The 136689-nt window shown below is 38.1% G+C and overlaps 3 protein-coding genes across 10 annotated transcripts; 1 reads left to right on the top strand and 2 right to left on the bottom strand.

Moving 5' to 3' along the window:
- Positions 1-7264: 7264 nt before the first annotated feature.
- LOC128860907 (purine nucleoside phosphorylase-like) lies at positions 7265-8366 on the top strand. Its single transcript, XM_054098702.1, has 2 exons — positions 7265-7423; positions 7484-8366. Exons 1-2 carry the CDS (start codon positions 7389-7391, stop codon positions 8364-8366), a joined length of 918 nt encoding a protein of 305 aa, XP_053954677.1. The 5' UTR covers positions 7265-7388.
- Positions 8367-17844: 9478 nt separating this feature from the next.
- On the bottom strand, positions 17845-118372 carry LOC128862015 (supervillin-like). 2 transcript variants are annotated; one of them, XM_054100405.1, is made up of 9 exons: positions 118010-118372; positions 110178-110336; positions 32905-33046; positions 28960-29503; positions 28680-28837; positions 26527-28542; positions 26329-26445; positions 26126-26256; positions 17845-19525 (listed from the first exon to the last, which is right to left on the bottom strand). In XM_054100405.1, exons 2-9 carry the CDS (start codon positions 110331-110333, stop codon positions 19286-19288), a joined length of 3504 nt encoding a protein of 1167 aa, XP_053956380.1. In that variant the 5' UTR covers positions 110334-110336; positions 118010-118372; the 3' UTR covers positions 17845-19285. The 2 variants fall into 2 exon arrangements, with proteins under 2 accessions (XP_053956380.1, XP_053956378.1); XM_054100403.1 differs by lacking the exons at positions 110178-110336; positions 118010-118372 and adding an exon at positions 44439-44769.
- Positions 70589-80935, bottom strand: LOC128862016 (uncharacterized). 7 transcript variants are annotated; one of them, XM_054100406.1, is made up of 2 exons: positions 77421-80935; positions 70589-73873 (listed from the first exon to the last, which is right to left on the bottom strand). In XM_054100406.1, the coding sequence occupies exon 2, from the start codon at positions 73517-73519 to the stop codon at positions 72473-72475; it is 1047 nt and encodes a 348-aa protein (XP_053956381.1). In that variant the 5' UTR covers positions 73520-73873; positions 77421-80935; the 3' UTR covers positions 70589-72472. The 7 variants fall into 7 exon arrangements, with proteins under 7 accessions (XP_053956381.1, XP_053956382.1, XP_053956383.1 ...); XM_054100407.1 differs by having other exon boundaries at positions 70589-73855; XM_054100408.1 differs by having other exon boundaries at positions 70589-73850.
- Positions 118373-136689: the final 18317 nt, after the last annotated feature.

Below are 136689 nucleotides of genomic sequence, written 5' to 3'. Positions count from 1 at the left end.
TTTTTAGTGATAATTAACACATTACCTACCGTGTGGACATACATATTTGTGCTTTTGGTTAAACTTCACGAAACTCCCGTGTGCCTACATTTGAATGTGCCGATAACCGTTAATTTTAATGAAACGAATGAAATTCAATTAGATTCCTTTGTTTCAGCTAAAATTCTACAGAATTGCATTTTTCAATTGTTCTTTTGTGACGTAGAATAATTGAGCCCTTGATTTTGAAAGTGGTGTAAGTCATATTTTCCTTGTTACGAGATATTTAGAGTTTTGCATTTTAAAGTCTACGTGGTTTCTTAGATATCTCATCAATGACCTCATTAATAGTGATACCGATGTCACGATGCATTGCTAGAGCTGCCAATCCATTTAAGCGATCCTAATACAGTGGAAAAGATTAATGTCTGTCGAACGTTTTTTGAAAAGACAGTATATAAAAAGTTTCAAAAATTATAATACTTCTCCAATTTTGTTTCTTTGAATAGTCTTCATTCTTTTTAGACAGGAGAAGGTTCCCTCTGGAGTCGAAGTCGATACAGGTAAAGTTGCTAAAATCTTTAGTAACATGTTGATGTTAGGAAAATGTTCACCAGGGCAATGATCCAATGTATCCAAAGCATTCAATGGCTTAACGTTGTCTTGAGTGGTCAGATATCTTCTCCACATTTTTAACTCCCCAATTACTTCTGTTAATCCAGCTGTGAGGAACTCTTGGTAAAACTCTACAGTTTTCGAAAATTCTCTAGACAATTCGTCAACTGTGGGAGGTTCGTGTTTAAAGAGTGCCATGAATCCCTTAAGAATATTTTCGTGATTGGTGAATCTTTCTTCAAGATCCGTGATGTAAAAGTCCAGAAACGGATTGAATACAGACACACGAGAATAGTCTTCCGTACTCCTTACTTGATGGTTTCCACGATGCTTCTGTCTACCCACTATCCTCTTATGTTTCACTTCAACTTCAAGGGATTCTGCTAATTCTGTCGAAGCTTTGTAAATTTCAGAAAATTCAGAATCTTCAGAACGTATTTTCATGAGTTTAGCGCGTAAATCTTCGACCAGATCTAAATCTAAATTGATTTTCTGAAATTCTCGACTCAAAGGTAAAGAAAGCTGATGGATCTTTGTAACAGAACGTGAGCTGATGACAAATTCAAAATCCATGGCATTTTTTAGCATTTTCGCATCGTAACTTAATATCAGGTCAGTCCATAAGTTCGTGCGATCACTTTTGTACGATTTTTGCATACAAAAAATTGTTCGCGGAATATAACGGAACTATTTAAATGATATTTTCTTTGATTTATTGGGCATTCAACAAGTGGTTTTAATCGCGGATAGAAGCACGTGTTGTTAAAAAATAAAATGGAATCTTCGAACGCGTATAAGAGGCATATTTTGTATTTTTTTATAAAAGTGGTAAAAATGTAACAACTGCTGCTGCAGAAATAAACACTGTTCACGGAGAGAATACCGTGAGTGTAAGGACACGCGCGCTGGTCGTCCTGAAGTCTTTGACTCCGACGCGTTGCTCGAACTCGTGGAAGTTGAGCCAAATTTGACAGTCGATATGATAGCTCAGAGGTTAAACTCATCGCATGGAACAGTTCACAGGCCCCTGGTTCAGTTGGGAAAGGTTTCAAAGCTGGGAAAATGGGTTCCGCATAGACTTTCCGTCGCCAACCTTTAGCAGAGAGTGAATGTGTGTTCTCAGCTGCTGCAACGGCTTGAAAATGAAAGTTTTTTGAACCGTATCGTTGGGAAGACATTGTAAATAATGGAGGAAAGTATATTATTGATTTATAAATACTTTAAACATCTTTTTTATTAATTTTAAAACTACTTTTAAAAAATGCACGAACTTATGGACTGACTCGATATTTTAGAGCAAATTTGTTTTTTCATCTGTTTGCCAGTACAGTTGCGCCACTTCTGTATACCAACTGCATGGCGCATTATATAAAAAACTAGATTATCATTAAACCATTGGCGTATGTAAGTATGCATGCACTCTTCTTATTGTAGTTAGTATTATTTGCCCAAGTAATTTTATGAATATTTTTCGTGGCGCTTAAGAAAAAATATCTTTAAGGGAGTATATAGTTATTTAAACATAAATACGACTAATATACATACGAATACATATTTAAAATACATCCACTAATATTTGTATGTACGAAGTTATTAGAAAGGAAAAACTGTTTTCGAGCAAATAAATTTCTATTACATAAACTAAAGTTCTACCAGCATTTTGATTATTTAAACAGTTTTTTGAATATTATTTTCAGTCGTTTCTTTTTATTCCATTTCATTTAAACTATACATATTACGCATAATTCAATAATAATAATACATGGGCTGAAAAGTACCGGGCCTAAGCACGTTTTGTTTTTGGTAAAAATTAGCTTTATTCATCAACGTAATTTCCATATAAAAAACCCAGTCATTCCAGCGCCGCTCTAATATTTAAATAGAAGTTTCGTAGAACGATTTATCTTTTGCCTCAAAGTAAGCCTCAGTTTCAGCCAGTAACCTCTTCATACGAACCACCACCAATTTGTTTTTTCTTTTTTTTTTTTGAAAATTCAGTTTCTACCACTTCTACCACGTTAGGTCTAAAATCTACCACCTTTTCATTTATGTATTTCAAGTATTTCTTATAGTTCTTTGAAATTAGGTTAGGTTGAAATGGTTTTGCCCACAGAGAGGGCATACTTGGACGAAAATCGAAAATTCGTGCTTTGTGATACCATTGTAAAGGAGATAAGAATGCTGGGAAGAAAGGAAGGAAGAGGAGGTTCTACGTTACCAGAATGACCCGGGTTTTTCTCGACCAAGAGCTGCCGCCCCAGTAAACTAGCCGTGTCTAGTGATCCGTATCTCAGGAGGGGATGTATATTTGTTGAAGGCCACCGAACGATGGCTGATTTACGGTTGTATTAGCCTCTTTGTACTACTGATGAAATTCGTCAGGTTTTTAATATCCATGCCTGCTATATCAGCAGGCGTGGCAAAGAGATGAGCGCCAATATGCTTAAGTCTTAGCCCTGCGAAAGCAGGTCAGTTAAGGATGAAGTGATGAGATGATTCCACCTCTTCCTCCATGCAACTGACGCAAAAATGACTCGAAGTAATGTCGAGTCTCACAGCATCTATACCATGCGGTCAATGTTCTGTAATTCGTTCAATGTTCACGAAATTCGAGAGCTGAGATTTTGTTAACCGCAGGAGATTTCTCGAGTGCATCCGATCCACTCGTGGCCTTGCCCAGCGCCCGCTGAGTTGACGCAAGGCCCACCTCTCCAGGAGCAGACCGCAGGTAGTCAACGAGATCCCAATCCTCTCGTTTCATAGTTCTATTATAAATCGGAGAAAATATATTTGAAATTTTACGAAATGTAGCAAGAAAATTATTGTACAATAATTTCAATGGGACTGATAAAAGGTGTAGAAGTGGGGTTTATGTAGGAACTCAGTAACAAATTGCTGTTTGAGTTGCGCGCTCTTTGCTTTGGACGTTCTCTGCCTATGCGGTTGAGTATTTTACTGCCTAAAAGTATGCTGCATTTGGCAAGAATTATGGCTGCTGATCTCTACACATTGCCGCTTTAGGGTGACACTAAATATTAGGAATAGTTGAGTTTAAATATTTTCCAATTTTTCCTACCTTTCTTATGACTCAATGTGAATATCAATGCCAATATTGAGTTGATTTCATTTTCGAGCCCTTCAAGTGATATCCTCTCCATAAATATTTTGATGGTGTAAAATGCAGAATGATATAAAAATTAATAATTTATTGGGTTGGGGGATGAGTTAATGAGTGATGATAAAATTCCAAATATAGCTCCTCCGACTCTAGGTGGAACGGCACTGTCATTTAGTGATAAGGCCCGCTACTTAGGTCTAATACTAGACCGAAAGCTAACTTGGAAGGCAAATGTCGAAGATAGAGTAAAAAGGGCGACAATAGCACTATACTCTTGTAAACAGCTGATAGGACTAAGTTGGGGTCTCTCCCCATCTATCGTATACTGGCTTTACACGGCAATTGTCAGACCAATCCTAACATACGGCATATTAGTATGGTGGCCAGCTTTAGATAAATTGTACATTAAAAGAACCATGGCACACGTACAAAGAATGGCCAGTCTATGCATTTGCGGGGCCCTCAGAACCACACCCACAGATGCACTAAATATTATGCTTAACATTTTACCAATAGAGCAGTACGGTAAGCAAACAGCTGCCAAAGCTACTCTCAGACTAAGAGAAATCGGCCTACTCAGAACGAACCGAAGAGGACACTCCTCAATTTTAGAACAATTCCCCTGCATTCCCAGCACAACGGATTTCTGTAGGACCAAGGACATCAATTTTAATAAATCCTTTGTCACAGTATTTCCTTCCAAAGAGGAATGGGATAACGGGCTCATTGTTAAGATAAATGACTTAAACATCTACACAGATGGCTCAAAACTGGACAACAAAGTAGGTGGAGGGGTCTACTCCGACAAACTCGGAGTATGAAAATCATTTCGCTTACCTGATCAATGCACTGTATTTCAGGCGGAAGTCACTGCCATAAAAGAGGGACTTAAAGAAATAAAAACGAAAGTATTATCCACAAATGAAGTCTTCGTTTACTCGGACAGTCAAGCAGCAATAAAAGCGCTGGAATCAAAAACGCACTCGTCAAAAACAGTTCTAGAATGTTTTAAACTACTAGATGACGCATCTAAGTGCTACAAGGTGCACCTTATCTGGGTACCAGGCCACAGGAACATTGCAGGAAACTGTAAGGCGGATGAACTTGCAAGAACCGGTACAACGCTCGATCTCGAAACGGATAAGGCGCTGATACCCATGCCCATAGCCACTTGTAAATTACTTATAGACAGGGAAACCATCAAAAAGGTAAATACAAGCTGGCAAAACCTCACAACATGCGAACTAAGCAGACAGACATGGCCGAACTGGAACAGCGGTCGATCGAAGATCTTGCTAAGATTCAACAGAGAATCTATAAGAAAAATGATAGGTGTATTAACTGGTCATTGCTTAATAGGCAGCCACGCTAGAAGGTTAGGACTCCCGTACTTCGATTTCAGTAGAAGCTGTCTTAATACAGAAGAAGAGGAAACAGTCAGACACCTTTTATGTGAGTGTGAAAGCCTAGCTATGAGAACGCTGCGCTCTCTCGATACAGCATTTCTAACCGATGTAGCGGATATAGCCCATCTAAAACTAACGAAGCTCTGCTCGTTTATTAAAGCAACCGGATGGTTTGAAAAGGAACACGTAGAGTAAGGATAAGCTCCAGTGGTATCACAATGGACCTGCCGAAGGTCTAAGTGTGTCTTAGGACAACCACTTCACCTACCTACCTACCTACCTGGGGAATGAGTTCATAGCGTTTTTATACTTTATTTTTTTTTTAGAATGATTTGTTTGCTGTTTGGCAAAGGGTAAGTATTCATTCGATGGAACTCTTTCTGCTCTACAAAACTAGGTTAATTTTTATTTTGAATTATTAAATTTTTCATTAGTTTTGAGGCTTAGAAATGGAATACCCAAGAGGCAAAAATCAACATTTTCGACACCTATTCTTCCTTCCTTAACAACGTGGTCAAAAAGCTGCCGAAGGCGAATATACAGCACGGAAATAGTTTGAAAAGCTCAAAAATGACGGCTTTGACGTAGGTGGCCCGCAGCGAAAAGACTTCTGAATTCGATGAAGAACGTCTCAAATCACTTTTGGAGGAGAACGGTCGCCAAACCAGTTGTGAATTGGCGGAAAAAATGAGCTGCGATCATAAAACGATCATTCTCCAACACCTTCTTTCAATGGGATTTACTGAAAAATTGGAAGCCTGGAAGCCTCACGAGCTCAACGAAAAAAACAAAGAAAGCCGCCTTCAAATTGCTTCTGAGCACCTCGCCAGCATCGAGCAACACGCGGTCATAAACAGCGCTTTTTGTACCGAATCGTCACGAGAGATGAGAAATGGAAGCAAAGAAATGAGTGGGTAGCTTCAGGAGATACGATAAAAGCCGAGAGTCAAGCCGGGTCTTCATCCAAAAAAAATCATGATATGTATTTGGTGGGATTGCGAGGGCATGGCGCACTGGGAAATGCTCGAAAATAATGCCATGGTCAGCAAGGAGCTCTACATTGCCTAGCTACACCGCGTGAATGACGCTATTCGACTGAAAAGACCTGATCGACATGGTCAAATAATACTCCTTCACGACAACGCCAGGTGCCATTTTGCACAAGTCGTCAAAGCCGCACTTCAAGAGCTTCAATGGAAGGTCTTTCAGTATCTGCCGTATTCTCCGGTTCTTGCACCGACCGATTACCATCTGTTCTGCTCCCTGGCAAACCATATGAAGACGTTACCTTTGATACTGAAAACTGGCTCAACAACTTCTTTGACACCAGACCAGGCGATTAGTGTTAGGGACGGAACGGCATCAAAAAATTGAACAATCGAACAATAATGCCGCTGCTCGAAAAGCCACACCATTCAGTCATACGCCCAGGATGCATTGACTTTGTATACCTTGCGTGGGGCTTTCGAGCCCTAAATACGGCGCTTTTTTATATTATCTGTTCACTTAGCCGCCTAGATGAAAGTGGAACTTTTTTGTCCAGGAAAATTGCCATCATTTTCCAGTTACTCCAAAGTCATTACTGAGTATTGATTGGTTGGTCATTGTTTGCTTTAAATTTCTGAGTTAATTGAATATTTTGTGGCTTTCGAATAAATTGTGTCTTTCGTGCAGAAATTTGCTCAGGCTGGTGCGGCTACTGCTGCGTTACTAAAAGTTTGCGTCAGTGGATGTTCTTACGTTCATACCAGACTATCAACAACAACAATCGTATTCTCGTATAATAATGGGCTTCTCTTAAAATGATGATCATCATTAATTGCTATAGCGGTGATCGCTGGACGCATAATGCCAGAACAAATGATTTCCATCGATTTCGGTTTTCAGCTTTTGCCTTAACCTGAGCCCATGTCAGGTTTTCCTCTATACAATCATCTTTGCATGTTGCTACATCGTCATGAGCCTTGGAAATATCTTGAAATAGCGCATGTGACTTTTTCCCACCAAAAGGTGATTTTTATAAACAGACCTTTTTTCTTGTTAACGACCTTTGTCTATCTGGACTCTACCCTTCATACCACTTTCGTCATGGATTCTACTTGTTCGTTATGGCACATTTGTATCCAAGCATTTGAAATCAATTTTTTTTTCACTAAATTTCAGTAGCAAAATATTTCCGTTTCTTTTCGAAGCTTTTCTTTTCACTAAATATCAGTAATTAAAAACTAAACTAAATTACCTGTGTACCATTCCTCCGTTTCCCATTCACAATGGCAATGTGCTCGGCAGCCAAAAGCGATGAGACGTATGCAAGAAAAAGAAAGAAATTATACAACAAAAATGTACATAAATTTTCTTCTTTTAGCATCACCTATGAACAGATCAAAAGTATGGCCGATGATCTCCTGTCGCGCATTCGAATCAAACCTATTATCGGTATTATTTGTGGTTCTGGTTTGGGTTCACTAACCGAAGCGATTACGAATGCCGAAAACATAGAATATAAGGATATACCGGGCTTTCCCGTATCCACGGTTGTCGGCCACGCTGGCCGCCTCGTCATCGGCATGCTGGAGGGTTTGCCGGTATTGGCCATGCAGGGACGCTTCCACTACTACGAAGGCTATCCATTGGTGAAGTGTTCGTTGCCGGTGCGCGTCATGAAGCTGATGGGTATTGAGTACTTAATGGTGACCAATGCTGCGGGTGGCATTAACCCCGGCTATAAGGTTGGGGACATTATGATCATACGCGATCACGTCAACTTTGTTGGCTTTTCGGGCAATTCGCCACTGCGCGGGCCGAACGATGAACGCTTGGGACCACGTTTTCCGCCCATGACCGATGCCTATAATCCGGAGTTGGTAAATCGTGCCTTGGGCGTAGCGAAAGAGATGGGCATACAGGACGTGGTAAAAGTGGGCACATATTGTTTTCTCGGCGGCCCCACCTATGAGTCGATCGCCGAGTGTAAGCTGTTGCACACGGTGGGCGTGGATGCGGTGGGCATGTCAACTGCCCATGAGGTGGTTGTGGCCCAGCACTGCGGCCTGAAGGTGTTCGCATTCAGTCTTATCACGAACAAAGCATCGCTGGACTATGAAAAGAAGGAGTATGCCAATCATGCGGAGGTGGTTGCGGTGGGTAAGAGTCGGGAGAGCACTTGTCGTGAACTGATGTGCCGCATGATCAAGTCCATTGCAGCGGAGAAAGGTGCGGCTCGTGGCGCCTCGTGCGGTTGTGTGTGAGGAACGAGGTATGGAAAGCAGGTGGATTGAATAAAAAAATTTAGTGTTTCACTATTGTAACTAATTTTGATCAAATAACAGCGGAATTGAAAAAAATAAGCAACCCATTGACTGATTTTCCAAATATAATATACGAAATAGACTACTTTCACGAATGTCGACTTTTTCTTTAAAAGCAAGGCAAACGGTAAAGCAAATGTGGGTACCGGATGCCACTATTAGTCCGGGAGCCAGGGGTCATTTTGACCTCATCATTTCATGCCGACTGTTTTTAATACTGAAGGCAGACGCCATCCAATGAATGACGAAACCAACCGTCAGCTGGTCCAGTAGCGGTGGGCACGTGCGTGGGAAGCAAGAATGTATCATTGGGTTCATACGAGTACATCTCGGCGGCGCGCGGAATTTTCAATGCTTCGGTTGCCGGTCTTCCCACCGCTATAAATGCAGCTGACCATCATTATTATATTTTCATGTGTCCAAACTTATGTAAAAAAATTTCAATCAGCATAAAGTAGTTTTACTTTTTAATTTATTTTACAAGTTCGCTTGTTCAGCTGACGTATTTTCCCCCCTCTACGGCGCAGCTGACTATTTTTTTTTATTCTACTAAATGTCAACAATAGATGAAAAAAATTTCAGCCGGTGCAAGTCAAGAGTCAAGAATTTAACGGTATAAAAACGCAGTAGCTCTCCGGCTATATCTAATTCCCATGTAGATACATATGTAGAATCGCTCGTTTTCGAGATGTCTACAATTTACCGTTATTAAGCCAGAAAAAAGTGCTTTCACTTAATCACGCACATACAGTGAAAGACTTAAGTCTACATATAGCATATTTTCTTCTTTCCCAGAAGGTATACATTCTGTCAAAAAAGAGGTTGTCTGTAAAGTCAGTTTACTGACGAAAGTTTAACGTGGCAGCGTCATAAGAAAATACTGATGGAATGGTTGCATTTTTCAAAAGAAAATTTTAATTTTATTTGCTTGATAGATATTTTGTATGAATATAGAGAAGGAGGTAAATGGAATCGCAATAGAATTGATCAAGTTATAAGTCGTTATCACGTCAAAAATATCGGGGATTGTTCATTTAAAAAGCGCGCGTTACACCTACAGGGTGAACGATATGAAGTGTGACCTATTCAGAACACCTTAACTTTTTTGTGCGAAATTAGTTTTTATTGATTTCAAAGACAAAATTGCTCAAAAATGATTACAATTTTAACATATATTCACTTTAGCTCGATATGACCACTTTTTGCCTTGACTACAGCCTTCAAACGGTCAAAAAATGAGTTGCATGCTGCACGAAGGTGATCTTGAAGTATTTTGGTCCATTTTCGTATAATCGCTTTTTTCAGCGCATCCATACTGGCATATTTTTTAGTCCTCACCCTTCTCTCCAAAATGGACCAGATGGAATAGTCCATCGGATTTGCGTCTGGCGAATTCGAAAGCCATTGAAGTGTGGTAGATGATTTTTTAACCATTCTTGGTTCACACGAGCTTTACGAGGGGTGCCTTTTATATGTCGGGATTAGAGAACAAAACCAAATTTTAATCATCGAAAAACACTTTATTGTTTTTCAAAATGTTTGAGCCGATGTGTGAGAGCTCGCATTGTCCTGGTGAAGAGTGATCCGTCTTTGGCGATTGGTTTTCCTAATTTCTTGGAAGACAACTGGCAAACAAATGCTTGTGTACCACTCAGAATTTACTGTTCTGCGTTGTTGTAGTGGTACGGCTGCGACATGTCCAGTTTTTCCGAAAAAACAGGCGACCATTTGTTTGGAATTGCTTCGTGCGCGAACAACTTTTGTTGGATTTGGCTCATCTTGAAACACCCATACAGTCGACTGCTGTTTACTTTCGGGCTCATACGCGTAAATCCATGATTCATCACCTGTCACGATGTCATAGACGTGTTTCGAAGCCCCACGATCGTATTTTTTGAGCATTTCCTTCGACCAATCGACACGAGCCTGTTTTTGAGCGATTGACAAATTGTGTGGGATCCAACGCGAAGAAATTTTTTTGACAGTCAACTGTTTATGCAATTTTGAATGTATGCTGGTCCAACTAATGCCTAAGATTGTCTCAATCTCACGATAGGTCACATGACGATCTTGCAATATCAGTTCAATGGTTTTCGGAACAACAACTGATTTTGGACGACCTTCACGAAATTCGTCTTGGAGTGAACTACGACCACGATTGAATTCACCATACCATCGATAAACACTGGTCCTTGATGGAGCTTCATCGCCATCGCCAAAAAATGAATTAAGTTCGTCCATGCAATGTTGCTGAGTTAGTCCACGTCGAAAGTTGTAAAAAATAATCGCACGAAAATGTTCACGATTTAATTCCATTTTTGGACCGAGATGAATCTTTTAAGCTACTGTAAACAACACAAATAGCGCTGGTATTTCAAAACGTTCTGAGTACGTAAAAGACAAAAAATGTCAAACTTTGCGATACAGCTGTCAGTTGCCAGATTGCAACACCAGGGTTGCCAAATCCCGACATATAAAACGCACCCCTACATCAAATACAGCCAGCCATTAAAAGCCTCTATCAAGTGAACCGGATACGAACAAAGAAGCACCGCAAATTTGCTTATAAGTAAATATAAAATTCCATAATCTTTTTTTTAAGAAACTCATCAACTTTATTCAAGTGTAATAAGCAATGCCGGGTGGGGTCACAAATCGAGTTTTGCCTTTGAACGCAATAACAGTTAATTATAACAAGAATTTAAGCAAACTGAATATACCATATGAATGTATGTATGCATGTATGTATATATAATTTAACTTAAGTCTTTTAACATAAAATATACAATAATAACATAAAATAATTAAAATAATTTGAACTAATATAAAATTCGGGGCGTATTAAAAAATACATTTTCAGAACATAAAAAACTAATACGTACATACGAAAAACACGCACACACGTGTAGAAAATAAGGTAAGAGCACATACATATACGCGAACGATATTGGCAATATTAAAATCAGGGTTAGTAGATAAACGAGTGCAATTTATTCGTCAACATTGGTGGAGATAAAACATTTTTTTTTTTTTGGTTTTTTTTTTTAAATAATGTAAGCTGTACAAATAAGCAATTAAAAATATGTATTTAGTTAAAATATGCACAATCGAATATGGTGTGTATGCAGTGGCTGAGAGGATGACTAAAAATATGTGCACGCGTTTATGTAAGTTTGTATACATACAAATAAATAATAGAAATGCTAAGTTGCTATGAAAAATCATTAAGGGTGGTGGCCGGAGGTCTAGAAATTTCAAAAAATCGATTTCTTGTTTTTTCGATATTTCGAAAGTACCGTTTCTTAATAATATGCTGTGAAATTTTCATGCGGAAATTCCCAATATCATAGCTTCTACAGCTCATTAAGTAGGCAGAGAGCGGTTGTTGTTGTTGTAGCAGCATACACATTCCCCATACTTACATACAGCGAATGCTGCTGGAGTGACAGTCCTTGGCAGGGTATAAAGCCGGGTCGTTTCGGCAACGAAGAACCGACTGTCGTGGAAATGAAGCGGTCACGCGCGCTCCTGTACCTCAAGCGTTAAGGGGTTACATACGTCCAGAATTAAAAAAAAACAAAAACTATTTTTTTTTACAGATTATTATTCTTTATAGTTTTAGGCGTATTTCTGTGGAGGTGCATTGTAAAAAGTTACAAAAAAATACAAAGTTATGGTAGAAAATGTAACTGCCCGACGAGAGTTGGATGCGCACAGGTAGCTGCACTTGAAAGTTTAAACTCATTTTTCTCGAAACACTACTTTTTTCGGCATGGTCTGCTTGATAACTCATACAGTTTTTAATAGTTTTTGATGCGATTTTTTTTTAACTATTCGAAAGTGTTTTCTCTATAGTTCGTCCTGCCGGATTTTTGATATTTTTATTAAAAAAATTTTATAAACATAATTAAAGTGTGACATTTATAACGTAAAATGCATACTTTTTTTTAAATGCTTTAACCCTTTCGGACCTATTGGGACACATACGTCCCAGCAAAAGTTTTCCTATAACTATAGTCTAAATTTTCCATTTAAACTCATTGAAAACTGTCCCGTCTGGTATAGTGAGTTTCCGGTAACGGTTCTGTGTTTTTTTTATGCTAAAATAGTAAACAGACGCCGCTCAGTTTGCTGCTAAACGTGACTGTGCTTGAACCAATTTCTATTTTCTTGTGAATGTTCGATTTTTTCAGTGAAAATAAATGTAAAAAATAGTAGATTTTACTAAAACTAAGTTCGAATTGGATCACAGTAATTGGGTAAGTTAATTAATGCAGCATTATTTCAGTTTCTAAGTCTTATTTCGATTATTTTTATTTATGGGATCTATGTGTCCCGTTAGGTTTATTTATTGGTATAAATATGTCCCGTTTAGAGCTTGTCGACATTCGTTAACCTTTCGAAATTTTTAACATATTTAATCATAAACCTATTTTGATTTAGAAAAACCTTGAAATATGTCGAGAAAATTAAATGAAAAGGATATATTGGCCCAGCTAATGGAGTGTGACGAATCTGGTGACCTTGGTGACGTCGATTTTTCAGACGGCAGTGACGATAATTACGAGCCCTCTGAAGAGGAAAGCTTCTTATCAGAAAAATCTAGCGAAGATAAAGGAAATAATACTTCTTCTGAAAATGATGAGTCGCAATCAACGGAAAGTGGTGAAAATAATTATGTGTAGACATTTGAAAATGTTACGGTTTGGTCAATACCTGATGAAAATTTCCAATCACGAAAGACTGTTCAAGCTCAACGAACCCCCATCATTTCTTCACATATCGGACGATCTCACTCAATAATACAAGCAGCTCTGGACTAATATACACGAAATGGCTGGATACAAAATAAGTTGTCCTCCTAAGCAACTGCCACGATGATGAAATGAGAACCATAGGAAAAAAGCAGAGGGATGGCCAAATAATACCTGCACCATGTCCTAAGATGATACAGTTTTATCGCGAAATTATGGGAGGAGTCGATAGAGCAGATCAAATGGCCGGCTTATATAATTTGAACCGAAAATCCAATACGTGGTGGAAGAAAATTTTTAATCGACTTTCGATGATGTCCGTTGTGAATTTATGGATGTTATATTCAGAGCTACGTCGTCAAAAGATGCCGTTGATTGATTTTATAGTAATTTTTGGCAGAGGAGCTGATTGCCGAAGGTCAGAAAACGGCCGCCAATATTCGCAGTGGAAGGTCTGGTTAAATTTCCAAAAAAAAAAAAAAAAGACTTATGGAAAGTCCGCTACTCATCTACCAATAGAAGGAAGCACAAGACGACGATGCGCTGGTTGTCGCCTCAAAAATGTTGAAAGGCGTACTAAAACAATATGTGAAGAATGTGAAGTTGCACTATGCAAGAATTGTTTCGCTCCTTATCATAAGCATTGATTGCTATAATATCTGAATGAAATATAATTTCACTTAATTTTTGTTCCAAATGAAATATGTATATGGTAATTGCACTTAAGGGGTAACACCACTCTACACGCGTAAAATAAACACGATTTTTAAAGAATTTTTTTGTGTAGAAAGAAAAGGAAAACAATCACTCTGATTTGGGAAGTTATTACTTATATACTAAAATACAAAACTACAAAGTTTGATCGAAAAATTTTACATTTTTCTCTTGAAGGAGCTCCGCGGTACGCAGCACAGAGGGTGCAAATTTTAATCTGGAACAAGGAAATTTCTTTTTCTTAATCTAGATAAGAATAGCTAGAGAAACACGTAGGGGATTTAAAAATTATTTATTTTTGTGGAATTAGCAAGCATTTGAAGGAAAATACTCTATTTTGGACTAAAAAAACGGCACTTAAATAATTATAACAATCGTTTAAATTAATCTATCGAAAATCCCCTACGCTCTTCTCTTAAGAAGGTTATTATACAGACGTAGTGAAAAACCTGATTAAAAATAATATATTAAAAATTGTTTGAGTTATGCTGCGTGCCAATTTCAGAAAACGTGTTTTGAGAAAAACGCGGTTAAAGTTTTGAAATTTGGAGAAGTCGTTAGGTAGCAGTCACTAACGCTTGGTTAAAAGCTTAAAATATTTATGAAATAAACTTCGGTAACGTATAAAACTTTTTGTTCTGTATTTTAAAAGGTTCAAAGAATTTTTTAAGCTTATAAAAAAAATCAATTTTTTGAAATTTCTACAGTGGTGTTACCCCTTAAGGGGGGAGCCTGGTTTATGAGGTCTAAAAATTGCATCTCTTTGCGATTTTTTTTAAGGAAAAATTAATTTAGCACTGCAAAGTTTTTTCTATCTTTTAATGAACATTTAAAAAGTACAAAAAATTTTTGTACTGGTTAAAATAAGTTGAAAAAAATGTTTCATTGTACATAGAAATTAGTAGAGCACTGCAACGCTGGAGTTTCCAACTGGCGTACAAGATACAACTCGTAATTATTATCTAAAGCAAAAAATTCAAATGGATTTCTAATTATCATGATTTTTTATTCTAGATGAACTAAGAAAACTGAGAGAAATTCCAAAATTTCAACTTTTTGGAGGTTTTAAAGAAAAAAATGCCTTTCTATAAAAAAAAATTCACTTCAACTTGGTATAAAAATCTTGAAAAATTTTTTTTATCTATTTTGTTACAATAGTTCAAAAATAAGAGAATTTAATACTGAAGGGAACAAGCTATGATTCATTTCAAAAGGTGCAATCGTTTTTTTTTCATTCATGTACGCCAATTTAAAGAAATCATAAAAATGAAAAGTCGAGAACAGAAGATAAAGTTTGTACTATATCTGTCCGGTCACAGGGGTGAACTTCCGTTTCAGATTTTCTATTTCCAGGTCCTGTACTGAAGCTGGATTCATCACTAAACTCGAAATATTCCCGCATTTTGTTTTCCTGTTCGAAAGGGTTAAGTTGCAAAATTTTTCGAAATTCAAAAATCCGGCTCAACAGACTATAACAACTTTATTTTACAAGATTTTTGTTTACTTTTTACAGATCCAGCAACATTTCAAGGCGAAGTGAGCAGACCGTCGAGCAATTTTTTTTCATTGTAATTTGGGTCACGTGATTTTTTATGTACTAATTTTTGTAAAGAAAAATTAAAATAAATTTTTTTTTTAAGTTTAAGACTGATCAAAAACTCAACTTTTTTTTATTACATAAATTGTTAGTATAACTACTCAAAAAATGTGGTAAAAATTTTAAAGCGATATTCGCATTATTTCCGATTCTATGAGCATTTAAGTGACCGCCCGTCGGTTCCGCACCGTAGCGCGCGTTAGTTAGAACGGCGTTTTTCTCGTAACTATTTACTTTTTTTCAACTGGTGGGCACTTCAGCTCAAAAAGCTATCGACCAATCGTTATGAAATTGTTTTGAAGTATTCTCTATTCAATTCTAATTCATATGAACATAATTCTGGTATTATATTATCATTAAAATTTTTTTTTTTTTTAAGCAAAATAGATGAAAAAATATGGTATGAAAAATGGCATTATGTTCAAACGCCTCAGAAACATGCAACTTTCAATATTATTTTATCACAATTAAGTTCATATTCTTAGGGTGCGGCCAGAGTGAACGCTGAAAGCCGAGCCGAGATTTTCAGTGCGATAAAGATTGTCAGTGCGATAAAACTGGTTACATACAAGTCAATACAAATAAGCTTGTGTATAACACAGTGAGCGCCGACAAGAGCAGAGAGCAAAGCCGATGAGTGCGAGAAAACAGTTTCAAAGCGTTTTGCTCGCTTTTTTGGATTGTTGATGTTTACTTTTTAGAGTGCAGTTGTGTTTTTTAATGGTTATTTTCTTAAATCATAATATAAATGAAGAAATTCACCAAATTCATTCCTTTTTAGTGTAATTGGATGTTTTCCAAACTCTTTTGTGTTAATAATTGCATTAATCACACTCGGAGAAGCAAAATACTCTTCATCAGATGAATCCATTACCGTGTACAGCAATTTTATAAACACAAATGAACAACAAAACTAAGTGACATAAGAGCAAAACACATGGAATAAACAGAATTTCAGCGCTGATTCTCGCATTCACTGTGTTATATACAAATTTTCTTCTCGCATGAAAATAAGCGTCAATAAGCTCGGCTCGGCTCGGCTCGGCATCAGCGTTCACTCTGGCCGCACCCTTAGGAAACATGTTTTGAACGAAAAAAAATGGTTGTAGATTACAGAGAAAAATTGCCATTTCAGGAATGCCCACCAGCAAGACACTCGGATTGCGATCATCCATGGACAGCGCGCTCTAACGCCACTATCTCCCGCGGAAATGGCTTGAAAAAATTTAAAAGTGTACTTAAAAATATGAATAAAATACTCTCCATGTTTAAACAATTTCTGATTTTTCCTTTCTTGTTCAAAAATTCACGAAAAACTCCAAAATTTTGGCCGCCTAAACTGGTTTCCCCCCTTAAGGGGTTATACGCAGTTATGACTTTCAAAAAAATCGATTTTTTTTATTGCATTTTTGTAATGTACATATATTCAAAAGTATACGCACGAAATTTGAAGTAGATCTAAGCAATACTTTCGGAGTTATACCTAAATATGTAGAGATGCCTCGGCACGTTTTAAGGTAGGTATTGAAACTTTAAACGTGTTTTTTTTTCAAAACGGCATTTTTCAAGTCGGTGTACACGATATCTCGAAAACGGCTTGTTTGATCGGTCAACCGTTTTAACTCAATCTTTAAAGATACATTTTCTAATAATTAATCGTAAATCTGATACTTATTTTCCATTTTATAATCAATTTACGGCCAAATTTTAACGTAAAAATCGAAATCATTTCTTTTAAAACCTGCCATTTTGTGAAAATTCACTATTTTGATTAGCCGAACGATTAATTACTAGATAATCTAATATATTAACAAAATTTGTTTGGTTTTTTGATTTCAGATAATCCAATCCTGAGTTACGGTGTACACCGTAAATCGTCTTTTTTAAAGGAGGTTCCAGAAATCGCCTGCAGCGCGCTCTATAATCAACATTTTCATAAATAAAAAATTTTGTTACGTTCTTGAAGGATGCTTTTATAACCGCCAAAAATTTTCAAATTAAAATATTCCTAAGTTTCTTCAGGATAAATCCTTGACAGCCCGACTTTTATTTGCTTCATAACTGCGTATAACCCCTTAAGTACCTACTAATAAACAATGTATATAATTTTTTTACATTTATTTCTATTGTTATCCCTTCTAAATACAGTTTTTCTTTTAGCGCATTTTTGGCGCTACTGGACGTATGTAACCACTTAAACTCATTTAACTCGAAACGACTTTTTTCGGCACGGCGGGGATGGAAAAAAAATTCAACAGAAGCACTGGAACTTTGACTGTGTTGTTCGTCGGCAGTAGAATCATAATTTTGTTTAAATAATTTCCTATTTTTTACACTAAAAAACTAGTGGAAAAATACCCGATTTTACGTGTTTTTTTCAAAAACGCGCCATTTTGTAAATTTTTATAATAATTTTTTGGAATTGTTCTATTGTTCTCCGACCATAACTGCACTCTTTCTGATTAAGAATCTTCTTGAATTTTGTGTTTCAGTTGAGCAGAAGTCGCGAAATCACCTACGCCTTCCGGGTCCGATTTTTCGAGTGGGTAATTTTTAGCGGCATTTTTATAATAATAAATATTGTTTTTAAAATAAATAAAAAAACTTTTTTGTATGCTCAATACATAGATGTAGTAATAAACACAAAAAGTTAAAATATCGTTTTTTAATTTTTAATGGCAAAAAAAATTGAGAAAATAGGTGAAATTTTCGCGCTCTAGACCACCGGATTCACTTAATAAATTTTTAAAAAGTATTATGGCTGATTTTTATTGTTGTTGTTGTTTTTTTTGTTTTTTGTTTTTTTTTGTTTTTTTTGTTGTTTTTTTTTGTTGTTAAAGTACGAGTAAAAATATGTGTTTCTTCAGCAAGATATGTATGTATGAATATGATAAGCATGTGCGGTTAGACATTTCAATTTCTTTTTAGATATTTCACAAAAGACGAGTTTTAGTTATGTTAAAATATTTTTTTTTTTTTTTTTTTTAATTTATTACTTTTGCTTGAATATCTAACTGATGGCAGCAGATAAATCAGTTTGTTTAGTGTAAATTTTTTCTTTGCTTCAACTTTTTATGGCTTCATTTTTGTAGCTTACTAATTTATGTAAAATAGCTACTGCTCGAAAATTTATATATGCATGTGTGTGCATACCATTTATGTATGTGTGTGTGTACATTGCCTATGTAAAATTGTATCAAAAAAGCCAGTGCAGTGCGTGCGTGCGCATGGCTGCAGATATGTGTTCACATACGCGTGTGTGTGTGTGTGTGTGTGAGCTAGTTCATATGTATTTGTAGGTGCATACACATTTTTTATACGATTTTGTTATATGTAATATAAATACGAGTATATTTTTTAAGTATGTACGTAGATGAGGCCTATATTAATTACCATAGAATCAATCGTGCGCATGTATACGCATATGTATGTATGTATGCATGTATGTATATATGTTTATAAAATATGTAAAAAGCTAATAAATATTTTTTGTTGTATATGTACATATATATGCATATATCAAAAATGATTGTGTGTGTGCTTTCATGTGCGACTGCGTGCGCGTCTGCTTATTGCATTACAAAATTTAGAATTAGACGCGTAAAAGCGTTTGCGCAAGCAAATATTTTAGAATATAAAACTGTTTTCCCTTTTTTGTTTTTGTTTTGTGTTTTTAGTATATTTTCCTTTTCTAGTCTTTAAGTATTAACTTATTGTTCTTGTTTTTAAGTTTCTATTTCTGTTTCTGTTTTTTTTTTTTTGTTTTTGTATAGTTAAAATTTAAGTAAATATATCTAAAACAAGCCCCGCTCCTTCTTCAGATTGGTTTGCTTCCATAATGGCATCTGTTCGAATTCGGTGGTAGTCATGCCAAGCGCCGCCTGGAAGTCCTCGGCATTCAGATACAATTCTAAGCGCGTCGGATCAACACCCTCGGGCAGTGGACGTCCCTTCAATATGGCTAGCGGGTATTCTGTTTGCGTAAGTTCTTTCAAAACATCAGTGACGGGAGTGGGCACATCGGTGCGGCCATCCTGAAAAGCGAATAGAATTATTTGAAATTAAAATAAATACAAAATAAATCCAATTAAAATAAATAAAAAAATTTGCAGTAAATAAAAAATTATTTATTTATTTATATGTAAGAGTAATATATATATACATATAATTGGCGCGTGCACCCTTTTTGGGTGTTTGGCCGAGCTCCTCCTCCTATTTGTGGGGTGCGTCTTGATGTTGTTCCTCAAATGGAGGGACCTACAGTTTCAAGCCGACTCCGAACGGCAGATATTTTTTATGAGGAACTTTTCCATGGCAGAAATGCACTCGGAGGTTTGCCATAGCCTGCCGAGGGGCGACCGCTATTAGAAAACACTTTTTTCTTAATTTTTTGATCTTTCACCGAGATACGAACCTACATTCTCTCTGAATTCCGAATGGTAGTCACGCACCAACCCATTCGGCCACGGCTCCTAGTACAAGGTGGCGCAAAAGTAACCTTGCGATGTTTTTTGGCTGTAATTTAAAAAAAATGAAAAGCTTTGATGCTTCTGGTGGATTATTTTTATTTGGTCTTTTAATTTTTTTTACATCAAGTCGAGAATATGATGTCATGTAAATGGCCGCCGCCACAGTTGATTGCCATTTGAGCCCTTTGTATGGCATTTTCCATCACTTTGGCCAAAACTTCCGGTCCTCACATTCTTGACGGATATTGTCTTTAAGAGCTGCAAGAGTCTGAGTCTTGTTGACATAAAACCGCGACTTCAAAAAGCCCCACAAAAAGAAGTCTGGAGCGGTCAAATCAGGCGATCTTGCTGGCCACCATTCACAGTAACCGTCTTCGAAAAAAAGAGGTCCGATGACTCCTCCAGCGAAAACATCCACCATACAGTGACTTTGAGCGGGTTTGATGGCTCTTCGTGGGTTACACGCGGATTTTCAGTGCCCCATAAGCGTAAATTTTGCTTATTTACGTACCCGCTAAGATGGAAATGGGCCTCATCACTCATGATTAGTTTTGATGAAAAATCATCTTCCTCTTGGTGGTGATTAAGGATGGCTTGAGCATATGTTAGACGCGATTGGCGGTCAGCAGCTAACAGCTGATGCACCGTCTGGACTTTGTACGGAAACATCTTCAAATCTTGTACCAAAATTTGCTGTAAAGACCGTCGACTGATACCCATTTGCGTGGCACGTCGTCTGGTCGATGTCGACGGCGCTTCCATGACATCCTCGGCTACAGCAGCAATATTCTCTGCAGAACGGCTACTCCGGGGTCTGCCACGCCTGGCAGCATCTCGTGTTGTGCCAGTCTCTTCGAGGCGAGCGGCTAAACGTCGCAGTGTTTCACCAGTAGGCGTTGGACGGCGAGGAAATCTGCGACGAAATTCACGTTGTGCCAAAGTCACCGACCGATTATTGGTCAAATAAATAGTCAGCAATATTCCGCGTTCTGGAGTAGTGCAGCGTAACATTGTTTATTAACGTGTATTTCGCATGAGTTTACTACACAAATGTCAAACTGAATGTCAGAACTGACATTAGGGGCCAATCGCAAAATTTATAGCATTTTCTGATAGGAGGATTACTTTAGCGCCACCTGTTAATAGTAATTATGCACTGCAAGAGCAAACTTCTATTCAACATAGTCGAAAGGTCGTCTCACAGCTTACAATGCAAAACAAAAAGCCGTCGGTCCTGCCGCGACGAACATCATATCGACTCCGATCCGTATGAGAACACCAACATACCCTCAGTGGGTTTCCCTTGAATCCTATTCCTATAATAAATTATTCTGCCTTAAAAAAATTGAAACATACGAAGCTACTGAACCTTTTCGTGCAGAATGGGATTTCATATTCACTGACGGATTCAAATCGGACACCAGCACAACATTTGCAGTGACAAATAGCGACGGTGCCACAATTTCTGTCGGTGCACTGCCTACATACTGCTCAGCTTTCACAGCAGAAGCAGCTGCACTGCATAAAGCAGTAATGTTTGCCGCCCAAACAAGCAAAAAACATCTAATATACAGCGACAGCAAATCCGTCATTGAAGCCTTGCAGAACACAAAAAACGATCTGTTACTCATCAATATGATAAGAAATATGATATATAATAGGTCTATTTATAAGTTCGTTCGGTTTTACAACAGATGGCGTAACTTGATTATTATTCCATCGATCCACATTTCCAAACATTCATTGGAGAGCTACTGTCGTAAGGCACAAACGTCAGTATAAGTTTTTTATTTGAAGCGTAAACAACAATATTTTTACCACACTTGAAAATGTCGAATTTCGTGCCAAATAATGTGTTTTTGCGGGGAATTCTTCTTCATTATTTTAATATGAAGAAAAAAGCAGCCGAAAGTCATCGTATCTTGGTGGAAGTTTATGGTGAGCATGCTCTATCTGAGCGAACGTGCCAGAAGTGGTTTGCACGCTTTAAAAGTGGTGATTTTGGCTTGGAAGACGAAGAACGCGAGGGTGCGCCGCCAAAGTTCATGGATACCGAATTGGAGGAATTGCTCGATCAAGATCCGGCTCAAACGCAAGAAGAGGTTGCAAAAACTTTGGGAGTTGATCAATCAACCATTTCCAAACGTTTAAAAGCCATGGGAATGATCCGAAAGGTAGGCCATTGGGTGCCGTATGAATTGAAGCCAAGAGACGTTGAACGCCGTTTTATGGCATGCGAACAACTGCTTCAACGGCACAAAAGAAAGGGTTTTTTGCATCGAATTGTGACTGGCGATGAAAAGTGGGTCCATTACGACAATCCAAAACGTCGGGCAACGTATGGATACCCTGGCCATGCTTCAACATCGACGTCGGCGCAGAATATTCATGGCCTGAAGGTTATGCTGTGTATCTGGTGGGACCAGCTGGGTGTTGTGTATTATGAGCTACTGAAACCGAATGAAACGATTACGGGGGATGTCTACCGACGACAATTGATGCGTTTGAGCCGAGCACTGCGAGAAAAACGGCCGCAATACGCCGATAGACACGACAAAGTTATTTTGCAACATGACAATGCTCGGCCACATGTTGCACAAGTGGTCAAAACATACTTAGAAACGCTCAAATGGGATGTCCTACCCCACCCGCCGTATAGTCCAGACCTTGCGCCATCCGATTACTATCTCTTCCGATCGATGCAACATGGCCTGGCTGACCAGCACTTCCGTAATTACGATGAAGTCAAAAAATGGATCGATTCGTGGATTGCGGCAAAACCGACCGAATTTTTCACAAAGGGAATCCGTGAATTGCCAGAAAGATGGGAAAAAGTAGTAGTAAGCGATGGACAATATTTTGAATATTAAATTTGTAACCATTTTACGTCAATAAAGTTTCAAATTTCGAAAAAAAACCGCACGAACTTATTCATAGTCCTATTATGAAAAGAAAGACGCAATAAAAATTATGTGGATTCCTGGTCATGCTGGAATCAAAGGCAACGAAGTTGCTGATGAACGTGCAAATAAAGCACGGATGCTGCCATTACATTTCTTTAACCAACTCACTCCTAAAGACCTACGGATGTATGCGTCAAATTACTTAGCCGGAAAACTCACGCATGATTGGGCCACATATCATCACTACTACAAATTAAATAATCCCCGTGGAACTAAACCGATTTTCCCATCTGACTCTGATTGCAGAGGTATCAGAACTTTTGTGCGTCTACGAATCGGACATTCAATTCTCACTCATAGTCATTTACTGAATGGAGCCTTGAAGCCGCCATGCTTATACTGCAATATACCAGATTTATCAGTACAACATCTCCATGCCTTGGCCTAAGTCAGATCTGAACAACAGTTTTTGGCAGCAGCAAACCCTTTGACCACCTGAAATTAGCAAACTCAGATAATATTAACGCTTTCTTAAATTTCAAATCTTAGCTAAACTAAATATATAAAATTATTGTTACTTTCATCCGGCATAACACAAAGTTTTTGTTTGTTTTTGAATACTTAATGTAAATTATCTCTAAATTATCTCAAACAGTCTTATAAGTATAAATCGCGAGACGAAGGCCTTAGTAGCCAGAGTTATTGTTAAATTTTAGTGTATTGGTTATTTATAAAAAAATAATTAAATTAAAATAAATAACTTCAATAAAAATTTTTGTAGTCGCTGTCTTTCCTTTACAATTTTAGTGAGTACTGCCACCTGTAGTGGCAGCCTGCAAGGTATTTGGCTCAGCATTTCCTGCATTTTGTGCTGTGTGTCTTAACGGAAAGACCGGCGACCGCTATTTTCACAGTAGTCACGCCATATAAACACGGAAATCGAACAGCAATCACCAGCAGCAAATGGAATGCCATCGCAAATTTCATTGATTTCATTCATTATCAAAAAAAAAAGAGTGAAAAAAGTGAATCTGTGCTTCTTCGAACCCCGCCGCCTTAGACCGCTACCTCGAAGCAATGTGGCAGCAGTCTCGGAGTTGAGGGATAGCGCGGTTATTATGTGTCTGCAGCGACTGCGCAGCTTTGCATGACCTTAGACAGCCCTTCAACCACTTCAAGGGTAGTTGAGTCCTGTAAATCCAGGCTGAACTACGTCGGTAGATGTACAGGGTTTGATTGAAAGTAATGAGCCCTCACGCGCGGAGCGTCTGCCAAGCGATCAATCGAATCGGCTGGTGGGGGGAAAATGATCGTTGGACCTTCCCCTTCCACTAGAAACCGGTCCCAGTTCGCTGGCAACGGCGGTGCAGTCAACATCGCTCCGCGCGTGAAAGTTGTTTTAAAAGTGTGTTAGGATTTTGCAGTGGGAAAAATGCAGCGATCGTTGGAGCAACGTTACTCGATCAAATTTTGCGTAAAGCTAAACAAAACGAGTACCGAAACCATTGGGCTACTCAAGGAGGCTTACGGGGACCAATCCCTGTCCAGTGCCCAGGTAAAACGGAGGCACCGCGTCGCCCGGATTCGGGCCGACCTCGTCAACAATTGGACCCTTCATCACGACAATGCGCCGGCGCACACCGCCTTCCTCTGCACCTCTGCATTGGCCAAAATGGGGGTTCCGGTGCTTCCCCACCTTCCCTATAGCCCAGACCTGTCCCGTCCGGACTTCTTCTTGTTCCCGCGCCTGAAAAGAAAGCTGAAGGGGAGACGTTTCGACTCCATCGAGGCGATCCAAAAAACTGTGACAGCCGAATTGAACGCGATTCCGGCGGATGAGTTTAAAAAATGTTTCCTGCAGTGGAAAGACCGCTACCAGCGGTGCATTGACGCTCAAGGATCCAATTTTGAAGAATATTAGTTGTATAAGCCAAAAGGTTTAATAAAACTGCTTAAAAAAAATAAGGCTCATTACTTTTCAATTAAACCCTGTAATATCCTGATGCTAACATGGACCCTGCGACACTTGGGTATCGCGGGTAACGATATCTCTGACACCTTAGCTAGAATGGGCTTCTTTGGCACGGAGCCCGTTCTGCCACTCCCTTCTACAGCCATCAAAGCCACGCTTAGCAAACGGGTTACTTTAACCCACAAGCGAGGTTGACAGGCTGAAAGAGGCTGCTGATGGACAAAACGGATGTTACCTGTCATGTCTGACCCCCAACTGTTACAGATCCTCCTGTCATTAAGCAGTAGAGACTATAGGTAGCTGGTTGAACTGATGGCGAACCAATTTCTATGGGCGAAGCACAAAGAAAAGCTAAGCATCTCAGACAGTGCACTCTACCCAGCATGTGGAGAGGAGGATGAGACGACGAACCACTTTCTATGGGCTTGCCGTGCCTTCGCTCGAATCAGACTTCAGGTCTTTGGCACTGATGTGTTAAGAAGCGACTTCCTTGGCGCTCTTTGGCATCATAAGATCTACTAAGATTTCTTGGGTAGATTTGAAGAAAATTAGAAAGGGACTCCGAGTGCAGTACAATGGACTTAATGGTGTCTGAGTGCTTGTACGTCCTTGGAAGACTATTTTTATTGAACGTTCATCATTTTTACCGGTCAAACTACTGTTACTATTTCAATATTCCTTAAAAAATGTTGCGAAATATTTTAAGCTCCTACAATAACAACAGTCGAAGCTTTTTAGAAAAAAAACTGCTTATCACCGTAGGTCCTTTAACATCGCCAAGCGATTCAAAGCGGTATTTGCCGATATGATTACTAACTATTCCACTTTTTGAGATAAAAAAAAAAACACAAGAAGCTCATAAACCAACCATTTTTGAGGTGAAAAAAGACTGTATTTCAAACAACGGTTCCGTGATAAAAAGGGGATCTGCAAATCTACATATTTGCTGCTTTTTACTAGCTCCTTGCATGATAGAAAGTTTTTCCTAATAGCGGCCGCTCCTCGGCAGATATCCGAGTGTATCTCTGCCATGAAAACAAGCTCTTCATAAAAACCGTCTGTTCGGAGTCGGCTTAGAAATGTAGGTCCCTCCATTTGTGAATTAAAATCAAGACGCACGCCGCAAATAGGAGAAGGAGCTCGCTAAACGCCCAAAAAGGATGTAAGCCAATTAAAAACGCATCCCTATACATAATTTTCATTAAGTGCTTCTTTTTCCTAGTTTTTTCAAAACGAATTTTTTGCAGACGAATTACTATCTGCATTGCATTATAAAAGAGTCGCGCTTACCTGCATGTTGATTTCTTTGACATCCTCATGCTCGATCCAATCCGGGAAAAGAGCTTTAAAAGCCAGCGGCTCCAGGCCGGCCCACACAACATAGCCTTTAATGTCATGGAAGTCCTTTTCGCTATTTTCACCTAATTTGAAGAACAATAAAGAGCTGCATTAGATTTCATGGATTCACATAATTAAATGCAAATCATACTTACCGAATTTCGCGCACCAGTATGAGACAGCTGTCTCTAAAGCAGCGCGTCGCTCCGAGATCCAACGATTCACGCCAGCGCGATTCTCGTTAGTCGGACTGCTGCGCTCCTCGGTCGTAACTACGAAAATAAAGTGCATATATGCATAAAGAAGGTACAAATAAATGCAATGTTGCATGAGAATGTGATTTTGCCACTCACTTTTGAGATCTTCCAGGGGCCACCAGCCCATCCACAACCATATCTTATCACCATCGTCCAACATGAAAATCGTCGGTTGTCGTGTATTGTACAGTTGCGCCTGTGTGAAAGGATACGGGCTGTGCAAGTCCTTGCAACGCAGCGCGTACTGTAGCTCCGTCGCACTAAACACGCCCTGAGTGCTGGAAAATTGGAAGAGACGCGGTGTATATGCAAAATCTTTGGTTGTCTCTTTCAGTAAACTGTGATAAGCGGCTCTATCAAAACCAATCAGCGATTGTGCGAACTCGTCGCCCTCACTGCCTTCTTCCACCATCTCCACCTGCACCTCTTTTATATTAGACACAAACATATCTTCCGGTTTCTCTGACTTCAAATGCTCCGCCGACAGTTCAGCCATTTCACGTGTATGCTTAGCACTTTTGCACCCATGCCACACATAGATTACACCCTTATCGCCGTGAATAAGCAGCATAGAAGCGCGTGAACGCAACTGACGTGCATGACAGTCCACCTCAGCGAGGAGTGTCTCTTCTGGTACATTGCCGGTAAGCTGATAGAGACGCCAAGTGTTGCGACGCCGCAAGCAGTCTTCCTTGCGTCCTCTGTGTTGGAATAGCCGCTTGAAGAGACGTATGAAAGCCGGTGTTTCATCGCCCTGTGCCACGCGCTTTTGTGCACCCTTCTCCTTGTCCAGTTCTACAGTGAGCAAAGCAGCAGCTCCCTTTTCATTTGCGCTGGAGTCGTTGCCCTGCCAGCAGAAATATACGCAACGATCACGTCCTACTGTGGCGCGGTTGGATATTTTACCACTCAGCTCGCGCACCGTAACCGAGATCTGATACATCCAACGCACAATATAACTTTCGGTGGAGTAGAAGTGACCATAGCTACTGGCTTTTGCGTTATCGAAATTGAATTCATGTATCTGCCATTTGTCGATGGATTTTGTGATGACATCGAAGTGACGCATACTATCGTTGTCATAGTAGAAGTTGCCACGTCCCAAATTAGCGTTCTCCAACACTAAATTGGGCTCCAGGTAGGGTTCGCCTTTGTAGAGCGCTTGACCATCGAGCGCTTTCACAGCGTGCACACCATTCACCAGATAATCCTTTTCCAGGTCTTCACGCTCTACTTCCGGCCAATCGGAGAACTTCTCTTTAAACAGTGACGTTTCCATATTTTGTGTAATTTTGCCGAGTATACACCAATTGTCGCGTTTCTCGCAACGCCGCAGGAATTTATAAGAATCACGACTACCAACAATCGCAGCATAGTTGACGGGATTCACATAGCAGTTCGAGTAGTCCACAGTACCCGTATCGAAATGTTCCTGCGCCAGCTTTATGGCGGCTCTTTTGGCATCTGTTGGCGCCGTTTTACCATTCCAAACATACATTTCGCTACCAAAATCGAATATGATTACCTTATTGGGATCGAGCATCTCAACTTTGGGTATGCAACCCCAGTATTTTTCCATCGGAACCAAAGAGTCATCTTGGAATTCATAGATTTTATTCGTCTCAATGAGACTTGATTCGAAAAGATCATCCTCATCGGCATGCCCACAGTCTGGTATTTGATAATCCTCCGGCTTTCCGAGCAGTTCCCAAAATATCTTCCAATGTATTTCATTTAAAAACTTTCCATCTGTAAGTATTACCTCAGCGCTAGCTGTGCAGCCGAGATCTTTATTCTCAACAATATAGGCGCATATCTTCTTGCTGCGCGCTATCTCGATGACATTGGCGAAAGACCCAACGTAACGGTACAACTGTTCACCATTGATCAGTATGAAACAGTCGCCGCGATTAACCGACTTATAGGTGGGCTCGACCAAACGCGTCTGTACATGTGTGCGTCCTTTGACATGCAGAAGCATGAGTTTTTTGTAGGGCACCCACATCTGGTTGAGAGGCAGCGAAGAGGACTTTAACGCAACTGATTTGAAGTCCTCAACGGAAGCTAGACCTGCGATAGCTTCGGCTGCCAAGTTGCTGCTGCGGTGGCCATCTAAAATGAGAAGCGCACGAAATAAAAATTTTGAGTGCGAAATTTTGCTTAACAATCAGACCGACAGACAGACGCTTGTCATATACGTTATAACCGTTCACCGGTTCGATTCACAAACTTCAAACTTGAGTACTTACATGACTCGAGTTTTATGCGCCGCATTTCACGTTCTGCTATGCCCGACTTCACTTCGGTATACTCAGAAGTGATGTCACTACGTTCGGCCAAACTCTTTAACGGATTGCGTGCTGCTCGCCTGCCCCTCGGCCCCTGTATGGTACGTTTTGTAACCAAACTGTAAGAAAACGCGCAAAGAATTTCGTTAAGATAAAGTTTTTATGCTTTCGAGTTTTGACTTTTCTATTTGTTTCTCTCTGCTTTACTTCATTTCGAAATCAAACTAAGACAAGTACTCACCGCTGCGTCGTTTTAATGCTATCAAAATCCAAATCGCTCACTGTGACATCCTCACCAACCACACCACTTCTTTGTATTGGGGTCTGCTTCTTTGATGCAAAGAATTTCTCGAACGTCTCCTCATCATCCAACTTTGGCACTGCAACACGCGTGCCGAGTGCTGCTGTTGCTGTTGCTGCTGCGCTTTTTATGTTCGCCTTATTTTTGGTTTCTTTTTCATTACAGCGTCCATCCGTGTCAGAGTCAGAATTAGAACTGGAATTTGATGGCTCCCCATTGGGCCGTTCGGCCGTTACACTCAGACTGCGTTGCAGGGAATTGTGAAGACCATTGGTACCGTTAGTGCCGCCATTTGTATTGGATGTAACCATCATCGATGGACTCTTGGCGAGCCCAAGTTGTGGTTGATTAGCACTGCGTACCACATGCATGGGACATTTTTTGGGCTCGGCATTTTGGCCGCGTTCAAACTGTAATTCGATAGGCGATTGCGCTTTTTTCTGAAGGCGACCAGCGACCGTGAATTTCGATGCATCGGATTGCTCTACACGGAAGAGAGGACAAATGAATGCAATAAAGGCCTATTAGAGTCTATTAGGTATTAACATAATTGTGAGGTAAAAGTTTGTCCCTATTACAATAGATGTATATAAAGGGTAATGAATATAGTAGTTACTTTTAAAAATTCAAAAAAAATAAAACAAATACTGTTTTTTATTATTATTTGATTGATTTATTCGCAACGGCAAACATTTCCATTTTTTATGATGCACGATTTCATTTACATGGCTGCCTCGGCTCGCTTTCGCAGTAGCGCATCCTACTAACCCAGTTTCCCAAAGTATTGGTGATGGATTCGGGTTCTATCTCACGAACGGTTGCTCGCTATTCGCCCTAAGAGATTGAATCAAGGCGAATTGATTACTGATGGTGGTGCCTTCCCAAAACAGTTACTTTAATTTACGCAATTTTGATAAGTCAGGCCCCTTGTACAAAACAAACGAACAAACACACACAAAAAAAAGGATAAATTACGTGTTCGTAAAAATTCAGTGAATGGATTGGCAATACTGTGAAAGCACAAATTACTATAAAGTCTCCAAATGCAGTTTGTTTGCGTTTTTATGCGGAAGACGCCGTGGCAAGAAAGTATAATGCATATGATTTTTGCTGTTTGGTTGTTTCCATTGCTTTCGCTTACTCTTCCCCTTCACAAACAAGTGATTCCTCTTTCTTTTGTTCGTTTATTCATGGGCTCTGACGACACAGCACATTTGGAGGGCGCAACCATGTATTCTATCATCCTTGAGCTTGAATCGTTAATGGATTGTGAGCATAACACCGGTCTTTCACAGAACCCCACAAAAAAAGTTGAATGTCATCGAATCGTGGCTCCGAGGTGGCCAATTGGCATTGCCAAGACGGCTCATAACACGATTACTGAACTTGGTGCGGAAAAGATCGATTTTGGCAGGGGATGTCTGATTTGACTCGCCACTCTTCCAAGCCCAGCTTAAAAGAACTTGTTTACTATGCCTCTAAAACGCTCACCGTTAAGCAAAAAGGCGCTTCCAGGAGTATTTTGAAATGAAAATGAAAAAACGATGCCTCTGCTCCAAAATTTGCTTCAAACCCTTACACCCTGAAAATGTATAGGTTTCTCGACAATCGCGCACAGGTCTTTCGATCTCAAGATACCGCTGTTTTGCTTGTTTACATAGACGGCAAATACGCTTCGTCAGAAAAAATGACAGACTGCATGTCTGTTGGAATAGTGACCGTCATCACTTAGAAAGTATTTGACTAATCCAATTCAAGTAAAGCGCATTGTATGGCCTTATAATAATTATTATACGCAAACTTTTTTTTGCCTTATTCAGTCCTCTCGGAAGCATAGGGCCTCGACAAGACTCTTCCATCGTACACGGTTCTGTGCTGTTGTTTTCGCACCGTCCCATGAGATATCGGCATCTGCTAGTTCGCACAGCGTCGAGCTTCTCCAAGTGTTTTTTGGTCGACTGCGGCCTCTGCTCCCTTCCGGGTTAGAGTGCAGTGCCATTCTCGTGATGCTACGAGTATCTGATGGTTTTCTCAATGTGTGACCTATCCATCGCCACTTTCTGCATTTGATTTGCCTAAGGATGGGTTCCTCGTTCGTTAATTTCCACGGTGCGTCGTTACTGATGGTGTTTGGCCAGAATATTCTGCAGATGATGCGGAAGGATTATAGCCTCTGTGTGATGGTGTTAGAGACCAGTCATGTTTCGCTTCCGTACAACAATACGGACTTCACGCATGAGCCGAATATTCGTAATTTAGTGTACCTGGAAATTGGCGAACTCCCCCATACTGTATGCCGCCCTTGCTTTGTTTAGCCTGCAGTTGACATTTTCATCTGCTCCACCATCTGTCGTGATGATGCAGCCGAGATAGCATAAGCTTTCGACGGATTCCATTGTGCATCTGTCCACCAATATCTGTCTTACGTTATTATGGGTAACTCTCATAGCCTTGGTCTTGTCGCTGTTGACCTCCAGGCCGACAGTGCGTGCCAGCGCGAGTAGTTAGTCCGCCTTCGCTTGCATGTCGGCGAAGTCCAAGTCCTCAAGATAGCTGGTGAAACTCCATAATACACAATATATTCAATAAAATGTATAGTCAACACCATTAGCTATAATAGCTTCATATCTTCGAGTCATATTTTGGATTAATTTCTGCGCAAGTTGCCAAGTTGTGGAGGTAATCGCCTCTAAATCAGCCGAATTTGCCTTCAGAACAGCTTGACCGTCCATATTCGTGTTGCTTAAAGTTTTTGCTTAACTATTGCCCAAATATTTTTAATAGGACAGTCATCAGGCGCCCGTCAAGGCCAATCTAACGCTTTAATTCCATTTTGCTCTTTTCACTCTACACACCTTCGGCTTCGATACTTGGGATCGTTGTCTCAATGTAAAATCTAAGATTGACTAATTCTTCTAAACATCTTCGTAATTGACGGTAATAATGCTTTTTCGTCAATTTTACTCATAAAAACTGTATTCAAATTGGCGGTAAACACAAATGAACGGCCAAATAGTTTTTCAGAAAGAAGACTCAAACATGAACCTTAACTGGATGCTCGTTGCAGGTCGTTGAAGTTGTCGATTATCAGCAGTACATCAGGACTGATATAGGCAACTATTCGCCCAAAAGAAAGATTCATCCGTGAAGGTTGTTTGCCCATTTCGGTTCTCAATTTGCTTGAACCCATGCAAGCCTTTTTTCTATGTATGATAATGAGAGCAGCGGTTCTTTCAATGGGCTCCGAATGGAATTTAACGTCTTCTGTACGTAAGCGTCATCGAATCCTGTCTTTGGATACATTTACATCATCTTTCCTTAAAACCGCTTCTTCTTCACGCAACGATAAGTTCGGTTTCGTCACAAAGAAATCAATGATGTTCTGATATCGCTTTGGAGAGGTACATTTTTTTGGCCTCGTCGGGGAAGTCGTCAACGTTTTTATCTTCGGTATACTGCTGTTTATGAATATATTGTAGTATAGTATAGTTTGTTTATGAATGCCTTCAACGCCCTCAATTTTGCTGCAGATGCCCTAACATTTTTGGATATTTTCGGTGTGTTTATAGGAACATTGCTTCAAATCGTTTTTCATACGCGAGACTCATTTCGTAAAAACAACGCACGCTTTACAAAGTTCTCACACAACTAACAAAATGAGCAAAGCGTATTGCGAAAAGGATATTTAGACCCCTCTGAGTTTGAATTTTGCCAGTCACGCTTCCATTAGACAGTCTGTACTGCGGATTTTTTGTACTATTGTATTCGCGCAGAAACACGAAAATGAATTCCAACAATAAGTTCAATTTTTGAACTCAGTATTTGAAATAAATCATAAATAAATTTGATAGAGTAGGTGCTTATATGCAAACTGTGATTACATACCTATACGATCTTTCCACTTCTCCGAAGAAGTTTTCAACTTGCCAAGCCTATCTGAAACTTTGCCACCTTCTAAGCAGGTCGGTATAAGAGGCGAGGGTGGCAATGGCTTGTCCGAGAGTGAGTGTGCCAAAGAAAGTGATTCCTGGAAAATAATAAATAATAATAATTACGATATGAAAGCAAATAAAAAGCCATTGAAGTGCCAAGCAGTAAAGTCCAACATGCGTATGTATGTATGTAGTTCGACGAAGATATTGATGTAGGTATACAAATTGAAAAATATGTAGGTATTATAACCTGCCATAAACAAACAATAGCACAGAGATAAATGAATCTCAAGTCAAAAACAAAAGAACGCAATGATTCATCGAATTTATTTAAAAGTACTCAGGTTTATTATTCTCAAAACTTATCAATGGGCGACATAATGAAATGCTTATCTAAAACAAAAAAACTAGTTATAATGTGTTCAAACTGAACAAGAAGTTAAGGAAATCAAACATTTGCAAATAATTGTTTTAACAAAGGAATCAATGAGTCAGTCCAATTGAATAAACACTAGATTAGATTAGATTCCATAAGGGGTCTGCACTTCGACCTCATGGTCTTTTGTGCCCTCTATGTACTTATCACAGTACCTCATTCAGATCCAGTTTCCTTTTCCCATACCAAGGAAGGATACGGGGCCTATCAAAGGTGAGGTCGCAGCCTCTCTCGCCAATGCGTCTGTTATTTCGTTACCAGTCATGAGCCTGTGTCCTGGGACCCAAATTAGCCGGATGCAATTGTGCGTCCCTAGTAGATTCAGCTTCTCGATACACTCAAGGACCAGTGAGGAATAAACACTTAAAGCAAAACAACAGGTCATTTAAATGCGCGCACACATTAAAAGATAAAGTTGGTCTTTTGAAAAAAATTTCTGTTTCTGAATTACTAAAATCGACTCTAGTTGGAAAACTTTCCTAAATTCGATTCGAAATAACTATTATCTGTACTACTTTGCTAATAGCAGAGCTGACCAATATCTGAACCAGAACTGTTTTAATTATCAATAAGAGTGAATAGTATAGGGTTTTCCAAACAGAGGTGTTATTTTGATATTCAAAGAAAAATGCAATTTTTTAATATAAATGATCGGATGTTTATTTTATTATAAAGACGAAGATATGCCGTTAATAGTGGAGATAACACGGTCCGGAAACTTGTCCGTAAAAGATCAATGGTTACGTTGCTTGTGTGGCACGTCGCGCCGTTTTGTTGAAAATAAACGTTGTCCAGATCAATATCATCCAATTCCGGTCATAAAAAATCGTTAATTATCTCTCGATAGCGCAATCCATTCACCAATAACACCTGTCGTCCATCTGCCACTCGGTTCAGTGTCCCATCGGCTTTGCCGCCGCAGCATGATTTGGCATCACCGTTCTGAGACGCTAATGATGACGTGTTTCTTCTTGAAGTCCCATGCATCCATTCGTCTTCGGGCCATGAGGTCGACCGTATCTCCCCGCTGATCGCCTGAGAGAGTGCGATAGACCTTGGCCTTTAAATTTACCACAATGCTCCATATTTCCCTGCCATGCTGAAGAAAACAGTTTGTGGCTGCCATGATTAGCCTTCTTCTGCTCTGCTCTATAATCTACTTAGCATTCGCTTGACCTTTGCTACTTTGGTAACCACATGCCGTGAATAGTATCAACATAGAAAATATTTTTTATGTTAAACTTTTTGCGTAAAATTTTGTAAAAAATACAGGTATATACCTATGAAATGAGAATTTCAGCTATTAGTCCATAGATGTCGCTAGGAGTATTTTTAAACCTTCCCAAATGTCTTGTTTTTTTCGTCTGTCATCTGTCAACAATATTCAGTTCATTGTTTGTTACGTTTCATACAACAAAGCATTTTTGTCGCTTTTAAAAATGTCGAATTTCGTGCCTTCAAACTACGATTTGCGGACATCAAAAAACCACTTTAGAAATGCTGCTCTCCCGGTTCAAAAGGAAGTCGTTTTTGCATCGAATCGTTACGGGTGATGAAAAATGGGTGTATTTCTCTAATCCCAAGCGTAAACGATCGAATGGTCTGCCCGGCACCCCAGAATATGCCGATCGACGTCACAAAGTAATTTTTCTTGATGGCAATGCACCGCCAAATCGAACACTAGCGACCCGGAGGCGTACGATTGGAAACCGCTGGTGCATGCGGCTTACTCACCAGACTTGGCGCCTTCCGATTATCATTTGTTTGCATCGATGGGCCACGCACTTTCCGAGCAGCGATTCAATTCTCACGAGGAAGTCAAAAAATGGCTCGATTATTGGTTTACGGCCAAAGACGGCCAATTTTTTTGGGGCGGCATCCACAAATTGCCTGAGAGATTAGGAAAATGTGTCGCTAGCGATGGCTGTTATGTTGAAGATTAAATTTGTAACCATTTTTTGTTAATAAACGTTTGAAATTGAAAAAAGTCTCATTTCATAGGTATATACCTAAATAGATAATTCACTGATTTAATAAAAAACACACTGTCGTTCAGATGACTTTTCACATTTATTTTACGGATATTTGTGACTATTGTACGTTATCGCAACAATTAGCTGTGCCTCTTAACTGAGGAATATTAATTTATTTATAAAAGTGCTCAGCAAACTACAATTTTTTCTAGCGCCGGGAGAAAGCTCTCTTTGTCCCTCATAGCGATTCCAAGCGAAAAATATATCTGCTTAGCCCTAAAAAAGGCAAAGCAACTAATCATTTTTATGCTTAAAATGTAATCATTGCAATCTAAAAAACTATTCACAGCTGTCATCCCAAATACCAAAGTGTCTAAAATGTTCAGCAGTATCGGCATATATACATAAATACATACGTATATTTATATAAGCCTAGATATTTGTACACTTGGTCAGCATTAATTTTTGCTCTGTTTTGCGTGGGTCGATCGTGTGACCCAAAATTGTCAATACGCACACTTGCCATTTTTTACCAGACCAAATTTGACATTTCGTGATTTCATATTAGAAATGTTAACAATAGCAACATACACATACATACATATACGAGTACGTAGTTGGAGAAATGTGCAATGTGAAGGCGTAATTAAAAATAATCTCTTCAATTACTACATAAGAACTTATGTAAGTAGTATTGCGAGGCACTTAAATACAGCGCATACACGGCTGGAAAAGTTTTGAGTAGTAAAAATAAAAATTCAAAAAGCTTTGCTTAGCTGCACCTAATTGCAGACCATCTAAGATAGCAACAAGGTTCCGATCTCATGTGAACAGCGGATGCAACTTATCCTGCCAACTCGTCGGGGGTTTACGTTCCCAACAATACAGCAAGCTGAAGGGTGTCCTAGAATGTCTTTACCCAATTTAATACAAAAACTTGGCTGAAAGCTAAAGCCTGGTTAGCTGCTTGGCTATTTGAATAGATGACGATAAATGTACCTTTCAAACCTTCCGCAGGATTTGTGTTGGCGTAGATTTAGCTTGAAATACGATGGGATACACGCCAATCCCAATGCTTAGTTCGGCACCAGGTCCACATACATCTATTTTCAAAATAACAGGAGCGCGACGAATTACGAAATTTTAACGATTTTTTTTTTTTTGTACATGGCAGCTGCGTTTATAGCGGTGGGAAGACCGTCAGCCGAAGCAAGAATGTATCATTGCGTTCAATTCCCCGTAGAGGGGGGAAACTCTACGCCGGAGCTGACTATTTTTTTGACGTGATAACGTCTTATAATTCGATTTAACAGGCTGCACGCACGAAAAAATGTGTCGTTACCTTGCTCATTAGTGTTACCTTGCTCTTTAGTGTTACCTTGCTCATATGTAGTTACCTTGCTCTTTAGTGTTACCTTGCTCATTAGTGTTACCTTGCTCTTTAGTGTTACCTTGCTCATTTGTCGCTACCTTGCTCATTTGTCGCTACCTTGCTCAATGCATTGCATGAACTGCAAGCGAAAGCGCATATATACATATATAAATTCACGTATTTGTATTTGCATATGCCTTCTTATTGATTATTATTAATTTGATTCACTTGAAGAATTTAAAATAAAACCAAGTTTGTTAATAATACCTGTTGTTTTAATGTTATAATTATTAATTTTTTTATTATATATGAAGGAAAAAATATATTTTAATATTTACCATATACCTTATAAGATATGTTGTCTATACTAATATTATAAAAAGGAAAACTTTGTTTGTTTGTAATGAAGAGGCTCAAAAACTACTGGACCGATTTTAAAAATTCTTTCACCATTCGAAAGCTACATCCTCCACGAGTAACATGGATTATATTTTATTTTGGAAATAGGGCTCGAGATATAGGTCAAAACGTGGACCCGGGTAACCTTCGAATGTGTATGTACAATATGGATATCAAATGGAAGCTGTTGGTGAATGCTTTAGTCCGGAGTATTTTTCATGCCGCTCCGTGACTAGGGTCTCGAGATAGAGACCAAAACGTGGACCCTAGAATGTGTTTGTACAATATGGGTATCAAATTGAAGCTGTTGGTGAATGCTTTAGTACAGAGTATTTTTCATGCCGCTCCGTGACTAGGGTCTCGAGATATAGAACAAAACGTGGACCCGGGTAACCTTTGGTTGTGTATGTACAATATGGGTATCAAATGAAAGCTGTTGATAAGTGCTTTAATACGGGGCAATTTTCATACCTATTGATGACTAGGGTCTGGAAATATATGCCAAAACGTGGACCCGCCGTGTCTTTGCACCGAATTAAACCAAACTTACACACATTGTTAAGGAGGTATTGAAGATGGTTTCCGTATAGTTTGGATACCTATTGGTAGATAGGGTCTCGAGATATAGGTCAAAACGTGGACCCGGGTAACCTTCGGATGTGTATGTACAATATGGGTATCAAATGGAAGCTGTTGGTGAATGCTTTAGTTCAGAGTATTTCCATCCGCTCCGTGACTAGGGTCTCGAGATAGAGACCAAAACGTGGACCCTAGAATGTGTTTGTACAATATGGATATCAAATGAAAGCTGTTGATAAGTGCTTTAATACGGGGTAATTTTCATACCTATTGATGACTAGGGTCTCGAAATATATGCCAAAACGTGGACCCGCCGTGTCTTTGAACCGAATTAAACCAAACTTACACACATTGTTAAGTGGGTATTGAAGATGGTTTCCGTATAGTTTGAATACGTATTGGTAGATAGGGTCTCGAGATATAGGTCAAAACGTGGACCCGGGTAACCTTCGGACGTGTATGTACAATATGGGTATCAAATGAAAGCTGTTGGTGAATGCTTTATGATATGTTATGTTATGTTATGTTATGTTATGTTGTGTTGTGTTGTGTTGTGTTGTGTTGTGTTGTGTTGTGTTGTGTTGTGTTGTGTTGTGTTGTGTTGTGTTGTGTTGTGTTGTGTTGTGTTGTGTTGTGTTGTGTTGTGTTGTGTTGTGTTGTGTTGTGTTGTGTTGTGTTGTGTTGTGTTGTGTTGTGTTGTGTTGTGTTATGTTATGTTATGTTATGTTATGTTATGTTATGTTATATTATGTTATGTTAATGTTAACTCATTCTCTATATCCATACAAAATATCTATCAAACAAATAAAATTAAAATTTTCTTTTGAAAAATGCAACCATTCAATCAGTATTTTCTTATGACGTTATCACGTTAAACTATCGTCAGTAAACCGACTTTACAGACAACCTATTTTTTTTTATTCTACTAAATGTCAACAACACATGAAAAAAATTTCAGCCGGTATAAAATGAGTTGGTAGAAATTTTTTTCCGACACGTTTCGTACCCTCCCACACACCGCGGGTGCGCCAGCTGACCTTCACTTTCGTTATTCATGAAAGCTTAATCACAAGTATAGTCAAGAATTTAAGGGTATAAAAACGCAGTCCAAAATCGGGCCCTGGCTCCCGGACTAGTAGCTCGACACGCTTCTATTATTTTGAACATCCGTCAATGTGAGTAGGCACATAACTACACCCAAAAGTTCCAAGGATGTGAACACAAAAAGTGCTAAAGTTGCTGACATAAATGTGCACTATTTGGCATAGTTTTTCCCTGCAGGGTATATTCATACAAACAAATCAATTATTTCCAATTTTGATACTAATGCGCAATTTTATTGTGAATTAGTAACCCCTTAAGGGGTTTCTCATTTGCATTCACGATGTTATTTTTTCTTAACTTTTGTAAGTTCAGTTGTTATTCCATTTATGTTAATGCGTTGATACGCATGTAGATATGTACGTATGTATGTCGGTATGGTTTTAGTCCTTATAGGGGGCACATTTGTGGCCGCTAATTTCAACGTCGTGCCGTGTCACCCATAAGCCTCCTCACCGCGCCATTGAGGGAATATCGCAATGACAACACAACAAAAACGGAAAAAATTAAATTATACATTTGCGAAATCGTTTATTGTAATCACTTTGCCTTAATGTACATAGCAAATTGCGGTTGGCAGCAATTATTATACTATATTTAAAGTGGCTATTTTTGGTGCGCTTTTCAACATTTCATTTAATAGCTGGTGGCAATAGATCGTTTATGGATATTCAGTGACATTGAAAATATATTTGCTGACACAAATACATATGCAAGTATATATTATTTATTATATATACGTAATTGCTTAATACTTTCGATTTTTTATTATTATTTTTTTATTAGTTTTTCTTGTGGGTTATTCCGCTCCATTCATTGAGGTCAAGTATTTTACATATCGGCCTATGTAGGATAGTTGCAACAAAGTCGCTAAGTTAAATCAAACATTTCCACATTTCGCACGAGCAGTGCTGATTTTTTTGTTATAGTAATTACATTATTTGCCGCGATATCTGAATTTGGTATCTCCTCAAAACTAATACGGCCATGCAAAATGACGTTGCTCAATACCAGAAGCGCGGCGGAGTTGGGAAGATCCTCTCCGAGCCGTTTCATACCAAACGAGGTTTCAGACGGGGTGACTCGCTGTCGTGTGACTCCTTAAACCTGATGTTGGAAAAGATCGTGCGAGCTGCAAAACTTAAACGCTCAGGCACAATTTTTCCCAAGAGCTTACAATTATTGGCGCGCTGTCAGTTCCGCCTTCTCCAAACTGGACAAAGAGGCAAAGCGAATGGGTCTGGTGGTGAACGAGGACAAAACGAAGTACCTCCTGTCTTCAAACAAACAGTCGGCGCACTCGCGTATCGGCACCCACGTCACTGTAGACAGTTATAATTTCGAGGTTGTAAAAGACTTCGTCTATTTAGGAACCAGCATTAACACCGACAACAATGTCAGCCTTGAAATCCAACGTAGAATCTCTCTTGCCAACAAGTGCTACTTTGGACTAAGTAGGCAACTGAGCAGTAAAGTCCTCTCTCGACGAACAAAACTAACACTCTACAAGACTCTCATCATGCCCGTCCTAACGTATGGCGCAGAAGCTTGGACGATGACAACATCCGATGAAGCGACGCTTGGAGTGTTCGAGAGAAAGATTCTGCGTAAGATTTTTGGACCTTTGCACGTTGGCAATGGCGAATATCGCAGACGATGGAACGATGAGCTGTATGAGCTTTACGACGACATAGACATAGCGCAGCGAATAAAGATCCAGCGGCTACGTTGGCTGGATCATGTCGTCCGAATGGATACAAACGCTCCGGCTTTGAAAGTATTCGATGCGGTACCAGCTGGTGGTAGCAGAGGAAGAGGGCGGCCTCCTCTGCGTTGGAAAGATCAGGTGGAGAAGGACTTGGCTTCACTTGGTGTGTCCAACTGGCGCCGATTAGCACGAGAAAGAAACGACTGGCGCGCTTTGCTAAACTCTGCCAAAATCGCGTAAGCGGTTATAGCGCCAATTAAGAAGAAGAAGAAGAAGTCACGTGAAATATATTCGAATTAATAGTAGAACTAAGGACAGGTGGAAGCCTCAGTCCGCGTGAAACTGTGATATATCAAAACTTAGAAGAAACTAAATACAAATATGAATGTTATATTTATATCGATAGGCGTCTGCGTTTCGCCATGCGTTAGTGAGTGGCGAATAGGTGACGAAACCGGCATGAGTCAACATACATAGGCAGCACTGGAAAATAGCTGCCAATAATGACATTTATTTCAGGGCATCTATTGAGTATTGGGCGGCCGCCGTAGCCGAATGAGTTGACAAAAATGAGAGAAAAAGTGTTTTCTAATAGCATCCGCGCCTGGGCAGGCAATGGCAAAGCTCTGAGTGTATTTCTGCCATGAAAAAGGTCCTCATAAAAATATCTGCCGTTCGGAGTCGGCTTAAGACTGTAGGTCCCTCCATTTGTGAAACAACATTAATCCGCACACCACAAATAGGAGGAGGAGCTCGGCCAAACACCTAACAGAAGTGTACGCGCCAATTACTTTTTTTTTGTTTTCTTACTTATTGAGTATTAGTAACCAGACTTGTCTAATATACGAAAATATAGAGAGTTGACAGCATTGAAAATAGTGAGTTATGCCAGTTTTAAGAGATATAATCGGTAGTGGCAAATTTTATTCGATAACTTTGTTTTTCACATGCAAATTTCTCATTAAGCGAGCAGAGCCCGAACATAGCAGGCAGAGAAGTTGCGAATCAAATACGCGTTAAATTATATTAGTACTATTTTATTGATAGAAACCTTTTTAAAATTTTGCTTGTAAAACAAGCGAATTTCCAGCTCTACAGCTCAAATTAAAGTTGAAGACATTAGAAGCCTTTAAAAATGAGGTTTGTAAAAATTACCATATATTTAAAGTAGTTTTGGATGATCTCAAATGTGATGTTTGCCATAATTTTCTAGAGTTTCATACAAAATGAAAACTGTCAATATTAGATTAGGTTAGATTGTGCAGGCTGATCTGTAAAAAGACCTCACTTAGACCTCTAGAGTCCATTGTTTTACCAGTGCAATATGTCAACATTGAGGTAACAAAATATTAAAAAATTACTAATACAAATAATTAGCGAAATACGCGCCTTCTTAAGTTCCATAAAGGCCATTAATGTGCAAAATGAATACCGATCTTGAGACAAGATGTGTATCACCTCTTACTGTCAATCTCACAACTTAAGGGGGTATTCTAGTGTAGAAATTCGAAAAAATCGTTTTTTTTTTTTGTGATATTCTCAAAGCTTAACCTTTCTCACGACTTCTAAGCTAGCTCGGTTGGAACGCCACAGGGCGTAATTGCACCCAAAACGTTAAACGCGTTTTTCTCGAAACTAAAGGGTGGTTAAATTTCAATTGCCGATGTTGAATGTGAACCACACCTAAAATTTGGACCATCGGATGGAGGTGTGCCGCCAAGGTCGCGGTGGCCATTTGGCCGATATTTTGTTCCATACGTAATTGAGCCATACATATACAGTACTATCTCGATAATCCGGACACGCGGTAGTCCGGTCACATCTATAATCCGGACAACTGCATAATTCGGACAGTTTAACATTTTTTACTCTATTATCCGGACATTTTTCAAATTTGCTTCGCAATATGTACATACATATGTATTTTAATTTTTAGTTTGCTTTGTGAGTTTTTCGTAAAATAGCGGTACTTTAACAACAATATATGTATACGAAATGCAACAGCATAAATCACGCGTTGTGTTTATTCTTTAGTGACAAACTGAATTGAGTGGACATTATTATTATGAGCAGTGGAAAATTTAATAAAAGGGCTCATAAAACCCTTACTCTTCAGAAAAAATTTGAAATTTTAGATCTCCTTGATAAAGGAAAATCATTAAGATGGTTTGAAACAGAATTTGGTGTCAACAAATCTACTGTTTTTGACATAAAAAAAATTAGAAAATTCGCGACTAAATGTGAAATGAAATAGTACATATTAAATAAAAAAAATGTTTGATTATGTACAGATGTACATATTATTATGTAAGTATGATTGTACTGTATTTAATAAAACTATTTATGTACATACATGTATCGGAATTGCGTTATGTTCATTTCAAAAAAACAACGTTTAGTTGAAAAACAAAAATCATCTATAATCCGGGCACCTCCATAATCCGGACGACCCCTAACATTAAGGGTGTCCGGATTATCGAGATAGTACTGTATTATCATAATAAAGAACAATGACAACAAATTCCTAAAAAAATTGTATTTTATTCAAAATCAACACCGGCCCTTGAAACTTTACCACCCTTTATATATTTCAAAATGTTTACCTTGATTTCTAGGGTTCTACTTAACCGATTTACTTCAAATTCGGTGTGAGCCTTCTCAATATATACCTATATCTATCGTACTTATTATTATTATAAACAAAATAAAAATTTGTACTATTTTAAAAAAATACCGAAAAGTAACAAAAAGTAGTAAATAAATTTATCATTTTTTTGGGCAGCCGTAGTTTGGCCAAAAAAAAATTTTTTTTTCAACTTTTTTGTAGTAAGTACGATAGCAGCATTCATCAGGATTAATAAGCTTTTTTATTTTTTTGTTTCAGATTATGAGAACGCTTGACATCGTGGTAGGTGTGGCGCGCCATTTTTTTGTTAACCCCCCACTTCAACAACTTATAACTTTTTGAGTTTTTCGTTTTTTGAGATTTTTAAATTTTTTCATGTATTTTTAAAACATTAATAAATATCTTTTTAAAAAATGAATAGTAAAAATAATTTTTATTTTTTATTTATAGCACCCGAAAAAACACCTCAAATTCATGCCTCTACACCCCCTTAAAGCGCTCTAGCGTAAAAACTGTTAACCCTAACCAGAGACTAGCTGCCTCACAAAATTCGAAACCCCAGTGGAAGGAAAAAGTACAATAGCAGGCGGTTGGTGATCTGGCAGCCGACCTGCGGAAAATGGGGATCACAAACTGGAGAGGCATAGAAGAGGATCAATCGGAGTGTAGCACTGTAGTTATGGAAGCAATGGGGTCTGCACAAGACTGTAATGCTAATGATAACGTGCCTACTTATTTTCCATAACCTATCAGGAAACACGTATGAAACCCCCGGGGACTATACATTTTTTTCATTTTGTAGCAGTGAGAAATGAACACATACATACAAGCAGGGTGGCTGCTTCGAATCAGCCCGTCTTCGACGCTATTGAGAGTATATCAAGTACCAAGGCGCATTCGTTAAAAGTGGCGGCACTAGAACAACAACAATGTTTTGCACGTTTGATTGTCAAAGCAAAGTATTGGCAAAGTAGAAAACAAAGAATGAATTCACCTAGTTTCATTCTGTGCTGACAGCCACATGGACACGACGAAAGAAAAAAAATCAAATCAGCTGATTTACCTGATTTACCTCCTTTAATAGATTCGCCTTGCTAAGTACCAAAGGCAGCGAAATGGCATTGCATGTATGGAAAACGCTGTTTGTCGCTCATTTTTAATACTTCAAATGAAATTTTTGCTTTTTGAGAATAAATGCTGTAGATTTTTAATTTATTAATTAATTAATGAATCAGTTAGCGTGAAAATAATACAAATAACAGCTCTTGAGATGCATTAAAAACTAATATTTACCACTTCAATCTTCTCCATGCTTCTCCTTTAAGTCACTCAAATAAGAATTAATTATTTCGATTTTTTTCTCCCACGCTTTACTTTTTAATAAATGCCAATCGGAGCGTAAAACTGATTTTACAATAATAATACACAAACAATTGTTTCATTCCCTTTGACACTGTGCAGGACTGAACGTAAGACTTCAAACACAAAAGCGTCACACCTGTGATCGCAGTTGATCGACGTCACGTCACACTTTTTGTGTTGATGCATCAAATGCATTGAGCGCCGTTGGTTAACTCATCTGTTTTTGCACTAAACTGTTTGCTTAAAAGTTAAATGCTATTTTTAATGCCAGCAAATAAAACCAAACAAAACAAATAATCAAATGGAAAGACCGTTAGACGAAAACACTTGTAAGCAATTAAAAATAATATATCTACATATATATGTATATATACATGTATAAAAAAATTGCAATGAAAAAAGTTTGAATTCACTGTACTGTGGCGCGTTTATTAGATCAGCCAAATCCGGCTTGTGTGTGTGTGCGTGTGTATAAACCACGCGACGCATGCTAGAAGCGATTGAATGGAGTTTCGCTGTTTAACTGCTAGAACGGTCAGTTGTGCTCACCTTCCCAGCTGGTTATTTGCTCTGTTTGTCGGTAAGTACTTACTGCACACTCACATACTCATACATACCTACGTACACACATCCATACCTGCGTTCTCTCTGTTTGCATATCAATTTTGCAATGGAAATAATTCATTTTGTAATCTTCGCGAGTGTCAAGTCTTTCAAGTGATATGGGAGTGGGGTGGGGTGACACCAGCCGATCAAAACATGGCTGTTTAAAAGTTAAGTTCAATAAAAGTCTGATAAGATAGAAATAAAAGCCTCAATGCAGCAACGTTAACAAAGTGAGACGGCTGTTGATAGATAAGAGCGAAAAACATTTGGATAAAATAGAAGCACTTAGAGCGCATGCATAGAGCTTTATGAACACTTTTCGGAGAGCTTACATGTACGTAATTTGGATGAGTGACAGTGACAAAAACAAAATAGCAAATATAATCTCTAAAATTACTTGTTTTTGTACTCGCATGCATAACTGCGAATTACTTAATCATTTACACAGATGTTACACGGCTTTGCTCTAAGGTATGTGCATACCTACATATGTATGTATAGTATCATAGTTATAAAGTACAGGGTGAACGACAACTTCACACTGCTTGAATCTGTAAAACAGCTTATGACAGCAACGTCAAAATGTTCTAGTGACAGTTCAATATATTGTTTATAAGTCATCAAAAGCATTTGCGTCTCAGTTTTGTTGAATTTTGTTTTTTTCTGTGATGGAATTCACCGAATGGTGATTGCGTTATGTTTGGCTGGAAAATCACAACCACGTCGAAGTGGAAGAAAAATGGCCAAAGAACTGGAAATATCGCAAGACAGCATTCGACGCATATTGAAAAATGAGCTCAAGGTCAAGGCTTACAAGTTCCAAAACTCACACGATCTTTCACCCCAGCAAAAAAAAGTTCGGTGCGAAAGAGCAAAGGAGTTGTTGCGCTTGCACGAGCGTGGCGAATTTCCTCACATTGTGTTTTCTGATTAAATAAATTTCCCAATTGAGAAGCTCATAAACACTCAAAAAGGTCGTGCTTACTTGACCGAACGCTCATACGAGAATTTGAGCCTACCTATAGCCACTCGAAGCAATTTCCCATCGCAAGTAATGGTTTGGGTCGTAGTGACCACTGATGGACGCTCTCCAAATGTTTTTTATCGAGCCTGGTGTCAAAGTGAATGCGACTTATTATCGGGAAAATGTTTTAGAAGCTGCTTTAGAGCCGTGGACACGCAAACATTTCGGTCGTAGACTATGGACGTTCCAACAGGACTCGGCACCGTCTCATAAAGCTCGTGTGAACCAAGAATGGTTAAAAAATCATGTTCCACACTTCATTTCGTCCACACAATGGCTTTTGAATTCGCCAGACGCAAATCAGATGGACTATTCCATCTGGTCCATTTTGGAGAGCAAGGTGAGGACTAAAAAATATGCCAGTATGGATGCGCTGAAAAAAGCGATTATACGAGAATGGGCCAAAATACCAAAATACCTCAAGATCACATTCGTGCAGCATGCAACTAATTTTTTGACGGTTTGAAGGCTATAGTCAAGGCAAAAGGTGGCCATATCGAGCTAAAGTGAATATATGTATGTTAAAATTGTAATCAGTTTTGAAAAATTTTGCCTTTGAAATCAATAAAAACTAATTTCATACAAAAAGTTAAGGTGTTCTGAATAGGTAACACTTCATATCGTTCACCCTGTATATTTATAAAAAAATTGTGATGGGAAGGATTCGTAGGAGTACTTGGGGTAGTGGTGCTTAGGACAAGTATGTAGAAATATCTTCATAACTGTTGTTTATCTCATTCACTTTAGCCTGAGTAGTTAGTCTGCCAATTCTCACCCACTCACAAAAGCACTTGATTTCTATTCTGAATCATTTCCCCATCATGGGAATTTCAGATGATTATTTAGCATAAATTTGCTACTGCTTTAGAAGCTGGTACTCAAAAGGTATACGAGTATGTACATACATCTATTTATTTGTTTGTGCACAAAACCCCCAAAAAGGGAAGCGTAGCTATAAATGTGTCATCAACGTATTGGCGCAACCTTCCGTTTAAGGGAACACTTTAGAAGAGGAATACAATTCAAAGATTCGGTGTAAACACGAAATGAAAACAGGTTATTTTTCAAAATCAATAAGATGATACTTTTAAGGAAAGCAGACAGTTTAAGTTAAGTTAAGTGAAAAATCGAAGACGGATGTGAAAGCGTCTACTACACCAGTATGAATTTAAATATTTTAAATGATTTTTGAAGGAATGAAACACTTGCGCAGGATATATAATCTGGATTTTAACTTGAATTTTTGGAATTAATTACTCTTGATTTTTAAAGCCGGTTTTTTTCTTCTACATTTATGAAATTTACCTTCGGTACCAGCAACAGACATACATATACTTATATACGAGAAATGTGTTAGAAATGAAGACACCATTTCTTCAAAAAAAAAAAATTATTTTTCAACATAGTCCCCTTTTAGAAAGATACACTTCTTCCAATGCTTCGGTCATGTTTTTAAGGGGGCAGATACCTGTAAAATTTCAAAAAAAAAAAAATATTTTTTTTTTCATAAAATGTTAATATAATCTTTTAAGAATATGTCAAAAAAAATTTAGAACTTAAATTTAAGTATTTCTTGTATTATAGATCGTCTATATTCGACTCTTTTCTTTGCGTTCGAGCGCTGGGAGAGGTATAGTTACGTTGTATTCAAACTTTAGACGCGTTTTTGTCAAAACTATATTTTTCGAATTGGCGTACACGATAACTCATCGAAAAGTTATTGACCGATCTCCCTGAAATTTTGCACACTTCTTTTTTATGATATTATTTTTTATGTGAATTTACAATTTTTCGAAGCAAAAATAGTTGGAAAATTCGCCCCAAAATTCTTTTCTATTTTTTTTTTGAAGCATTTTATTCTGCCATTTTTCCATTTTTTTTAAATTCATATAGAAATTATGAGATTAATAAACCAATAAGTTTTTGGTTTTTTGTATTCAGGTCACTGACGCCGTTGCTGCATTGCCCGCCGATTGAGAAGACCCGCTGCGCTCTTCCTGGAAGAATTGAGTGTACATCCGCCATTTTAAATGATTAAAATATAAAACAAAATTTTAATATTATTTTAATGTATAAATAAACTGTATGTCAATTTTGAAAAAAAAAATATATTGACTTCTTCATTTTAAACAATTTTAATGAAAATCAGGGCAAATATGGCCGTTTACAGGTATCTGTGCCCTTAACCCCTCCACAAAATAAGATTTGTCGAACTCTCCAAAACACGCCTCTGTCTCGGTGATGACTTCCGCGTTTGAACTATATTTTTCTCCGCGAGCCATTTCTTCTTGTTAGGGAACAAGAAAAAGTCGCAGGGAACCAGATCGGATGAATACGTGTGGTGCGGCGGTAGCGATTCATAAAGCAATTCACGCAGTTTGGCGGCGACAACTCCGGATGAATGAGCTGGTGCGTTATCGTAGTCCTTCTTTTTCGTAAAATGCCCTCATGTCTCCTTCAATTTTTTGTGAAAGCATTCCAATAACACACTGTAATATTTTTGTTCAGTGTTCGTCCTACCTTTTTCTAAGAAATCCCGGAGGATGACGCCGTTCGCATCCCTAAAAATCGTCGCCATGACCTTTAAGCCGATGGGACTGTCTTCGCCTTCTTTAGAGGAGATTCAGCAGGAGAAATCCATTGTTTAGATTGTTGCTTAATATCTGGAGCGTAATGATGAATCCAGGTTTCAGAAACGGTGACAACTCGACACAAAAATTCCGTCCGATTTCGCTTAAATGGCTCCAAACACTGCTTTGAAGTTAACAGGCGCATCCGCTTGTTGTTGCATGCGAGCATTCGCGGCACCTATCAGGCGGACAATTTTTTCATAGTCAACTTAACACGTAAAATATTAATTGCCGGTCCGGGCTGGTCGACACACCTAAGTTATATATATTTTCTCTTTTCTTTTTATATATATTACTGTTACAACATATTCTCACTCTCCCCAACTTCCACATTCCCAACCTCCCACACTCATACACCACATTTTCTCATATTTCCACACTTCCCCACTCCACTTCCAACAACTCCAAACTTTCTTCCCACTTAACTTAAGTGAGATACAATTTTTTATATTTTGAATAAATCAGTCTTGTTCTAACGCTCATTCCATCTATACATTTAACTCCTATGGCCTCTGTTACTTCACGCACTTCGCACGTTTGTCGATCAGCGATTCGATTAAATTCGTTGAATCAATTTGGAATCTAACTGTGGTCATAGATGGCAAGGCGTCCCCATAGACAGCATCCAACTTTGCTTTTATCTCTCGCATTTCTTCCCATCTAAAACAAAAATCGAATTACCGAACGAAAAGCAATTTAAGACCTTCTTCCTCGTAGCGAAAATCACGTAACACGTCCCACTCGAATAGCTGCCAAATCCAAACTAACCTATCAATCAGTCTGAAATTTGTTTTGCCGTCGTTTGATAGATGGCAGCACACGATGCTAATGCCAACTTCCCTCAGGGTACTTATTGAACCACCCTCGTAGTGCATACATATAATTGGCGCTTACTCCCTTTGTTGGGCGATTAGCCGAGCTTTTCCTGCGATTTGTGATGTGCATCTTGATGTCTTTTCACAAAAAGAGGGACCTAAGGGAATGTTAGATGGTTCTTTATGAAGAGCTTTTTCATGGCGGCAGCAAACTTGGGTTGGGCAAATCATGAATCTCTGCCAAGGGAAAAGGCCGTTGCTGAAGTTTATTGTCATCTGCCTAAACCGAAGAAACGTAGCAGAGAAGATGCAAATTCAAGCAAAGATATAAATTATATATAAATGACAAAAGATGCTTGCCTCACTGGCATAGGTATTACACGTGGTATTACAGCCTAAAAAAATCCAAAGCCGCAGGCCAAGCCTATATTTGTTTACAGGTACCCAGAGCTTCACACCCTTCAACCAAATGTAATACAACAAAATGCGTACGTGATTATGCAAATTTTCAATTTGCTTGGCTTGTGTTCATGCATGCACTTACATATGTTCGAGTGTGTATGTGTTTGTATAGTATATTTGTTTTTCTTTTTTAACTCGCGCTTTATTGCTCACTCTGCAAAAAATTGTTGTCCAGCAGGGAATGCGTGGAGAGTATTTTAATTCATTAGCCACTTTGCCACGAAGAAATGATGATTCATAAAAATTTACTGATAAACAAATAGCGAAATTGATGGCGACTGGCCAGTGCTTATTGGGACAACACAATACATACATACATTTTTATGGCATACAAGCAAAAGCTCATTTCATTTGGCTTTAATATAAAAAAAATTACATATAATTTTTGGCAATGATTGTAGCTTTTTTTGATTAGAGGTGCGATTGAATGCTCCTACATACATTCCTATACATATCTACATATGTAAATATAAATGATTTTAGTTGTGCGAGTACATGCGAAATATTGCCAACTCGAAGTTCGGTTGACACATTCATTTACTGACGAAGTTTGCACAAATATAGTTTATTTATATACACACATACATATGTACATATGTTAATACGATACTACTATTTATTCACTAATTTTCATGTATACATATTTATGATTTTATTGAAAGTGTTAGCGAGTCGGAGTTTGGTGCAAACATTTTTTTTTTTTTTTTTTTTCAACTGATAATTTGAAAGATAACAGTTTGTTCAGAATAAAAAAAGGGTTGCTATTTATATTTTTGGCCTTGGGAACTTCTAGAAATGTCAGGCGCCGTCTGACGCTTCCATCGGAAAGCGAGATTGTTGTGACACTAAGGCATTTAGAAGTTAACTGTATGACATCCTAACAGGAATGAAACTTGGATATATGCATATGAGCCGGAAACCAAACAACAATCGACGGTATGGGTATGGGTGATCATTTCGCACCTGTAGCACTAGAGAAACTTCACAACCATTTGCCATGCCTGGAGAATTTTCGAAAAATTAAGGGAAACCAAACGCCAAAGACGAATCAACTTTCCTCAGGGAAGCCAATGCGAGCTCTCGCATACCGGCTCGCACAAGAGAGATTTTGAGCACTTAAAACAACGAATTAATAGGCCATACGCCTCATAATCTTGATTTGGCATCTAATGATTTATTTTTGTTCCGGAACATTAAAAATAAAATTCGAGGTCAACTAAAGAAGCTGTAGAACAGCCTTTAAACAGTTCGTTTTGTGTTCGATGTGTTCTTTTCTGGGTGGCAAAAGTGCTTTGAAATTCGCCGAAACTCGCCAATCGCCAAACTCTCATCTCTTATTCAGCTTAATTTTTTTTGTCTTTTGTTGATTTCATTGGTTATGTCGATCATATTGACATCATCGACCCTAACAACCGCGCAGTTATGGTAGTTCTGCCTTTTCTAGACAGGATAAAGCAAAGCGAATGGGTTTGATGGTGAACGAGGGCAAAACGAAGTGCTTCCTGTCATCAAACAAACAGTCAGCGCACTCGTCACATGTCACACTGTTGACAGCCAAGATTTCGGGGTTGCAAGAGACGTCGTTTCGACCGCCGTAGTGAAACGGGTTAGTGCGTGGCTACCATTCGGAAGTCGGCGAACGTAGGTTCGAATCTCCGTGAAACACTGAAGTGAAGAAAAAGTTGTTTCTAATAGTGGTCGCCCCTCGGCAGCAAACCTCCGAGTGTATTTCTGCCATAAAAAGTTCCTCATCAAAAACCATCTGCCCTTCGGAGTCGGCTTAAAACTGTAGTTGCCTCCATTTTTGGAACAACATCAAGACGCACGCCACAAATAGGAGGAGGAACTGGGCCAAACACTCAAAATGAAGTATGTAAAAACCAACATTAACACCGATAACAATACCAGTCTTAAAATCTCTCTTGCCCACAAATGCTACTTTGGACTAAGTAGGCAATTGAGTAGAGGACTTTACTACTCAATTCGACGAACAAAACTAACACTCTACAAGGCTCTCATCATGCCCATCCTAACGTATGGCGCAGAAGCTTGGACAATGAACATATCCGATCAGGGGTCACTTGAAGTGTTTGAGAGAAAGATTCCGCGCAAGATTTTTGGACCTTCGTGCGTTAGCAACGGCGAGTATTGTAGGCTATGGAACGATGAGCTGTATGAGCTTTACGTCGACATAGACATAGCCCAGCGAATAAAAATCCAGCGGCTACGTTGGCTGGGGTCATGTCGTCCGAATGGATACAAACGCTCCGGCACTGAAAGTATTCGATGCGGCACCAGCTGGTGGTAGTAGAGGAACAGGAAGGCCTTCTCTGCGTTAGAAAGATCAGGTGGAGAAGGACTTGGCTTCACTTAGTGTGTCCAAGTGGCGCCGGTTAGCACGAGAAAGAAAGGACTGGCGCGCTTTGTTGAACTCAGCTAAAATCGCATAAGCGGTTATCGCGCCAATCAAGAAAAAGAAGATACTTTCATTAGCCTTCTGAAATCTTGTTATAAACTTATTTAATTTGTGTAATCTGTAAGAATTTGTTGTTCATAAGGTTTGTTGGTTTAAGTGATGATTCATCCAGAATCCAACTAGCGCTTCCGCATCATTATGTTTTCACATCCTCGCTACCAACTTGTTTCACGGTTATTTACAGCATGACTATATGTATCCATCCTGTGCGATTCAGGAACCTTATTAGGAGGATGTTGACGTCTAAGACACATAGTTATTCGAGTCTCTCGAATAGCAGTTTGCCCGGGGTTTACATTCTATCGTTCCATAAGACAGGGCATTCACAGAGAAAATGGAAGATTGTTTCCTTTTTCTCCGGTTATTTACTACTGCGACTCTTGTGAGGGATCCCCATTTTGGCTGCTTGTTCTCCGACACACCTAAAGCCAGTTATGACTGCCGTCTCCAGGCATACCGTCATTTCATGTTTATCAACGTTGAAGTTTGTTTGAGGTTGCAGGTGGGCCATAACGTTCTGCTAAGTTGTTCATAAATTTCATAGTTAAATAAATAAATAAAAATTGGTTCAAGCGAATGCAGAAGTGTATTGACCTCCAAGGCGAATAGTTTGAAAGACAAAAATGCCATTTTGATGATAATTTTATTGTATTTTCATTATGGACGCAAATTACAAAGAGCAGCCCGCTTATGCCAGGATCGCTTTTATCACAGAGCAGCAGTAGAACATAGCACAGAATTAGAACATGAAAACTCTAAATAGAAATTTGTACATTTTTGAATTCGTGAAATGTCTTACATTAATTAATGAATCATACAGCAGAGTTAAATATAAGCATGGATGTGGTACTACATAAAGTTCATATTCCTCTGACTAATTTCCGGAGAACTAAGTTCAAAGGTTTCTTTTCAAATTGCATACAATTTTATGCAAATGTTTATGAATGTACAGCCGTTGAAAAATACTCAAGAACGATACCCAGTGACTGGTTAAGCAAAATGCTGTAGGATTGCTCCAGATACTTAATTTTTTACTTACTTAGCAGTTACAATATAAAACAGAGAATAATTCACAAAAGTTTGGACGGAGACCGAATCGTTCTTGGGTAGATTTCTCACAAAAAGATCAGTGCTCCTACTAAAACGCAAAAAATCAATGCGAACCCTTCAAGAGAAATACGTAAATGAAGGCATTTTAATGAATTTGGCCACAGCAAATATAAACGAGCACAAAATGTATCGTAAATTGTACTAGATAAACCCCCGGTTGGATACCTCTTTTAAAACCTTCGGTTGGGCAACCGGGTCTGGCCTTTTTTCATTCCGTACGAGGATCCATTTTCAAAGGTTATATCCATAAATCGATAGAAATATGTTTAATTTACGTCCAAAGTCGAAAAGTGGTGTGCGTCTTGATGTTGTTCCACAAATGGAGGAACCTACAGTTTCAAGCCGACTCCGAACGGCAGATATTTTTTATGAGGAGCTTTTTCATAGCAGAAATACACTCGGAGGTTTGCCATTGCTTGCCGAGGGGCGACCGCTATTAGAAAAATGTTTTTTTTAATTTTGGTGTTTCACCGAGATGCGAACTTACGTTTTCTCTGTGAATTCCGAATGGTAGTCACGCACCAACCTATTCGACTACGGTGGCCGCTAAATAATAGTATAGACTAATTTGTCATGATAAGAGGTATGATATGATGTCGACTTTCTCTTGAATCTGGTGAAGGTTATGGGACTTGCAATTATTTCTATGACAAGGGGGTTTGAGTGCGATTGGACTCGAGAGTTGCGTGATGTGGCATATTTTCGTATTTCTTCAATTATTGTAGTCACTTTGAGATCACGATGAAATTGTGCATTTATGATATAATAAGGGGCGTTTGAGATAACTCTGAGGGTTTTCGACTGGAATCTTTGAAGTATTTGCAGTCAAAAGCCTTGAAGTTAGCTGCAGTGCCCCAAAGTTGGATGCCATATGTCCATATCGGTTTCAAGATACCTTAGTAAAGTGAGAGCAGCTTACTTTCGAGAGAAACATGGGAATTTCGATGTAGTAACGAATATAGGCTTCTGAGTTTTATTCCTAGAGCCTTCCGTTTGGTGAAAATATGGGTTTTCCATGTAAGTTTGCTATCAAGATGCATGTCGAAATAGTTTGTGAAGTTGATTGGGGATATTATTGAACTTGATAACTTGACGGGTGGGAAAATTTTTCGATTTAGTGTAAAAGTGACGTGGGAAGATTTTGTCTCGTTTGGCTTAATGCGCTTCCAACCGATGAGTTGGGTAGGTAGATGAAATGGTTGAATTACCACACTGGCACTCCTCAAAAGTGCATTTCCGAAGAAAGAGCTCAACAGTCTCCCTCTTTGAAAGGTCCCCACAGCTTCTGCAATAGAGGTTAAATGGTAAACCTATGTAAAGGGTTCTCCAATAACAGGTGTTATTTTGAATAGCCCGCTATTCCGGTAGATGTCACTTTTGAAGCTGTCATTTTTTGATATTTGAGAAGTGGAAACTACGCCATTAATAAAAATGGAACGACACACGCTTAAACAAGGCATTGAAATTATTAAAATTCACTATAAAAATGGCGAAAATTTGGCAGACGGATGGACGGTTCGTAAAACTCGAACATTTTTGGGTCATCGTGAAGCACCTTGTCAGACCGCAATACAGAAATAGGTGAAAAAATTCGAGCTGTTGGGACAAGTTAGTGATGAGAAGAATAAAACCCGTGCACGTCGCTCAAGAACAGCCGAAAATATTGCTGTTGTAGGCGAAAGTGTTGCAGAAAGCCCAGGTTTGTCCATTCCTCGTCGTTCTTTGGAATTAGGCATTCCACAAACGTCATTACACCGTATTATTGCATAAGATTTGGGTCTTAAGGCTTATAAAGTCCAGTTAATACAAGAACTCAAGCCGCCCGATCATCAACAACGTCGCGTCTTTCCTCACTGTGTCATTGAAATGCATGAAAATGATCCAGAATTCCATCGAAAAATCATCTTGAGTGATGAGGCCCATTTCCACCTCGGTGGCTTCGTCAACAAGCAAAATTGTCGGATCTGGTGCTCAGAAAACCCAAGAGTTATTGTTGAAAAGCCTCTCTATCCTCAACGTGTGACTGTTTGGTGCGGTTTATGGTACAACGAAGTCATTGGACCTTACTTTTTCGAAAATGAAGCTGGAGCAACAGTTACGGTGAAAGGATTGCGCTATCGAGAGATGATTGACGATTTTTTATGGCCGGAATTGGATGGTATTGATCTGGACAGCGTTTATTTTGCAACAAGGCGGCGCTACGTGCTACAACAAGCAACGAAACCATGGAGCTTAACACCACTTATTGGAAAACCCCTCAGCTTTTTCACCTGTGAGCCGATCGTCCAATGGCCGGTAAACACAGCTACGAGTTTAGAAATTGAATGGTTGATGAGTTATTTTATCAAGTCGTTTCTTTAGTGTGTCATCTGCGAACGTTCCGACTATTGTTTCTTCAAAACCTGGTAGATCGTAGGTGTATAGCAAGTATAAGATGTGGCCCAATAATACTGCCTTGGGGTACGCCAGCTGAACTTTCACGTAGTTCAGACTGTTCTACGCTTCGCTTGACAAAGAAATATCGATTTTCCTGGTAGGACTTTAGTAATAAACATGTAATAATTTATTTTATAGAGTAAGCCATCATGCCGAACCCGGTCAAAGGTTTGAGATATATCAATAAAAGCCGCTGTGGAATATTTTCTATTTTGTTCAAATGCTTTGTTTATGCTAGTTAAGAGTCTATGGACTTGTTCGATGGTACTGTGTGTTTTTTTAAAGCCGAATTGGTGATTTGAGATTATATTTCGGTCTTCAATTACAGGCATCATTCTTTTGAGGAAAAGTGATACCATTACTTTAGAGGCAATAGGCTGATGGACTGATATGATTCGACTTGTTCAAAAAGTCCGGCCAGAACTGGGTGCCCAACGGAGGGTAAAGCATGCGCTCATATGGTGGCCAACGCAGCGTCCTTAAGTATTTTTCAACGGATGTATGTATGGTGCAAGTATGCGCAAATATATATCCACAAGCGAGTGTGTGCGCATAAAAGGGAAGCACTTTGTAGCTGGCTTGAATGCAACTGCATATCTGCGTATGTACATATATGTATGTATGCGTGTATATGTGTATGTGTGTTTGTAGAGATTCAGTATAAACTGCAAGCCTTTTTATCACTGTAGCCCAACTGAAGTGGAGTTGATGGCGAAGTACGTAAATTGGGTTGAATTAATTGACAAACATATGCAAACACTTACAATGCACGTACACACATCCAATATGCATACACACACACACACACACACACAATATACATGCACATACATGTAAAGTAGGTTGTTGGTGCATAGGCATTAATGGATGCACTGGATGAATGGACGTTTAGTTGGCAAGCCAAATAACTAACCGACTGGTTGGTTGATTGACGAGTTGACTGCTTGATTACCGCTTCATTTTACATTATTATTATTATTTTTATTTTTATTTTCAACGTCAATTCATTACGATATGGTTGTTTATGAATTGGTTGCAATCGCAGTTTGTCGCTTATTATTACTATTTGTCTTCGAGTGCGTTTGTTTGCTTATGATTATTTGCCCAATGATTGGGTATGCATGGGTATGGGTGGACGATGTATGATATGCGCGCACATAACTATGCATGCTTGTATGTATGTATGTGCATGCGTATGTGCGCGGTACGCCTAATAGTGAGCCACAGCGAGAAGGCGGAATGCAACAAGTTGAAGTTAAAGTTCATTGGCTTTTGCACTGACTGTCCACAATAACAAGAGATATCTTCTCTTCATCACTCTGTGCATGGGGTGTAGGCACGCATGCATACATGTACATATGTATGTGTGTATGTACATATTTGCATTTAGCAATATGCGCGTTTTCAATATGTTTAGCTGCAATTTATTGCAACCACGATGCGGTGGAAATATTTGCGGCGACTTAAGGCAGAAGAACAAACTTTTTGTTTGCATATTTAGTTATTTGGAAATCACTCGGCCAACGCACCAACGCAAATGCCAGTATAAAAATTAATAGATAAGAACCGCATCCTACTTTCCCACAGTAAGAGCTGTTGCATAGAATTGGTCATTATAAGAATGCCACTAAATTTTATCAAATAAAATCAGTTCAGCATTGATTGCCTACGCTTTTACTATACAAATAACAACACCGAGTACGGTTATCTAGTCTTCAATTGGAGTTATTATTCTTAAAACAAAAACCAAAAAGCAAAATAAATAAAAAAATGTCAACCAAAATCAACAAAAACCAAAAAAAAAAAAATTAAAAAAAAACATATTCAAAAAATAACCAAAATTAGACCAAAATTAAAAAATAAAAATGACACAAAAAATTTTAGTTTCGAAATAAAATAAATATAATAACTAATTTGAAATAAAGCAGCGGAAATCCAAATTGATTGGGCAATCTTTTTATTTTTTATTATTTTTATACAAATAACGCCTGTGAGTACGGTTATCTGGTCTACGACAGGAGTTATTATTCTTAAAACCAAAAACAAAAAAAGTTATTAAACAAAAACAAAACACCACACAAAAAAACAAAAACCAAAAAAACAAAAAAAAATTATAATAACGCCAAAAAAAAAAAACAAAAATTATAAAAAACGAAAATTGAAATATGAAAATAACAAAAACCAAATAAAATAACTATGAAACCAAAAGCAACATAACATAAGAAAAAATATTCAAAAAAGAACCAAAATAAAACCCAATAAAGCATAAAACGGGGGAAAAAAATCTTGAAATAAAATAAATAAATAAATACAGGGTTTGATTGAAAAGTAATGAGCCTTATTTTTTAAGCAGTTTTATTAAACCTTTTGGCTTATATAACTAATATTCTTCAAAATAGGACCCTTGAGCGTCAATGCACCGCTGGTAGCGGTCCTTCCACTGCAGGAAACATTTTTTAAACTCATCGCGTTCAATTCGGCTGTCACAGTTTTTTGGATCGCCCCGATGGAGTCGAAACGCCTCTCCTTCAGCTTTCTTTTCAGGCGCGGGAACAAGAAGAAGTCCGGAGGGGACAGGTCTAGGCTGTGGGGAGGGTGAGGAAGCATCGGAACCCCCATCTTGGTCAATGCAGAGGAAGGCGCTGTGCGCCAGCGCATTGTCGCGATGAAGAGTCCAATTGTTGACGAAGTCGGACCGAACCCGGGCGACGCGGTTTTTCAGCCGAAGGAGCACTTCTTTGTAAAATGCCGCGTTTACAGTGCTTCTTGGAGGTACAAACTCCTTGAGGACGATGCCTCGAGAGTCGAAAAAGATGATCAGCATGGTTTTGACCTTTTTCGACGTCCTCCCGGCCTTCCTTAAACGACTTGTGCCACCGTTTTACCTGGGCACTGGACAGAGATTGGTCCCCGTAAGCCTCCTTGAGTAGCCCAATGGTTTCGGTACTCGTTTTGTTTAGCTTTACGCAAAATTTGATTGAGCTGCACTTTCGCACTGCAAAATCCTAACACACTTTTAAAACAGCTTTCACGCGCGGAGCGATGTTGACTGCACCGCTGTTGCCAGCGAACTGGGACCGGTTTCTAGTGGAAGCGGAAGGTCCATTTTCCTCCACCAGCCGATTCGGTTGATCGCGTGGCAGACGCTCCGCACAGGAAGGCTCATTACTTTTCAATCAAACCCTGTATAATAACTAAATTGAAATAAAACAACAAAAATCCAAATTGGTTGGGTAATTTTTATACAAATAACGACTTCGATTTTTTGGTCTTCAACTGGGCCAAATAAAAATTAAACAACAAAAAAAAAAAAAAAAAAATTAAACAATAAACCAAGAGCTCTGTGCCAATGTGCACTTTTCTAAGCATCTTCGAAGCGGAGATGTATGCTATTTGTCTATGTGCCAAGTTAAACTTCGACTGAAATGTCAAGAATGAGTGAATTGCCATTCTGAGTAACAATCAGGCGGCACTCATGACCCTATCGTGATGTGAGATCAACTCCTCAGTCTTTGAGTGTATCGAGAAACTTAATCTACTGGGAACGCACAATTGCATCCGACTAATTTGGGTCCCAGAATACAGGTGTATAACTGGGAATGAAATAGCGGGCGCATTGGTGAGAAAGGTTGCGGCGTCGCCTTTGATAGGACCCGTGTCTTGGTATGGGACCCCACCAGCAAAGAGAAGCTTAGGTGTGAAGAGCTAAGGCTCAGTGAGGTTAGCTAGCTGGCCGCACACTATAGGGCTACGCAAGGCGAAATCCTTACTGGGTAAATACAATCAAAAGAGGTTTAAAAAACTCATAACACTCCTCAAGCATAAACAGAGAATGCTCACGGGCATTCCCCGAGCGACTGCAAACTGCGAAATCATCTGCACATGATCGGGATTTGGTCTTCGGACTCTTGACGCGTCTGCGACCAGAAGGTTCAGGTTCTGCGCAAAGCAGGTTGAAACATCTTGACCAATTTCCAGAAGAAGGTCACATACGCTCAATCCAACCCAGCTCTATTCTGAGTTTAATAAGGGAACTGGGTCGGGATGAGGTGCTGTGATTAGTAGAGAGCACAAAAGACCATGAGGCCAAAATGCAAACCTCCTATAGAATCTAATCTAATCTAATGTATAAATATACGTAAGTACAAGTTCGGTAAGCATTCCAGTAGTATCAGCTATCTCATTCACTCTCAATCTTCTGTCTACTCACAAGCTTTTATTGATTTTTTCGAGTTGGTGATTGTGCGACATTTTTTAAATACAGAAATCCACTGCTTGATGGTTGTATGTGATGTGATGATGACACCTTCAGTGTTAAACCCGATTCTGACCGGATTTAAAGAGGTGATAGGACTTTCAAAGAAAAGTATTTTATATGATAAGGTTAAGCGAAACGAAAAGCAATGAAAGTGAAAAATCACGTTAACAAGCGATATAACTTCTCCATTAGCTGATCAAACGTGTAAATACTAACAAAGCAATCGATCTTAAAGTTCGTAGTGGAAACTTGCACGAGATTTTGTTAGAGAATACCAGTAAAAAATTAGTTCTGCTGGCGCCAATTCTGGATCAAGGTCAGGAAAATGTGTGCTCCCCCCTCGTAAGCAATAAATCAAATTAAGAATTCATGAAATTTTTATTGACAATCAATATAAAATATCCAATTGTTGAACGAAAGCACAATTCATCTAAGATTTGCTCTATGAAACCTGCACAATTCTTTGACATTTTTCCCCCTTTACGCCGCCACAGTTCACACAAATAAGTTTCACGATTTCCTATGCCCATAACTTGAGTATTTATTTGGTATCTACTTCGCATTTTAGTGAAAAAGTATGCACTCGCGCACGCAAATTAGGGTGGGCTACTTATTTGGCCACCCGTCTAAAACAATTTCTTAAATGGAATTAATAGGAATGCTTCAATACGATAGCAATAGACACTTATATGGGCTGAACGAATAATAAACTGTTTACATTTTCAATGCCAAGCCGAAAAATGGAGAAAATTTAACTCTGCTGTGACTCGCTTCATGCCAGTTGGAAGGATCGGGAGCATACGTCCAGTTTCCCAGCCGAAGCACCCGTTCTAACTAGCTAGTGGGATGACCTGCGCCAGGACACTCCCGGGGATAAGGCCGCTATCTGAATAAGAGATCTCAATTTGGAGATTCGGGAACTTATCATCCAGCATAAGCGGACTACTTGAAAAACTGCAACTTCACCTCTGGTGTGAGTGAGCTCCCTTTAGTAGTTGCACTTCCTCGGACCCGAAGAGAAGATCGCAGTCAAACTACAGCTAAAGGTAAAATTCGAGGACACAGCAATAACAACCCAAATTTTGGGTGTCAACTTCCATAGTTTTCTCTACTTTTCAGCGCATGCAACCGCAATTGCCACTAAGGCCCACAACCGCAACAAGGTTCGCAAATGGTTAGCCAGTAGCAAAGACAAGGAAATGTAACTGGTGACATGCAAAGCAATTGACCGGCTGGTTCTGAATTATGCTACGCCCGTGTGGTCACCAGACACTAGCGCTTCGCAGTGGGCAAAGCTACAGATCTATCAAAATACTGCTATTAGGACAGCCACGGGATGCCTCCTGATGTCGCCCCTGCAACACCTTCAAAACTAGGCTTCTCTCGGTTAAGGAACACAGCCAAATGCTCAGCAAACAATTTTTGCTTGGATGCTACTGCAGAAATCAGACCTGCAGACATTTGCTACGGTCAGAGCCAACGCCCAGGCGAGGCATGAGGCATCTGTTCAAATACATTGACGAGATCCAGCACAAACACAACTACAACTACTGGAGTGGACAGTATATACACAGATGTTAAACGACATTCATCGCAAGGCTCTTACCACCTTACTGAATTTCTGACACACAAAGACGACGTACAGCTTCAGCTGCCTCATGAGATCCGCGTTACTTTGGCTCAATTACGGTCTGAATATTATAGCAGGTTAAACTCGATAAACTCGAACGAAAAGACCGCATTGGCATCCTCTATTTCGGTGTTTGACCGAGCTTCTCCTCCTATTTGAGGCGTGTGTCTTGATGTTGTTCCACAAATGGAGAGATCTACAGTTTCAAGCCGACTCCGAACGGCAGATATTTTTATGAGAAGCTTTTTCATGGCAGAAATACAGTCGGAGGTTTGCCATTGCCTGTCGAGTGGTGACCGCTAACATTTTGATGTGAGATTCGAACCTACGTTCTTCGAATTCCGAATGGTAGTCACGCACCAACCCATTCGGCTAAGCCGTCCGTGAAACTTTTCCTTAGCAATATCCTCTCTTTTTCTGTAATTCCTCTCTCTGTTCCAGTGTGTTTCAAGCAGAGGTGGCCGCAATCAAAGAAGCAGCTGACTGGCTACTTACTTGCGGAATAACTGCTAAGAAGGTAAATATTTACTCCGATAGCCAAGCAGCAATAAGGGCCCTAGGCTTTATTATGGTGCATTCGAAACTGGTCAGGGAATGCCTGGTCTCTCTCTCTCTCGATTGCATCAGAATTCTTCGATATGAAGATAATTTGGGTACCTGGTCACAGTGACATTGCTGGAAACTGCGAAGCCGACGAGCTGGCCAGACAAGGGACCTGTGAGGCGGTGTGCCCGCGAAAGCAGAGGATCAGGATCCTCTTGACAACCTGCGCTCTACTCCTGGAAGGATGAGCTTTGCACCAACTTAGCGAGTGCTGGGCAAGTACACGAACGTGTAAGGTCGCAAAGTCCTTCTGGCCACGTTTAGATAGGAGGCGTTCGAGGGATATTCTCAGGATGACAAAATCTCATCTTTCAAATTTCGTGGGCATCCTCATGGGGCACTGCCCGCGGAGTACACATGCCGTGAGACTCGGAATTACTTCGAGTCCTGTTTGCGTCAGCTGTGTGAAGGATGAGGTGGAATCATTTCAGCACCTGCTCCTTAGCTGCCCAGCTCTCGCTCTCTGCGCCTGCTGTTAAAGCAGGTCTTTATAACAAAAATCTGATGAACTTCATCAGCAGCATAGAGGCTAATACAACCGCAGACTAGTCACCGTTCATAGTCCACAAATACTCAACCCTCCCTACCCCTTTCCCTTTCGTCCTATCGTCCTTTTCCTTCACCTCTTTTCCCCCTCTTGCAACGGTATCACAAAGGATGAACTAAACTTCTTTCGTCCAAGTGGGCCCACTTTCTGGGCAACCATCACTACCTAACCTAATATAACAAAGTCAACTGCGAAATATATAAACAAAGCACAAATTTTTGACATAAGTGCCCAAGGCGAATTAATCAGCTGTTCTACCGATTGCTCTCTGAACAACGACTGATTGAACGAATAAGCGAATATGTGTGAAATGAGTGAACAGAATTCTGTTGCCAAGTACAGGGTGACATGGAAGCCGGAATTACTGTCAAATACTTGCTTCGGCTCCGGCCAAATCAAATAATCCATCATCTTTTGCTTCGATTTGTTGCTTTTGGTTGTAAGTGATTTATCTGACAATACAAATCATGTAACCACCCTAATGCACACGAATGCAACCATATAAACGATTGTATTTAGAATGAATTCTTCACAAATTGCTTCCAAGTCTGTAGCTATTTCGCTCCGCTTGTTATTATTTATGGATTTATTAGCGCGTAGCGTACATACTTTAAATAAATTAATTTGCGTCAATTGAGAAAATAAAAAATTATTTAAAATTGAGTGCACTCGAGCACACTCGGGTACTTTATCGCCTTTGGTAGTGGTATCTCGATTGGAAGGCATGAGTAACTGTTTATATAAATAAAATATGATAATTTACCTTTGTGAAGCACATTCGGAAAAGTTTGTTTTTGATTATTTTCAATGTACGGCAAATTTAAAATTATACTGATTTTCAACAACGTCCAAGATTATTCGTGATTAATTTTTGAATTATATGCAACCAACTGCACTTGTGTAAAAAAAAAGCTTTTGTAGAAACATTCACGATTCGGCAGCCACATTCTAACTTGATCAAAAAGTTCCCAGAATATATTCAGAAAATTCAGAATATAAATTTATTTCTTAAAACTGACTATAAACTGCAAGTTTCAAGCCGACGCAAGGGCAGAAGTGTTCAAAAGAATGGATTCAACAAAAAAAAATTATAATGTGAGTCTTTACAAAAAAAATTAAGTCTCTTAAGTCTCTTGCATCGAACTGCCACTTTGCTCTCTCAGTTTTTGTGTGCTGAGATTATTTGGCGCCATCGGAAAATTAGGAATTATAATCGTATAAAAAATACAGAATATCGCATTGAAAAATCGTCGAGTGACTGAAAGATATTTAGTAGAAGCCCTAGGCATCTCATTGGGCAATGTAAGCAATATTTTGACTGAAGTAGTGGAACAAAAACTTATTCGAATGCAAATTTCTCAGCAACATTTAACGCGTTTTCGAAAGGATAAAGTGGATTTTGTACATCGATTCAACTCTATGGATGAGACTTGGATCTTTCACCATGAGCCTAAATCAAAACAAGAGGCGAAAGAGTGGTGTGAACAGGGTTCTTTTGCTCGAAAACGAGTTCGTGCCCAGAAATCGGCTAAGCAGGATTCAGTTTCAGTGGGATGCGAAAGGAATTTTGGTTGTGGATTACTTGCAAGCTGGTAAAACAATACACTCTGAATATTGTAATCCTTTTATATCAGCTGAAAGAAAACACTTCGCGAAAAAATAGTCAGTTTGCAAAAGAAAAAAATCGCGTTTCATCAAAACAATGCATCGTCTCACAAGAGCATTTGGACAATGGCTAAAATCCATGCATTACAGTTCGAATTGTTGGAGCATCCACAGAAATTAACCACATTTCGCCCCTAGCGACTTCCATCTGTTTCTTCTTCTTAATTGGCGCGATAACCGCTTACGCGATTTTGGCCGAGTTTAACAAAGCGCGCCAGTCGTTTCTTTCTCGTTTTAACCGGCGCCCATTGGACACACCAAGTGAAGCCAAGTCCTTCTCCACCTGATCTTTCCAACGCAGAGGAGGTCTTCCTCTTCCTCTGCTACCACCAGCTGGTACCGCATCGAATACTTTCAGAGCCGGTGCGTTTGTATCCATTCGGGCGCCATGACCCAGCCAACGTAGCCGCTGGATCTTTATTCGCTGTGCTATGTCTATGTCGTCGTAAAACTCATACAGCTCATCGTTCCATCGTCTGCGATATTCGCCGTTGCTAACGTGCAAAGGTCCAAAAACCTTGCGCATAATCTTTCTCTCAAACACTCCAAGCGCCGCTTCATCGGATGTTGTCATCGTCCACGCTTCTGCGCCATACGTTAGGACGGGCATGATGAGAGTCTTGTAGAGGGTTAGTTTTGTTTCTGTTTACAGACTTAAAAAAAACTCATGCGTGAAAAGCGCTTTTCCTCAAATGATGAGGTCATAACAGCTGTTGAAGCATATTTTCCAACACTCCCAGATCCTAACTTCATGGATAGAATTCATAAATTGGAATCTCGTTGGAGCAATTGTACTGATGCTCAGGGAGACTATACGGAATAATAAAGTGTAATTGTGTTTTTCTTAACCGCGTCGATCCGCAAAATTTATTGAACAACCGAGCTATTGACAGGCATAAAAAGTTTTAAAAAAATTTTCATGAGGTGCGACGATCTGTAAGTGGATTATGCAGGAAACGAAAACGTTTTGTTTGTGGCCTGCATAGAACGCTCCTCATTTATTTTAACTTTTATGTATTTTCAATACAATCACGAACTCGATAATACATTGATTCCAAATGGAAACGCAGTACGCCATATAAAAAGTCAACGAATTAGATGGCTGGGGCACATTTACACAATGGCCAAATGGAGAGCTGCCAGTATAGCGTTGCATGGGCAAGTGGTAGGGTCGAGGGAGAGGTCCAGGGAGACCAAACAAACGCTGGATTGATGAGGTCACAGGCGACTTGCGGAAAATGGGGATCGCAAATTGGAAAGGCGTAACAGAGGATTGATCGGAGTTGTTGTTGTTGTTGTTGTAGCAGTATACTTATCCCTGTCGGTGTTCTGTAGATGACTGGTCGTCTTCATCTAGGTCATCTAACGGTAGGCCTAGGAAACTTGCCATTTCGACAGGTTGGAACCAGAGGGAAAGGGGTGTTACATGATGGGGCATGTGAAAAGATGGTTGGTGTCGTGCGGAGTGAAATTGAAATTTGAAAAGGTCGAGCCATTTGGCACCAAGAGATTTGGTGGTTCCTAAAACACTCAGGCTAAAAAGCCCATTGTATTTAAAGCTCTGGAAAGGGGGTTGATAGTCAAGGAGGGAAGGAGAAAAGTATCAGAGAATGAGATAGAAAAGAATAGAGACAGAAATAAAGATAGTTAGTCCTGTGAGAATTTTCCAGATTCTTTGGTAAATCTGTAAATATCCTCCAGTTTTAGAGAACGAATATAACTCATTCTCATGCCATCGGGACCCAAAACTCGTAGCCATGCTCTAGCAAAGGCAGGACACTAACAGAGAAAGTGCTCAGTGCTATCCGCCTCCTCCAAGCATGACAGGCACACTGGGTTCTCAATGATTCCAATGGTGGTCACATGCTGACCCCATAGGTTGAGTCCTGTAATGATACCGACCATCAACCGAACGTCTTTCCTTCCAAGTTCTAGTAGAAAGTTTGACAGTTTTCTGTTCGGACTTGCCACAAAACACTTTGCAGTTCTGCAGCGTTCTAGACCGGACCATCGCTCTTTATGTAGATTACATACATAATCGCTGATCCACTTCATGATTCCTGCAGAATTGATTCCGATTATTGGCTCTGGCCCCTGTGGGGGCACCGCTGATCCACGGTTGGCCAATTCGTCGGCGATTTCGTTTCCTGTCGTGCGGAGTACTTTCATATGCTGGACATATGTTTAGAATGTAGTTTAACATGCGACAGTATCTAGAACGGAATTTTGCCAGGGCTACGCGAGTCTCTCTGGCAGCGTAATTTAGAACCGGCCGACCAATTGCTTTAAATGTCGCTAGCAAACTTTCTTTGTCTTTGCCGCAAGTACTGCCGGCTAGCGATTTGATGCCCTTATTGCGGTTTTGGACTTTAGTAGCAATTGCAGAGAAGGAGAGCAAACTGTCGAAGGTAACGCGCAAAATATTGGGGTTGTTAACAGTCGGTATTGTTGTGTCGTCGACTTTGACCTTAAGTTGCACTTTGGCCTCCTTTTCCCAGGTTTGGTAAAGAGGGTCGCCTTGGACTTGGGGGTGGGGAATGTTGTAGATTCCTCGCAGTGAAGAAGCAAGAAAGGCAGGTGAGGTAGTTGTTGTTGTTGTATCAGTACCTTTGCAGGTGAAGTAGTCGTTTACTTTGCCGCACAGGCCATCAATATCATTGCCCGACCCCATTATCGTGCAATCGTCGGAGTAGGAGACCAGGGAAACTTCTTCTAGTGGCTGGGGGAGCTTCGATATGGAGAAGTTGAAAAGCAAGGGTGAAAGGATCGGAGTGGTACTGTAGTACTGTTGATGATGATGATGCTGATGACATGCATTTTCAATGACTTATTGACCTACCTCCATCGCAGTCTGCCAATAAAATTAAAACCACAAATCAATTTGCTATTTAGTAATTAGTTGACTTTCGTATTTATTTACATTTCAAAATATGTTAATACTCGTACTTAATAATAGGACTATGAATAAGTTCGTGCGGTTTTTTTTCGAAATTTGAAACTTTATTGACGTAAAATGGTTACAAATTTAATATTCAAAATATTGTCCATCGCTTACTACTACTTTTTCCCATCTTTCTGGCAATTCACGGATTCCCTTTGTGAAAAATTCGGTCGGTTTTGCCGCAATCCACGAATCGATCCATTTTTTGACTTCATCGTAATTACGGAAGTGCTGGTCAGCCAGGCCATGTTGCATCGATCGGAAGAGATAGTAATCGGATGGCGCAAGGTCTGGACTATACGGCGGGTGGGGTAGGACATCCCATTTGAGCGTTTCTAAGTATGTTTTGACCACTTGTGCAACATGTGGCCGAGCATTGTCATGTTGCAAAATAACTTTGTCGTGTCTATCGGCGTATTGCGGCCGTTTTTCTCGCAGTGCTCGGCTCAAACGCATCAATTGTCGTCGGTAGACATCCCCCGTAATCGTTTCATTCGGTTTCAGTAGCTCATAATACACAACACCCAGCTGGTCCCACCAGATACACAGCATAACCTTCAGGCCATGAATATTCTGCGCCGACGTCGATGTTGAAGCATGGCCAGGGTATCCATACGTTGCCCGACGTTTTGGATTGTCGTAATGGACCCACTTTTCATCGCCAGTCACAATTCGATGCAAAAAACCCTTTCTTTTGTGCCGTTGAAGCAGTTGTTCGCATGCCATAAAACGGCGTTCAACGTCTCTTGGCTTCAATTCATACGGCACCCAATGGCCTACCTTTCGGATCATTCCCATGGCTTTTAAACGTTTGGAAATGGTTGATTGATCAACTCCCAAAGTTTTTGCAACCTCTTCTTGCGTTTGAGCCGGATCTTGATCGAGCAATTCCTCCAATTCGGTATCCATGAACTTTGGCGGCGCACCCTCGCGTTCTTCGTCTTCCAAGCCAAAATCACCACTTTTAAAGCGTGCAAACCACTTCTGGCACGTTCGCTCAGATAGAGCATGCTCACCATAAACTTCCACCAAGATACGATGACTTTCGGCTGCTTTTTTCTTCATATTAAAATAATGAAGAAGAATTCCCCGCAAAAACACATTATTTGGCACGAAATTCGACATTTTCAAGTGTGGTAAAAATATTGTTGTTTACGCTTCAAATAAAAAACTTATACTGACGTTTGTGCCTTACGACAGTAGCTCTCCAATGAATGTTTGGAAATGTGGATCGATGGAATAATAATCAAGTTACGCCATCTGTTGTAAAACCGAAACGAACTTATTCATAGTCCTATTATATATATATACCTGAATATATATATTGATTGTTTACGTATACAATTTAGTCGTTCGTGAGATACTGGCATAAGGTTTCAGTTAAGTGAAATACTCTTTACTAATAAAAAAAGTAGCTAGCTGAGATTAGTTCATTGCATTGCTAAGCTATTTATGTATTTAATAATTCGTATAAATATTACAAAATAAGTACTAATCATTCGCATACATCTACAGGCGCCGTGCATATAAGTACAGTGTGCCAAGTATTGACAATATCCATATTTGACAAACGTCGCAGTTAGTAGAAAACTTAGAGTATGCGCAAAAACTTAAAATATGACCTTTTTTATGCAAATTTATTTTAATACCAAAAATTTGTTTCTAATAACAAAATTCACATAATTTTTGAATTATTTATTTTTTTTAAGTTTTCTTTATTTTGCCAAAATCTTTTTCCAATGTAGAAATCAGATTTTTGAGCTTTGTGTCAAATATTCGGTTGGGGAATAAGTTCATAGTGTTTATATATACATAATTGGCGCGTACACCCTTTTTGGGTGTTTGGCCGAGCTCCTCCTCCTTTTTGTGGCGTGCGCCTTGATGTTGTTCCACAAATGGAGGGACCTACAGTTTCAAGCCGACTTCGAGAAAAGCAGATATTTTTTATGAGGATGATATGTGTTTGGTGAGACTGGGAGGGCGCACGCTGCACTGGGAAATGCTCGAAAAGAATACCACGGTCAACAAGGAGCTCTACATTGCCCAGCTACACCGCGTGATTGAGGCTGTTCGACTGAAAATACCTGATCGACATGGTCAAACCATACTCCGTCAAGACAACGCCAGGCCCCATGTTACACAAGTCGTTGCACTGACCACCTTTTCCGCTCCGTGTCAAACCATATGAAAAGCGTTACCTTCGAACACAAAGAGATCCTTAAAAACTGACTCAACAACTTCTTTGACACCCGACCAGGCGGCTTTTGGCGGAACGGCATCAACAAATTGGTCGAGAGGTGGAAAGAGTTTCTAACCAGCAACTAATTGATTAACTTATTGGTCAAATGATTGTTTTTTGTTCAAATAAAGTTCTTCGGTAAAAACGCTACGAATTTATTACCTAACCTAATATTTTTTGCATTTAATTTGATATAATAAAAAACACCATCCACAAAAATTTTTGCGCTACAAAATTGTACATCTTTAAACAGTTGTCATTTTCGCCGGACTTGCCGTACGTCTTTGTGCATTCCTGCGTGTAGCGCCTTCGACTCAAATACCCATAATCTACTTAAGGGGTTATATACCTTGTGTTGGACTAAAAAATCGAAAATTTTTTTATGGCATATTCTAAAAGTACATCATCTTAAAAATATAAATTCAAAAAATCATAAAGATCGGAGCACTAGAACGAAAGTTGCAGACCGTGGAAACGCGCGATCTTTCTTGGAGCGAGGCTTAGCGCCAAACTTTAGACGCGATTATCTCGAAGTCGTTTTTTTGAAAATTACCGTCGCGCTGATAATTATTTATCAAAAACTATTTGACCGATTTGCATAAACTTTTTTTTTTAATTATTCGAAGTTACAACCTCGTGAATCTGTTTTTATAAATATTTGCATAGTTCGCTGGAATAACTTTTTTTTTTTTAATTTTTCAACCCCTCCATAATTTTTTTTTTTTTTGTGCAGAACGGTTTTCATATCGAGAACATTTTTTTTTGGGTAAATAAACCGTTCAGATTCACTAAAAAACATTTTTCTACAATAATCATTTAATTTTTTTGATTTCAGTTCAGCTGCTCACGCGCTACCGTGATCACCGCAAGCCTCTTCTAAAAAACGGCGTTTCGGAGGAGGGGCGATATCAACAATAAATAATAGCATTTTTTAAAATAAAAACACCAAAATGTATTCTTCGAGAGTTACCCTTCAGTATGATATATGCCTCATTTGAATAAAAGTTCTAAAAGATATTTATTTAAAAAGAAATTATGGCAATCGTCCATTTTTTCGGGCTCACAAGGTATATAACCCCTTAAATTTTGCCGTCAGTCAAATTCCTTGCTGCAACGCACGCAACGAACCCATTGTGACGGGCCTGGCCTATTGGCATTAATGAACTTGACTGTTTGGCGTATTTTACCCGTAGAAGTGCTCATGTCAGTGTCATTTTTCACAAGCAGCCTTATTTTAAATAAAAATATTGAAAGCTGAAAGAGTCTAAATTTTTACGTGCAACATCTAGGCGCGTTTTCCGAAAAACCCTTAATTTTTTAATGTATTCAAAAATTTCTAAATATGCCAAGTTCGAACTAACAAATGCGTTCAAGCGAGTGACAGCCAAAATCAAGACAAACTCATACAAACAATTGTCAATTATGGATATGTAAAACCGGAATTGTCAGCACTTGGCGCACTGTATATGCTCGAGTGCAAAAAAAAAACGCGCAATTGCGATAAAACAGCCGATTGCACAAATTCAACACTTATCGTGGCATTTAAAGCTAAATATGAGAGTAAAAGTTTCGTCGCATTCCACGAGTTTAATGTCTAGTTGACACAAATCATTACTTAGACACGACTAAAGACCAGCAAAAGACGACTTCCTCCTATTGGCTTAATGGCTAAATGTCAGTTAACTTGTTTTTTTCTTCTTTTTTGTTGTGATTTTAATTGACCTGTTGTCATTGAAGTACACGTACGGTTTCTTTCATATACTCGCTTGAATATATATGTACGTAAATGTACATACATACAAATGCATTAAAAATACAAGTAATAATAATTACAAATTATGTTCATAAAAAGATTTACGCAATAATAGTCATAAAACTTAATTGGATATTCACAGTTTTGCATGGAGTTCCCTGCTTTTACAAGCCCATACAAATACACATTTAACTACAACCAACTAACGTCATTGGATACATAGATAAAATGAGATAAAAATAAAAAAAATAATGTATCTCGAAAATTCCGCAAAAATTTGCGCTGACTTCTGACTGACGTTCGGCGGACTTGTGTGACTCATCGTTGGGGCCAGCTGCAGTTGCAGCTGTTCGCCGGTTAAATCGCTGCGGCGCACGGGCTACATAATGTGACGTTGCTGTTGCTGTTGTTATTATTTGTTTTTGTTGATGGCGAGGCACTGCTTGCATGGCACTTTGACATTTGGTTGCGACTACTAACCGCCAGCTGTCAACTTTTACGATGCTATATTTCTTAAGGCTAAACTTCCAACTACATACATACATACATACAAATGTATACTGAATACACACACACACAAACGTGCTTATCCAGTATTTTATACTACTTTGAAGCGCTTACACACTTATCTCATACATTTATAAACCCTAAATAAGCACACATCCGTTACAGCCTGCATATACAACTTCACAGCCCCAAACAAACTGCATGCCTGTGTATGAATATGTCTCTTTCCTTTCCTTTTTTTTCCTTTGCTTTTCGCTGCCTGTTCAAGTTGTGTTGAGCACAGTGAGAAAATCCTCAACACGCGCCTCATCCTTCGCACTGCTTTCCTCGTTCAAGAGATCACTGATCGAGTATGCGGAGAGCGGACGTGAGAGGCGCCGCTGTGAAAGTATATCATCGATGGAGGTGACTGGCGGCAGTGTCTTGCAGCCGGCATAAATGAAATTCTCGTTTTTCTCTGCATTTCGCGCGATGGCAGCAAAAATGTCCTCCAAACTGGATTTCATATTGAGCTGTGGGCGGAACATCACCGGCGATGCGAGTGGCGAAGACGATAGCGGCGGTGAGTCGGAGAGTGGCGATGAGGCAGCCGGTGATGCTGTCGATGGCGTAGTGGAGGTGCCAGCGCCATAATTTAGCGTATTTGACGCTTCGCGGCGTGTGCGGCGTGGCGGTGATTCGCGCATCCAATTCTGTTCTTCATCCGTGTTTGCTTGCTGCAGCAAACTCAGTGAGTTCTCCAGTTGCTCCTGTGAGAGGAGCTGTGAGAGGCGCGATGCATTCAATGTGGTGGGCTTTGGTGGTGTTGGCGCTGCTGCGGCTATATTGTCGTCGTCCTCCAAACATTGTAGGGTTGGTGTGACGCGGTTGATTTTCTTGCCCAACAGCACTGGCGACACGGTCACTGTGGGCACATTCTCGAACATTTTCGCAATTTGATTGACGTGCGTGTTCGTTTGTATGGAGGCAGGTTCTACCTGCCGTTTTATATGATTGGCGTTCGTATCCTGTTTGGCGAAGTGCGCTTCTGTACTGCCCGCTGTGCTGTGACGTTTCGGATAGACGCGCGTAACGGCCTTGCGCGGCTTGGGCTTGGGCATAGCCTCGCCCAAGGTGTGGCAGCAAATATCCGGCGCATAGCAGCGATGGTATTTGTGACGATTGGCCTCGTAGTCGGCACTAGCGAAGGCCTTGATGCGGCGTATGGATTTCGGTATAAGAGTGAGAAAGACGAACGCGTAGAAGAGGTAGGGAAAGTAAGCCCAAAAAGTCTCCAGGTATGCGAGGTAATCGAGGTAATTCAAATCCATGGCTTTTATTGTGGATGGTTGTGATACGTATGGCGGATATAAGTATATTTATGCGTAGTCTTTTGTTTTTTGTATTAGGAAACGTTTCTTAGTTCAAGTATTCCTTTTTTATCACCAATGCTTTTTATAAAATTCGCAAAGTTACAGTTTCTCTTTAATGTTCACTTTTTCAAAAATTACAATTTTTGCACGTTTAAAATTCGCTGAAATAGAAGGGCGAAGTTTTCTTTCATTATTATAGGGTGTTTAAGTGGTGGGCTGTGAGTCATTTGTTGCACTTGTAGTTCATTGTTCTACACGAATCATATTTCTTGTTGACCAGTTGTTATTACTACACTGCACGACAGGATTAAACTTTCTCCAAAATGAAAAGGTAATCGCAATGGAGTCTGGTAGGAAGGACAGAAAATGTGCATTGCAACTTGCATATATAGAAATTTTAACAAAACCGTTTTTTTTTTTTTCATTGTTTGCGATTTGACTTATTTCGGGTATTTAAGTTACATTTTGAGCGTTAAGCTAAAAAGTGGGAATTATGACCCTCTCTATAAAAATTCAGACGTCCACTTTCAAATTGCCGATACACTTTTTTTTGTTTTGTCCACTCTTCCAGAATCCATTGTCGGAACCTTGTTATTTTATTAAATATTATTATTGTTTTTTTTTGCCTTTTTTGTTGTTTTCTTATAATTTTTTTATTAATTTTTTATTACTCTTATTATTTTTTTATATATTTTTTTTTTATATTTTTTTTTATTATTTTTTTTTTTGTTTTTTTTTTTATTATTATTCTTTCATTTTTTTTTATTTATTTCTTTTATATTTATTTTTATAATATTTTTATTTTTCTTATTTCTATTTGTTTGGTTGGTTTAAGGGTGACCCCGCTCGGAGTGCCACATAGACCGCAAGTTGGGTTCATTGTGTTGCCCTAGAGCTCATTATATTGTATGATTTCCCCACCTAACCGAGATTTTTATTATAGATTTTGGTGAAAGATATTAATTCGTTTCGAGAATTTGATGAGAGATTCGATTTTCAGGTCCGAGAGTACTGAAAGATTGTCAATTGTTGGAGAGCCTAGAGGTGCGAGTCGTTTTCTGGCTAGACCGGGACAACTGCACAGCAAATGCCTACTCGATACTTTCTCATCTTCGTCCTCGCAGTATCTGCACAGGTCGTTTTGAGGAACCCCGAGCCGACGTGCCTTAGTTCGTGTTTCGAAAGACTTATAAGGGTTTTTGTCTGTTTCAGATTGTAGGATGGCCAGATTTATCTGGTCGTAACGCAAGTAGTTTCCACTCGCCACCTCCGATCAGCAATGCTGTGAAATTCTCGATCAATTATCATTTTACATGTTGAGAGCGGAATGTGGATTGTGGGTAAGTTACTAACATTTGATTGCGCAGCTCCAGCTCTTGCGAGCTCATCAACTTTGCAGTTACCTTCGAATCCACTGTGAGCCGGTATCCAGATAACTTGGACAGAATTCTGAACACTTATCTCGTTAAGAGATAAGAGACAGGATCGAACCACATCTGAGTGGGTATAAGAGGAGCTGAGTGCTCGAACGGCCGCTTGACTGTCGGTGAAAAAGCGGATATCCTCTAGTGATATTCTATTTTCTAAGAGAGTTTTCGCAGCATACCAGATAGCGCATACTTCCGCTTGGAATACGCTACAGTAGTCGGGTAATCTAAATGATAGATTGATGTGAGGGGAATTGGAAAAGATTCCAAATCCCACTTTGCCGTCTTGTTTTGAACCATCTGTATTTATAATCAGAGGGCCATCGATTTCGGTAAGATTTGTCTTCCATTCTTCCCTGGTTGGGAGTGAACAGGAGAATAGCAAGGGTGGTGATGGAAGACTTATATGATAGTCTATGTCGGAAGAGATAACAGTGTTCCTGTTCAGTATGGCCGAATGGCCAAGATACTTATTCCATTTCGATATAGCATTCATGCGTGTCGATGCTTTCGCTGCAATCGCTTTGTCAGCCAGATCGATAGGGAACAAGTGAAGCAACGTATTTAGAGCCTTGGTAGGTGTTGTACTTAAGCATCCTGTTATCAGGAGGCAGGCTGTTCTTTGGACTCGATCAATTGTGGCTACTCTACACCGTTTTTCGAGTGCTGCCCACCATACAACCACACCGTAGAAGAGTATCGGTTTGATGATCCAGGTATATATCCAATAAATGATCCGAGGTGAAAAACCAGGTTTTACCTATATAATTTTTTTCAGTTTATTTAATTTTTTTTCTCAATTTATTTAATATATTTATTTTTTTTTTCTTCAATTATCTTTTAGTTTGATTTGCATTAGTAAACTAATTTCATTATTATTTTTATTTTATTAAATTGAGTTTAATATTATGTTTTTTTTTCACTTTATTTACTTTTATTTTTTTTTCGATTTATTTTATTTCATTCTTTTTTCAACTTATTTTTTTTTTCAATTCACTTTTAGTTTAATTTACTTTAGTAAACTAATTTCATTATTATTTCGGTTTTATTAAATGTAGTTTAATAACATGTTTTTTTTATTTTTTTTCTTTTTCAATTTATTTTTTTTTCGATTAATTTTAGTTTTTTTTTTTCAATTTATTTATATTTTTTCCAATTTATATTATTTTTCTTTCAATTTATTTTACTTTTTCTTTTTCAATTTAATTTTATCTTTTTTTCAATTAATTTATTTATTTTTTCCAATTTATTATTTTTTTTCAATATATTTTTATTTTTTTTTTTTTTCAATTCACTTTTAGTTAAATTTGTAAAAATTTCATAATTATTTCTTTTATTTTATTTAGTTTAACATCATTTTATTTTATTTAATTTTTTTCTCATTTTGTTTATATTTATTTCATAATTGTTCTTTTTAATTCTTCTTTAATTATATGAAGTTTTAATATCCGTCTATCTTCTGTATTTCAAGTTATAATATAGCGAAATCTTTTTGTGTCTATTAAACATTTTTGTTCCAATTTAAAACTTTATTTATTATCGGTTGCTATCCGACTTTTTTAAGCAAAATCACAGTTACCGCATCTTATGTCACAGATGTATGGGATTTGTTCAGAAAAATAAAAGCGTTTCCAGCAATATGAAAAACATAGACAACGACTCATTCGACTGGTTTTTTATGATCAGTTGTTGCTATATCTTAAAAAAGTACTTTTAATTAAGTGAAATACTTAAGGAAAGTATCAATTTTTAAAACTGTTTCTTTTAGTTACATAAACCTCCGAGCGTAGCAATTTGAAAATGTCTGCAACTTATACAGCTTGGAATCCACTACAGAACTACGAAATTTCGCAGCAAACTTTGGTATTTGTACGTGCGCGCATTCTAATTCTACCGGCATAAGAATATTGCAAGATTGATATGCATTCAACCGAAGTGTGTGTGTGCATGTGTGTGAATAGTTGAAAACGGAAAAGTCTAAAAACATTAATCAAGTCGAAAATTGTTGCAAGCGCATATAGGCATTTGCCAGCAGTCGCATCTTCAAGCGTCCGCCCACATGCTGATATCCAATTGCAAGCAGAATTATTCACAAATTTCCAAATTTACAATGTCGCAGAGAAGCAATTCGAGGCGGCAGCGTTATTTTTTTTCTTTGTTTTTTTAGTTTGTTTTATTAATAAAATGCAGCAAATCTGCACATGAAATCAGCGGCAAAACGATTTATTCAAAAATATTAAAAAAGTAAAAAACAAAACAAAAAAAAAAAACACGAGCGGAAAATAGTTTTTTGTTTGTGTCGCTAGATTTTGCGATTTTAATATTGCTTCAGGCGCATTAAAATTGCCTACAAAGTGTTGGTGTTTGTGTTGCGATATTTTATTTTATTATTTTCACATTTAAATTTCATATCTTTATTTCCTTTAAATTACTTTGAGATCAAGATCAACCCAAATGCATTTTTCCTATTACATTATTATTTTTTTTTTCTCGTTTAAAACGCGTTCTGCCGCCGCGTTTTACGGTCGTTATGTCTCGGAATATCTGCGTTAACTAAAATCTCACTACAGCTGCACAGCTTTGCTTTGCCCGGCTTTCGGCGAAGGTACAACAATGACGCTGGCAATGCGGAATCGAAAACTAACCAAATACGAGTACTGCACACACACGCATACACGAGTATGAGCACAACGTAGCTGCCCACCAAAGCTAGTGGCGTGAGTTACTGATTAATGTTTGGCCCACTCTCACCATTCGCGCCCAACGGCGTGATCTACGCTATGCATTCGTGGAGAGCGTAAGCAATGTTCTCAACTAGGTGCGATCTTCCCAATTGAGAAGCACAATTCACTTGCTCTTGACTACTCTGCTACTCACTCACAATTATCATATTTAAATAGTGTAGTGTGTATATGTGTGTGTGTGTAGTTTCGTATACAACTGTTTTATTTATTCGCAAATGAATAATTTGTTTTCAAAAATTTGTATTATGTTTGTTTTTTTGTTAGTATTTTAAATGCCGGAACAAAAGCTGGCAAGTGCACCACGAAGCTTTGTAAATACATTCAGCGCACACACACAGCAGTTTTTTTTTGTTTTGTTTTTTGTTTTATATTTGGTTTAGTGGTCATCTTTAGCACTAAAACTGTCGTGGCTAACACCGTGGCTAGCTTTTAACACCGTCTATCTTTGGGTTGACGTATTCATAACTCAACAACTGCGTTGCTACACACAGCTGTTTGTGACAGAAAATCTTGCCCATAAAGGGTGTTAGAAAAACTAAAATATTTAAAAAGTTAATAACATGGACCAAACAAAACAACAACAGAAAATGACCTAATAAACATGAGTCAGCAAACTAACGGCTGTGGTGTTATGGTACTTTTGCATGTCTTTATTACTCTTTATTTATTCGGGTATTCTTATCATAGTCGGCTGATGCTTTGCTAAATTATTTGTGTTGAGTTCGAAGAAAATTATCCATATAATTATACAAAGAGCTTCTCTCACGAACTATCAAGCGTAATTGACCTACCAACCATCAATAAATGTTTTTCAAGACTTTTTTACTAATTCAACATCGGAAACATTATTTCGAACTCAACAATTTGACAAGTTTTCGTTCTATGACTGTTTCTTCTAAGAAACAGAAGCAGAATTGAACTCACTATGGAGAGAATAAAAAGGTGGTACCACTACTTTGCTCACAGCGAATTTTAGAGAATCACAGCGATTGTGACAAAGAACTTGTGCAATTTATTCGCGCATTGTTTGTGTCTTTTATTCCTCTTTTTGCATTCTAGCTCGCATTTACACATTTCTCTCATGCTGCTGCAACTACAATGTAACGTCACACAATATCTGATGGGCGCAATATTTTTTCATCATTCTTGGAATTAACCGGCATGCATTTCATGGTATTGTCCCCAAAGTTCGTCGTCTTTATGCTTAGGCTTATCCAAATCGACGGAATCTTCTCTGTGTTTCTTCTGTTCTCATTATTTATCGGGATGATAAAGGTCGGTACCTACTTCCAGAGCACACTAATCTATGGTAATTCTGTGAATAGCGTTGAAGGGCTGCAGAAACGAATTACTTAAAGAGAATTCGAGCAAAAAAAATTGAGCAAAGAGAGCCTTTAAGAAAGCACAGCTTTTGAATTGCCTCAAGATCTTCAATTTGGAAAGAAAACAACACAAAAAGTAATCGATGACTTAACCAATGTCTTCAAAATAGGGTAACAGAGCAAATGGTGTATATTGGGATGACCAAAAATAAAAGTGCGTGTAGCGTAGTACACATAACAGAAGTAAAACTTTCAAGGCAGACAAAGAAAGAGGGAGAGACCGGCCACAAACCGTGGCAACAACGCGCACTACTACAAGCGTTTATCATCCGCACAAACGCAGCGATTCCAGGACCACAGCAACGGCACAAATTACCGCAAGGCAATACCGAAAAATCTGACGCCGGAATGGATAGCACTTTATAAAACGCACAAACACTAGCCAGAAAACGGAAATAAGCTCCAAAAAGTAGACATAAAAAAAATGCCAAAAAATTGGGACCAAAAAACGCCACAAACAGTAGGCACCAAAAATATATTTCCTACAAGTTTGCACCAACAAACAAGCGCCAACAAACATAGGCAGTGTTATTTTTCACTAGAAATTAGCAACCACAAGGAAAAACTCAGGAAAAATAGCCTAAAGTGTATCTATGATATATATAAAGTATAGCTCTCTCTTTTCCCTCTACGTTATATCTTTTTTCTCTCTCGCGGAACGAAAATGCCCAAAACGTTGCATGGGCTTGAAATTTTACTCTCCATTCTCGCTCGTCTATCGACGTCTAAGAAGTTTCACTTCAAAACTTCTAAACTCTCCTCCCTCTCCAAAATTAAAAATAAATACTTTCAGAGTCCATGCAAAAATTTTATTAAATTTTAAAATTTTTTTAAAAAGTTTCTTTTTTTTTGTCATTTATGAAGGTAAATTAAAAGCGGAGATTAAATATTTCTATCCATAAACATTTTATACCAAATTTATGAAAAAGTGCATTTTTCTTATGGGGATTCAACGGTAAATTTGATGGCATTGGCGACAGGCGTAAATATTAAATAAATATTGTAGAAAAAATGAAAAAAAGTGCCTCATAGCAAAAATGTAAGGGGCAGCAACAAAAATACAATTTTTTTTCGACCACCCTAAGCAATATATTTAATAGTAACCATTTCATTGAAATTTAAATTAATGCCCAATATTGAATTTTCTTTTTAAAGAGCGTAAGCAGACACTTCTTAAATCAATAATACACGCAGAAGCACCGTTTGTGATTTTTTGATAGCGCTTTTTCAAAGATCTGTTATAACAATACCCCCCATACCCCTTCACCAAAAGAATATTCCTCATTCTTTATACAATTTCCCCACGATCTCTCTTCCTTTTACTCTCATTAATCTGTAGAATGCTCAATGTATTAAAACAAAATTTTGAGTGCCATATTGTGAGCCAGCACTGAGTGCTATGAATTTATGTTGGGTACAATTTTCAATTGAATGTCTAGTGCTGAACATTTTGCCCATTTTACAGTACTAATTATCGATACTTTTAAAAATCGCTTAGGAAGTAAACAGGTGTTTGGAAATAAATATTTTGGAAATCCAACTTTGGTTTCTTTTGGTCCATAATATTTTGGCCTCCTTAAATATGTCACATTCTTCCTTTAACACCCTGTATATGCAGTTAAGTAGTATGCATTTGTTTTTTATGCACACAAGTACATAGGCTCACACACACACGTATATATAATATCTTGGACACGCTTTGTTGCATGTACCAAACAATATTTAGCATTTCTATTCATATCAAGCGGTTATGATGCACCGCGGTCCATACCATACATACATACATACTTACATATGTGTAACACACACATTTAGATATAGGTACATGTGTATATGTGCCTACTTCTCTGGCATGTCGTCTTATGCATTTAAATATTTGAGATGTGATATACCTGTGCAATATCACAATTTCTATTCAGAGGCCGTTGATAAAAAAATTCTAGGATATTTTTAATCAGTTTACAAATTAGTTGGCTTTTACCTAAGTAATACCCACATTATGGCACTGCTGCAACGGTAAAGTTATTAACTCAATGTTTTTTCTTCAACAGCTCGACCGCCTGGGACTTTTTGATCAAGGTGGCATGCACGGTAGGTATATACCTATGAAATGAGACTTTCAGCTATTAGTCCATAGATATCGCTAGGAGTATTTTTAAACCTTCCCAAATGTCTTGGTCTTTTCGTCTATCATCTGTCCACAATATTCAGTTCTTTGTTTGTTACGTTTCATACAACAATGCATTTTTGTCGTTCTTAAAAATGTCGAATTTCGTGCCTTCAACTTGCAAATTTGGTTTGCAGTCACCTTTCTCTTTCGCTCTGACGGTCTCTCTGATTTGGGAGAGCAAAAAACAGAACTAAAATGATAACGGTTCAACGTAGCTTAAAAAGGACCTAAATATTGCTGCATCTGTTGAAACCATTCGCACTCGACTGAGAGAAAATAATTTGAACGCTTGTAGTCCGCGAAAGGGTTCCGCTTTTGACCGTTAAACACGCAGCTAAACGCATGAAATTTGCTAAGCAACACTCCAATTGGCCAGTATGAAAGTGGAGAAACATATTGTGGACAGATGAGAGCAAAATCGTGTTGTATGAAGGGACTGGTTCTCGTAGTTACGTTAGGAAACCACCAAATGAAGTATATAGACCGATGGACGCGAAAATAACCATTAAACAAGGGAGTTCCAGCATTATGATATGGGCGTGGTTTTCCTACTATGAAGTAGGTCCGATTCATTGGGTTAGAACGATCATGGACTAGCGCGTCTACGTCGATATGCTTCAAAATGTAATGCTACCATTTGCAAAAAATGCCATTAAAATGGGTCTTCCAGCAGGACAATGAGCCCAAGCACATGAGAGAAAAAAGGCCAAAAAATGGTTTGGGGACAACACCATCAACGTCATGGAATGGGCCACACAGTCTCCAGATCTCAACCCAATTGAGAGAATTTGTGGACTGATGTTAAAAAGACACTTCACACTTGCAATCCAACTAGTAATAATGTGGCCTTGGATGGTTGTAAGGGAAAGTTGGGAGAAAATTTGGATTACTAGATGCCAGGATTTAATGGATTCTATGCCAAGGCGCTGTGCGACCGTAATTGCCAATAAAAGATACTCAACAAAGTATTAACACACTAGTTAATTAAATAGTATAGTTATTGATTTAAAGTATTTCTGTTTTACATTTTAAAGTTAATTTTTTGTTTTCGCCATTGTGATTGAAATAGTGGCGTATGGCGTTGAAGCGTGGGCGATGACAACATCCGATGAAGCGACGCTTGGAGAGTTCGAGAGAAAGATTCTGCGTAAGATTTTTGGATCTTTACACGTTGGCAATGACGAATATCGCAGGCGATGGAACGATGAGCTTTATGACGACAAAGACAAAGCGCAGCGAATAAAGATCCAGCGGCTACGCTGGCTGGGTCATATCGTCCGAATGGATACAAACGCTCCGGCTCTAAAAGTATTTGAAGCGGTAACAGCTGGTGGTAGCAGAGGAAGAGGAAGGCCTCCTCTGCGTTGGAAAGATCAGGTGGAGAAGGACTTGGCTTCACTTGGTGTGTCCAACTGGCGTAGGTTAGCACGAGACAAATGCTATACGAACCATCCAGAGACGATTGATACTTTAAAACACGAAATCGAAGTTGCCATTCATGAAATTGGAGCCCAAACAATCGAAAATGTACTTAAAAATTGGGATGATCGAATGGCCTACTGTAAAGCCAGTCGTGGCAGTCATTTGAACGATACTATTTTTCATTCATAAATGACAATGTTCAATCTTCAAAATAAAAAAATAAAGTTTGAAAAAATATTGATTCGTTTTTTTTCTTTATAGCCGATTCAAAAAGCAAATTTTACATGGCCCACCCTATATGTTAAAAAAATTGAATTCTTTTCAAACATTAGTACACCTATTACTGACATTATTTCACCTATTTTTTACTTTTAGATATAAATATGTATATATATAAATATCTCGCACTTTTTTTGGGCTATTTTTGAAAATTTCAACATTAACTTTGTAAGTAATTGGCCTAAATCAATAGCCTTGTGACAAATTCTTTCTAAAAATACACACATACATACATATGAATGTAAGATGATCAGAGAGAGAGACGCAAGGTGCACACATCCACATATATACATGCAGGTATTTTCGGCACATGCGAACACTTTGTGGCTAAGTATGTGTAAGTATTTATGTTTGTTTCTTCTCCTACTTTTTTCTCCTATCAACCGAGAAGTATTTATTCTTTCCTACGTGAACTATGCCTCAAAAACTGTGAATCAGCGCCCGCTCGCTAATTCATTTCAAATTATTGTTGTGCTTTTCTTTTCAACCTCCCTCATTATCATTACAATCAGCCTCATCCTCATTCAGGCACTTTGGTTTACGTGAGTGCTCCAACGGTAGCTTTACGTCGTACGAGTATTTTGCTTTGTTTTGAAATTTTGTTTGTATTTATTTTTATTATCAGTGTCATTTTGTTTAATTGCTTTAAATAAAATGGTGAATTTGTTGTTGCTGTTAACATTTTTCGAGCCAGTTTATATGCATTTATATTTGCATAAGAAGTTTATTTAGTTTAGAATTAAGAAATTTAAGTAGGTCATTATGGACTTGGGCTGCATATCGTCGCTGCGGCGACACACTCACAGTTATGTGACTTCTGTAAATTTGTTTATTAACATTTTTTTTACTGTTAACATTTTTTCGGCATTTGCCGTTTTTTTATAACTCTTTTGGTTTGGAAGTGATCAACAACTTTGCGTTCGCAGTACTAAAAATACTCTGAAAAAAAGCAGTCAGGTTTTGTGCTCTTCTGAAAAGTTACTGCAAGGCAAGGAGTAGGGGCAGGGATCTACATTTAAGCTTCCTGACCACTGCAGTATCTTTCAAGCAGAAGTCTTTGCTGTAGGTAAGGCTGCAGAAATAGCATTCGCAAAGACAACTCCAAAATAAATATATACGTTCACTGTCAAGCTACGATAAAGGCAATAAACTATGAAATTTCATCCAAAAATGTTCTAAAAAGCAGGCAAGCTATAGACAGATTAGCCGCAGACAGACGGTTGCATATTTATTGGGTACCCGGACATAAGGGCATTGCCGGAAACGAAATTGTAGATGAGATTGCCAAAAGCGCTGTTTACAGACAATTCGTACAGGAAAACGCCACCCAGATCGTGCGATATAACGCCTTTAGACTATTTTTTGTCTATGTAAAAGCTCATGTCTATTCAGACAAGCCTGCTTCAATTAACGCATTGGAAGACAACATTAAAGCATTTATATGAGATACCAACCGAAACATTGGAAAGAGTATGCCAAAATTGGGCTTAGCGGATGGACCATTTGAAGCGCAGTCGCGGTCAACATTTACATGAAATAATCTTCAAACATTAAATTATATGGACTGTACTATCGATTTAAATAAAAATTGCATGCATTTTTCTGAATTTTACGTGTGTTTTTTTGAAAAACTTTCCTATAGCTCTTAAAAAATCACTCTTTAGAAGAGAGGGAAACGCTAGAACACCTCTATGTTCCTGCCCTGCATTAGCTATAACCAGATTAAAATGCTTAGGAGCTTTACAAGATGAGAAGTTAGAGTACCTCTCGGGGATAGAGCTCCAAAGTTTACTTAGATTCGCAAAAGAGCAGACTTATTACAAGATTTCTACTACAAAGAAACGTAAGGGACTAGCTCCGTCTGGTAACACTAAAGCTCAATCGGTCTATGTGGTTTCTTTCAGCCAGCCAGGTCAACTTAACCTAACCTACTGCAAGGCACATTTGTTGACTCAGCGACGATTCGTACATATGTACATATAGGATATCTATGTAACTATATAGCCCCTAGTACAGAGTACTTAAATACATATTAGGACCGCACATATTAAAGCTATTGAGCGACATTTTGGATTCTCACGACATGTGTTGTATTAATTTTGGTTTTTGCTACGCAAAAATAATTTTCATTTTTTCTTCAATTTCTTGTATGTAATTATTTTTCGGTCATTTAATATATGTACTTATTTAGGTTAGCTGTAGACTTAGATAGATTCGATGATCAATAGGGTACTCACACAGCGCACAGAAAAACTGGCCCATAGTGATCGTAAGCGATTGAATTGCGCAGGTATAGGCTTCAAATCCTAATCGAAATGTACTCGCGAGCTTAAGGCCTAGATGATGTTATAGCTCCTAACACAAATAGTTTATAAGATTTATGTTGTAAGCTAATTTCATAAAAAAAAATTAAAAAAATGTACGGTTTTTTTTCAAATTCAAGCAAATTGCTGATTCTCTGATTGCCAATATCATTCCATGCGGAGTAAAGCGTAGCAGAATCAAGGCAACAAATATGCGATACGCAAAATGCTGCGTAATTACACATAAGCTGCTGCAGAATACACTCAACGTAACACCCTGAGAGATGCTGAGGCTATCCCCACCGCACAGTATCCGAAATAAAAAATCTCAAAAAATATATGTAAAAGCTACCCTAACAGTTTGTAGTTCAAATTTGTCATCTACTACTGCCAAGGGGTATCTCTTGGACTCCAAACTGAGCTGGAAACTGAACAAAGAAGAACGGGTAAGGAAAGCAGAAAAGCTTTGGCATTCCTAGTATGCATTACCAGGCGAAAAGTGTACCGTTCAGCCGTTACATTGAGGAAACTTTTTTGGAGTTGACAAGCCATTTCAGAACTTACAGATTTCATGCGCTTTTTTTTAGAAAGAAATTGTCTAGTTCCCCTTTAACAACGGTCAAGTGGACACCGATGTCTGAGAAGGGGACAGTTGAACCGGTTCTGTCGACCCCTTCCTGGCAAGCTCATCGGCAATTTCATTTCCCTCTATATTCCTGTGCCCAAGAACCCAGATAAGGGAATTGTTTCCTGCAAGTAATAAAATAGCTTTGCAATATGTCGCACCGCTATTATTGGGAACACAAGTGTACATTTAAATTTTTGTATTATTTATTTCGTTCTCACTTATTTGTGTAATTTTATTTTTTTCTTAGTTTCTAACTTGTTTTTTTTTTATTTATTCAGGCTTATTTTATTTTATTGAATTTTCTATTAATTTATTTCATTTTTATGTTTTTTTTAGTTTAGTTTATTTGAAATTGCATGTGTTTTATTTAGTATTTTGTATTGTTCTTGTTTTTATTTATTTTAAATAAACTGTATTTTACTTTTTTTTAAATTTAATTAAACTTTTGTTTTTAATTTTATTTCCTTTTTTTAACTTTAATATCAATTTTATTTATTTATTTTATTTTATTTTATTTTTTTTAATTTATTTTATTTATTTTATTTTTATTTTTTTATGTTATGTCAACTTTATTTTTACTTTTTTTATAATTAAAAATTTTTTTTTTATAATTTCAATTTAATTTTCTTATTTCTTTTTTAATTCTTTTATTTTATATAGTTCTTATTTTTTTATTTTAATTAAATTTTATTTTAATTTTTTTTAATTTAATTAATTTTTTTTTTTTTTTCATTTTATTTCATTTTTTGTTTTTTAATTTTAATATCAGTTTTATTATTTTATGTCAATTTTATTTTTACTTTTTTTATAATTTTAATTTCAATTTTATTTTTTTTATTTTTATAATTTCAATTTTTCGCTTTAATTTAAATTTTATTTTGTTTATTTTTTGTAAAATTTCAGTTTAATTTAATTTGATTTTATTGTATGTCCAAACAAATACATCACACAAATGTTAGTTTTGTTCCTAATTCCACATTTTTTTGTATTTAATGCACTTCGTTACTTTATTTCTCATTTCATTTCTTTTTGTATTTTCATATTAACAACTGCACAATTATTTCTCCAATTTCACGCCAGTGAAAGAATGAACTATTAATCATCTTCATTTAATGAGAGATGACTTATTATCATTGATCCGTCAAAGTTTACTTCCGCCATAATAATAAAAGAAAACACAATGAAAAGCAACAAAAACATGCCTCTTTGGGTCTCCGTGCAATTGAGTCGATTGGTTTGCGTTTTTCAAGGGTAGCACTTAGTCACTCGCCACTTTTTCTCAATTGAAATCGCGTTAAATTCTTGCACTTATCGCTACAAGCTGCTTCGCCCGCATGCTTACACGTCGTGCGCTCTGTGCGATAACAAACCAAAGCAATGCGTACAAAGGTGAGCTCAGAACTAAATACGCTTTCAAGCTACAAAAACAAATTTCAAGCTCTTCACATTATCGCCTACCGACGAGTTGTAAACGTTTCGAGCGTTCGTACTTGACTGAACGTATGAAATCGCAGCAACGAATACGGCAGCGAGTAGAAGCAACAGTAGAAATTCCAAAAAAACAAAGAAAGCAGAAATTTTAGAGCACTCAATGAACAACGCACTCCAGCGGAGAAAGATGAAAGTACGAAGAGCGGCAGCAGACACAGGCATCCACGCTCCCACTCGCGAATATTACAAGAGGTTGAGCGAGGATCACTCACCTGCACACATGCACACATAAAACACGCGAGGTACAAGCAAACATGTATAAGTAAAACTTACATGGACGATTAAGGCAATGAGTCAGAAGCACATGCGCAACATGCCACATAGTCCCCATCGTTGAAGTTGTTTGAAAAAAGGCAGCAGAAATCTTGAAAAAGGCGAGCGAGCAATTCGTATGCAAATAATAAAACAGAAAGAAAAGCGCTTGCATTGAACAGGATTATCGCTTTCGGTGCCCTATTGCATTTGTATGCGTAAATAATGCAGAAAAGCCAGGGAATGGATGCTGCCGCATTAACTATGCGACACGAACGCCAAAAACAAAAAAAAATAAAAATAAAAAACACAGTCACGAAGCATAAGAACAGTGAATCATCTGTTGCTCATATGGAAATTTTATGCGATTTTATAAAAGTGTTTTGGTTTTTTTTTTTTTGGTTTAATTTTACTCATTTATACTTCCACTTTTTATTTTAGTAATTTAACAGGAGTTGTTCGATAATTAGTTCTTTGTTGGACGCGGGCGGTCAGTGGTGCGAATTCACAGTAGAGATCTCGTTGTACTTGATTTTATAATACAGATAGGCATTACCACCAATATCACAGATAATTCACGGCAGTTTACGTGGCTGTTGCTCTCTAATTGCGAGTACCAATGCAAATTTCCTGCCAAACATGGCCGTCGCACAATACCGCCTTAGTGAACAAATATTGACAAATTCATTTTCGATGATATAAAAGTTTTTGGTTTTTTTGCAGAGGGAGCTGATGATCACTTCCAACCAAATATTTTATCCAATTCAAGGTGGAGAAATATCTGTAGTATACAGTTAAAGCTACCCACCATAAGGGCACTAGGATGCGTCAACCGAATATCTATTATGAGACATTTTTTTGTTTAATTACAGTAATAAAATTTATCTTTAGAAGAACAAGAAAATTAGATAAAAAAATTTACAAAATGTTCACTGATAAAGTAGGCAAAGCGCAAAAGAGTCATCACTGCAAGAAAAATAGTACTAACAATAAAAGTATAATAATAAAAATAATAATAAGATGCTATGGCGCCTACCGGTGTGCGCATAGTACCTTCTTCATTTGTGTTGGTTCCAGTAACAGTTTGATATTCGGAAGTAGTAGGTTGTTAGTCTCAACTATCAAACCCCAGAGGGTTCTCGATGTATAAACATTACATCCGGAGCGGCACATGGATCAGTTCTTGGCCCAGACTGGTGAAACATCAGCAACGATGAGATTTTCAATATAGAAATGCCAGATTTCAACTTTTTAATCGGATACGCACGAAACTTTGAAGAAGCTGGTAGAAAACTTAACCAAGTCATGATACGGGCACAGAGAAAACGGAGCTAATACTTCTAACCAAGAAGCAAATCCCGTTAGAAGTTAAAAAGAAAACTTGTTGAAATACGCTAATCACAAACAAAGTTATTATAAAGCTCCTAGGCACAAGACAGGATCCTATACGAAGAACTTTCTGAGCCCAAATAAAACACGCAGCAGGAAAAGCCGCTAAAATGGCATTCCTACTCAGTAGACTAAAAGCAAACTTTGGGGGACTAACCCAAATGAAACGGAAAACAGTGATGGCTACCACGCACTCCGTTGTCTTATACGGAGCTGAACTGCGGTCAAATGCGCTGAAAGCAAATTACCAATGTAAGCTCCTAACAGCGGTACAACGAACGGCCGCCCTGAGAGTTGTGCCCGCCTACCGCACAGTATAAGGGCCAGCTGTTCAAGTGATAGGCGGTTCATCACCGATAGATATTCTAGCCTTTGAGAGGGAAAAGTAGTGGGCATTAAAGAATGATAGAATAGAAGAAGCAATTCGCAAACCTGCAGCGCGTGAAATAAAGGACAAAACGCTAAGGCTATGGCAAGATCGCTGGAGAAACGAAACGCGCGACAGATGAACGGCTCGGCTAATAAAAGACGCCGCTACATGGTACAGCAGGAACTTCGATGAAGTCAAATGTTATACAACTCAAATGATTACGGGGCATGGCTATGAAAAGGCTTTTGATAAGCCCATACCTGGAAAAGGCAGACCCAGCTCGAAATTGCAGCCCATAACAAGAGCTGAAGAGAGCTAAAATCCCTAGCTTTGGATAAAAAACATTGGAAGGTTTTTATAGGAATATAGCGCCAGTTCCTTGCAGGAATAATGGGAAAATAATATAAGTCAACTCATGTTTTTAGCCACTTAAAACTTTCACTTATTTGAGTGTAATTTCATGGGCTATGTTATGGCGTAACCTAGAATTTTTTAAAAATTCAGATTAAAGGGTACAAAATTTAATTGCAATTTTTACAATTTTCTGCAAAACTTAGAATTTTCTAAAAATTCAGTTTAAAGCGTTCAAAATTTAGAAGAAATTTTTTCAAATTTTCCACAAAACTTAGAATTTTCTGAAAATTCAGTTTAAAGCGTTCAAAATTTAGATGAATTTCTTTCAAATTTTCTGCAAAGCTTAGAATTTTCTACAAATTCAGATTTAAGACTACAAAATTTAAATGCAATTTTTAAAATTTTCTGCAAAGCCTAGAATTCTCTACAAATTCAGATTTAAGACTACAAAATTTAAATGAAATTTTACAAATTTTCTGCAAAATTTAGAATTTTATAAAAATTCAGTTTAAAGGGTTCAAAGTTTAGATGAAATTTTTTCACATTTTTTGCAAAACCTTGAATTTTCTAAAAATTCAGATTATAGAGTACAAAATTTAATTGCAATTTTTACAATTTTCTGCAAAACCTAGAATTTTCTGAAAATTCAGATTAAAAGGCTCAAAAAATTTAGATAAAATTTTTTCACATTTTTTCAAATTTTTTGCAAGCCCTAGAATTTTTTTTTAAATTCAGATTAAAGGGTTTAAAATTGAGTTGAATTTTTTTTAAATTTTCTGCAAAACCTAGAATTCGCTAAAAATACAGATTAAAGACTACAAAATTTAAATGAAATTTTTCAAATTTTCCGCAAAACCTAGATTTTTCTGAAAATTCGGATTAAAGAGTACAAAATTTAGATGCAATTTTTTTAAATTTTCTGCATACAATTTTCTAACAATTCAGATTAAAAAATTTCAATTATAGAAGAAAATTTGTTGATTTTTTTTTTAAGTTTTTATTAAGTTTGAAAGTTACTTTATATCCCTTTGACTAATGCATGAAAGATATTCCAAAAAAACCATTTAACTATAAAAAAAATTTTAAATATTTATGCAAAAAAAAAACTTAACCTGCGCTGAGTTCTGATCGCCACTGTACATAAAAGTACCTACTTCGACAGCAGACACAGCGCCAGACAGATAAACTTGAAGTCACTTACATTATTCAATGTTGTCCAAACTGGAATTGCATTACGCTTGTATATGCAATGTACACACACACACACACACACACACACATACATACATACACACATATTTTGTACATAACTCCATAATTGGTTCTTTTATTCAATTTGATAAATGGACACTTGAAGTCGGAGTTGAAGAATAATTTTTACAACTTCAGCCTTAAGCTGAGCTACTGTTTTCTAGGCACAGTTGCTTGTAGCTGATATTTTTTCCTATATACATACATACATACATACACACTTATGCACGAGTGGTTATTTGTATAGCTTTATGCTCATTTTGACCATGCCCTGACTTGGCTGTTGGCTACTGTTGGTTATTAAGTTGCCAGTCAATTTTTTTCGATGCTATTATTGAATGCTCGCAATTTTATTGCTTTACTTAGAGCTGCGTTTGGTTGGTCGGTTGTATGCGCATGCGCGGTAGCAAATGCCAGCGGCTGTTGAGCGTCATCATCACTCAGACCGACCACTTATTGCTGCTGGTAAGTCACTGTACAGAAGTTCCTTTTGTTTTACAGAAATGTTCGTTGATCGCCGTTAAAGTGGTTTTCGTTTTTTATTTTTTTTTTTCTTGTTATTTTCTCTTATTTTTTTTATTGTTGTGGTGTTAACACTGAATCATCAGAAATACCTTTTGTTCGAGCTCGGAATTCTTTCATTTTATTGGTATTTGCATCATTATTTTTCTGCTTTTGTTATTTACTTTATTGAATTCCACTCCGACATTAATGTTCTTGCGATCTGTTCTCCTTTGATTGGGTTCACGCTCGCGCTGTATCTGAAATCTGTTTCTTGTTTCTTCGCTGGGCAAATCGTGATTCAACTTTCGTTGTTGTTTAAGTGCACCTTTTTGTTTTGTTTTTGTTGTTTTAGTTGTTCTGATAAGCTCATGCTTCTGCGAATGTTTGTTTTAATTATATTTCTTATGGTTATTTCATTTTTAAGCTGTGATTGTACACTTTTAAGTTTACCAACACATCTACTTGTTCCCACATAATCAAGTCACGCCAACTTTTTACAATATTCGCAACATTTTTCATGGTAAATTTTTTTCGAAAATGTTTTTGTTTTTTTAATAGTTCCTTGTATTACAAAACTCTTATAAATTTAAGTTTGAAACTTGGCCCAAAATTCACTAAAAGTTCAGAAAATTATTAAGAAAATTGTTTTTTATCAGAACCTTTGGAAAATTTCTGGGTATGCAGTTTTATAGCCCACTCAATTTTTTTTTTTATCAGAACCTTTAGAAAATTTCTGGGTATGCAGTTTTATAGCCCTCTCAATTTTACTATAATAAAGTGTAAGCTTGAAGTCCATCGTTGATTCACAATTTCACAATTTGTCTTGCATATTTGAAAACTTTTTCCCTACAAATCACAAATTCGGAAGTCTTAATTATGTGACCACAAGTGTATGCACTTTCTGATTCTGCAATTTGAGATTACAGATTTGAATGTTTCTGATTTACTATGGGCAGTGGTGCGGTGCTGTGTGTGATATTTTTTTATATAATTCTTGAAAGTGAACTGGAAAAGTTTATGCTATGACAGACTATAGTAACTCCAGTGGAAAAAATCTTAGATGACGAAATACAAGGAGACTTGAAACCTTTTAGTTGAATACTATAATTTAATCTGCATAATTTTAAAATTAATCAGTATATATATATATATAATTGGGTGTTTGGCCGAGCTCCTCCTCCTATTTGTGGCGTACGTCTTGATGTTGTTCAACAAATGGAGGCAATTACAGTTTCAAGCCGACTTCGAACGGCAGATATTTTTTATGAGGAGCTTTTTCATGGCAGAAATACACTCGGAGGTTTGCCATTGCCTTCCGCGAGGCGACCGCTATTAGAAAACACCTTTTCTTCATTTTGTGTTTCACCGAGATTCGAACCTACATTCTCGCTGGATTCCAAATGGCAGTCACGCACCAACCCATTCGGCTACGGCGGCCGCCATTAATTACATTAATTATCTCCTCATTAAGGGGCGAAGACACCTCTACTACTGTTTTTTTTTTTCTCTTTTTTTTATATCGCAAGGTGCTAGCTCCGGGTAATAGAATGCTAAGTAAATTTTATTTCCATCCGAGCATCCTTACTCTTATTTTCTTTCCATTTTTCAAAGGAATAAAACTACAAAAGTTTCTTTCCACGTCTTATCTCCAGTAATTATGCGTTTGATGTACGTTGGGTCGGTCAGGGCCTTTGGGACCTACTTTCCAGCAAGACGGCGCAAACCCAATCATTAGCTACAATGCCCTGAACGGATCCATAAGCAATGTTCAAGTCCTCTGCCAGCTCTATGACGACCTGATGGTTAAATCACTGTATTGATGGTTTCATCAGTTTTGGGTGTCGACTGCCTGGTACTACATTCGTCATCCTCGACGGACTCACGATCTCTTCTGAAGCGTTCATGGCACTCGTAAACAGCTGTTTTTTTTATGAAGTATCATTAGCGAAACAGTTATATAAATTTCTTTATAAAATATTTGTTTGTAGCGGAATTAATGGAGTCATTAAAAGTTCGCACTCATATTTTGTGACTTGCGCGACCGTTTTGATTTTCGGCTTCCATTTCAAGAAAACTGTGTTTGAGTCTCATTGTATGCTCTTAAATACCTAAGTTGGTAATTAATAGCGGAAAAAAACATGAATGCCGGAACATAAATAGATGTCTTATCACTGAAAGCCTTAAATGTTTAGGAAAAGCCGGAGGGAACAAAGTTCTACATCTATTGTAATATTTCGGCAAAATATTGTTTTTAAATACATGTAAATATGTATTTCTTTTTTTTTTTTTTTTTTTTGAATTTTTTATGCATGTATTTTCTGAAATACCTGAAAGTCAGGCCTTTTATTGCTTGCCGGTGAAGCCTTCTTGCATACTAAATAAATATTTGCCATATATTTTTGTCAAGTAGCGATCACCGGTAAGCAGATGTGTGACACCGATAATTTCCAAAGATATCAGAATCGATAAAATATGTAAATATTTGTACTTCGATTTATTGCTGTGAAGGTGTGGTTTAAATTGCTTTTCGTTCAAATTTTATTGTTTCACCGAATTGAATGCGACATTTGAAATTTGATAAAAATTCGTTAAAAATGTATGTAGGAATTATACTAATTTTTTTATTATGTAACTGCAAATGAGCCTATAAAAACGAAAAAAGTTCAAAATATGTTAGAAATTCTGTGCTCAATCTGAGAAATTAATTTTGCAGAAAATTTGCTAAAAAATTCATCGTACACTGCATAAATGAAGGCGCCTGGTAGGTCTTCTCTTGGATTAGGAAGCTTCCGTTATGGTAAGCTTTTTGAATCCACCAAAGCAAGCAAAAACAAAACAATGAAAATGGTTCTCTCAGCTGCTAAGAAAGAAATGCCTAAAAACGGAAGTTTTGTTACGACTAAAAACTGCGAATCCAACTTTTAAGTGAAGAAGGGAAGTCAAGGAAAGTCCCAGATAGGGATTGTCAATTTGGTGAGATGTTCGTGATGTGCAGTCCTTATCCGGGGCTTATTTGGATCTTTCATTGGAGTGATTTTTTAAATGGTGGGTCCCAAACCCGACGCAAAACAGCGAATAACTCTTGCCAACAGGTGTTACTTTGCTCTCAGTAGGCAACTGAGAAGTAGTGCTTCCTCTCGAAGGACTAAACTGGCATTCTACAAAACGCTCATCATTCCAGTCCTAATATATGGCGCAGAAGCATGGACGACGAGAGAAAAAATTCTACGTAAGATCTTTGGCGACTTGTATGAGCTATATAGGGGCATGAACATAGTTAAGCGTGATTAAATAAAAAATAAATAAATATTCAAAACGTTGCCATCTGCCGCCCTGCTGTTACGAGTATTGCGAACGCAGGTGTTTTTGTATGTGTTAGTTGTATTTGTAAGCAATTATTCTTGCTACACTTTGCGGTCTTCACACTCATTTGGCTTGATTTTGCTTGGCCTGCCAGTGGCAACAATTTATTTCACTTTATTTCCAATTTGTTAAGCTACCAAGTGCCGCCACGTTCCGTTAATTCAATCACAGCAAGAGCTTGTGACATTATGTGTGTATGCACACCTGTGTGCACAATAATAGCAGCGGGATATGTTGCAAAGTTTTTACTATTTTACTTTTTTTTAATTTAACTTTTATGTGTTATAAAAAAACGTTATATGGAAGAAAATTCATAACACAGCCAACAAGAAAAACTATTAAAAATCAATGCCACTTTACACTGGCACTTTATGATACCAAAATTGAATGGGCTACCAAACTGCATATCCATAAATTTTCGAAAAATTCTGACTAAAAAGTTTGAAATTTTTTTGCAAATTTGTTAAATTTTTTTAAATTTTACACCAAGTTTGACGCTTTCGATTACAAGTTTTTTGTTGTTGTATGAACTATATTTTAATAAAAAAATAGAAATAAAATTAATTGCATAGTCATAATTTTGCAATATATTGCGCTGCCACTATTATGCACACAAGTGTATATTTACTTGTAATTTTGTTGCCTTTTCTTCAACTGTTTTTTTTTTTGCTTTGCTCATTTTACTTGTAACCTATTTTTCTTTGAGGTCCAACTATTGCCTCGCTGTGCCATAATGAGACACAAATTGCTCGAACCCATGCGCCCCTACCGCGCCGCTACTTTAATTCCGAGGGTCACTCGTTGCAAAGGCGCTAAATATTATGTTGTCATAGTGACTGGCTTCCAAGTGCTCGAGTGAGTCGGCGCGATGCCGCTGAAGTGTTAAATTTCTTAGGAGAAGATGTTACTGGTACCTACGCTTGCATGTATATGTGTATGTATATATGTATGTACAAGTAATTAAGGCTTCCTTCAGACAAACAAAAATGTAATATTATACAACAAATTCAAAGTACATACATACATTTGTATATACGCAGTGATGTAGTAGCAAAAATAGAAAGACTTTTGAAGCGAGTGCCGCAACTGACCGAGTGACGAAGGAAGGTCTTCCGCGGTGGCTCAAAGAGTCAAATGAGCTTTTAAATTGTCTTAAGCGCCCGTTTGCTCCGGTGACACTCTTTACGTTAGATACAGCAACGCCCAAATAATTAGCAACGTGCTTTTTCTAATAGCGGTCGCTTCGCGGCAGGCAATGAATGGCAAACCTCCGATTGTATTTCTGAAATCAAAGAACTCTACTTAAAAAATCATCTGCCGTTACGCGGCGAAGTAGTAGTTCAGTTGTAATTTTTCACTCGCTTTAATTTTTTTTTTCATATATCACCAACACTATCTCAGTTTTTTCGTAAACAAACCGCTGTCATAATCAGCTGATTCTTTCACAATCGCTAAGAGCCGGTTAACGGTCTCATGATGGCTACACCTCTGCATTGTGTTCGTCGAGGTAGTCAAGGACTAAAGTGGAAATACAACAAGGAAATATGTCTTCCGAAAAATAAGCGAATTCAACCCTGCCTATAAGCTTAAATTCAGCATCACTAGCTAAATGAATTAAACGGGTGGTTTTTTCAGAGCCCAGCTTTTTTCAACCAAAAACAACTCAAAATTTTATTTGATATGGAATACATACATTCGTTTTACATTTTTTTCAAGTACGTTTAACCCATAAGTGCTCAATGTCTCTGACAACCCCTAGTGAAATTTTCCAAGGAATCTTTTTGTAGAACATATTTTTGAACAATTTAGAAAAAAATGGGTTATATAGTCACACAACGTTGGGATTTAACGGGTTAAGATGTTCTACAAAAACACGTATCCTTAAATTTTACGAAGTCTTCTAAGACGACATTTAAGAAAAATCAATATTTGTACTGGATTTACCATATTATTTAATATGGCATTTGATCAATATTGTGAAACTTTAATACACTGTAAAAAAAAAATTGTGACCCGGTATACCAAAACCCAGTTGGTGGCTTTACTATTATGCATGAGTACTTTCATTTGCAATTGGTTTGGTTTGGGCCCGAGCCGATGACCTGTAAATTGTCGCACTGTGTAACTTACCACGCGCCAAAAAAGCAACAGCCTAGAAACACCTAAAAATCAGGCAGATGGAGGGACATTCATGCCACAAAGCACGGAGTTTGAACTTAGGTGACAAGCATTCTTTCGAAATAATCTTCAATAGTTCACAAATTTTGCGAATATAATGGGTGGTTAAGTTTCAAGGGCCGGTGTTGATTTTGAATAAAAATACATTTTTTTTAGGAAATTATTGCTGAGGCATAATTGAGGTTCTATACCGTTAATGTGCCGAATTATCTCATTCTTTAGCTCTTGAATTGTTGCTGGCTTATCGACGTACACCTCTTCTTTCAAATTAGATGTGGTTCACATTCAACAACGGCCCTTGAAATTTAACCACCCTTTATTTTTATTTTTTTTATTATTTTTATTTTTTTTATTATTTTTTTTTTTTAATTAATGCGATTTTTAATGCGGAATTAAAGGGATTTTTGTTTGGCATTTTCAATCAATTTGCACTTTCTAGAACTAAACGGTTTCCTTTGAAATGGGATCGTAACTATTTGTAAAACATATGCGCAAGGCGATGTTAATTAGTTGGCCGTAGCTGTGTAAATATAACAAACTACCTTAGCAGCTCTTGCTTTCGGCACATTAACCTTTCCATACAGATTTTATATTTTAATTCAACTTCAGTTAAAAGCTTAGTTAAATTGCAACAAAAAAAAATTATCAAAAAAAAAAATTTTTTTTTTTAAATATTACTATTTCTATATTTCTGCGTTTGTCATTTTGCGCGTTGTAATTTCGCACTTTGAAGTAAAAAAAAATATGAAGAAAAAAATATTAAAATTAAAATAAAAACCTGGTCTGCTCGCAGTGACAAATACATATATAAGTATGTGTGTGTGTGCGTGTGTTTAAGACACCGAGCACGATTCACAAACTTTTTACTTTAGCCTCCATTCGTTACCGAGATTTTTGGAGCTTGTTAGTGTTTTATTACGCGAATAAGTAGCACGCGACGAACGCAAAATGATGCTTTGAGAGCGCCAAAAAGAAAAACGATAACGCATGACAGTTATTCATGGCAGAAAGAAACATTTATAAAGAAGTGAGGCGAACCTAAAGCAGAAACAAAATGCGAATAATAAAAAACATATAATATCTATATATATAAGTATGTATGCGTGTATGTGTGTATAAAGAAGAACGGTACATTTCAGAGTTCAGTAAACTGTGATGAGCCGATTCTTTTTCGCGATAAATAAAATTTAAAAAAAATATTAAAAAGAAAGGTAATTTAGATTCTATCAAATGATGTATGAAATGTACCAAAAATTAAATAGTTTAAATTAGAATCAGTACTTGAAAATATATGTAATAAATATTACAAAATAAACTTAACTTAAATCGGTAATTGATAAATTTTGGGAGAAATTATACTTGTCAGGCACTGAAAAATCCTCGATATGCAGAATTCAAAGATGGCGCCCATCTCGTACCGAGATTCCGTTCTCAGTGGTTTTGACAGAAATTCTGTGTGTGTGAGATTCAATAATGATAGTTTACCAGGTTTGGCCATCCCAAGCAAAATTGTGAAAGTATCTGCGGCTGCGTGACTACCATTCGGAAGTATACAAAAAGTTATAAAAAAAATGTTTTATAGCGGTCGCCTCTCGGCAGGCAATGGCAAATCTTTGAGTGTATTTCTGCCATGAAAAAGGTCCTCATAAAAAATATCTACTGTTCGAAGTCGGCTTAAAACTTGTAGAATAACGTCAAGACGCACACCACAAGTAGGAGGAGGAGGAGCTCGGCCTAATATCCAAAAAGGATGGAAGTGCCAATTATTTATTTATTTTTTAACTTCGGCTACCACGTCATCGGGTTTCGGCAACGTAATTCGGTTCGCTGATTTCACATGTATTCACACACCCTTCCAATCAATCAGTGTTCAATTGCCAACGAAGTAAAATGGGTGAAAGCTGCTGCGTTGACTTTTTTCGTATATTACCAACACAATAACAGTTTTTCCGTAAACAAACCGCAGTTATGCACCGAATTCAAAGGTGTGGCCAACATGCAGGCTAGCGTTAATAGGCACTCAGCGAATTTGAAGGAGTCAGATAATATTAATTTTTATTTTCTTATTTTTATTTTTTTGTTGTTGCTTGTTTATTTTTTAAATTCTTAATTTTTATTTTCTTTGTTTTTTTGAATTTTTTTATATTTTTGTTGTTTAATATTTTAATTTATTTTTGTTTTTTATTTTTTTTTATTTTTCTTTTGTGTTTTAATTTTTTTTTTATATTTACAAACCTAATTTAACCTTTAATCCTTCTTTATAATAACTTTTTTAATCTTCTTTCTTCCCTTTTCAAATTACTCATTTTTCTTTTTATTTTTATTTTGTTTTTCTTTTTTTTTTGTCTTAATTTTTTTTTTAATCTTCTTTCTGCCCTTTTCAAATTACTCTTAAAATTTTTTTCCTGTCATTATTCAACATTCGCAAAAATAAGTTGAGCTCGCTGATCACCTTACATTTTTTTGTTTGTTTTTCATTTTGAAAAACGTCCGAACAAAAATTTCGATCCCAAATACATTATTAGATTAATTATCAATGGAAGGTGTTTTGTACTTCAAGTCTTCCTCTATATAATAAAAAATTTTAATTTCCTGTGTTGGCTCACAAAAAGTTAAAAGGAAGGCCCGAATACAACGCCAAGACTTACCCATAAGTCAAAATGCTTGACTATTATTATGTTCTACAGTCCGGGAGGGAGAAATAAATGTGGCGCATCGACTTTTTCGGCTCATAGAACCCAATTGCTTGCGCCTCCATCCGCAAAAACTACTTAAAGATATTTATTGGGGTTTTTTTTAACAATGCAAAGCAGCAAAAGGATTCAAGGAATTCCACAAACATTTCGGAACTACCGCATACAATTCTTGGTGCTCTCTAAGTGTTACAAGGCGAATTTCTTTAGAAACAGTTTTTAAACGAGTTATACAGTAATGGGTGCCTCTGAAACATTTGTAGTATTCACCAGGGTGTCCTCAGTGTCGTATTGTTGTATTTCATAACCTTTAAACGGCTATAAAATATGGATCTATTTATCACAGTACCTCAACCGAACCCAGTTCTCTGAATAAACCTAAGCTAGAACTGGGTTGGATACAAACGCTCCGGCTTTGAAAGTATTCGATGCGGTACCAGCTGGTGGTAGCAGAGGAAGAGGAAGGCCTCCTCTGCGTTGGAAAGATCAGGTGGAGAAGGACTTGGCTTCACTTGGTGTGCCCAACTGACGCCGGTTAGCACGAGAAAGAAACGACTGGAGCGCTTTGTTAAACTCGGCCAAAATCGCGTAAGCGGTTATAGCGCCAATTAAGAAGAAGAACTGGGTTGGGCTGAGCGTATGTGCCCTTTTTCATCCAGCCACATCCAGCCGCGATATCTTATCCTGTTTTGCGCTATAGCATCACATTCGAGAAGGAGGTGTACTGCACTGATTGCAAAAACGACAGGAGTCAGTGGGCCATGTCTCACTTTTATACAGATGGCCAGGCGATCTGCAGTGTTCTTAGGAAGGATTATAAGTTGTCTGATTATACCCCTCCAATATGGATTTCGCCTGACGTAGCCCCATAATTTAGTGCCAGTTCAGGTATCTAAGCCTTAGCTCTTCGCTTCTAAGCTCCTCTTTGATGATGTGTTATCCCGTGGTAAGGAAAACTCGGGCCGAGTTAATGACGAAGCCGCCTATGCATCCGCTACTTCGTTCTTAGTTATATCTTTATAGCCTGAGACTCATATGAGTCGGATGCGATTGTGCATTCCAGCAAATTCAATTCAATTCAATTTCTCCAAGCACTCAATCACTAATGCGGACTTAACCTCAAAGTATGACAATTGAGTTTGCCTCGAGTGACGTTTGACTATCGCCCAGGGGGCCAATTCGTACATTACGGAAATTCGTATCTAAGTTTATCTTTGCACATTGACTTCCGCTTGAAAACTGCAGGAAAAACTATCCATCGGCACAGCCAGCATTGTTTTGGGGTCATATATTCCAGCACACATGTCTTTCGGGGATCTCCGAGCCATATATACCATCATAGGCTACACTCCTTTCGGAGTTTCCTTTCGAGAGCAGGATGATTGGTTGCTAGAGGTGCTATCTGAGTGACTCATCCCAGACTCACTGCCACTTTGGTACACCACTAGCAGAACCACTAGCCTTTATTTAGTAGAGCCCCATCTTGATTTGACTATAAATCTGCCTATGCCATATATTTTCTTACCCGCAATTTCTACCAAGTTGCTCATTGAGAATTGTCCCATTGAGTCTATGTCGTAGAGCAACCAAACTTGCGCACTTACACAGAAGGGGGAAGAATGTCTCTCTAGAGTGCAACTTCTACAATTATATCTATCGTTATGCGGTCACCCCATCTTCCTCGAATGCTCTCCAAACGGCCAGTGACCGTTGATTGTTGACTTAATTCTGAAGATGTCTGTTCTTGGCTATCTTAGCAACCCGCACAGTTCGGGACTTGTTTTAACCTGGCTACGTTTCCTTTCGCTATTTTGCAGTTATCGGTGTTGGTCCATCTGTCAGCAGCCTGCTTCTGGAATTGCAAGAAAATCGCCCTTTTGTAGACTCTTTGGGGGCAGCGCGCACTTATCACTTCGGATGCTCTAGAGGAAGCCCCCTGTATTGCCAGCTCATCAGCTTTCTCATATCCCTCTATGTTCCTATGGCCAGGTACCCAGATGAGAGTGTTGTCTATCCTGCGTGCTAAGGCATTTAATTTTTTTTTTGTGCGCTGTCTGACGATTTTTGAATTGGTTGTTGGTGACTTTATAGCTAAGATGGCTGCTTGACTACCCTAAAAATTAAGTGCTTCTGATAGTTGTTTTGGATGATTTCTGATTATTCTGCATGCTTCTCTTATTCCGAGAACCTGTGCTTGAAAGATACTATTCCAATTCCCTAGTCGAAGGGACTTGAAAGTTTCGAGGTCTTTCGAATATACAGTCGCGCCGACGCCGTAATCCATCTTCTTGGATTCATCGGTGCAAAGTGCGGTGGTATCTTCCTTGACTACTAAATTGAACTCCCACTCCTTTCGCGTAGGAAACATTACTTTCCACTCTAGTCTGAAGTCCAGGGTAGCGGTAATGTAGTCTGATGGACCACCGTTTAGCCTTCGACTTTGAAGAATTGCACTGTGGCCAAACATTCTAGCAACCTTCTCTCTTCTCAAATCTCTTTCAATCTGATGGCAGTATTTGGTCGTAGTTGGTAACATGTTTAGTATGTTGTCAGAGCAGGGGAACTCCTGCTTGCTTTATCGTCCACTTCAATACTGAATTTCTTCTCCAATTCAACAGCCTTACTGAAATCATGCCTGCATAGCTGGGCAAATGGGAGCTGTAGGCTCAACGATTCCATGTTCTTGACTGAGATATATTTTTCAGTTACCAAAAACTTTCCTATTTCCTATAGCTATAAAATATATTTAGCAGGGGTCCCAAGATGTAAGGTACATTTAAATGCCCAAAAAAAAATTTTTGTAATAATTTCATTACACTATTTATGAGTTCACATACCCCAAAAATATGTCGTGATATTATTTTACATTTATTTATTTTTTATAGCTGCATGATCGTCACTGGCCTATGGCTCATTACTATTTTACACACATACGATTCGTTTGCCGCCGAAGTTGGTGCTACCAAATGCGGCACGGTTGTAGTTGCTTGGCTTAGTATTGCCCAGCGAATTGTCACTTGCTGGTCATTTCACTATAGCTGATGAAAATGAAAGCGTTTGATTGATATGAGTGAACGAGCAGTGAACATTTCTAAATTCAGCGATGTTGTTTTTGAAAGTGAATTTACGTCGTAATATTTGGATTTCAAGTATGTTTTGGTAAAGGTGGAAGGTAGGAATTTATAAAAAAAAGGAAGGTAGAAATGAAAAAACAGATAATTCGTATTTTTATTGTTGTCTTAACTGCATACTCCAAGCACTATTCACTGATAAAAAAAAATGAGAATTAAGACCATTCCCTTCTCAAGCATTTGAACCATTTGAACTTAAGCAAAGACTAAAGTTTACATACAGCACACACAGAAACTTATTTCATTTGAATAGTTTCTTATGAAAATAGAATTTACTCTTCTAAAAAAAACCATACATATCCAACATACATTAGAACTGAACTAACTGCAAACTGCTAACTGCAAACTTTGCAAACTAAAATAGCAAAAGCTGCTAAGGTTACCTTTTCCTCCATTTCATAGGAAACCGTTTAGTTCTAGAAAGTCCAAATTCATTGACAAATCGCGGACATGCATTAAAAATCGCATTAAATACAAAAAAAAAAAAATCAATAAAATTCATCAATAATTAAACTCGTAAAATTTGTTCACTATTGGAGATTAATTCGAAAATCAGTACGTCACCAAAGTTCAAACTCCCTACTTTGTGGCACGAATATCCCTCCATCTGCCTGATTTTGAAGCATTTCTAGGCTTCGCCAAAGGCTGTTACTTTTTTGGCGCGTAGTAAATTAGGGAAACCTCAAGTACAACGCGTTGCCTATTTTTTTGAGAGTAGTACTATTTTGGCTCTGGCTTCTTTCATAACTAAAGCGGGACTGGTTAACCAAAGCAAATCTTTGCTCGGTATTTAGGTTAGATTATGTTGAAGCGGTTGCCCTGTGGCACGCACTCAGGCTCATAGCCCATTGTGATGCCGCGTGGGGAACTTGTCCTTATCTCTCCTAAAACCAGTGTGTACATCTCAAAAATTTTAGAAGATCCCTGATTTCCGCAGAACTGAGATCTTCCAATTCATTAAAAAATTGTCTACCTAAAATGGTAAACTTACGTCTGGATGGAGCAGGACAATGGCACAGAAGGTGCGAGATTGTCGCTTCCTATTCCTCGTCTAGAGAGCTTCAAGCCATGTGTCTAGAGCATTGGGCTTTTATTTTTTGTTCGGTATTCAACTACGTTGCAAGTCAGCGAAACATCATAGGAAACGAGGTCGCCTATGAGCTGGTCAGTGCGGATTTGTAGTCATTCACATTGATAAATTAAGAACTTACGACTAATACGACAAACATCTATTGAATATGTTTTTTTAAGTGTGGAGTGGTGAAAAAATGAGTTCATAACTTACAAAAAAACGAGAGAAATCGGGCTGGATGTGCAGCAGGTTTATACTTCTTTTAGGAGAATAATTATTATTATTTTATTTTTAATTAATTCTTTTAGTTTCAAAGTGAGTTGAGGTGTAATGAACTTAAAAAAAACCACTTAAGATTTTGATCACCCCTATTTTATTCTATGATATTATTATTATTCGGAGAATGCAGGTTCGAAGCTCGGTGAAAGACCGTAATGCAGAAAAAGTTCTTTCTAATAGCGGTCGTTCGTCCCTCGGCAGGCAAAGGCAAACCTTCGAGTGTATTTTTGCCATGAAGAAGCTCCTCATAAAAAAACAACTGTAGGCCCTCCATTTGTGGAAAAACATTAAGACGAACGCCACAAATGGGGAAAAGTGTACGCGCCGATTATTTACTTTAATTTTTAAAATTATGAGCAAAAACAAACTTCGAAACGTACCTGGTTTGTTTTTTTTTTTTTAATTTTCACGCGTTCACAGTGGTGTTCCCCCTTAAAACCGCACGAACATCTGAAACAAAAATTATAGTAGGCACGAAATGTCTGGTGTAGCCTAGTCTGATTTATGTGCACAACACTGTGAATCGTAATGCCTGAAAGTATGCAACATATATTAGAGCCATGCCTCAGTGCAGCAAACACTGCGTAGAGAGACGTTTAGCAACGCATGTTTCAGCATAGGCCACCACTGTGTGGTGGATGTGGAGAATAAAATTAATAAAGCGTTGCATTGCGTTCTGTGAAAATTTCGCCAGCAACATTTGACGGCAAATCCCAGTAAACGATTCGAAAATTTTTAATTTAAAAAAAAAAGTTATTTGAAGACGCCACTTGCTTAGTGGGTGCCGAAATGGTGGCATTGTTGACTGAGGCGTTGAAAATTTCCTTCTTCCTTTGCTACTATCAAAGCACGGAATCATGACAATAAAATAAAAGTTTACCATATTTTAACACCAATGTACCGAGGTGGCGCTAAATTAAGCATCCAATTTTGTTTTTAAATACATTTTTTATTTATTAACTTTTTAATTTAAATTTAAATTTTTTAAATTTAATTTTTTTATTTATTATTTTTTTTATATTTAATTTTTATATTTTCAATTTAATTTTATTTATAATTTTTTGTTTTATTTAAAAGTAAATTTTTTTAATCTAATTTTATTTATTATGTTTTGTTTTATTTAAATTTAAATTGTTAAAATTTAATTTTTTTAAATAAAAAGAATGATTTTGAGTGATGGAAATCTTTATTTTTTAATCTTTACGCGCTTCATTGCTTGCCTGCACCCGTCTAGCCCAGAAGTGTAAAATATGACTGACTTGCGTCGCCATTTGCAAAAATTATTTTATAAACCTTCCGATACATATACAGTGTCTCACGAAAGTATTCGGAAATATTTTTTCTCGATTATAAAATATCAGAAACTCCATTTACTTTTTATTTGTCACTCAAAAACTAATTCAGTCATTTCCTTCATTAAAAAAAAAATATTTTTTTTTTTTTTTTTTAAGCAAAAGCGTAAGTAAATAATACATTAATTTAAAAAGTATGTGAACGACGCCATTTTCAAAAATTATAAATCTTCCAATATATATACAGTGCCCCACAAAAGTATTCGGAAATATTTTTTCTCGATTATAAAATATCAGAAACTCCATTTACTTTTTATTTATCGCTCAAAAACTAATTCAGTCATTTCCTTCATATAATTTTTTTTTTTTTTTCGAGGAAAAGCGTAGGAAATTTAGATTTCCGAATACTTTTGTGAGGCACTGTATATAAATTGGCGCTTACATCTTTTTTAGATATTTGACCGAGCTTCTGTGACAGAGACGCGCGTCTATTGGCACAGTGTCGCTTCCTCTTTAAGCTAACAGCGCCTACGGCTTCTTCTGTCGCTTGTTTTAAAAATATATCCGCCTTGACTGCCATATAAAGCGTATGAAGGCTTAATCAAATAGAAATGTAAGCTGACTTTTATTTACCTTTGCGCTAAGAAAACTCGAAGTGGGGTAACAAAAAAATATTAAGCAAGAAAAGTGAGCTAATACGAATTCAGAATGCACACTCGCAGTCGTTACAGTCTGACGATTTGGGAGACACTTTTGCTTTCAGCAAAACGTTGAATGCGTACACCTGTGTGTACAATAATAGCAGCGCCACATATTACAAAGTTTTGAATCATTATTTATTTTTTAATAACTTTTTAAATTTCTATGACAAAAATATATTTTATTTAGAATAAAACCTAAATGAATAAAAAAAAATTTAAAAAAACCAGATTAAAAACCAAAATTTAAAAAAAAATAAATTTTAAACCTTTTTATTTTAGTTTTTAGAAAAAAAAAATTGCGTATGTAGTTCTGTAACCCAATCGCTTTTTTCCGAATTCCATTCCAGCGAATGTTCGACATTTTTTCATATGGAGAAAATGCACAGGACCGTTGCAAAAAAAATATAAAAAAATTGTTAAAAATCAACGTGATTTTTGAGCCACTCTAAGGGGTTACATTCAGAATTTTCAAAGAATCGATTTTTTATGGATTACGGGTGCCATGAGCACAACCTACGGCGATGCCCTAAATGCTATGCTTGATCTTAAGATACAACTGGAAGCATTAAAAGCAAAATGTCGGCTCGATAAATGTGGTCGAAGACCGAGTTTCGGTATGAAGTCGGAGTCTTCAGGAGACACAGAAGCACCTAAGAACGACTTTCCAATCATAGTTTTTATTTTAGAAGGAAATTTTATGTCCTGCAATGGAGTAATCCAGCGTGCATACAAAGAGGAGATATTTTCTTTACCGATGGGTCCAAGAATGAAATAGGTTCTGGAGCCGAATGGTACTTAAACGAAAGTAATAAGCAACATGACGCTGTGGGAGGAATGGCAACTGTTTCCCAAAAGAGCATTTTTGCCATGCTGAAAGTAGCAGAATGGATAATTAGGAGTAGCTGGAGCGCGAAACAGATTGGAGTCTTTAGTGACAGTCAGGCTGCGCTAAAGGCTCTGGCGAACGCAAAGCAAACGTCAAAGATCAATAAAGAATGTAAGAAGAAACTTAATTATGTTGCAAGACAGAATAAGTTCGTATTTATATGGGTTCCAGGGCACTGCAAAGGAATGAAATCGCCGATGAATTGGGCAACCGTGTATCAGCGGTTCCCCAACAAGGGCCAGAGCTAATAATCAGAATCAGTTGTACAGAAATCATGAATTGAATCAGCGATTATGTATGCAATTTACATACCATAAAGAGCGACGTTCCAGTCTAGAAGGCTGCTGAGCTGCAAAGCGCGTTGTGGGACAAGACCGAACAGAAAACTGTCGAACTTTCTTCTAAAACTTGGTAGAAAAGACCTTCGGTTGATGATCAGTGGTCGGTATAATTACAGAACACAACCCATGGGGTTAGCATATGACCACCATTGGCGTCATTGAGGACCCGATTTGCCTGTCTCGCTTAGAGGAGGCGGATAGCGCTGAACATTTTCTCTGCGAGTGTTCAACCTTGGTTAGATAGATAGATTCGTTTATGAGGTTTGCACTTCGACCTCATGGTCTTTTGTGCCCTAGCGTTGGTTACAGCAAGGCTATGAATTTTGGCTTCCGATGCCATGATAATGAGTTATATTCGTTCTCTTAAACTGAAGAATATTTTCAAATTTACCAAAGAATCTGGAAAATTTTCACAGGTCTCTAGCTACCTCTATGTCTCTACTCAATCCTAGATAGATACCTATGAAATGAGACTTTCAGAAGAAAGAAAAGAAGAAAAACGCTTCTCAAGCTCATCAAATGCTTATAGAAGCTTATGGTGGACATGCTCTAAATAGAGCACAGTGCTTCAGGTGGTTTGAAAAATTCCGAAGTGGTGATTTTAGCGTGGAAAACGAGGACCGTGGCCGGCCACCGAAAAAGTTTGAGGACGCCGAATTGCAAGCATCGTTGGATGAAGATGATGATCAAACGCAAGAAATGATGGCAGAGCAGTTGGGAGTAACCCAAAAAACCATTTCCAAATGTTTGAAAGACATGGACATGATTTGAAAGGTCGGAAGATGGGTGCCGCATGAACTGACTGAAAGGCAAAAAGAGAACCGAAAAACCACTTGTGAAATGCTGCTCTCCCAGTTCAAAAGGAAGCCCTTTTTGCAACGAATCGTTACGGGTGATGAAAAATGGGTGTATTTCTCCAATCCCAAGCGTAAACGATCATATAGTCCGCCCGGCCATAAGCCAAAAACAACGGCCAAACCAAATCGCTTCAGCCGCAAGGCAATGCTGTATGTTTTCTGGGATCAGCGTGGTATGATTTAGTACGAGCTATTAAAACCAAGTGAAACAGTTGACGGTGCAGCACGCTACCAACGACAATTGGCCGATTTAAACAGCGCTATACACCGGAAACGCCCAGAATATGCCGATCGGCGTCACAAAGTAATTTTTCTTGATGACAGCGTACCAGAGTGTCCCGGGAATTGGTGGAGACGTACGGTTGGGAACCTCTAGTGCATGCGGCTTACTTACCAGATTTGGAGCCTTCCGATTATCATTTGTTTGCATCGATGGGCCACGCACTTTGCGAGCAGCGCTTCAATTCTGACGAAGAAGCCAAAAAATGGCTCGATGATTGGTTTGCGGCCAAAGACGGCCAATTTTTTTGGCACGGCATCCACAAATTGCCTGAGAGATGGGAAAAATGTGTCGCCAGTCTCATTTCATAGGTATCTACCGTACTTCTCTTCTTTCCTCCTTGGCCTACTCTACCTTTTTATTTTCCATAGCTTTGAATGCAATGGACTTTTTAGCCTGCGTGTTTTAGGAGTTACCAAATCTCTCACTGCTTCTTGGCTAGACTTTTCCAAATTTCAAATTTAATTTCAATTTCAAACAGTCAAAACTTTGCAATATGCCACTTTGCTATTATTGTGCACACGGGTGTAAGTAATTAGAGCAAATGTTTAAAAAGTAAGCTTGAAAAAGAAAGAAAAATAATAGCAATCAAAATCACAAAGCTAGCAATAGTGGTTTGTGATGCATAAATATGCGCACGCGCCATCGCACGCCCGACATAGCTGCTAACATACACACGCACACATACATATATACGAGTATGAGTGCACATGTATATGATATGAGTTGTCACTGCTACTGCGCACAAGCCAGCACAACAATAAAAAAGTAGCTGGTTTTAAAGTTTTTTCTTTGACTGCTGCTTTTATTGCAGCGGTCGGTCGGTCTCTGTTACTCAGTTACTTTTAGTTGCCGTTACCAGCATTCAACTTCTCATGGGCGCCAACAATGCGTCGTTAGTGTTACAGTTTCACATGGCATGCGCCACTTGTAAGCCTGTGGGAGGAGGCAAAAGGGGTTGGCTCACACACACATCTCTTCACCCACCCGCCACACTTGACTCAGTGCGCCCGATCTACCAACAAATTGCATGCGCAATACGAATCGGTTACATAACTGTCTGCCCTTTGTTTGTTGTTATTTGTTTTGATTTGTGGTTTGTTTCTGTTTTCGTTTTTGTTTTTATTTATCTCCCTATTTCTGGTATTTTGCAGTGGCTTACTGCCGCATTTACCGCATTCACATTAGCCGTCATGGCAACAATGCGCTAACGAGGCATGCAACATTCAAACGCACCGACCTCACCAAAACTATGTATACGAGTGTGTATGTATGTATATGTGCATGCATATTTATGTACGTATGTTTGTATATATAAGATAATATAAAGTTGGCCACCACACCGTGGCAAACCGCAAAAACTTGCACTTTTCTTTCATTACCACATTTCACTTAAATGTTTACACTTTCGTGTTCCTCGTTTATTTTTTTCTTTTCTGTCAATGTATTGTTTAGTTACGTACTCGTTTATTGTATTGTTGTCTCTTACTTGCATATGTACATACATATTTATATTGCGTCATAGGCATCAAATAGTGAATATTGAGTTGATAGTGATAAAATATTTGTTTACTCACATTGACGAGATTTTCGCGTCGTATTTCATCGACTTCGTCACGTCGTGATATCCTTTTCTTCCAATCGTCTTCGCCGCTCTTTTGTAAAGCCGCTAACCGATCTGCGATCGAACCCGTCTTGCAGCCAACTGCAATTGTGCGCTGATCGGGACCCATGACCTGCAATGAAATCAACAGAATTCGTTAACAACTAGAAAATCAAAAAGCTTAAAAAGTAAATAGTTCAATTAGATTGGGTTGAGGTGCCTGCCTACATTGATGCTCCAATGAGCGGACCAAAAAAATAGTCATCCTTGTCGCAGCAAGGACATACATATGTACATAATCCTTCATAATAAATTACAAAATCTTATGTAAAAAAAAAAAATAAATGCTGCGAGGAAAAGAAGTGAAAATACAATGAACAAAGAAATAAAAAATTTAGTGATAGAAAAACTATTCGTGCTTCTTCCATTTAAAAAATAAAGAAACAGTGATCTAATTCTCATAGAAAGGAGCAGATGAGAAAATCTTTGGAGAAACGTAATAAACTTAATACACGAAGAAATTTGGACGCCATTGACGTTATGGAACAAATCGGCGTGAACACCATGATTCAGCAGATGGCCAATTTGCAAGTAATGCTCCAGAGTATCCAAGCAGAAAATGCAACATTAAGAGCCCAGATAGATCAGATCCAAGTTAACCCAGCAATGACTCCACAAGCAGCAGTACGATTGGAACCAGTCAACATAACTTATACCAATCCAACCGATATCAACCTGGACGTTTTTAAAGCACTACCGGTATTTGACGGCAACATTTTCAAATACCGCGTATGGAGGGAAGATGTCTCTAGACTTGTGTATGGAATTAGTAATCATAGTAATTCCAACAGATACGTAGAAGCTCTATCAATTATACTAAAATACAAGGTGCAGCAGCTGATGTGTTGACCAACCATAACACAATATTCAATTTCGATGCAATTAGGAATAGATTGGACTATACCTATGCTGATCAAAGACCTTTATATGTGTTGCAGGACGAGATGAAGAGACTCACACAAGGTAATTGTAAACACAATTTAAGTGAATTCGATGACAACGTGAATAGAGCCCTGACGCTAATCACGTCAAAAGTATCTGTGTCTGGTCATACCCAAGAAGTGACCCAAGTAATGAATGATGAGGCAACACAAGAAGCGGTAGGAGTGTTTAAGGATGGAATAAATAACTCATATACTCGTTCCACCCTATGCGGGAATCCTATAAGGGATTTAGAGCATGCATTTGCAGTAGCACGTACCATAGAGCACGATGACGAACATCGAAAGTTACGTCTAGGCTATGCCCAACAGAACATTCATCCAACCAACAATAAACACTACTATGAGAAACAACATCACCAGGGACGTCCCATGCATCAGCAGAAATACAACTATATCCAGCCGTCATCACAATTACCAAAACCAGAACACATGGACACAACGTCTGGAAACACAACATTCAGGCAACCAACTCAGCATCAAAACAACTACTACGACGTGAATAGAAACAATAAAAATTTGACTACGAGGTAACAGTGGCCAGTTCATCACTCAATACCAAGAACCGAAACTCATGCGTAACAACAACTTAACATCCGAAGAAGACAACTCTAGCACAATTGTAGAGACAGGTAGACAAAATCATTTAGTAATTAAGTAAGGAAAGTAGATTATAATGTTTTAGTACATAGATACAGGTGCAACCCATAACTATATTAAAAAAAAAACTTTAAAATTTAATATAACCAAAAAAGTAAAACCATTACAAGCGATGGACAACAAGGTCGTACGGTCACAGTAAGATCCACTTACAGGAACCCTCGCTGCTCAAACACAGATCAGACTACACAGTCTCCGACCTAAACTTCAAGAAAGGCTTTACGGTACATTTTCCACCGAGAGCCGAATGGAGCAAAGGGAAGGTGATTGGAAGAAACTAATAGGACTATGAATAAGTTCGTGCGGTTATTTTTCGAAATTTGAAACTTTGGCCCCTATTATGAGTTGCATTCGATCTTCGATATTCGTTCGTTGTCGAAGATCGAAAATCGAATGTCAATTTGGTATTATGAGCGGTGCATGCCTGTCGAAATTTTCGTTGTATACCGAATTTAGAGTCGAATGCAATTTTGCTTTCGATTGTGGAGCGTATTGTGGGAAAACTTGTTAAAATGTAAGTTGTTTGCGATTATTTATTGTTTTATAGTAACCAAATAATAAATATATACTAATTTTGTTAATATTATGCAGGAATATGTTAATATATGTTAATATTTTGGGAGGAATTTACAACGGAGCTGAATTGCTTGGGGCCACCAGTTAGAACGGCAGCAAAATGGATTAAGGTTAATAATGTTTTTTTTGTGATGTTTATAGAAATACATTTTTATTTTCCCTTGGCAGGTATGGGCTGAAATACGTAGAGGAACTGAAATACATATTTTTTTCAAATGACGAATAATTGAATAAAGAAAATTTATAACAAAAATAAAACAGAAACTGTGGCGTAAAGGTTTCTATTTAATACTTTTTAGATTTTTCTATAATATTCTAAGAATTTCATTTCTTATGTTTTCTGCTTCTCCGTTATTTGGCTCCACTTCAATATCTTCAGCATCATCGTTGAGGGTCTCATCGGATAACTCTTCATCCGGAAGTTGAACATTATAAAACAAGCAAATGTTGTGCAAAGCTGCACACACATTTATAATTTGTGTTGCTTTTTTTGGAGAATAGTGAAGAGCTCTTGGCTCGGGTGCACTGCTGCAACTGGTTTTTTGTACTGGACAGTAGGTTCATAAACGGCTCTTTAGATAATCTAAAGTTCTTTAAAAAACTGTAAGGAAATTTCTGTAATATTAAGTACGTCAACACATTTTGAAAATACTAAACTTGCTCAGTGGAAGCCATTTCAAGGGGGTTGGGTGCGCCCCTCAGCTGTTTTCTACATCTAGCTAGTTCCACTAATCTTTCATCGACCGATGAATCGTCGAACCACAACTCCGTTGTACTCATTTTCACAAAAAATACTTTTTTTACCTTTTAAAAATAATGTTAGCAAAGAATTTCAACACAATCGGTTTTTCTTTTATTTTGATTTGCTGTATCAGCTGAGAAAAAATTATCTATTGTAAATGCGTCGAGCGATCGGAATTCACAATAGTCCTATTCTTCAACGAATGAGCACCATAATACCAAATGAAAATTCGTTCGATCAGCACTTTCGACTACAGTCGAAGATCGAATGTTGCTCATAATAGGGGCCTTTATTGACGTAAAATGGTTACAAATTTAATATTCAAAATATTGTCCATCGCTTACTACTACTTTTTCCCATCTTTCTGGCAATTCACGGATTCCCTTTGTGAAAAATTCGGTCGGTTTTGCCGCAATCCACGAATCGATCCATTTTTTGACTTCATCGTAATTACGGAAGTGCTGGTCAGCCAGGCCATGTTGCATCGATCGGAAGAGATAGTAATCGGATGGCGCAAGGTTTGGACTATACGGCGGGTGGGGTAGGACATCCCATTTGAGCGTTTCTAAGTATGTTTTGACCACTTGTGCAACATGTGGCCGAGCATTGTCATGTTGCAAAATAACTTTGTCGTGTCTATCGGCGTATTGCGGCCGTTTTTCTCGCAGTGCTCGGCTCAAACGCATCAATTGTCGTCGGTAGACATCCCCCGTAATCGTTTCATTCGGTTTCAGTAGCTCATAATACACAACACCCAGCTGGTCCCACCAGATACACAGCATAACCTTCAGGCCATGAATATTCTGCGCCGACGTCGATGTTGAAGCATGGCCAGGGTATCCATACGTTGCCCGACGTTTTGGATTGTCGTAATGGACCCACTTTTCATCGCCAGTCACAATTCGATGCAAAAAACCCTTTCTTTTGTGCCGTTGAAGCAGTTGTTCGCATGCCATAAAACGGCGTTCAACGTCTCTTGGCTTCAATTCATACGGCACCCAATGGCCTACCTTTCGGATCATTCCCATGGCTTTTAAACGTTTGGAAATGGTTGATTGATCAACTCCCAAAGTTTTTGCAACCTCTTCTTGCGTTTGAGCCGGATCTTGATCGAGCAATTCCTCCAATTCGGTATCCATGAACTTTGGCGGCGCACCCTCGCGTTCTTCGTCTTCCAAGCCAAAATCACCACTTTTAAAGCGTGCAAACCACTTCTGGCACGTTCGCTCAGATAGAGCATGCTCACCATAAACTTCCACCAAGATACGATGACTTTCGGCTGCTTTTTTCTTCATATTAAAATAATGAAGAAGAATTCCCCGCAAAAACACATTATTTGGCACGAAATTCGACATTTTCAAGTGTGGTAAAAATATTGTTGTTTACGCTTCAAATAAAAAACTTATACTGACGTTTGTGCCTTACGACAGTAGCTCTCCAATGAATGTTTGGAAATGTGGATCGATGGAATAATAATCAAGTTACGCCATCTGTTGTAAAACCGCACGAACTTATTCATATTCCTATTATATCACGCATCACTGCAATCTTTACAGGCCATTGGAAAGTAGGGCATCATGCAGCTAGACTCAATCTACCCCTCAATCCTATCTGCAGGAAATGTCAAGCGGAAGGTGCGAAGGAAAGTCTTTTCCACTACTTATGTGAATGTCCAGGGCTAGCTAGGGCAAGACTCCGCTCCTTTGGTAAGCCTTTTCTGCAGCAAATTAATGAGATCTCAGACATCGAGATAATGAATTTGCTGCTATACTTGGACCTCATGCATTTGACTTAGAACAACAAAAAACAAAACAAAAAAAAAACATCATTATACGAGGACGGTGGTAGTAAAACGTTGCCGGTCACTAATTAGGATTATTTCAGTAAACACTCAACCACTTCAACAACAACAACAACAACAATGGATTTCAAGGGTAATAGTGAGCTTTCCTTATATTTGACTAGAAAATCACAACCAGCGATTGTTCGTGAGCTCGAGCACTTGAAAGTGAATAAAGTTTTTGTTTATCGCACCATTACACCATTACAATGACACTGGTAGCATCGCGAAACGTCATTGAGGTGGCCATCATAAGACTGCAACGTCACGTGAAATGTTTCAAAAAGTAAAGGTGCGACTTGAGCGAAATTCCCGACGAAGTGCCAACCAAATAGCAAAAGAACTGAAAATATCTGACTGTAGCATCCGCCGCATACTGGAAAATTATCTCAAAGTCAAGCCTTACAAGATCCAAAAGACACATGATCTCACACCAAAGCAGCAACAAGTCAGACTTGAGAGAGTGAAGGAGTTGCTCCTTCGCTTGACCGAAAGCGGTCGATTTCCGACCATTGTGTTTTCTGACGAGAAAATTTTTCAAATTAAGCAATTCGTAAACTCCCAAAACGATAGGGTTTATTTGATCGACCGCTCATATGAGAATTTTAGTCATCGATTGGCCACCAGGACACAGCACCCGCCACAGGTAATGCTTTGGGCCTCTGTAACCGCAGATGGGCGCTCTCCATTCGATAAGCGCTCTTTATCGAGCCTGGCGTCAAGGTAAATGCAATATTTTCGGAAAAGTATTCCGGTGTTTGCTTTGAAGCCATGAGCAAACAAACATTTCGGTCACAGACCATGGACGTTTCAACAGGACTCGGCACCGTCTCACAAAGCTCGAGTGAACCAAGAATGGCTAAAAAACAACGTTCCAAACTTCATAACGTCCACACAATGGCTCTCAAATTCACCAGATGCGAATTTGATGGATTAGAACAAAAGAAAAGAAACCATTGACCGCTAGTGGGACAAAATACCTGCAAGACATCAAAAAATGGCTTGATTCGTGGATATTCTCGAAAGATGAACAGTTTTACCGCGACGGTATACGAGATCTACCAAAAAGATGGGAAAAAGTAGTAGCCAGCGATGGGCAATACTTTCAATGAATCACTTGTAACCACTTTTTCAGAATAAAGTGGTATTTTCATCAAAAAAAAAAAACAGGGAGAACTTAGTTGCGCACCTAATACAATTCGCGTGACCGGAACTCATCTAATCTGGATTGACGCCTTACAAAATCGTTATTTTTTTATTAATTTCAAAATCGAATATGTAAGTATTTATAGGACAATTTTTTAAGAGTTGAGCGTTCGCAAGTTTCTAATGTGGTTGCAGAGTTATTTTCTTCATAACTTTATCAGGTATCACCAAGTCTCCAATTTCATTTCATACACCAAAGCGCATTGCCACAAAATTTGTTTATATGGCCAATAACTGAATGAGCCTTGATCAAAAAAAAATTTTTAAAATTAAAAAAGCAAAAATATTATTTTATAAAATATTTCTATTTTTGCTTTTGGTATCGGTTTTTAGACGTTTGTGATGAAAAATTAAACAGAAGCTGATTAAATAATATCGATCTGCGAAAATTGTATACCAAATTTACGGAAAAGTGCATTTTTTTCAATGCATATTCAATGGCCACAGGACCACGGGTAAATAGTAAATAAAAAATTAAAAAATACAGGCCACGAGTAAATATATTACCAAATAAAAAATTATAAAACTATAGGTGATTAATTTTTTGGCTCACAAAAAAAACGTAGGAGGTAACTTAAAAAAATCTTATTTGGGGCATCTTAGTGCCAATAAAGGGTATTTCAAAAGTAGCGCCTGGATATCAGTAATGAATAATTTCTAGACGGTGCCTCTTTTTTTGTCATCTTTGACATTTTTCAAGTACGCAGTTGTACAGGGTAGCCAATATTCGACGGACCCATCTAGCAACCCTGTATCTTTTGACAGAGGCGTCAGATCGCTTAATGACATACCGCGTTGGAAGCGTCAGTCCAAGCAGATTTTTACCATGGAACAGGATACGTCACGCGAGCGCTCCCAAATTGTTGAAATTTACATTCAACAAAAGAAGTCAATTGTGAAAACTCAACGTGCGTATAAAAAATTAAATAATGTGAAAAGTACGCCTTCTAAGAACACCATTTAACGTTTGTACGAAAGGCTTTCGACTGGACATGCGATCAGATGAGAATATTGCTCTTGTACGGACCAGTGTTGAGACGTTGCCAAGGACATCCCAAAATCCACTTTACAACGAATTATCCGCATTGATGTGCATTTATTCCCGTATAAGATTCAATTCACGCAAAGATTGTTGCCTGCGGACAGGCCTCGTCGATTGGAATGGGCCCAAAAAACACATGCGTCCGTCGAATATGGCAACCCTGTACAATTTTACACGCCAGATAAATAAATAAACAACATTACGTTAAATTCGAGTTTTTTTTTTGGTGGAAATAATCATTCGAATGAGTCGGCAATTCAAAGGTTGGTAAAAAAATTTCCAAGAAACTGGTTCTGTCGAGGACAGAAAAAGGACTGGCAGGCAGATCAGAAACAGGACGTTCTATTGAGAGTATTGCTGCTGCAACACAAAGTGTTGTTGAACAACCTTCAACATCGATATGTCGACATTCACAACAATTGGGCATTCATGAATCGGCTAAAAATTTCACCTGTAGACCTGCTCAGGCTGTAGACCTGTAATTTTCTACATATAACTCTCAAGTGCCGTATTTTGAATAAAAATAGTCGAACCTGAAAGAATCTAAATTTTTTCATTTTTTCATTTTAAAACAACATCTAGGCGCGTCTTTTGAACAACCCTTTACATTCCATACCAGCGTCTTAAAAACTCTAAGCTTGCCGATATGGATCGGCAAATTTATGATTCATGCATGCATCTGCATGTAAATGTGTAAGTATTTTATTGCTGCATTTAATTACTGATGATTCACACTCACCTGCGTCAAACTACGCCTGAGACCGCCTTGTAAGAATGCCGGTAAAGCGGTGGGATTACGCGCTTGCGCGGCCTCACCTTCTTCTGCGCCTACTTGGAGGAGTTGATGTTCTTGTTGGTCTAAATTTTGTGCGCTTTGTGCGTTTGGTATGCGACTGAGATTCAATTCAGCGCTATAGTTGTGTGGTGCTCCTTCTTGTTGTTGTTGTTGCTGTTGTTCTTGTGCTTTGTCTACATGCCGCAACTTGACGAAACCGCTGCTACCAATTGGTGGCAGTTGAGGGCCAATGCCGATGGCTAAGCCGCCAGTTGGTGGTGCTGACGCAACAATGGCAGAGTGACTTTTACTTTTCGCGATGAGATTGGCGCTGCAGGGAGGAGAGAAAAGGAAGGTTTATTAGAAATTAAATGCGGAAACTATTAGCAGTGAGTGATGATTTAACAAGAAAATTAATATGCAATCGAATCGAATTGCATGAAAATGAAATGGAAAATTAATATTAAGTGATGGGGAAATTCGTGAAATTGTCGAGAAGACAAGGCACGCGAATGTGGCAGTTAATATGCGTGACGACGCCACTAACACGCAAAGTGGTAAGAAATTTTCCAACCAAATTTTTTAAAAGCGTTTTTCATTTTCTCTTTTTTTCTCAGCGGTTTCAAGCAAATCACGAAAGACTGGTGGTAACTTGCAAAGCGAGTTGAGTCAATGATGCAACACATTTTAAACTAGCCAGTCATTAGTTTGGAACACGCCACAGTGCGGCGAGACCGAAGACCTACATACATATGTACATCACAAAACTTCCTACTACGCCCCAAAACGTCAGACGCACACAGCGACTGACGACTAATAAACACTTGCAACTGGTAGCTGAGCTGCTGTTGCATTAGAAATTTTTAGTTGCAGCAGGCGTATAAAGAATGACTACAACGGATGATATAGCAGAAGGTAGGGAGGGAGAGAAAACGCTGCGCTGTGCTGCGCTTTGAGACCCGAGGCCTTCAACAAACTTAGATCAGTTGTCTTCCCAAGTTCAAGAACTGCTTCGATTTGTTGAAAAAAGACACCAACGACGCTAATGCGGAAATCGTGACCATGCAATATTCATTGTACGACAGCCAAATGCGTTTAAGCGCCAAAGGGACACGGCTTTTCTTGCCACAATTGAGGCACACACATGCGCACACGTGTTATATGGAGATGTGTGTGTGTGTATATGTGATAGATAAGTGTTTGTATAAAACTCACAGTTGGAAGAATACAAAACCCTGTTGGAAATTACTCAACTAGGGAGGCAGCTTTTTAGTGCACAACTGGCGCTATTTCGATAAAGGCGAAACTAGTATGCAATTGACTACATTTTCACTAGTTGAAGAAGGACACTAGAATGCAGCGCTTATTAAAAAATGTGCATACACATTTCTTTGCAAAATTCAAAAACAATAAATAATTGAAAAATCAAAACAAAAGTGTCTCACGCTGCTGGTCGGCAGTCTGCGTCGAGCCGAGGTATGTTAAAGAATAACTTTTTAACATTAAGTTTCAGTCCCAAGCCATGTCCGAGAAAGATAAAAAACAACGTTCAAGAGGAAATTTATTTCTTAAGAAGTAAAGCAACAGATCTTGGGTCGTCTTTTGAAAGGAGAAAAACCATCTCACATTGGAAAAAGTCTTAATTTGAATGAAGCAACAGTCCGGACTATCAAGAAAAATGAAAAAGAAATAGGAAGTGCAGTGGCTGCAAAATCATTGGCATCCGCAAAACGTGCAGTTCGCCCCTGGGCATCGAAAATTTAAAAAATGGCAAAGGCACTTAGCATTTGGATTGTTGATTGCTGTCAAAAAAAATTCCATTAAATGGCAATATCATCAAACAAAAAGCACTAAAAATGTACAAACATCTTAAAAACAACGAGAATCCTCCTGTCAACCCAAATTTTGTCGCAAGTAAAGGTTGGCTCAAAAAATCCACAAAGCGTTTTGCAATTCATAGCATAAGAATTCAAGGAGAATTTGCGACGGCTCATCATGAAGCCCCTATACGACGCATCCAGAAAAAATCAATAACCATTATATTGGGTTGGCACATAACTAATTGCGGATTTTTTTTAGAAAATCAAAGACAATTTTTTCATGGAGCTAAATAACTTTATTCTGTACTGTACTCGTATTACCCATTTTGGTCAATGACCTTTTGGCATCTTTCAGACAGCAACATAATCCCACGTTCATAAAACTTCTGGTTTTTATTAGCAAAAAAACTGAATCAGGTACGTTTTCACATATCAACATTATCGAAATTTTTGCCATTCATGGAGTTTTGTAAAGATCGAAACAAAAATTAAGCAGATGGTGCGAGGTCAGGACTATATGGAGGATGTGGCAAGACATCCCAACCAAACTCCAATAATTTTTGCCGAGTGCCCAAAGATGTGTGCGGCCATGACAATGCATGATGGAATACAATACTTTTTCGATTTGTCAATTCGGGCCGGGCCGCTTCTCTGCAACTGCCTTGTTTAATTTTGTTAGTTCTTCAATGTACACATCAGAATTGATCGGTTCGGTTGGGTGGTAAGAGTTCAAAGTAGAGGATTCCTTTGTAATCCCACCAAACGGATAACAAAACCTACTTTTGATGAATATCAGCTTTTGATGTTGTTTGGGTTGGTTCAACTGGCCTGCTCTACGGTCTTTTCCGCTTGATATTGTTGTAAACAGCCCATTTTTCATCGCTAGGCATCGTTTTAAAACTGGATCGTTTTCATTACGTTTCTTGAGCAAATCGCAGCAGTTAATGCGTTTCTTTCAGTTCGTGAGGAACCCAAGTATCGAGTTTTTTAGCATAGCCAAGTTGTTTTAAGTGATTTTCAGTGCATTCAATGAAGCCTCTCTGCACTCTCACGTGTTGTACTGTGACGATCCGAATCGTTTATTGATTTGATTAGGGCGTCCGCCATCAACTTCAACTGGACCACCAGAGCGTTTTTCATCGTTGAGTGAAAAATCACCAGCACGAAATTTGGCAAACCCATTTTGATACTGTCGTTCTTTTAAGGCTTCGTCACAATAAACAGCACATAACTTTTTATGAGCTTGCGATCCGGTTTTCCCCTTTGCGGAAATAAAAAAGCAAAATATGACGAAAATGTTTCTTTTGATTTCCCATTTTTCAACGAACGCCAAACGAAAACTACGCAACTGATCCAAAAATATTTTTACTGATTCACAGCTGAATTGCCAACTATCAAATAACAAAAAAATGTCTTTTACATTTCTACTACGTCTGCAAACCTAAATATTCAGCTGAAGTCATCTATGAGTGAAATCCGGAATTACTTAGTTGCCAACCCAATAGAAGGGCAAGGATAAACAGCAGATCAAGTTTTCAATGCCCACGAAAATGGACTTTGGTGGAAAAAAATACCCAGTAGAACCTTTATAGCGAAAAAAGAAAAAAACAGCACCCGGATTTAAGGTGTCTAAAGATCGTCTAAGAACCTTAAACCGCGAGCTTAACAACTGCGCTCTTAGTTAGTTAGTTCTGCCTTCCCCAAACTGGATAAAGAGGCAAAGCGAATGGGTCTGGTGGTGAACGAGGACAAAACGAAGTACCTTCTGTCATCAAACAAACAGTCGGCGCACTCACGTATCGGCACCCACGTCACTGTTGACAGTTATAATTTCGAGGTTGTAAAAGACTTTGTTTATTTAGGAACCAGCATTAACACCGGTAACAAGTCAGCCTTGAAATCCAAAAAAGAATCTTTCTTGCCAACAAGTGCTACTTTGGACTAAGTAGGCAATTGAGTAGTAAAGTTCTCTCTCGACGAACAAAACTAACACTCTACAAGGCTCTCATCATGCCCGTCCTAACATATGGCGCAGAAGTTTGGACGATGAACACATCCGATGAGGGGTCACTTAGAGTGTTTGAGAGAAAGATTCTGGGGAAGATTTTTGGACCTTTGCACGTTGGCAACGGCGAATATTGCACACGATGGAACGATGAGCTGTATGAGCTTTACCACGACATAGACATAGCACAGCGAATAAAGATCCAGCGGCTACGTTGGCTGGGTCATAGCGCCCGAATGTATACAAACGCACCGGCTCTGAAAGTATTCGATGCGGTACCAGCTGGTGGTAGCAGAGGAAGAGGAAGACCTCCTCTGCGTTGGAAAGATCAGGTGGAGAAGGACTTGGCTTCACTTGGTGTGTCTAACTGGCGGAGGTTAGCACGAGAAAGAAACGACTGGCGCGCTTTTTTTAAATTCGGCCAAAATCGCGTAAGCGGTTATCGCGCCAATTAAGAAGAAGAAGAAGAAAGATCACCTAACACTCCTTTTGTGCAGTAATGCAACGATGGACCCTTGCAAGTTCATAGATCTTTAAATCCTCGTGCACCTAAAGGCGTAAGGCCTTACCGGCATATTGGAAAGCAAATTCAAGCGCTTGAGTAATTGGAAATTTATTTAAAGTTCCTTTTTTAAATTGTTTTGTGCCAGATGTTGAATAAATATAAATAAAAAAATTCCAGTTCCTGTTCACTTACAGCTGTAATCAAATCACAAACTTTTTATCACGTGAATGGGTTGAAGAAATTTAAAAATTGTGCACTTCGTTCGTGAAAGTTTTCGTATCCTCTTAAAACTAATTTATAGTAGGTTTTAATCTAACTTCACGAAATCTTCACACAGTTTTTGCAACTTTAAACTGTTTTTCATGTTCACATTTGTACTTTGGGAAAACACGACTGCTCCACACAGATCACGAAACTAAAATATATTCAAAAATACTTGCAAGTCCTAGGTAAACTGTAAGCGTCTAGCCTGCGCTCAAATGAAGCCTTTACTCGATTCACAAATGAAAATAAATGAACCAGAGCGACCTGTAAGCAGCCGAGGCCGCATTTCCTGAGCAGGTAAATGTATAAATTTTCGGACTTGTTTGTTTGTTTAAGAAATTTGTGATAATTAATTTGATATTTTTGGAACGAGACTTAGCGGCTCTTCTTCTCTCACAAGTAAACAAAAACACGCAGCGAAGTACTTCAGACACATTTTACTGATAACTGACTGTTAGTTCTTTCAGGTAAATATGAATCTGTTACAAATACATACACAGATGTTGTAAATAAATAGATACAGTGGCGGGCAATTACTAGCAAGGCACCTCACGCAGGTAGCAAGCAGCATTTCATTAGAATTACTCTCAAGTGTCAATCTTTGTTTATAGATTTTGACATTTTCGGGAGCAAAAACCAAAATATAATACATTGTTGTTGTTGTTGTTGTGCTACTGTTCAGTTGCTTCATCTATTCACCATTCGCTAACGCTGCTAAAATCTTTATGGTAGCTTTTGTGGCATAGCAATTTATTAAATTTATAATGGCAAGAAAAAAACACGGAACAGGCCTCCGCACAAAGAATTGAAAAGTTGAATTTCGAGAAGGAATAACACAAAAACGCATTTCTGCAATTTTGTTCATTACAAGAAAGGAAGTGCACTTCGTTCACCGAGGCGGATGGGTTTGTATTCATTTGAAAACAATAAATTAAAGCATGGACACCAAACTAAAATAATTTTACTACCGATCAACATTTTACAAAATTTAACTAAGAAAAATATTTAACTATTTTACCAGTGGGCAATAGCGGCATCTGATTTGGCCACCACTGTACAAACACATCCCAAAGGGCACTCCTTAACTAGCTCTTACAGCTCCTTAATGCCCTGGCCAGTTATTTGTGGTCAATCGCTTCTTGCATGTACGAAGCACTTTTATATTATACGTACAGTCATGTGCATAAAAATTGAGATACCACCAAAAAAATGGTACTTTGGCTACAATATTTTTTTAGCTAATTGTGAATGCGAATGCTAATGTTGTGAGCTCCTCCTCCTATTTGTGACGTGCGTCTGGATGTTGTGCCACAAATGGGTGAGCCTACAGTCATAAGCCGACTCCCAACGTCAAATGGTTTTTTTATGAGCAGCTTTTTCATGGCAGAAATACAATCGGAGGTTCGCCAATGCCTGCCGCGCTATTAGAAACAAATTTGTCTATTATTTTGCTCATAAACGGAGTTGCGAACCTACACACTCCCTCCCATGAAATAAATATTCTGTGTGTTTTTGATTCATACTAATTTCGTCTTCAATTTACGCTTCAAATTATCAACACTTTTGGTATTTAACGCTACGAAAAGGATATCACAATGGCCATTGTCTGGAGGTGGAATGATGCCAACAGGCTTTTTGTACAAAGATTTCGTTTGAGGAAACCCCTAGTGAAATTTTATGGCAAATATTTTCGTAGAACATTTTATCCCTCTAGCGAAAATACGGTTTTATTCGGAATATCTAAAAAAAGGGCCAAAACGAATATTTCGTGAGAGAGTGGGTTAAAATATTTTACCGAGTTATTCCTCGTAAAATTCTTCATTTATTCTAAAAGCACGTATGTAAGTAAAATATTGCAAATTTAAAATGGCTATAGCAAAGGAATTTGACCAAAGAATGCACGTTCCCACTATAGTCGGTCAAAGACTGCCACTCCCCCGTATATGTACGTATGGGGAATGTTTATGCTGCTACAAAAACAACAACAACCAAACAAACAATTACAAACTTTAAACAAACAATTTAAAAGTAGTGCCAACCAGTCGTTGTTTAGGCACAAAAGTAGTGTTTGCTTAGGTTGTCAAATTATCTACTTTTGTAAAACAGGCTGTACAACAAAAAAGCAAAAAAAGTAAAAAAACGGTATCGCATGTCTGCATTGCAATTATATACAAAAGCATAGAAATTAGTAGACACAAATGGAAATACTCCCACTAAAGAAAAACAAAAAAAAACCGCATGGTTTACAATTTGAAGGTTGCTCGAGCCATTCACTTAAGTTCACAAACATGCATGTTAACGAGGATTGATCTGCTATCATCGTTTTATATTTCGTTACTGTCACTGTTTAATGATTGCTGATTTGCATTTGCTTTCGTTGCCAAGTTCACTTTTATGCCGAATAAATCCCCGATGTTGCCAGATTGATTTAGTGGGAAAATAATGAAAGAAATAAAACAAATTAAAAAAAAAATAAATAAAACAAAATTAAAAAGGGATTGAAACAAGATAAAAAAATAACTGAAAAAATTAAGAACAGAACTGAAAGAAATAAACAAAATTAAAACAAAAAGTTTCAAATAATAAAATTAAATATTAAAAAACAGTTTCAAGTTTGAAAAAAGATAAAAAAAAATAAAGCCGCAAATAAATCGAAAATAACTAGAAAAACGAAGAATCTAAATTTGTTTAATGTTCCATTGTAAAACAACATCTAGGCGAGTCTTTTGAGAGACCCTTTGACATAAAATGAAAATTAAGATTATATTGAAGTAAAATGAAATATTATATTATATATTAAGATAAATAAAAAACTGGAAAAACCATAAAATAAACAAAATTAAATCAAGTCAAATTAGATTAAAAATAGAAAAAAAATAAAATAAAAAATAAAATAAAAAAGAAAATCAAAATAAAATAAAATACAATAAAACTGATGAATTCTAAATACAACTCTGCAAACCAAACCTGCTCTCTTATACGAACAATTGTACTTCACTTATATGGAACTTTGTACTTGTACAATTATACATTAGATAGTAGGCGATGCCAAAAATGTAGAACGGCAGTTAGAATAAAAACGTGAATTACATCGACACGATTTTTCTTTCTCTGCGCGGAAATACTGCTTCAAAAACAAACTAAAAAATTATATTAAATAAAAAATGTAAATGAGAAAATTAAAAATTAAATAAATAAGTAAAAGAAAAAAAAAATTATAAAATAAAATGAAATCAAATAAAAGACTGAAAAAAACATAAAATTAAGAATAACAATTAAATAAAAAGCAGATCAAAAAATACAAAAAAAAAAATAAATTAAAACAAATGAAATTAAATTAGATTACAAAATTAAAAAAATGCACTAAAATGGCATAAAATAAAATAACTAAATTAAGAATTAAAATGAAATTTAAAAAATAAAAAAATAAAAAATAAAACTAAGTAAAAAAATCAGAATATCAAAAATCAAAAATATATTAAAAAATTAAAAATATAATAAAAAAAACAAAATAAAACAAAACTAAACCTAAAATCAAATAAATGAATTAAGAAATTTAGATAAAATAAAATTAAATAAAAAATTGGAAAACAATAAAATAAAACAAAACCAAAATAAATTAAAAAAGGCAAAAATATAATACAAAGAATACTAAAAAATAAAACAAAATTAAACTAAAATAAAATAAATAAATTTGTTAAACTAAATTAAATAAAAAAACTGGAGTAAAATAAAATAAAAAAAACCATAATAAATAAGATTAAAATTACAATAAGAAATAAATGAATGAAACTAAATTAAAATTAAATAAAAACCTGGAAAACAATAAAATTAAAATAGATTAAAAATTAAAAATATTGGGTATTTAAATTTCAAGGACCGATGTTGAATGTGAGCCACACCTAAACGTCATGTTTTTTTCTGCATTTCATGTAACATTTTTCAATTTCAGACGAACTCAATTTGAATCATGGAAAGATATATAATCGAGCAACGAGTTAAAGTTATTCAGGCTTATTATGAAAACGGGCGTTCAAATCAAAATGCATATCGCGCACTTCGTGATTTTTTCGGTCAATTTAATCGTCCAAATGTACGCACAATTGGAGAAATTGTGCAAAAGTTTGAGCAAACCGGGTCTGTAGGAGATGTGAAAACACCAGTGCATGCTCGTACGGCTCGTATTGCAGAAAATATTGCTGCTGTTCGCGATAGTGTGGTTGAAGAGCCGTCCATCTCAACTCGTTGTCGTGCCCAACCTCGTCGTGCACCTCTCACGCTCTTGGGCGAATGATAATCCAAGAGTGATTGCCGAAAAACCAATGCACCCACAAAGAGTGACTGTTTGGTGCGGTTTATGGGCCGGCGGCATCATTGGGCCGTATAACGATCTTTTTATGGCCCGAATTAGAAGATGTGGATGTGGACGATATGTGGTTTCAACAGGACGGTGCCACTTGTCACACAACTAACGAAACAATGGCTCTTTTGCGTGAAAAATTTGATGGCCGAATAATCTCACGTCGCGGCGATGTCAATTGGCCGCCAAGATCATATGATTTGACACCGTTGGACTTCTTTCTTTGGGGTTATTTGAAAGAAAAGATGTACGTCGATGAGCCAGCAACAATTCAAGAGCTAAAGGATGAGATAATTTGGCACATGAACGGCATAGCACCTCAATTATGCGTCATCGAAAATTTGGACCATCGGATGGAAGCCGAGGCCGCGGCGATCATTTGGCCGATATTTTCTTCCATACGTAATTGAGCCATACCAATGTTATCATAATAAAAAGAAATGACAATAATTTCCTAAAAAAAATTGAATTTTATTCAAAATCAACACCGGCCCTTGAAACTTAACCAGCCTTTATAATCAGAATAAAATCAAATAAAATAATATAACACAAAAAAAGCAAATTTAAATAAAAAAAAAAAAATTTAAATAAAAAAAGTAAATTAAATAATTAAAATAAAAAAGATAAAAAATAGGAAAGCGAATGCAATAAAATGGTAAAAAAAGAGTAAAATAAAACCACGTTTTAAAAATTATGAATGATAGGAATCAAATTTAGAGAGAACATTAAATTAAAATTAGCCAGGAGACGGAATAAATTTAATCAATGTTCCTCAAAGACGTTTGATTGACAAGCTTTGACTCCCTCTTCACGCCAAACCGTTCTTAATTGAAACTCAAACTGCCTGAGAGTGAGGTTAACCGCGAAACTGTCACGAATTGTTCGTTCCAATGCCGAGTTAAAGTCGATAACAGTTCCGTGACTGGCGCATACCAGATTTACACATATCCGACCAAATATCAAAATCGCATTGTTCAAACAATCGCAAGAGTTCTGATGCTAAGTTACGAAAAAATCTGTTCCTAACCGAAAATCAAGGAGAGCAAGGAGGAACGAAAAATCCCACTTTGACCCATTTAGAGTGCTCCAATCGAGTCCAAATGTATGACCGACCCCCACTAACTTTGGACGGCCGATCCACTCATGCCTGTGGCACACCCCCTGGAACTGCCCTGGGGGGTTCCCCATACAATCATTTCAAAATATCACCATTTTTGGCCTTTACATGAGAAAAGAATCTAAAAAGTTCGACCCAAATTGGGGGACATCAGAATTCGTTTTAGAGGTATGGTTCCTTCGGCAAAGTTTCTTATTTTGATCCCTAGAATATGATTTTCACAGAGCAATGGGCGATTTTTTTGCCTCCCCACAAATCGACCCGGCCCAATGCGCACCGTTGCGGAACTAGGATGTGTTGAGCTCTAGATTTTTGCTAAAGAAATTGATTAGTAGGTACTATGCGCACCGTGTGCCTAGATCCGTTAGGGAAAGTTGTTCGAGTAATTCGATTGACATGCTTAAGACGCTCAAAGTAGTAATTTAGCATTGTTGCCCACAGAATGGAATGTTAAAGACTGAACGCCAGGTCTTGTGACAAAGAGTCTTCTTTTTCACTGATTCAGTACTCCCTAACAGGAAAGCTGTGGCGATCTAAAGAAGACGCAGAACCGCTTAGATGTGTACCCTTCAGCACAATTTCTTTACGCTGGTGATGCCAGCCCTAACTTCAAGAGGACCGAAAAATCTACTCTACCGAAATTCTCATACTCTAGATGGAGGTCTTAGTAAACACATTGAGAAATAACAAAACAAGAACATGGAACTGGTCTTCTCAGTCCCCAAATGCCAACCACAAACGACCCCCTTGCCGGAAGTCCAGTCCACGATTTAAAGCAACTCGTGCGTCAAGTTCGCAAAATCTGGTTCTCTTTGTCGACGAGCTACGCAGAAAAGCTGGTTCAAAGCTTAAAGAAGATGCCAGATGAAAACTAGACGGATATTGTGTAATTGCGACTCGTAGTTTTGTACATACTTTCATGTAAAAAAAAATTTTAAATATATATCTTTTGTACTTCATGAATAATCGCGGTTCCCTTTTTCTAACACAAACCTTATATCATAAGTCTGCTCCTAATTCTAGATAATAGTGCAAGCGCGCCTAATTCAAGCTAAGAATTTATGATAAAACTAATATACTATTTATTAATAGGCAGGAGGAGCGCTTACGTTAAGTGCTGTCTACCACCGATAACTGGAACGATATTCAGCACGACGGACTTCCTAGTATTTCGCCTCCACAGCCGATTTTTTTTCATCTCAGAAACTCCTACTCTAGCGTTTTATCCTTACCGTTAAACTCTCATCTCTCCTTCTGGCATATGCTGAAGAAAGTCCTTCTCCTATACTTCACATATCTGATACGACATAGAGAATGGAAATAGAAGTTCATTGCGCCAGGAGAGGATTCAGTCAGAGTTCTACCGCTAGCCAATTGGATATATACAATTTAAGGGTTTCTGTTCCATTATTCGTTTTTTTTTGTGTTTTTTTGTGTATTGTATGTTGACACAAATTTTTCGCCAATGAAATAAAAAATAAGCGTAACCTACTTCCACTTAGTATTTCTTTATACCCTTCAAATTGTTGCCGAGCATACAAAAAAAATAAAAAATAAATAAATAAACTTCCTCCGTGCGATTTCTCACTCATACAGGCTGTCTAGTCAGTCAGTCAGTCATTCAGTTAGTCGGTCGCTGGCTAGCTGATGGCAGGTCACTTTCCCATTTTGTGGTCAGTTGACGGTTTAGCTGATTGCTGGCATGGTGCCTGCCTGGTGCCTTCTAACTTGTCTGCTTACTTTGCGCCATCACATAAAATATTTATTCGGTGTTTATATTTTGTGGTGTCGTTTTTTGTTTTTTGCTTTTTTGTCTTTGGGTAGTGGGCTGCAACTGCCACACAGAAATATTGGCGCGCATGCGCCGACCAACACACAACTTGGTGGCAATGCCAAACGCAGAGAAAGAAAAACTTGTTCGACGAAACTTGTTCCAGCTCGAAGTGGAGTAGGAGGACGAAGGCGACAACGATAACTGCGTGACACGATTTCGAAATGCTGCACAAACAACTGTTGATTGATGAGACGGGGGTTGGCGGAACAAGGTGCTGGTCTAAAAATTGCCTGATAAAAAATTTCGATTCATCTCTTTTTGTTTATTTGTGGAAAAGTGCTAAAACTTGCCGCCACTCGACATATGAAAAACATACCATACATATAGGTACATATACAAATAGATACAATGCGGTTCATTTGATTAGAGGCAATCATTTTTATGGAAGAAAATGGTTATTAAAGCCAGCATATTCGATCTAGTAATCCAAGGGTTTCTGATAATACAAGTCAAGACTGTACTTTGCTCGAAAATGAAAACTGCATCGAAATATTGGGTTGGGGAATAAGGTGTCATAGACGAGTCTACATCACGGAAATGGTTGGCAAAGTTCAAAACTGACGACTTTGATGTCAATGACACGTCCCGCAGCGGGAGGCCGTCTGGATTCGGTGAAGAACGTCTTTAACCACTTTTGAAGGCGAACGGTCACCAAACCAGTCGTGCACTGGCGGAAAGAAATAAACGGAGATCATAAAACGATTCTCAATCACCATCATTCCATGGCATTTACCGAAAAATTGGGAGCCTGGGTATCTCAAGAGCTCAATGAAAAAAAACAAAGAAAGTCGCCTTCAAATTGCTTCTCAGCATCTCGCCATCGTCACGGGAGATGAGAAATGATGTCTATACATAAATATTAAGCAAAGAAATGAGTGGGTGGCTCCAGGAGATACGCCAAAGCCGAGAGTCTAGCTGCATCTTCATCCAAAGAAGATCACGACACATATCGGGGTGGGACTTGGAGGGCAAGGTGCACTGGAAAGTGCTCGAAAGGAACGCCACGGACAACAAGGAGCTCTACATTGCCCAGCTACACCGCGTGAATGAGGCCATTCTAATGAAAAGACCTGATCGACATGGTCAAACCAGACTCCTTCACGACAACGCCAAGCCCCAAGTCGCACAAGTCGTCAAAGCCGCCCTCCAAGAGCGCAAATGGAAGGTCCTTTAGCATCCGCCGTATTCTCTCGCATGAATAGAGTCACTCAGTTAGCCTACATTTTTTGCCCATTAAAGCTGTGAAAAGGGATCGGTTTTTCAAACATTCCTTGCATTTGGTCGAAAACTTCTTAATTCTAATAAAAAGGGAAAGCAGAAAGCTTTAACAGATCGCGAAAAATGACAAATCGATATCTCGACCTCAGAGCAGCCTTCCAATCGCCAAATTGCCAAAAAGATTGGACGAAGTGCAAATGTTGTGGATCTTTACGTGAAACAAGGTGCCGCCCATGGTAAGAACTACAAAGGCAGAGCTGTGATGGCTTTGGAATCGACGGGCAATTCTAAAAGCGCCACATTTGAAGCATACAAAATTATAAAAAAAAATCACATTTAAGTAAATTTCGCAAAGAACGCCGTCTCGATTTTACACTGGACCACATGGATTGGAGTTTTGTTACAAGTAACGAACCCGTTGAATGGAAAAAAGTAGTATTTAGTGACGGAAAGAAGTTCAATCTGGATGGGCGGTATGGACACAATTATTATTTGTATGACGTGAGGAAGGAGGAAAGGTACCTGAGACGACTTCACAGTCGTGAAGGTGGTGTTAAGGTATGACATACCGCGTTGGAAGCGTCAGTCCAAGCACATTTTTACCATGGAACAGTACACGCCACGCGAGCGCTCCCAAATTGTTGAAATTTACATTCAACAAAAGAAGTCAATTGTGAAAACTCAAAGTGCGTATAAAAAATTAGATAATGTGAAAAGTGCGCCTTCTAAGAACATCATTAAACGTTTGTACGAAAGGTTTTCGACTGGTGATGCTATTTCTAATCCAAATCAAAACCGACCAAGGCGATCGGATGAGAATATTGCTCTTGTACGGGCCAGTGTTGAGACGTCGCCAAGGACATCCCAAAATCGCCGTTTTCAGCAGTTGGGCATTGCTCGGACCACTTTACAATGAATTACCGGCATTGATTTGCATTTATTCCCGTATAAGATTCAATTGACGCAAAGATTGTTGCCTGCGGACAAGCCTCGTCGATTGGAATGGGCCCAAAGAGTCATCAAGTCCGTCGAATATGGGCAACCCTGTATAAAGCTCCATTGGTATCATCTTTTCCCGAGATTTGTGAAACATTTGGACCTATTGATTTAATCTTTCAAGAGGCTAATGCACCTGCACACACTTCAAGTGTGGTCAAAACTGGAATTGCGTCCCAAAACGTTGAAACTTTAGCATGACCACTTTATTCCCCATATCTGAAAATTATTGAAAAACTATGGCGTTGGCTTGCCCGTAAGATTTATGAGAATTAGAATTAATTTGAAGAGAAAAATTCTTTAATTTGAATCGGAATGGGTGGCAGCACAGGCTATTGAGCTTGAAATAATAAATGTAAAAAATAATGTTATTTTTCCTTATTTGTTTACTGCTTCCATTCAAGTGAACCGGACTGTATAAATGCATACACGTCGACCAACACGTGCCCACTTTGCAAGCACTTGGTTTCGTTGAAAATGAAATTTGGGTTAAAGTCAGAGCAGCAAAGTGCAGCAACAACCAATTTTATAGTTTTTATTGACTGGCCAACTAGCAATCCAATGCACTGCACTCGCCAAGTTGGCAAGTAATTAAGCCACATTTCGCGCATATTCAAATAAATTGCATAATTATATAATATTTTATGAACGCTTGGGCGCATGGACGTTTGCCTGTGCGAATATTGTCTTGCGCCTTGCCAAACTTGCTTTTCCTAATGAAAAGCGAAATTAATTGGAAAATACATCTACGGATGGGCAACATGTTTGCCTGCATAGTCAGCGAATGGGTAAGTGACAGCGGCGTCGAAAGTGTGCACACACACACACACACACACCCTGCTAATGTGTGTGGTAACCCACTGGCACCGCACGTACCATCGGTTACGGAGCGGTCGTGATAATCCGACACCGTATGTATGCCAAAATGTGTAAGTGGAAAACTTAATAGTTGAATAGTTTTTTTTGCGCTTTAACTGGTTGTAAACGAGAGTCAGGCACCAGGAAGAGTCAAGCATCATCAAGTCATTTGTGCCCAGTTAGTGGCACAACATGAAGGAACACGGAATAGCCGTCAGAGTACTCGTATATATTTAGTTAGATGATAATCATGTTGTTGGCGATAGCAGTGCGGGTATGAGGAAAGTGCCGCAAAATCGCGCTAGAAGACGCTCCCGGCTCTGTAATGCGGGAGTGGCTAGGCTATCAAAGTTTGCATCAGCAGCAATCGTAAATTGCCAACCGCAAAAACCGCAAAGGCCACAATCACGGAGCAACAAACAAGCACTCACACAGCAAGTAAAATTGGTTTGCGAAAATCGATGTGCAGCGAAAAATTTTCCATCGGTTATGGCACAGTGTGTTGCACTGAGATTGGCGGCGCAATGAGGAGCTAAGTGTGTCAAATTAAATGAAGTAGGTGTTTCTTCCTTTAGGACAGGTTAGGTTGAAGCGGTTGTGCACAGTGGGACACACTCAGGCTCATAATAGCCCATTAGTGGTAAACTTGTCCTTATCTCTCCTAAAGCCAGTGTGTATTTTTCAAAAATTGTAGAGGATCCCTGAACTAAGTTCTTCCAATTCACGAAAGAATTTTCTACCTAAAAAGGAAAATTTACGTCTGGCTAGAGCAGAACAATGGCACAAAAACGGTGAGGGATCCTCTCTTCCTCTTGCTCATCTAGACAACTTCTGCAGAAGTCATGTGTTTGCACACCCATCCTCTGGGCGTGCCTGCCGATTAGGCAATGCCCTGTAATAACTGAAGTCAGTGTGCTAAGACTGTGCTTATCTCGTTTTAGCAGAGATTCTGTGCCTTTAGCATTGAGAACCGGCCACAATTGTCGGGCGATTCTGCATCTGGTTTCATTACGCCATCTTTCATTCGTTGCTCTACAATTTCCTCAAAGATAAGCAGCTTAAATGCTTGTAAGAGTATGCCTATATCCATGTACTCCTCGACCAATTTGGTGACGAGTTTACCAGACCATCTCGGTAAGGGATATGCAGCATTTAGTGGCTACCTTGGAGGTACCTCGTGTAATTTGTGAGGGATTTTATCGGTGCCTAGCTGTCAGTGAAAATGTAGATTTAATCTTCAGGTAGAGGCTGATCACACTGTATCAGTGTCGCGGCTTTCATTATTGCCATCAGTTCAGTCCGAAAGACACTAGAGTGGACGGAAAGCCGAATACTGAAGGGGATTCTCAGATATTCGGAAAATATCCCTCCGCAGACTCTGCCCTCGAACTATGAGCCAGCTGTGTGTACATGGATGGAGTCACCTTGTCTTACATCGCCCAGTTCCCACTCTTCTTTCAATGGTATGAGGGTCGTAAACGTTATAATGGCAAGTGTAGGCGGGAGTGCATAGTTCACCTGTCCGGGAAGCTCCAAAATGCCAGCCAGGATTTTGCCGCCGTAGTCCATGTTTGATCACTTACTCACTCTTCCTTAAGTCAGATATCTTTCATAAAGTTCATTCATCGCATCAAAAAAAAAAATAAAGGCATTTCTTTATAGATCTTCAAAGTGGGCCAAAATAGCAGAATTCACTACATCATCAGCAGTAAATTTCAATTCTTACAGATCGTTTTTTAATAAATTAAATAAATAAAAATAAATATTGTAACAAACTGACGGATCTAAAACTGAACTTTCGTAAGGTAGTTAAGCTTCGAGGCAGTATTGCCATTCTGTTTTTTTTTTTTTTCAAAACTGTGAATTTACAAAAAGAAAAAAAACTTCAATTTCTGCCCCTATCCAGGCAGCTGTGGAAGTAAGTTGCTACACTACAAGGTGGCGCAAAATTAGTCACCCATTGTGGTTTTTAAATAATTTTTCTTCTAATTAAAAAAAAAAATAATTCGAGTGATGGAAATTTTCTATTAACCTTTACTCGCTCCATTGCGTGTCTCCTGGTATACTGCAGTTGTCTAGTTCGCGAGTATCAAATATGTTTGACGTACCACGTCATTTTCAAAAATTATAAATCTTCCATTAGGGAGATTAATTTGCACCTCCTTGGGTAAGGAGCATACAATTGCCACTCTTTTCATCACTTATTTGCTCACTAGAGAATTCCGCTGTTCGCCAAGCGAACAATTTCTCTATGAAAGCAACAATAGAATGTCGATAGTTAAGCGACTTTGTTTATAGTCGCTTAGCTTACAAGCGTATGCTTAGGCCAGTACTTCCAAGTATAAGTAGGGATACTTTTTTTCTTATAGGCCTCTTCTATTCGCCACTTCTCTGCACGCTATCTCTTTGCTCGGCTAACTTGACGAAAAATTTGATGTCAATGCCACAACAAGGTTATCGAGCAAGACTCGCCGCTATCGAATACCTCAAAAGACTGGTATAACTCACTATTTTACAAAGAAATGTAATTTCAGGCAGCTCTATTCCAGCGTTGCCAAGATATATTCATTTATACTAGTTGCTTCATCTATTCGCTACTTGCTAACGCTTGGCAAACAAAAGAGGCCTTATATTTTGCATTCTTTGGGTGGGATGCTTTTCAAAGCAATGGAATTACATAGAAGTTTGAGTGGCATATAGTAAGAAGCGAGCTGCTTGTCTTTTGACCGCGCGTAAAGCAATTGTATTACAAAATGTTCTTCTTCTTTATTACAGTATAAGAGCCTTTTTTCAACAATTTTTATAAGTTATTCAATTCCTTTGGATTATATTGTATGTAAAAAATATTAGTTATCGATAGAGCTGGATGTCCAACACTCATTCCAGCATTTGAGAGGGCGTTCGGGTGGTCTCGTAGTCATCGGGGAAAGCCGATGCATTACTGATTTAGCTAACCTAACGTGATTTTTCCATTCCCTTATGGAATCAAATGCTGCCAAGGGATTTAAAGAATATGTTTTGTTTTATTCACTACTCGCTAGGTGGTTTGTGGTGCATCGAAACCAGCTAATAAAATAAAAGTAGGCAAGGGTAAACATTTTTATGTTGATTTTTATAGCATAAAAGTTGAAAAATTAAATTAAAATAAAACTAATAAGAATAACTTTATCAACATGCTGTAAGTGTAACAAAAAGAATCGAAAAATTTTACAATTTTTTTTGTTTTTTTTTGTAATTTCTCCCCCATATCGCTTTACTGTGCTTACGCAATTTTGCAACATGGAGAATCGTCAAAGCTGTGCCCCATGTTTTTGTATTTTTAGCAATCAAACAACTACTTACCACATATTTTGCTACAACAAAATACCCGTAAAATACACAACGAGGCGCATGTTTGCGCTGGCTAATAGTAATCGCACTGGCTGATGGCAATTCAATGGCCATTTTCATGATTAGGCTAAAGTGAGGAAAAACATGGCCTTAATAAGCATTAAGTGACATGCCACAAACAGACTAAAGAAACATCAACATAAATATGCAGCGTGGGTGTGTGCGTTTTAAAAATCACATATTTAGACTCACACATACACACATATCTGGGAGCACACTTACATGTACAGACGAGTATCGCCCACGTGCGTCGTTGTGCAGGAAACAAGTCAGGTGA

Source organism: Anastrepha ludens, chromosome 4 (genome assembly GCF_028408465.1).
Source record: "Anastrepha ludens isolate Willacy chromosome 4, idAnaLude1.1, whole genome shotgun sequence".
NCBI classification, from domain to species: Eukaryota; Metazoa; Arthropoda; class Insecta; order Diptera; family Tephritidae; genus Anastrepha; species Anastrepha ludens.
Note: the sequence above shows the minus strand (reverse complement) of the source record. Positions and strands in the feature narration are given on the sequence as shown.

Bases quoted from the DNA above. Each gene is read 5' to 3' on its own strand.
- LOC128860907 (XM_054098702.1), top strand. From the start codon at position 7,389: ATGGCAATGTGCTCGGCAGCCAAAAGCGATGAGAC. The intron at 7,424-7,483 runs GTATGCAAGAAA...TTCTTCTTTTAG, and splicing joins GCAGCCAAAAGCGATGAGAC to CATCACCTATGAACAGATCA.
- LOC128862015 (XM_054100405.1), bottom strand. From the start codon at position 110,333: ATGGGTCCCGATCAGCGCACAATTGCAGTTGGCTGCAAGACGGGTTCG. The intron at 28,838-28,959 runs GTGAGTACTTGT...GTTTTCTTACAG, and splicing joins AGCATTAAAACGACGCAGCG to TTTGGTTACAAAACGTACCA. The intron at 26,257-26,328 runs GTAAGTATGATT...TCTTCAAATTAG, and splicing joins ATACTGGTGCGCGAAATTCG to GTGAAAATAGCGAAAAGGAC.
- LOC128862016 (XM_054100406.1), bottom strand. From the start codon at position 73,519: ATGGATTTGAATTACCTCGATTACCTCGCATACCTGGAGACTTTTTGG.